Raw genomic sequence first — 144,179 nt, 5'->3', positions numbered from 1 at the left:
AAGAGAATGAAATCACTACTTGACTATTGAGAGGAAAGACTTTTGTGTTTTGAAAGCCCAGGATTTGAGCTTTGAAAGCCATGACTCTGAGTACTCAGTGCCAGGAGACTTCAGGATTTCCATGAGTGGGAATTCCTATTTCCTGAGGGAAATTCCTATCCCCTAGAGGGAGAAGAAAAATTAGGGGAGGGACATCTGGTTTATCTCAGAAGAGCCTGGAAATCATTAACTCCATCCTTAAAACAAGAAAAAGGTGAAAAACTGAGAATCAATGACTTTTCTTGGACCCATTAGAGGACTGAGATGGCAAGTTGTGAAATCTGGAGAGAAAGGTGAATCTGTAGAGTCACAGCCGAAATCTGCTCACCTGAAGCAGAAGCCTCTGGAGCCATAAACTGGTAAGACCACTTGAATTGTGTTTTCTTCAATTTGCTGTAGACTGTTTGACTAGCCTGAGAGTGAGAAACTCTTGGAGGATGTGGTTTGGGGGACACAGTTGGGGGAAAATTTTTATGAATTTTCATGAATTTTACCTCCAGGAACCCCATCAGGTTCTCACAGTGAATGGCAAAAAAGATCCTTTTTGGCTCTGGCAGGGATGGGGAAGAGTGTTGTGAAACATGTCTGGAGAGTTTCTGACAAGAAAGATCTTCTCTGCAGGGAAAACCCTTTGCCAGAGCCTTATTCCAGGTGGGGGAGGGACATTTCCCTGCCTCCAGTCCTCTTTACACTTCCTTTCTCAAGTAGCAGGCAAAAAGGCTGAGAAACACTTGTGGAGACCACAGCCCAGGGATATAAGCCCAGTAAAAGACTGAGATTTAATTGTAAGATTTCAGAATTCTTCGTACCCCACCCCCCCACTGTCCTACCACACCAAGAGGGTTAACATATAATCACATTGGGTTACAGTTGAAAGAGCTGCAAGGCACAGACTCTATCTAAGGAGGAATGCACAGGGAATCCTAAAGTCAGGAGCAGAGAAATGTAAAGCCTCTGGCACCTACAGATAGAGCAAACATAAAGCACAGCTCATCTCTGAGCCAGATTATCATTATGGAGCCTTGCTTGTTCAATAAGTCAGGTATACCATGACTAAGTGAGAGAGCGAGCATGATGTACTTGGCCCAGTTTTAGGCACATAGGAAGTGCTTAATAAATATTGCAATTATCATCATCATCATTATCACCACGACCACCATCATCATCACCACCATCACCACCACCACCACTATCATCATCATCATCACCACTATCATCACCACCACCACCACCATCATCACCATCACCACTAACACCACCACCACCATCATCATCATCATAACCATCATCGTATGGGAAGGGGAGCCTTAGAGAATCCCTCTGGAAAGACTTGAGACTTACTCCGTAGAGAACTTGATCTTTTCTAACTTCTCTTCCCTCCCCCATTTTACAGAGTGAAGTTATCTGAAGTCTTCCATGGGTCAGCCACTCCCCACACCCCATCTGCTTGGGGGTGGAATGAGACTAAAACTGGGCCCCCTGACTCCCATTCCAGTGCTCCCTCCGTGCTTCCACCCCACCCAGCATAGCGAAGACCCTCTCGGGGAACTGAAAAACAGCTTCTCCCTGCCCCCTGCAAGAGATGGACCTTTCTAAGCTGGTTGGTTGTTTTTTGTCTCTATTACATTCTGCCATTCCTCACCTCAGCACAGAGCTGACATCCATTAGACACAGTAGGCGCAGAGCCCACAGCCCACAATACTTTCAAGGGCCCTTGAAAATATTTCCATTTCTTTTAAAGCTAGAAGAAAAAAAAATGAAGTTTTAGATAGAAGACATTTTAAAAATAAATAATATCCATGTATTTGTCTTTGTACCAATGCAGTCATAATATATAATTCTTAGTATGGTTTTATGAAGGAAGTGACCCACAGAGGTAAAAGTGCCCAGGGCCAAAAGAAGTCATAATGTAGCCTGCCACTACAAACACTGAAAACAAATGCTCTTTAGAAATGTTAGCACAGGCCTGGGGTAAGGCGCCAGGGTCTCCTGTCAGTCATGCAGGAAAGAGAATCAGATTTGCACTTATTCCTCTGTGTCCACCTCATCTCAAAATGCCTGAAACTGGTTTCTTTCAAAAAGACTTGGAGTGTGATGGGACTGAAAAAGCTGAGATAAGATGATAGGAAAATGAGAAAGAAAGTAAAATTGGACCAGAGATGGAATTTTATGGTAGAAAAATATGTACCCAAGTATCCTGCATCTAGCTCTGAGCTTCCTGGCAGCCAAAAAGAAGAGGGAATTCTATCCTATTACAAGAGGCACAGGGTGTCTAAGGTAAAACTCACAGTGCTTAGGGGAAAACGAGTCATGGCTGTGGGGGGTTGTTGATGCCTTATAGCAGTGGGTGATTGCTACACTGCCACCTCCATCATCATCATCATCATCATCACCACCATGCCTCCTTCTGAGGAATATCATCAAACTTCTTCACTCAGCCTGCCAGGTCATAGTAAGTTCCTGCCCGTCTCTCTGACCTCATCTCCCACTACATGCTCCCTGTCTCAAGCTTTCAGCCACCAACCTTGCTTCAGCCTCTGAGCTTCAGCACCTGCAGTCCCTACAATCTGAAAAGTTCTTCCTCTTAGTTTTCTTGTCTTTCAGGTCTCATTTCCAAGGTCAATTCTTCCACAAGATCTCCCCTGACCTCCAAGCTGGTGTCTCCCCAACAACCTTCTCTCATTCCAGCATTGTCTTGTTCTATTCTTTGTAACATTTATTGCAATCCAAAATTGCTAATTGGTGGCTCGGTTGTTTATCTGTCTCTCCTGCTCGAATGGAAGCTCCCTGAGACCCTGCTCGCTTACTGACTTCTGCAAAAGCCAATGTCTGGAACGCAATAATAGCACAGCCGTGGTAGTGCAGCAAATAATTACTGAATGAATTAATTTAGGAAGGTGCAAACTGCTAGCCAGAGGGCACATTAGCTGTGCCATGATGATGGAGTGCAAGTTTGCAGGTGCAACTTTGGGAGTAGGAGCTGGGACAGAGCAGAATTCTGCATAACAATGCAGACAAGAATTTACAGTTACCAGGAATCCTGCGGAGGGAGGAGAAAGGGGGCCTGCCCATATTTTTCTCCTAATTACAGACAATAGCCTCTTTCTACAACCGGAGAAAACATTTTCCCATTGGGTCCTCTTCAAGGATAACTGTGCAATGAGGGGACATTCTGACAAAAAAAATACATTTCTCCTTTGAGCCCTGCCATCCTCAGGCAGGACTATGATGGTGACTTATCCAGGAGGACAAAACCAAGTGGCCCCCACATTTCCGCAGAAACCCCGTTTTCCATGAGATACTTCCTCTGACTGTAGTCTAAATACTGTAAAATATTGAAAACATTGTTGGGTCTCGCTCAGGGCATTCGTTCCAAAGCCAAGTTTGAGCCAAGTTTCGGGCTTGATGAATCGCCCTGAATGCAGCTATATTTAGGGCTCTGCATGCTAATGTTTCTATTTGTTGCCAAGCTTCAAGGAGCAATTCCAGGGAGCATTTCCAATGTCCCAGTCTCCATGGAAACGATTCTCCCGCTTTGTGTGCCAGCCCCAGGAAAGAGGAATGTCTGCACCACTTCCTTTCTGCCACTGACACAGAAATCCAAGTTTTGTTACCTTAAACAAACCCAGCCAGATCTCTGGAGCCCACTCTTTGAAAGCGTGTCCATTTGACTCAGGATAGGTCAGGGTGAAACAAGCTTCCTAAACATCTCCTTACCTCCCTCTTCTCGTTTTTGCACCTTTATCTTCTACCTCCACATCCTTAATTAGTGCACTCTTTAAAATTGGGGTAATCAGAAGCACAGAAAATGTACGTTCTACATAAGGCATCTGATAGAAAAAAAGAAGGGGGTGATAGACATAAAGTTGTGACATCTGGCTAAGATGGTGGTCCTGGGACAAGGAACAGAGACATTCACTTCTGTTTCTCTATTGTTTGAATTTCTTAGCAATGATCCTGTATACCTTGTAATTAAGAAAAGCAAACAGGTTTTATTTTTTATTCAATGCATTCTGTGTTGGTATTACAAATGTGTTATCAGTTCAACTAACTCTATTTCAACTCAGTTCTTGGAAACTTGAAGAAATCATGGTAGCTATGGATAGAATTAAAGCTGATTTTCGAAACTGGAAACAAACTCAACTTCATTTGTTTCCAGGACCTCATTGCTCCGCTCATCACAACCTCAAGTCTGGCCATCCCACACTCGCACTGATTTTTACATTTAATTTTTATTTCATCATGGTTGTAATTTGCATAGTTCAGTAAGTCAAATAGCCATGAGACTTATGGAAAATAAAATAACTAAGTAAAATAAAATATATAAAGTAAGTAAAATAAAATAAAATAAAAATAAAATATATAAAATAAAATAAGTAAAAGAAGATAACATACAAAATAAAATAGGTAAAATAAAATAAGTATGAGATAATATATAAAATAAATAAAATAAAATCCATAAAATAAAATAAATAGAATAAGATAACATATATAAAATGAAATATATAACATAAATAAAATAAAAATTAAAAGAACAGTTCATTACTCCACCCTCTTTACTCCTGATTTCTGCTTCACAGAGGATAGAGCTTTCTTTCTTCTGGCACCTACCTCCAAATGTCTAAGTAATACAATTCTATTGCTATCAATTGATGTTCAAGTTTTAGATCCTATCCATGTACTTCCTCCTGTGGAAGATGATGTGTATTTAATGCTCTTCTATACCCTCAACTTCGACATGCTTTCTCTCCACCAACTTTCCTAGTGAGGTTATATAATAATTTTTAGTTAGAGTAAATATTTTGTGTATCATTATTATGCCCATATAAATTTTTTTTCACAGCTAAACCTCATTTGATTGCATTTCCTTTCTTTTATACCTATTTGATTTCTCCGGAACAATATCTTTTTTTTTTTTCCATGTGCCTAGTTTTTTTTTTTTTTTAATAACATCTATCATTAATTCATTCTTGACCTCTCTATCAGAGGCATAAATCTCTTCTCAGTGAGACATTCACATGAGTCAGGTAATATATTGATTTCAACTTGTCGTTTAGACATCTCTGTAGAAAGGCTCCACCTTCTGCTCCGACCTGGACCCATTGATATCTCATTCTGCCATGTGGCTGGATCCTTGGTTCTCTCTTTACTACCATCCTGGAGATTCCCTTCCCCTTTTTATTATGCTGGATCCCAAGTTTTTGGGATCCCACGTCTTCCTCTGCCTTGATTTTCTCTCTTGCTTTAGCAGAGCACACTCTCCATTTAATTCCTGGGAAAACAAAGATGCGTGGTAGTTGGCTGCTGGGTTGATTTTGGATGGGTGTAGGATTCCAGCATGGAAATAATTTTCCTGCAGAGTTTGAGGACACTGCTCTGCTTTTAGTGTTGCTGTTGAAAGCCCAATGCCATTCTAAGTTCCAATTCCCTGTAGATAACCTCTAATTTCACTCCTCCCCTGACTCCTACATTTCAGATTCCATCCCCAGGGCCCCAGGAGTCTTAATTTTCTAATGAGGTGATTTGTCCTTTTTCATTTTTATAGTGGATACTTACTGGCTCTGCCAATATGGAATTCAGTTTTAGAAATTTTTCTTGTATTAATTCTATGATAAATTCTTCTACCCTATTATTAATCTTCTTCACTTCTGAAACTTTTTTTGTTGTTGTTAAATATTGGGTTCCCAGACTGTCCCTCTAAAATTTCTTATTGCTCCCCTTCTCTTTTCCCATCACTTTTTTTTTCATTCTGTATTCTGCAAGATGCACTTCGCTTTACCTTCCCAATCTTTCTTGTGACTTAAAATTTCTTCTGACATATTTTTAATTTCCAAGAACTCTTTGTTTTTCTCTGGACATTTCTGTTTTATATCCTTCTCTTCTTGTTTCACAAATATTACCTCTCTTTTATTTTGGTGAAGATAGTTTACCTAAAAAAAATTTTTTTTAATTAATAGTTTCTTCTGCTTCCCAGTCCTAGTTGTTTTTGTTGAGTGGTTGGTTGGTTTGGCTTCTCTCTGTAACTGCTCAAATGCCTGGTGATACTTGGCAATCCATTCATATCAAAGGGTGAGGCATAGAAAGAGCACTGTATGGCTCCAGCACATGGGCAGGACTGTGGCTGGAAGTCACTGTGGGTGATTTGGCCAAACTAATTCATGGAGGGCAAGACTCCCCAGCACTGTAATTCCTATAGATCTTTTCTCTTAGGTGTGTCTGTTTCCCAGAAATTAATCCTCCAATTTCTAACCTGAGGGCCTGGATGACAGTGTTCTTAGAGCTTAGATGGAAAGTTGGCTAGGGCAGACAGAGGGGCTCTTGCTTACCATTTGGTATTTGGGCTTTCCTTTAATCCCCGTGATCTGTGTGACAGCCTCGACCTTGGCTGAGTCTGGAATCCCAGAGTCCAGTGATCACCCGGTTCACTATCTTCAGGAAATAAAATCCATCTTCTGTAAGGAGAAGGAAGTATCATATCTTTGAACACATCTGGTGGACCAGAAGTCTGAGCTTAACTGCTACTTATGCAAACTTGTAGCTTATCCTTTGGCTTTCAGACTCACCTGCACCCCTACTTTCAAACACCCCACCTTTGGGAGATTTTGTGGTACAAATCAGATTGCTTTTAGGTGTTCTCCTTTATTAGCTTAGGATTCAGCTTTCTCCTTTGCAATAACCTCTTGACTTTCTGTCTTCAAATCTTCAAAATTTTATTACTACCCTCTGTTCTCCTAATCTCTTTGTCCTTGTGGATTTATGTCTGTTTTTAAATACCTTTACTCTCAGTGGTGTGCGGTTTCAGGAGAAAGTAGAAGTAAAAACACATTCAAATTCCAGTTTAAGCACATGTCCTCGTATTGACATTTTCTGTGTGTCTTGAGCACACATATGAAACTATGTTTGCATCTCACATTTTTGGAATCATATATGAGCCTCTCCTGGTTTCTAGCAAACCCCTGTATATCTATCCAAACCCAACTGAAATGGCATCTCAGCTATATAGCCAGAGTTTTTCACTCACTCTTTTGGTTTCCCATGACACTTTGCTCATGTCTTCATGTTGTCATTACATGTATAAAATAGCGAATAAAGAAGATTCTCTCATCGTCACTGGTGTCACTGCTCATAGCCATTTTTTTCATACCCTCATGATTGAATTTTATGGTTTATTTCAAGGTTAACTAGATTATAACAAATGTTATCCGCTTTCTGGAAATGTCTGTTGGTGATATACTTTCTGAATTTTTGCTTGTCTAAGAATTTCTTCTCTTGGCTTCCTATAAATGCTACTCAAGCTGGGCAATTATCCTGGGGTCAGAACAGAGGCAGCCTTTTATGAGAAAGAGGGAAGGCTGTTAATCATGCACAGGCATGTCTTTTTGATTTTGTTCTTATGGCCAACCCTCTTCACTAGTTGTAATGCCCTTGCAGGCTGTAGATACCCAGAGTGAGCAGGGATGGGCATGGGCAGATGAAACCTGAGATTTTCAGCCTTCAGTGCCTTCCTGGAGAGCAACAGAATAAAGGTTTCCCACTGCCAGCCTTCTCAGTTTGGAAGATTTCCTCCAACCAGCCTTTTCCAAAATAACCCGTAGTAGGTCCAGCACGTTGCATGACTTCCAGGTCTTAAACCCCAGAATGGTAGCTCAGAAGTCCCTTCTCACTGCTTAGTTAATCTTCTTAGGTGGCCCTTGTTCTCTGTAACTCAACTGACCTGCTCACCAAGGTATCCACTATCCTAAACTGAAATTTTACGTAGGAAATAGGGAATACTCTTCAGTTACCAATAATTGTGTTTTATTATTATTACCCAGATTTTTCATATCATTGTACCCCTTTGGCAATTTTTGGTGGAGATTTTGAAGGAGTGGAGAATTAAATGCATGGGTCTCTAAAATTACCATTTTGGTCCGGTGGTTGAGGAGGTGACTCTTGTCTTTCTGTCCCCAATGTTTACCAGGTAGGCTTCACAAATGCACAAGCCAGATACTAACTCATGTTCCTGATCCCACATCTACCTTAAAAACTACACCATCTTTTCATTTAAGCTCTTGATATTCACATATGGAAAGCAGCATAAGTTGTCAGTGTTGCCCCAGGAAATTTCTTTTCCATGGGGCAGTTACAGACTCTGCTCTGTTTTTTTTTTTAATTCAGTTTTATTGAGATATACTCACATACCATGCAATCATCCATGGTGTGCAGTCAACTGTTCACAGTACCATCATATAGTTGTGCATCCATCACCCCAATCCATTTTTGAACATTTTGCTTACACTAGAAAGAATAAAAATAAGAATAAAAAATAAAAGTGAAAAAGAACTCCCCAATTATCCCCCCCATCCCACTCTATTTATCATTTAGCTTTTGTCCCCATTCTTCTACTCATCCATCCATACACTGGATAAGGGGAGTGTGATCCACAAGGTTTTTGCAATCACACTGTCACCCCTTGTAAGCTATATTGCTATACAATCATCTTCAAGAGTCAAGGGTACAGAGTTGGAGTTTGGTAGTTTCAGGTATTTACTTCTAGCTATTCCAGTACACTAAAACCTAAAAAAGGTTATCTATATAGTGCATAAGAATGCCCACCCAAGTGACCTCTCAACTCCATTTGGAAACTCTCAGCCACTGAAACTTTATTTTGTTCCATTTTGCTTCCCCCCTTGGTCAAGAAGATGTCCTCAATCCCATGATGCTGGGTCCAGATTCATCCCTGGGAGTCATATCCTGCATTGCCAGGGAGATTTACACCCCTGGGAGTCAGGTCCAAAGTAGGGGAGAGGGCAGTGAGTTCACCTGCCGAGGTGGCTTAGTTAGAGAGAGAGAAAAGGCCACATCTGAGCAACAAAGAGGCACTCAGGGGGAGACTCTTAGGCACAATTATAAGCAGGTTTAGCCTCTCCCTTGCAGTAACAAGCCTCATAAGGGCAAGTCCCAAGATAGAGGGCTCGGCATACTAAACTGTCAGTCCTCAATGTTTGTGAGAACATCAGCAACAACCCAGGGGAGGAAGTCCAATGTTTCTGCATTTTCCCCCAGCTCCTCAGGGGGGTCCCTGCATATATATTTTTATTCTCTGCCCAAATTACTTTGGGATTCTGCTCTGTTTTGAGTGTGTCTTGGTTGAGACTCCAAAAGCTTGAGTGACATCCACATAAAGTGATGACTTGTTAGCAGGTGAAGGCCTCTGCCTCTCCAGGTCTGTCCTGTCCCATTTTCATGGGCAAAGAACATGATGTGATCCAAACGGAAGTCTGGACTGGATCTTTCACAGTTGGTTAGGGTGGGCTGAGAGAAGCACAGGCTCCCTTCTCTGTCTCAGGGTAACAAGTGTAGAATCAGGCAATTTGGAAAGGCAGAGCTTTTGAGGCCAGAGTCTCCTTCTATCACCTTAGGTTCTAAAATCCCAAACACTTACAGATAGGAACTCTTAGAGCTGTAGTTGGCAAAATCAAAAGGAGAGGCACAGATGTTTTTTTGCAAGTAAGAACTTGGTTGGGATGACTAGATGCTTTTTCAGGAGTGGAGGTTGTAGGTGACAGATATCATCAGCATCATCTCCATCTTAATAGCTCTCCAACAAACATGGCCTCATTTAATTCTCATACTCACCCTGTAAGGTAGGTGTTATTCCATTTTACAAATGAATAAACTGAAAGAATGGTGTTTTGCTGCATAGATACCAAATGAATAATTCCTGAAGCAATGAATATGACTTGCACAAGGTCATACAGCAAGTAAATGGGGTAGAGTAGGGAAAATTCCGAGAGATGGACTATGGCCTCTTTCTTAAGCCAGTGGACATCTTCCACATATGCCTTCCATGAATCCATCCCTTAAGCCTCAGCACCTCTCTAAGCCAATGCCTAGCGAAAGAAGATATTGTAGCTTATATGCAAAACTGGCCATGTCATTCATTAATTCATTTATGCATGAATTCAGTAATGCATTAATTCAAAAAATATATACTGAGTGTCAGGACTTTACAGGTTAAACCACAGAGATGAACCCAGAGTTCAATAACATACAGTTCCTGCTCTCAAAATGCCTCATCTTCTGGAAAGACCACACATCTCCAGGTGAGGAACACACTGTGATAAGTCCTATGATAGGCCAGTGCATAGAAGGGTGACCAACTGCTCTGGTTTTCTCAGAACTGACCCTGTTTTAACACTGAAGTCTTAAGTTGTGGAAAACTCCTCAGTCCTGGGTAAAACAGGATGGTTGGTCTCCGTGGTACTCAGGTTCACCTGCCTGTGACACAGGGATCAAAAAGGATTTGTTCAGTAAAGAATGATTCAGATTTAAGAGAACAATGGAAAACAGCCAACAGGTGTGGCACTTTCTGGTTGGCCAAGAATTTTCATTTCTCTTATCTCATTTTAAAGTTCACAGAAATCCTGTGTGTTAGGCTTCCATTGTATCCATAGAAACTAAGGATCAAAAAGTACTCCTTGATATGCTCAAGGTGAAGTTGTGGGTGCAAGCCAGGTAGGCTTTACTCAGAAAGAAAGAGAAGAACACCAATCAAAGAGGTGGTAGCTGGTGTGTGTGGGTTTGGGGAGTGGATCGGGGACCCCCGAAGACCTGGAGCAGGAGAGGAAATCAGCAGGGCAGGGGTGTATCCTCCAACAGCCAAACTGGTTCATGATGGGGTCACATGTCTGCCCATCCCAGCTCTGTCTTTCCCAGCCACGTGGGAATTGTCAATTCTTGAAATGACAATTTTATCCAAAACAAGTCAATTATGCAAAAGGGTTAACAAGCCTTGCTTGGTTTGACTCTTGCCAAAATTAAATGACCAAAGCATGTAAAGTACTCAGCATGAGAACTTAACCCCTGATAGGAACTTGAGAGTTGTTAGTTACCTTTTAAATTTCTCAAGTTTTTCTCTGTTGCAGCAAGCAAAAAATCCAATGTGAACCAACAAACAAATCAGGCAATTTATGGGTTCCTGAAACTGGGTGTTTTGGTTTGCTGAAGTTGATGAAATAAAGTATACCAGAAAAGGATTGGCTTTTACAATGGGGATTTATTAACTAACAAGTTTACAATTCTGAGGTCATGAAAACGTCCAAATCAACAGGACAATTCTCAGACTCTGAAGACCAATTACTGGCGAGCTGTGGCTTCTCTGTCAGATAGCAAGGCACATGGAGACGTCCTCTGGTCCTTCTTCCATAGGTTTCGTTGCTTCCTGTTTCTGGCTTCAGTGGCTTCTCCCAGAACTTCTGCATGCTCCTTTCTTTTAGCCTCAGTCTCTCTTAGCTTCTGTGTATCCTTCTCTCTTAACTTCTCTGGGGCTTTTTTTCTGTTTTTTTTTATCCTTTTATAAAGGACTCCAATAAGATGATTAAGAACCACTTTGAATGAGGTAGGTCACGTTGCAATTGAAATAATCTAATCAAAAGTTCCCACCCACAATAGGTCTACACCTATAGGAACTGATTAAAAGAGCATGATCTCTTCTGGAGTATATAACAGCTTCAAACCATCACACCGGGTGTCTCAGGGCTCCAGCCTGGCTGCATGGAGGCAGGGGTTCTTTATTATATATCTGGAGCCAGGCCACACAATCTGACATGTGAGGTGACCCTCCTGTTAATGAAAGAAAGCGAATCAGGAAAAACCTACAGAAAGGGGCATAGCTGCCATGCCCAAGGCACATATTTTTATTATTATTACTTCAAATTACCTCTGTGGATTTGTTTGGAATAAAGCATTCTGTTCCCAAATGTGGAACCTCTGAAAACAGTTGTCTTGCATCCTTAACAGAGACAGTGATTTTTCTAGTACAGTGTGTTTCAAATCTTTGGGCAATTTAAAGAATGATCAACCTGCCTTTATGATCCTTATTCCTGAAGCTTGTGTTCAGCTGCCACTCCAAGACCTCTCAGTTCTGAGGGCAGCCCAAGGCCCAGGAACACAGCCCCAAGCCTTCTTGCCATGCCATTAGCACATCCTCACTGATGGTGCTTCAACACCAAGCAGCTGCAGTGAATGTTTGGAGGGAAAATGTTCAGCATCCTTCAGGAGTTGCTGGAAGACAGTTTGGCTTCACAGAGGACCCTGCCTTCTCTACTCTCCCTGAGGCCCTGTATATCCCAGGAGTTAAGGACAAGTCTTTTAAATCCATGCGATCTGGGGCCTGAAGCTCATTGAATTCCACGTGTCCAGTCCCTAATCTCACTCAGCCTCAGGTACTGCATCTGTAAAATAGGAATCATGGCAACAGCACATTTCAAAAATGCTTTTGGCACATAATAAGCATGCATTTGATGGCAACTATAGTTTTTTCTATTCCTATTCCTATTGCAAAACTCACAACTTGCCGGCTTTGCTGGCAAGAGACACTTCATTTCCTTTCTTCAACCGTTATTCATGCTCTGAATCTTCATTGCCTTTCCAAACAGCCCTTGCCAGCCTTGGTTCCCCCATTTGTTCTGGTTAACTGGAATCATAATGGGTATTTCCCAGCCTGTATCATTTCCAGTTTAGCACCCAAACCGGGGAATTCTCCAAAAATGCTGCTAGAGATGCTGGCGGTGAACTAGAAAGGAGGATGCAAACAAGCTCTTCAAAGGGAACTCAGGGATGGTCTCAGTGTGTCTAAAATTGCTTCTGCAGTTTCTGAACTTATTGTCTGTGCTTCATTAACTCACTCTATTTCTTACCTTACCTCTATGAAACTCCTTTTTTCTCCTCTACCTGACAACTCATCCCATGGTTTTCTTCCTCTTCTCTGGTATAATATTAGCAATAGTTAGCCTGAGGGCTTACTCTGCACCTGGCACTGGACTAAATCTTTATTTGCTCCTAACAATCTTTTAAGATATGTAATTGCACTGTGCCATTGAACTTTGGGGAAACTGGTCACAGAAAAGCAAAGTTGCTTGGCTAGGGTCAGATTTGCCCTCAGGCAGGCTGGCTCCAGAGCCCTCACTCTCACCTGTATTGAATTACCTCCCACCAAAGTGTGTTGTATAGGTGAATGACAGATAGTGGATAACTGTATAATTTTAAAATATGTGGTATAAAACATGGTTCTTTCTTTCAGTCAGCATCTATGGACCAGTCACTATATTGCACCTCAACCATACCAAGATGAAGAAGAAATAACCCTGCCCCAGATAGTTCACAGAGTCATAGAAAAGACAAGTATAGGCGGATAAGAAAATTCTACACACACAGGAGGGTGGTTGTGGTGGTTAAGTTCATGTGTCAGCTTGGCCAGGTTATGTTGTTCAGTTGCTTGGCCAAGCAAGCCCTGGCCTGATTGTTACTGATTGTGAGGGTATTTCCTGGATTTGCATCACCAGCCAGTTATTGCATCTGTGGCTGATTGCATCTACAATCAACAAAGGAGCTTGCCTTCAGCAGTGAGAGAAGTCTCATTCAATCAACTGAAGGCCTTAAAGAGAGAGCTGATGACTTCTATTTCTACTTTAGCCAGCCAGCCTTCCTGGGGAATTTATCAAAATCTTCATCAGAGGTCCCAACACATGGCCTGCCCTACAAGATTAGGACTTGCCAATCCCCATGGTCATGTGAGTCAATTCCTATAATAAATTTCTTAATAGTTACACATATAAATATATATTCTGTCAGTTGTGTTTCCTGGGACAACCTGGCTTCTGACTGATGCAGTGGTATTAAAGAGAGAGAGAGAGAAACTCCAGAAGAAAGGAGGAAAGATGTTAAATGTGAAAAACATATCTTGTTCAGTCAAGAATAATGTGTTCCAATTAATCTAATTCTCTAGTTAATAGTTACCAATGGACTCAGGGCAAGGCAATTTTGCAAAAGCTTAATAGCATTCACATTTCTTTGATTCAGAAGTCACAGCAAGTTCTTGCAAAGAATCAAGGTCAATATTATGATCAGAGGTGCCTTGCTCTGCAGAAAGAGCATGGGCTTTAGAGTGAAAGAGAGTGAATAGGCTGGGGATTCAGCCAGCTCCGCTACCTGCCAGCTGTGGGATGTTGGACAAAGTACTTGACCTGGCTAAGCCTCAGACTGCTCGTTCATAAAACAGAAATAATCATTCCCATAACCATATGGGCTGTCTCCAGTTTGGGGCTATTAGGAATAAAGCTGCTATGAACATTTGTGAATAGGTTTTTGTGTAAACAGACATTTCCACTTCTCTACGGCAATTTGCTAGGTCACATGACAATTGCATGTTTAGTTTTATAAGAAGCTGTCAAACTGTTTTCCAAATAGGCTGTACCATTTTACATTCCTAGCAGCAGTGAATGAGAGATCAGGTTTCTCTGTATCCTCACCAGCATTTGGTGTTGTCACTATTTTTTCTTTTAGTGATTCTGATAGGCATGTAGTGGCATCTCATTGTGGTTTTAATTTGCACTTCTCTTATGGCTAAGGGGGTTAAATCCATACCACCATACACGCAACCATTTGGATGACTCTCCGGAGAATCAGGCTGAGTGAAAAAAGTCAATCCCCACAGGTTACATATTGTATAACTATTGTTATTTAATATTCTTGAAATGACAATTTTATCCAAAGAGAGGACAGATTACTGGTTGCCAGCAGTTAAGGAGGTGGAAGTAGGAAATAAGTAGGTATAGTTACAAAAGAGTAACAGAAGAGCTCCTTATGGAGACAGAACTGCTCTGTGTTTTGACTGTGGTGGTGGATATATAAATCTACACATATGATAATATTGCATGGAACCAAATACACACACAGGCACCCGCAAATGGGTGCAAGTAGAACTAGCGGACCCTGAACAAGATTGGTGGATTGTATCAATGTCAATATCCCAGTTGTGGTATTGTACTATGGTTTTGCAAGATGTTATCATTGGGGAAAACTGGGTAAAGCATATGGGATTTCTTTGTATTGCTTTTTACAGCTGCATGTGAATCTACAATTATCTAAAAATAAAAGGCTTAATTAAAATGGGAATAATCATCTTTATATCACTCAGATAAGTTAAAGATGAAATGGCATGCAGAGAAACACATGGCTACGAATCTGACACACAGTAGGTCTTCAATATATGCCAGGGATTGTTTCTTCCAAAATGAAGAGTTCTGGTTAAGTGCAATGTCACATAACATTTACTGGAGATAAAAAGAAAAGTTCTGCTCGAAGTTGAAATTTGAGGTAAGTGGATGGAAAGTTAGTTATAAGGAAAGCAGAATGCTTGTTAAAAAAGAGACACATTGTATTATTAAATTTAAATTATATATTTATGTATATAATTAGGCAATATATAGACCCAAAGAAACAAAGTAGACAACCTGTTGTTCGCCAGCAGCCTACTGTTCTTCTTATATGCCAAGTTCTGCTTCAAATCTTCATAAATGTTGACTTGCCTCCGAGCTGTAATTTCAAATTCAAACAGAAGTCCCAGGAATTTTGATGAGTGTCTTTGATCAACCCAGTTTCTTAAAATCGTGGCCTAAACCAGCCTCCCACAAAGAGGCACATGTGGTTTTAATTGCTGTCGACAAAGAGAATGACAGATTTTTCACATGCATTTAGTGGGTTTCTTATTACCTTTCGTGATGGGGCTGACTCGTCCCCCTCCACCCTATTTTTTCCTCCTCTGCCATTTGGCTTCATTAATAAGTTCCCTGATTGCACAGAGGAGGCAGGAAGGAATTCTTTTCATTTCTGGGTTTTAGGTGAGATGCATTGTGTCAAGAGAATCTTGACAGTGCCTTGGGCTAGTTCTTATGAAATAAGCAAAGCTAGCTTTCTGATCCAACATTCCTTGAGCACTGCAATGGGAATTCAGGGAGCAAACTGAGAGAAGACAGAGGCACATTGAGAGTGTGCTTGACTCAGAACTGACTAGGGACTTTGCATGCAAGAGTTCTCCTCCCTTCTCAGCCTCATGCCGTGGGACTGCCTGGAGCATGGCTTTGTGGCCAGCCTCATGGTCCTGAGACCTGGCCACTGCTCTCTGCAGGATCCCACCACTCTCTGCAGAACCCCACGCTCAGAGGGGCCCCACATTTGGTTTAATGCTCTGCTCTTACCATCTAGAAATCCTTAAAAGTTTGTCTTTGAACTTCTGTTTTGTAAGTGAAGTCCAATGGGACAGTAGGGCATGCTTGTGCATATAGGAGAGGTGTGCAGTATGTGTGTCTGCTATTCTTTGCTGGCTTATTTGCACGTACCATTTGTGATGCTTGTTACGCAGCTGCCCTAACACACTCACCTTGCACTTGCCCACCAGAATTCCATGTTCATGTGCCACAACTATGTACCTATGACCTGTTCCATTCAGGTAGCCTTGATGGGACACGTGCTCCATTCAAAAGCAGAAAGAAAGCAATGGCATCCTAAGAAACAAGGACAACCAAGGAAACCTATCACTTCCTTTCTTATTGGTGCTACTTCCCTGTATTAGCCAACTACTCATACTGAAAATGACGACATAGAAGGAAAGGGAAGGATGAGGCAATCCATCATTCCTTTTCTCTTCAAATCTTTCTTTCTTACTTTTAAGCCAAAGATAGTGAGTGCTGGAAGAATGTGCACGTCCCAAGTAGTGCAATAAAAACAGGTGAGTTAGTTTTATGCAGCATTTCTACCCTTTGGATAAGAATACATGCATACATTTGTATATACTGGGTAAGAATACAAACAAATTTATGTATTCTATTACAAAATATGACTTCTGTAATTTTTGGTGATTGTGCATATGATTTAAATGCTCTTTTGTTTGCATTGAAAACTGATATTGCACAATATTAAGATGAACAGTTACATTCATGCTAATAATTTAAAATTTTTTAATTTTACATTTTCTTTACCTAAAGTGGCATTAAATAGCAAACAAACAAACAAACAAACAAACAAAAAACCACCACAACCAGTCTAGAGAGAGACAGTACAAGAAAAGAACCTTTATATTTTGGTAGCTTTAAGGGTTCATTTTATGGCTTTTTGAGTAAGGGCCCCATATTTTCATTTTGTTCTGGGATCCACAAATTATGTTATTGGACTTCTTAGCCTCCTTGAGGACAAGGGTGGGTATTAAGAGTCTCTTCAGGCCCTGGGTACTGGGTTCAGTTAAGGACTGTAGCTCCAGAATATTTGGAGAAACTTAACCTTACAAACACAAGCCTATAGGAAATATGTTTAATTAGTGAGTGTGTGACACTCTCACACACACACACTCAGCCATGAACTACCAACCTCCCTGCTTCAGCTGATTCCCTGCTCCCAAAACAAGAAGCAGGGGAGAAGGAAGGCCTTTGTTTAAGTTCGTAACCGAACCCATTACAAGTGGCTTGTCTTAGTGTGGCCAGGTCTCCGTATGGTGAAAGGAGTACATTCATCTTTTTCAGCTGACCACAGATGGAGACTGAATGAAAGGAACTGATGTAGCTCAGTATTGCGAAGTGCTAACTCCACAGTGAGAAGAGTAATCTGTCCAATTATGGAATGATTAAAAAAATGTTTCGCTTCTTGCTGATGTACGGCGTTCTGCTGACGAGAATGAAGGTTTATTCCTAAAGACGGGTGTGTGTGTGTGTGTGTGTGTGTGTGTGTGTGTGTGTGTGTGTGTGTGTGTCAATTTCACAGGAGACTTATATAGGAGCAGGAATGATCAGATGTGAATTTACAATGAGAGATGGAGTCGGCTCAGGAGCTGAAGTTTCAGCACATTGTACTCAGAGCCAAGTTCAACATGTATTACTTAGGTGTCTTCTGCCGTATATTATTTAAGCAGAACAGACTCTATCGTAGCTTATTTAAGCAGCACAGAGTTTATTACAGAGCAATGGTGATTTACAAAGAATGTTGCAGAGCTTGGCCAACTAATAGCCAAACTTGTTTCACCAAATTTTGCACACATGTCGAGACTATCTTTTTTTTTTTAAAAAAGACCATGAAGTTTAGGTGCGCCTATGTGTCTGGGTTTTAGACAACGGATGTGAGGTGCCGTGATGTGCTCCACCTTCAGGCCTGGCCCGTAAAAACCATCTACATGCAAACCTCCTTGTTTTTCACTTTGATCAGCTTGCCACAGGAAACCACAATAACCTTAGAGAAGCCACGTGTTGAGGAAGAAGAAACCCCAGTTCCTTAAGTCACCTCTTGGAAGGAAAGCCACCACTGATCAGAGACGCTTATTTTGAACTTAACCTAAGAGAAAAATAAACTTCTCTTGTGTTAAGCTATTGAGACACTTGGGGGTTTATCTGTTACAGCAGCCTATATCACCTTAACTAAAACTTAGAATTTCTAGAAGGGCCAGGAAACTTGTTGAGATACTATAGAGGCTGGAAAAATGCAACCAAAAGAAAGACCCAGTCATACCATGAGATAGTTCTAAGGGAAACCCCACTGCAGTATTTGGTGTTCTCAGGCACAAGACTTGACTAAGAATCTCAGCCCCCACTGTCCGGGAGGATCAGTATGCCATAAGTTCTGACCTGCCTGGCTGCTCCCGCAGTGGCTCCCTTCCACCTGCCAAGACTTCTATGAGTGAGTCTTCTTAGTGGACCCAGGTTATAGAAAGAAACTTAGCTGGGGAGTCTGGGAAATGCAGTTTATAGCTTTCCTGCCTCCACATTAGAGGAAGGTTTGTGTATTAGTTGGGGTTCTCCAGGGAAACAGAACCAACAGGAGATATATGTAAGTATTATGAAATTTCATATAGGAATTGGCTTATACAACTATGGGGATGGGCAAGTCCCAATTCCATAGGGCAAGCCACAAGTTGGGAACTCCAATGAAGGTTTTGATCAATTCCCCAGGAGAAGAGATGGAAATTCTTCTCCTTGACTGCTGAGATCATCAGTTCTTCCTTTAAGGCCTTCAACTGTTTGGATGAGGCTTCTCTCATTGCTGAGAGTAATCTCCTTTGTTGATTGTAGATGCAATCAGCCATAGATGCAATCAACTGATTAATGATGTAAATCCATCTGTGAAATACCCTCACAGTTACAATCAGGCCAGGGCTTGCTTGACCAAGCAACTGGACACCATAATCCAGTCAAGTTGGCCCATGAACTTCACCATCACAACATGCTAGAAGGGGGTTGAATCAATCAGTCTGTAGAATCTGCCCCACTGGTGAAGGTGGATCCAGGAGAAATGGAATCAGTTGGTTGACTGGCTGATTTATAGCTTCAAGTTGTATATTGATCCCCTCAACCACATGACATGGGCTCAGCTGCTCAGGGCTCCCTGTCTCATGGTTATTCAAGGCTTCCCAGCTCCTATATTTAAAGTCTGTCAGTTTTTTTATTCTTCTTCCCTCTTCTTTTACTCACTTTCTATTTTTAAGATAATTATGAGCCCTGCTCCTTTTGTGTTACATGGTAAAACTCTTGGGGGAGACAATCATATTCACCTTGCTTCCAGGTGCTTGCTAGACTTGTTGCAATTCCCTCCTGGACCCCCTACAAAAGAAGCATGCTTGGAGAGGTCGAGGGATAGTCTCCATTTTTCAGCAATGTTTTCCTCTCCCTATCCACATCTTCAAAGGCCCCTCATGCCCATAGCTTTTCAGCAAGGTGGCACAGTCACTTTGCCTTACACTGAGGTGGTACGGTGGAGAGCAGGGTTTGGAGTCACAGCACCTGAGCTCAAAATCTGCTTCTGCCACTTTCTTGCTGCATGAACTTGAATATGATTCAGCCTTTCTGGGCCTCAGTTTTCTCTGAAAATGGGGTTAAGGGTAGTGTCACCCTACTGAATGGGGATGGGGAGTAAATGAGTTATTCTGCATTGAGGTCTTTGAACAGAGCCTGGCACATAGTAAGAGACCCATGGGAGGTAGCTATTAATGGTGAGCATTCTGTGGAACAAACCTAACTACACTGCTGCCATATTTTAAAGTTTATTTTTTGTTAGTCATAACTATGCTTTATTACATCTCCCTTCCTTCCCTTACCCAAGGTGATTTTATAACATTTTCTGCATCATGGCATGCATTTTTCATTTGTATTTGTTCATGTCCCTTCCTTAGGTCATATCTTTGATTTTATGATGAGGGCCAATGGCAAGTGTGAATCAGAAATGTCAATATTCACATCCTAGGAGATTTTTGAGGAGTAAACCTATTCCCTGGTGTAGAGCCATGGAGAAGCAGACACACTTGAGCCCACATTGTCAAGCTGTTGCAGCATGGAGAGAACACAGAGAGGTCAAAGAAAGAAAACCTGGGAAGGTGCTCAGTGCAGATGGATGGGAATGGAATGGAAGGGCACTTCTCGAGTGGAAGCCGGCTGTGAGCTTGATGCTCTGCCTATGGGCTGTGCCAATGATATGCTGATTCCCACTTCAAAAGCCTGCACCCAGGAACTTCTTCTAAGAGAGGGAGAAGGGTCAAGTGCATGGTGCACAGGACTTGGAGATTTGCAAGTCCTGGCTCAGTTCCTTCACAGAGAAGCCATGTTGGGAAGTTCTCCTTCCTTCCACCCCTTCCACAAAAATCTCAGTCCCTTTCAGCTGCAAAATCAGAATCCCAGTGTCAATCTCACCAGGATGTTTTGAGGGTTAACTGACATAATAATAGAATGAAAGCACTGGCACAGTACATGGCATGTAATAGTTTCTCTAAAAATGTTAAGCAAATTGGAATTTGTATTTTATATTCTAGAAGGAAAGGAATTCTATTGAAATGAAAATTGCTCTTCTTGAGTTTTGCCTATAGCAGTAATTGTGGAGGGCTGGGGAGGGGACAGAAGAAAAAGACAAAAATCCCCAAATGGTTTCATCTCCAGCTTTTGAATCCTCAAAGTGAACTCTGCAATTTGGCTTCTTTCAGTCCTTCTGAAGAATGAAAGGCTTTGCAGATAGAAAGAGCCAAGGACACCCGGCCTCTTCCATTATGGGTTCTGATTTATCATTCATTGCAGCGGGAGACATCTGCTTGGTGAATTCTTTGAGGGCGTGACAGAAAGGCATCTCCTTTGAATTCGGCAGAGTCTGCAGTCACTCAGATCTCCATGGGAAATGACTGCAAGGTGGCCCAGTCTGCGGAAGTTCACATGCATTTTTCATGCATGGCCTGTTTAGCATCATGGCAAAGGTGGCTGGGAGCTTGGACTACCCCACATTTCAGATCAGATAACTTAGTAAGGGGTTTTGTGACTTGTTCTAGTGCTGGCACGTAGATGGGCAAAAGATTCTCAGGCAGCTCATGGAGTCACTGCTCCCACCAGGAACCCTCCACAGCAATGACAGTGCATCCAGCCCTGCTGTCCAAGAGCTGGGTTTGCTTTTGAAATAGCCACCATTTGTAACACTCTTGCTGTGTTCCACATGCTGTACTGGTTTCCTCTGCACTCTTTAATCCTCACCTGAAGGAAGGGATTAACTGCAGCACCGTTCCCATTGCACCGAAGAAGAGACTGAGGTTCAGAGAGGGAACTGGGTTTGCCCAAGGTTCAAACAACAAAGAAAGGCTGAGCTGGGCCTTGAAACTGAGGGTAGCCTGGCTCCAAGTCCACACCCTTCCCACTGCATTGTTAGGTCACGTTGCTTCTGGCAGGGTGGGAGGTGAGGAGAGAAAAGATGCTTGGACAAGTGCTTTCCCTGTCCCATTGTCACCTCCATCAAGGGTTCCTTGTCTTGATTCTGGGACCCTCTGGGGTATCTCCATTTATCCAGGGGGTTGGATAATTTTCAATGTTTTAATTCACTTTAATTTGCTAAATGAATATGTGTGTGTCAGGAAGCAGGTTTCAGGGCTGGAAAAAGGAAGCTGTGTCATGATGTCAAATAAAATCATACGAAGTCAGATCACAAAGCTTGGGAATTCATGCCCCATGGGGACCCACTGACTCTCCTGACCCCATGGCTGTTTCTCACCTAACTTTGCAGTGTATGACGATGTGGGCTGTCAAGTGATTTGAACACATAAAATCCTAAGACATTTAGTATCAGTACCGCATCTTGCCATTGAAGTTCATTCCACTTTCTCCAGGAGGGAAGACACTTCCTTGAGGAAAGGACTGTGGACCTCATACTTCTTCCCCCCACCCCACAGAACCTAACATGACATGTGAGCTGATTCTTGAATGAACCTTTCGTTCCTTCAGATGCGGGGTGACCGCGTGGACATGGGACAAGGTGCAGGCTCATTAAGAGGACATTTACAGGATGATGAGGGATGGAATTTGAGAGTGGAGGGGGCATTCATGGAACCAACAAACATGTTCCTCCATGCCCAGCTAGGAGCTGGCTCTGCAGATGGGAGGTGATGGAGACATGTCCCAGCCCTGGTGCCCAGTTCTAGTGGAAAGAGAAAGAGCCTTCATCAAACTCCAGTGCTCAGTCTGGTTGATAGGGTTCCTGGACCTTCTTCCCACCATGACCCATGGTGAACCTGCTGTTTGTCTGCTCACAGCCAGCGGGAGACTTGCCCCAGGGCTTTGCTTACCAGGTCCTGACAGCACCACATCCCCATCCTGTGTACACACCAGGGCTGTTTCCCTGTCCTGTGTACACACAGGGGCAATTTGCAGGCCTTCTGTGGAGGAACAGTGGGGAAGCTATCTAATGAGGGATACAGAAAACTCCATGGCTTGCAAGAACCTCAGAACATTATCACAGGGGAGAGCTCTTTGATTTGGGTCTTGAGGGGTGGGTAGGAGTTTTCCAAGGGGTGCAGTAAGGAAGGGCTGTCTAGTTGGAGGGCATGAAGAGTGACCCAGGGTGGCTGGGGCACAAGGCAGGTAGGAGCAGGGGGGCTCCAGAGGCAAGAGGCAGGGGTTGGAAAACAGCAAACCTTTTGGACTTTGTTAAGGAATTCGGATGTTTTCCTGAAGACATTTTTTTTTCTTAAAGTAGAGAACAATATGGTTACATTTATTATTTAGAAAAGATGTCTCTGACTGCTGTGGGGCAGACAATCAGAGGGAGAAAGACAAGAGGCAGAAGATCAACAGATTTAAATATTAAACTGAAATTCAATGTGATTTTTTCATGGTTTCCATGGGTAAGAATCAAGTGTGGGGGCTTTTAAATTTTTCCTGTTTTACATGGGATAGAAATTTAGCTTCAGAGTTTTCCTGATGGTTGTCACGGAAGAGCTAATAACCCATAAGACCCCAGACATTCCAGTGTCAGATGTTGTTTGCTCCACACAACCCTGCTTGGTATAACCCCCAATGTCACTCTCTGGATAAACCTTTATGTTTCCCCTTGCTATCTCTCAACCCACCCCACCCCCTCATCCTTCCTATTGCCCTAGTTCAGACCATGCCATATCTCTTTTGGAATTAAAGCATTCAGTTCAACAGCCTCTTAACTGCCCTGCAGTCTTGACCCACTTCTACCCTGCCCTAGAAGGATCTTTCTGTAGGAAAAGAGCCAGAGAAATATAAGCTTGTCAGGATACGGGACTGCCTGTTCTGTGTCCCAACAGTTAGACATGTGCCTGGCATGTACGCAGTAAAAATGCATGGTGTGAATTATGAATGATCCAATTAAAACTTCTTCCAACCAAGGTTGTTTTCATGTTATGCTTAATGAATTGGTTATTTAGTTTCCTGATATCTATGCAGATGAGCCATCAGATTTTTTACAGATTTATGGATAGAACTAAACATATCACCTCCTCCAAAAAAATGCATGACTTTAACTGACCTTCCAGACCCTACCTAGGAATTATCGTTTCTATAACAGTGAGTGACAAATAGCAGGACTGTGTTAAAATTTCAGTTACTAGGCCATGGACTGAATTTAGACATGAAGGGACACCAAATGTTATGTTCAGGAAAGAAAGGGTTCTGCTGTGATTTAAATCACTGAATGCTTGAGATGAGAAGTGAAAATTACAATGACAAGCATTTATTGAAGGAACCAGGTAGTGTAATGAAAGAGTCTGTGCATATGGTCACTTTAATCCTGAAATTTTAACAGGCAGCTATTACCCTCCACTTTACAAGGGAGGAAAGGAAGGCTCAGAGAGCAGGTCTGATTTGGTCAAGATCATAGAGCTCATGAGCTGGGATCCCACCCAGGCAGGCCTGACTCCAACCTGCCCTTGCTACCATCTCCTGCCCATATCGTGAAATGTTCATCTCGTATTCAGCCTTCATGTCCTTGGCATCCCAGGACCTCGGCTGATGCTTTGCTTTCCTACCATCTGACTGGAGGCTGCTGAGATCACAATGAGAGTAAATGCAAAAACTCCCAGAGGCAAGGGATTTTCCTATCTTGAAGGAGACGCAAATAATTACGAGCAATGTCACCTTAAGAAAAAGTAGCCTAAATAGAAAGCTGGGGAGGATGCTTCTGAAGCCATTACCACCAGGGTTTCTCCAGACGGGTTGTGAAAGGCTGCCTGTCTCAGGCAATTTGGGTTTGGTTGGCTGTGTGGTTGGAGATGTCAGATAGATTTGCAAGGCTGTGTGCATCCCAGTATTATCTCCTATGGCATTACATGCCTCACATTGCTTTGTGATTATGTCTTACTCTGTCTCCCCTGCTGAAGCATGAGTTCTTCAAAAGTAGCAAACATAGAGCTGATACAGCATAGATGTTAAAAGTCAAAGCTCTAGCATGAGACTCCCAAGCTTTGAACTCCAGCAGCTTCTCTGCTTACAAGCTGTGTGAGCTTGGGTATGTACTCAACCTCTGTGTGCATCTATTCCTTCAAGAAAGAGAGAATGTGATACTACCTAGTTCACAGGGTTTTCTGTGAATAAATAAGTTGAATATGAAAAGTTTAGAAGAATGTTTGGCAAATAGGAAAACACTTGTTAAATGTTAGCTGTTATCATCATCCCTGCTGCCACTTGCTCCTGAGGCACTGGATCAAGCTTTACCTGAAGCTGTCTCTATTTCTGGGATGTTCGGTTGTGAGCACCAATACATCCCCTTTGTTATTAAAGTCACATTGAGGTTTTTTACTTCTGTTTACTGAACAAAAGCATCCTAAGCAGATGCTAGGTGGAAGTGGATGGCAATAGATACAGTGTTATGTTTTCTTCTTGGGCCAGGACTGGAGAGCTGAGCCCCCTATAGCTTCTGTTTGGAGGGAGCTGGAGGAAGAGGGCTGGGTTTGGGCTGGACAGGATGGAGATGGCCCTCCACCACAACCTTGCGGGTCTTTTCCAGACACTGACTTTTCATGCTGTCCTCCCACTGTCAAGTCCATTAGAAGCTGGTCTCACTCCCACAAGGGAAAACCAGCAAATGCATAATCCAGACCTCCTCAGAGGCCAATAAACAGATCTCCAACAAAGTGCATCATGAATCTCACCTCTATTTCTGCCAGATGCATTTGGTACCAGTTCTGCTATCACAATACTACAAATAATTTTTGGCTTAGCAGCAGGAATTTATTGGTTCATGATTTTGAGGCTACAAGAAGTTCAAAATCAAGATATCAACAAAGTTTGCTTTCCTCCCAAAATCTGTGGTGTTCTGGTGCTGGAAGCTGGTAATCCTTGAGGTTCCTTGGCTATCATCTCTGCCTCCTGTCAAGTGGGGATGTCCTTTCCTTTCTGGCTTCTGTGACTCTGGGTCTTCCTTAAAGACCTCCAGTCCTCAGATTAAGACTCACCCTCCTTGGGTTGGGCCACACCTTAACTAAAAACAACATCTTCAAGAAGCCTAATTTACAGTGGGTCCATACCCACAGGGATGTGGATGTAAATTACAATTAAGAACATGTATTTGTTAGGGTGCATAAAATCAACCAACTACACTTAATTTAAATGTTTTCTCCAATTTATAAACCATCTTGAATTCAGTCCTTCTTATCAAAGTTTTTGTCCCTCTGCTAAACTGTACCTTTCTCCAGTTCTTTGGAATTCTGTTGGCCACCAAACAGCAAGGAGGATGGCTAGCAGAGTTTTATGAAATTGCCAGAGACTTGTCAGTGCTTCAGCTTCATTACTTACAAGCCTTGGGGATATTTCCTGAAGCAATCAGTGTTGAAATTTTGATCTGAAAAAAAAAAGCCTAAAGGCTTGTTTTCACAAAGCAGTGGGAAGGGTGGCTGGGGAGCTGGGGTCCATGCTGCAGCCAGCAACACAGGGAGAGAAATTACTGTTGGGAACAATTTGGACTTCCTTGAAAAAAGTGCCCAGGAGAAGTTTCCTCCCAACAATGCTGAATCTTCCAGGCCAGACCTACGTTTGTAAAAGTAGATACTGCCCTGGCTGACTCTAGCTCCAGTTAAGAGGGGGCATTGGCAAAGATTCCCAGCAGTCCCCAACTCTGTTCAAAGCAAGCCAGAAAAATTTGAGCTCTTGACAGCTCTTTCCCCTCACAATAGATAATAAGGCAGGTCACATTTCAGATTAACCCACTTGACATTTTAATGTTCTTCTAATGTGCTTTATGATCTGTGCAGATGAAGCACAGTGTAGGTGCAGTTGCTATTTATATAGTTCTGGCCAAATGGATTCCAGAGTATCAGCTCCCCTGGTTCACTTGGGTGACTTTAGGATTGTAAGAACTTCGAGTTTTCAACTCCCCATTAGTTTCTTCTTCCTAAAGTTTTAAAGAGGAAACAAGAGAACAGTGGCTCTGGATGCCTTCCCTTTTGGAAGAGGACAGTATAGTGTATTATCAAAAATCCTGAATTTGGACAAGAAAGACTCAGGGCTTAACACATGTCCCTAAGAGCTAGAATAAGAGTGAGGTGTTGTGTGCAGTGTTCTTAATACAGAAGCTGACCCAGGGGCCAAGCTCCAGAAATGACAGTTACTACCTTTACTTGCTAATATCACTGTCACCATCACCATTACATCACCACCATCAACATTAGCAACATGGTCATTGTTTTCATCATCATCATCACCACCACCATCATCCTCCTAATCACCATCAACATCATATCCCCACTTCCCCCAATTCTATCAGTTAATGCTATTTGCTTATTCATTACATACTTCATAGTTCATAGTTAATGCTGGCACTGTGCTTTTCATTTATATATTACTGTCATTGTTTTCATTATCACCACCACCACCATCATTTTCTGGGCCCCTCTACTTACTACCCTGTGGCCTTGGGCAAGTCACTTTCTCTCTGGGGTTCTTGTTTCCCTTTTGTAAATCTGGGTAATAGTTACTACATCTTAGGTTCATTGGGAGAAGCAGAGGTGGTAAGATTTGGACCCTGTCAGAGCTCCCAGTTACATCCCGGCTGACATTTGCTATACATGATTTGCTTGTTTCTTTACCTGTTCCCATCTTTCTGTCTTCATACTTGCTAATTTTCCCAAACCAAAGAACCTGGAACTTTCTATCCCCCAGAGCCCTGGGCTAGACTATAAAGAATACTAGTCTGAGACTCAAGGGAATCCCAATTGGCAATTCAACTCCTATTTTAGCTCCCTCTGTGGCCTTGAGTAATTTTCCTCATTGACGAAATAAGAGAACTGCACCAGATGGTATATCCCAAAGTGGTTCAAAGACCATTAGGATCAAAAAACACCTGTGCGCTTGCTAAGACTGCGTTTCTGAGGTTCCTCTTACACTAGCTAAATCCGACTCCAGTGCTGGGCTCTGGGGTCTGCAGTTTAGCAAGCTTCCAGGGGCTCCTCGTGTGCACTAGAGCCTGATATGACAACCTCTTGGGACTTTCTTTCAGCTCAGATGTTCTCTGGGAGCAGGGGGGTCCCTGGTGGACAGGCAGTGCATTCTTCTCTGTCATTGCTTTAACTCAAGAGCATGCCCTTCAGGATTGGTCATGCTGAAAAATGAGAGTCCATAGAGCCCACAGGGTCCTTGGAGACCTCCATCTCAGTCACTTTCCAGACAGCAGCACCTGGAAATGTTCTGGATTCCATTCTCCTTCCAAACCCCAGAGCTCTCATCAACCTGGCTCCAGGTGGGGGGCCTCTAGCCACAGGCTGTGGAGACCTCCAGTACCAGGGGAGATATTAGAAACATTTAAGACCTGGAACATTGAGTCAGAACAGACATTGGCCCCAAATGAGATACTGTCATCAAGATACTATCGTACAATGCAGATTGGCTGGTCATCATCCCTGCCTAGAACCGTAAAGATGTTTGCAGCCATTTCAGATGGGATGCTGGGGCAGGTGCAAAGTCACTCCCCAATGCTGGCTGTCCTCCTTCCCTTTTTCCCATCCTAAATATCTGCCTTGGGGAATGTAGAAAAGCCTTCCAGGGATAAATGTGAAGGCCTTAAATAGGGCATCTGAGTCTCAGAAAATAATGGCAAATAAATTAATGTTTTGAACCTTGACATGCACTATATTAATCAGTTTAAAGTGATGATTTAAAGAGAAATACAAAGTTTACTTCTGCATCCTATATTTCTTCCTTGATCTCCCCCTGCCCTTTCCAATTCTATCCATTAATGCTATTTTCTTTTTCATTAATACTTCTTAACTCATGCTGGCATTGTGCTTTTCCTTTATATATATTATTCCATTTAATCTGCCAATGACTATGCAAAGTAGATATTATATTATTTTAGAAGAGAGCACAGGGGAGCTCAATGTGATTAAATAGTTGGCCCGACGTCACACAATGGATTAGTTATCTGCTGTCCTAAACCTGAGGCTGTGCTGCCTGTTTGTGGTTAGGTGGCCCTATGGAGGTGAGTTTACCTGACTGCAAAGGCAGAGGTGATGGAAGGGAAGGTGAGCATAGAAAACTTGTGTCCTGATGAATAGGGGCCTGGAATAGAAGTGATTTTTGAGATAAGACTTTGCCATCCTTAAGTCATATCCTTCCTTGGCCTCTTCTTTTCAGGCAAAATGTATATACCACATTTTGTTTACACTCATCTGTTGAAGGGCATTTGGATTGTTTCCATCTCTGTGAATACTGTCACTATGAACATCAGTGTTCCTGTCTCTGCTTTCAGATCTTCTGGGTATATACCAAGAAGTGAAATTGCTGGATCAAAGGATAATTTGATATCTAGTTTTCTAAGGAACTGCCTGGGCACATGTTAAAGGCAGGTTGGGGGCACTTCAAATGTTTCACGAGTCCCATGAGTCCCTATATCTGTTTTTGCAGTGAGATTCATAGCAGTTCTACATTTAAAAGATGTGGCTGCATGGATGCATTCACTCCATCAACATCTGTTGATCAGCTACAATTTATTTGGCCCTCTGCTAGTTATGGAGTTGAGCCCCATACAACTTAATGACTCAAACCCACCTTAAATACTGACCATTCTGTTGAATTGCATATCTTCCAAAGTAAACGGAGAAGATGGACCACACTTTTCCCTACCATCTAATTCAAAAACACTTTTGCTCATCCAATTCAGTCATTCAACATTTATTGAGAGCCAGGCACTGGGCCCTGGGCTGGGAATACAGACATAAATAAAATATCAGCCCTTCCTTCAAAGTGTTCCCACTCCAGTTCATTTGCTCACTGCTTGTGGGCAGATGTTTAGACTCCTGACTCAGTTCTGAGCTGAATAATTGGAGTGTCCCTATGGTTTCCTTTCCCTGTCCTCTAGGTCTTTGGATCAGTTAAAAGCCTCCATGCCAGACTGTACTCTGCTATTTCATTCTGAACAATCCCACCCTGCTTAACTTCATCAGGACACAGGTCCAGTCTTTGGGTGTGGAGGGCAAGCCTCTTTGCAGTCCGGCCTGTCCCACCTTGACAGTCCCTGCTGCCTTCCTCCCTATACTGTCCAGCTACAATAGGTTATTTGCTGAGTTCAAAAATCAACTTTTGTGCATATTGGGAAATGACAAATATTAGAGGGCTAGGTTGAGGATCTTACAGAAGAACAAAAGAGCTAAGTTTTAGAGGAAGACAACTGCCTTTCTATCAATTATTATAATAGTTTCTATATAGTGAGAACATAGTTGTACTATCTCTTAGAATCAGAATGAGACTGACTAAGCCACATGGGACTCAAACCAATACACTGGCAATACTTGGCATTTCTAGAGTTTGCCACTCAGTTTCTTTTACTTTCCCTGTCTTAGCGCATAAGAAGCTTGGGAGTCAGGATTATTTCCATTCTGCATATGAAAGCACTGAGGCTTCTCTGAGAATCGCTCAGCTAGCTCATGCTGGAGGCAGCCCTGAGACCCTTGTTTCCTGGCTCCCAATCTGATGATGCTCTCTTCTACATCAGCAGTTCTCAAACTTCAACAAGGGTCAGAATCTCCTGGAGGGCTTATTAAACACAAGTTGGGGAGATCTACCCCATAGTTTCTGATTCATTAGGACTGGGGTGGAGCCAGAAAATCTGCTTTCCAATGAGTTTCCAGGGGATGACTGATGCTGTTGTCACAGAGGCCACACTTTGAGAACCACTGAGCTGCACCAAAGCTGTCTCATCCTCTAACCAATGGGCATTCCAAGTGATTATCTTTGCCCTTTAGGGAATATGCTTCTGTCAGGAACACACTGGGGTTTTGTATGGAATTAATGTGTAACAACTCTCTATTTCTTCTGGCATTTGGAACCAATGAAGAAATAAAGTCCAGAAGGTGGAGATAAACATATACCCACTGTTTTACTGATGAGCCTGGCTGAACAACAGGACTTGAGATTATGGCCATCATAGTTTTATACAGTTATCCTTGAATTGAAACCTATCCATCCAAATTGTTAGCCTTATACTTGGTGGAGAACAGGTATGAAAGGACCTTCTCCAGGGCCAGGTACATTCAAACATGGAACCCAGAACTTGCCTAGTTGAACATTTTCAGTTCTTTCTCCCTAAGAATAAAGATAGGTATCCCTTGAGTTGGCCTGGTGCTATCAGCTATGCCTTGGTGTTCTCCTGTTGAACATAAACAGTTCCTCAGAACCTCAAGATCAGACAAGGTCACTCTGACCTTGATGGATCAAGACAAATGCAAGTACCCTCATGATCAAGCCTCAACACAGACAAGAAAAGAACATTTTCCAAATCACAAAATACCAATACCCCCATCCAGGCTAATATGACTGATTGCTATTTCTTGACCAATTATACTTTAGCTTCACTCTAGTCTGCCTGCCCTCATATGTGTCAGATTTATTGAGAGGTCCAGTCATAGAATACCCATATTTCCCTACTGCATCTAATCTAGAGCAAAATCCACTTTCTAAATTCTACCCCAAATCACCTAACACAAACCCAAATCCTTTAATGAGTCTTTTCTGACACCTTTTATGGAGACACCTGCAGCTCCCCATGATATGTATTGTCCCTCACTATAACAAGTAATAAACCCAGTGTGTTTAACTACAGACGTGTTCTTGGTGGTCTTTGGCTTTTGACTTCAAGTATTGGAATTCCAAACTCATCAATCAGTGAAGGAGTAAGGGAGAGGAGATGTAGTTATGTTCCTCCCATACTTTTTCTTTCCTCTATGGAGATTCAAAGAGAGGGAATAAGTTTCACTCCTACCAACAGCTACTGCCTGACCAGATGATGCTGGAGCCTTCCTGTACCTACCTGCCAGCTCTCCCCAGCTTCAGCTTGAACCTTGGGTGATGGGGAATTCTCAGCTTCCTCTTTTAGCTCATTAGTCTTCAGGCAACTTCATCTGCTTGATGTCCTTGTCTGGACCTGTTGTTGACATCCAGTCCTGGAAACAGCAAATTAAACTCTGCAAAATAAAGGTTCCTAATAAATAGAGGTGCAGGATGACTTACATTTACCCAGAGGAAGAATGAGTGGGGAGGAAAGAAGCTAGCAGAGGATAGTTCATAAGTTAGTATTGTGTCAGTCACTGCATTGCTGGTCTTTACATGATGTGTGTTCTAGTTTGCTAAGGTGCCAGATGCAAACACCAGAGATGGATTGGCTTTTATAAAAGGGGGTTTATTTGGTTACACAGTTACAGTCTTAAGGCCTAAAATGTCCAAGGTAACACATCAGCAATCGGGTACCTTCACTGGAGGATGGCCAAATGGTGTCTGGAAAACCTCCGTTAGCTGGAAAGGCATGTGGCTGAAATCTGCTCAGAGTTCTGGTTTCAAATGGCTTTCTCTCAAGATGTTCCTTTTGGCTGCAGTTCCTCAAAAATGTCACTCTTATTGCTCTTGGGGCATTTTCCTGTCTTAGCTTCTCTGGAGCAAAAGTCTGCTTTCAACGGCCGTCTTCAAACTGTCTCTCATCTGCAGCTCCTCTCCTAGCTTCTGTGTGTTCTTTGAAGTGTCCCTCTTGGCTGTAGTAAGCTCGCTCCTTCTGTCTGGCTTTTATAGAGCCCAGTGAACTAATCAAGGCCCATGCTGAATGGGCGGGGCCACACCTCCATGGAAATTATGCAATAAAAGATCTCGTCCACAGTTGAGTGATCACATCTTCACAAAACATCCAATCAAAAGTCTCCAACCCAATCAACACCAATACATTTCCTGCCCACACAAGACTGCATCAAAGATAATGGCGTTTTGGGGGACACAATACATCCAAACCAGCACAGTGTGAAAGTCAGGTATGGAAAAGTTAACTGTAAAGTGAATACTTCAGCAAAGGGGAACTTTTCCATGGCTACCACTCATTGGCTCCCTCCAGGCTCCAATAGGCACTTTATCCTCTAAGATCATTTAATCCCCACAATAAAAACCTTTGCAGAGGGACATGAGAAGAGTGAGACTCAGGGATGTTAAGGAGTTGTCTGATATCACACAATAAGCAAGATCTGTCTGTCATCAGATCCCATGTGCCAAACCATGGCAACCATGATCTTTCACCATCTCCTGAAATCTAAAATATTTTAAATGCTCTGGCTAACTACCTAATCACTATTTTCTTTCCAAAAAGAACATTTTATTATGTTAACCAAATCTCTACTCTGCAATTAACCCTAATTACAGAAGCAATTAAATTGAAAGTAAGATTATTTTGCAGTTTCAAGCTATTTATGCTGACACTAAAATTTTTCTATCTAATTAATTCTTATGTCTTGGTTATAATTGTATATTTAATTAACAGACTTTCTAACTCTATGCATACATTTTTTAAGCACTAATTTGTCTCTATGCTCACACACCTTAGTATATCATATCTGTCTGCTTTGATGGAGGGTCCAAAAGAGGGAAAGAAGAATCAGCCAAAGCTTGACCTGGCTTGCTATATTATGACAAATTATTTTGTGTATTTAGGGTAATCTTTCATGGTAGGACTTTGCTTGACTTTGCTAACTGTTTGTCCTGAGTCCCTTCTCCTGGCTCACTGGGGACACTGAATACCCACTTCTCATGGAAGCAAAGTTATGGCAAAAAAGAGAATGAAATCACTACTTGACTATTGAGGGAAAGACTTTTGTGTTTTGAAAGCCCAGGATTTGAGCTTTGAAAGCCATGACTCTGAGTACTCAGTGCCAGGAGACTTCAGGATTTCCATGAGTGGGAATTCCTATTTCCTGAGGGAAATTCCTATCCCCTAGAGGGAGAAGAAAAATTAGGGGAGGGACATCTGGTTTATCTCAGAAGAGCCTGGAAATCATTAACTCCATCCTTAAAACAAGAAAAAGGTGAAAAACTGAGAATCAATGACTTTCTTGGACCCATTAGAGGACTGAGATGGCAAGTTTGAAATCTGGAGAGAAAGTGAATCTGTAGAGTCACAGCCGAAATCTGCTCACCTGAAGCAGAAGCCTCTGGAGCCATAAACTGGTAAGACCACTTGAATTGTGTTTTCTTCAATTTGCTGTAGACTGTTTGACTAGCCTGAGAGTGAGAAACTCTTGGAGGATGTGGTTTGGGGGACACAGTTGGGGGAAAATTTTTATGAATTTTCATGAATTTTACCTCCAGGAACCCCATCAGGTTCTCACAGTGAATGGCAAAAAAGATCCTTTTTGGCTCTGGCAGGGATGGGGAAGAGTGTTGTGAAACATGTCTGGAGAGTTTCTGACAAGAAAGATCTTCTCTGCAGGGAAAACCCTTTGCCAGAGCCTTATTCCAGGTGGGGGAGGGACATTTCCCTGCCTCCAGTCCTCTTTACACTTCCTTTCTCAAGTAGCGGGCAAAAAGGCTGAGAAACACTTGTGGAGACCACAGCCCAGGATATAAGCCCAGTAAAAGACTGAGATTTAATTGTAAGATTTCAGAATTCTTCGTACCCCACCCCCCACTGTCCACCACACCAAGAGGTTAACATATAATCACATTGGGTTACAGTTGAAAGAGCTGCAAGGCACAGACTCTATCTAAGGAGGAATGCACAGGGAATCCTAAAGTCAGGAGCAGAGAAATGTAAAGCCTCTGGCACCTACAGATAGAGCAAACATAAAGCACAGCTCATCTCTGAGCCAGATTATCATTATGGAGCCTTGCTTGTTCAATAAGTCAGGTATACCATGACTAAGTGAGAGAGCGAGCATGATGTACTTGGCCCAGTTTTAGGCACATAGGAAGTGCTTAATAAATATTGCAATTATCATCATCATCATTATCACCACGACCACCATCATCATCACCACCATCACCACCACCACCACTATCACCATCATCACCACTATCATCACCACCACCACCATCATCACCATCACCACTAACACCACCACCACCATCATCATCATCATAACCATCATCGTATGGGAAGGGGAGCCTTAGAGAATCCCTCTGGAAAGACTTGAGACTTACTCCGTAGAGAACTTGATCTTTTCTAACTTCTCTTCCCTCCCCCATTTTACAGAGTGAAGTTATCTGAAGTCTCCGTGGGTCAGCCACTCCCCACACCCCATCTGCTTGGGGGTGGATGAGACTAAAACTGGGCCCCCTGACTCCCATTCCAGTGCTCCCTCCGTGCTTCCACCCCACCCAGCATAGCGAAGACCCTCTCGGGGAACTGAAAAACAGCTTCTCCCTGCCCCCTGCAAGAGATGGACCTTTCTAAGCTGGTTGGTTGTTTTTTGTCTCTATTACATTCTGCCATTCTCACCTCAGCACAGAGCTGACATCCATTAGACACAGTAGGCGCAGGCCCACAGCCCACAATACTTTCAAGGGCCCTTGAAAATATTTCCATTTCTTTTAAAGCTAGAAGAAAAAAAAAAATGAAGTTTTAGATAGAAGACATTTTAAAAATAAATAATATCCATGTGGTCTTTGTACCAATGCAGTCATAATATATATTCTTAGTATGGTTTTATGAAGGAAGTGACCCACAGAGGTAAAAGTGCCCAGGGCCAAAAGAAGTCATAATGTAGCCTGCCACTACAAACACTGAAAACAAATGCTCTTTAGAAATGTTAGCACAGGCCTGGGGTAAGGCGCAGGGTCTCCTGTCAGTCATGCAGGAAAGAGAATCAGATTTGCACTTATTCCTCTGTGTCACCTCATCTCAAAATGCCTGAAACTGGTTTCTTTCAAAAAGACTTGGAGTGTGATGGGACTGAAAAAGCTGAGATAAGATGATAGGAAAATGAGAAAGAAAGTAAAATTGGACCAGAGATGGAATTTTATGGTAGAAAAATATGTACCCAAGTATCCTGCATCTAGCTCTGAGCTTCCTGGCAAGCCAAAAAGAAGAGGGAATTCTATCCTATTACAAGAGGCACAGGGTGTCTAAGGTAAAACTCACAGTGCTTAGGGGAAAACGAGTCATGGCTGTGGGGGTTGTTGATGCCTTATAGCAGTGGGTGATTGCTACACGCCACCTCCATCATCATCATCATCATCATCACCACCATGCCTCCTTCTGAGGAATATCATCAAACTTCTTCACTCAGCCTGCCAGGTCATAGTAAGTTCCTGCCCATCTCTCTGACCTCATCTCCCACTACATGCTCCCTGTCTCAAGCTTTCAGCCACCAACCTTGCTTCAGCCTCTGAGCTTAGCACCTGCAGTCCCTACAATCTGAAAAGTTCTTCCTCTTAGTTTTCTTGTCTTTCAGGTCTCATTTCCAAGGTCAATTCTTCCACAAGATCTCCCCTGACCTCCAAGCTGGTGTCTCCCCAACAACCTTCTCTCATTCCAGCATTGTCTTGTTCTATTTTTGTAACATTTATTGCAATCCAAAATTGCTAATTGGTGGCTCGGTTGTTTATCTGTCTCTCCTGCTCGAATGGAAGCTCCCTGAGACCCTGCTCGCTTACTGACTTCTGCAAAAGCCAATGTCTGGAACGCAATAATAGCACAGCCGTGGTAGTGCAGCAAATAATTACTGAATGAATTAATTTAGGAAGGTGCAAACTGCTAGCCAGAGGGCACATTAGCTGTGCCATGATGATGGAGTGCAAGTTTGCAGGTGCAACTTTGGGAGTAGGAGCTGGGACAGAGCAGAATTCTGCATAACAATGCAGACAAGAATTTACAGTTACCAGGAATCCTGCGGAGGGAGGAGAAAGGGGGCCTGCCCATATTTTTCTCCTAATTACAGACAAGTCTCTTTCTACAACCAGAAAACATTTTCCCATTGGGTCTCTTCAAGGATAACTGTGCAATGAGGGGACATTCTGACAAAAAAAATACATTTCTCCTTTGAGCCCTGCCATCCTCAGGCAGGACTATGATGGTAACTTATCCAGGAGGACAAAACCAAGTGGCCCCCACATTTCGCAGAAACCCCGTTTTCCATGAGATACTTCCTCTGACTGTAGTCTAAATACTGTAAAATATTGAAAACATTGTTGGGTCTCGCTCAGGGCATTCGTTCCAAAGCCAAGTTTGAGCCAAGTTTCGGGCTTGATGAATCGCCCTGAATGCAGCTATATTTAGGGCTCTGCATGCTAATGTTTCTATTTGTTGCCAAGCTTCAAGGAGCAATTCCAGGGAGCATTTCCAATGTCCCAGTCTCCATGGAAACGATTCTCCCGCTTTGTGTGCCAGCCCCAGGAAAGAGGAATGTCTGCACCACTTCCTTTCTGCCACTGACACAGAAATCCAAGTTTTGTTACCTTAAACAAACCCAACCAGATCTCTGGAGCCCACTCTTTGAAAGCGTGTCCATTTGACTCAGGATAGGTCAGGGTGAAACAAGCTTCCTAAACATCTCCTTACCTCCCTCTTCTCGTTTTTGCACCTTTATCTTCTACCTCCACATCCTTAATTAGTGCACTCTTTAAAATTGGGGTAATCAGAAGCACAGAAAATGTACGTTCTACATAAGGCATCTGATAGAAAAAAAGAAGGGGGTGATAGACATCAAGTTGTGACATCTGGCTAAGATGGTGGTCCTGGGACAAGGACAGAGACATTCACTTCTGTTTCTCTATTGTTTGAATTTCTTAGCAATGATCCTGTATACCTTGTAATTAAGAAAAGCAAACAGGTTTTATTTTTTATTCAATGCATTCTGTGTTGGTATTACAAATGTGTTATCAGTTCAACTAACTCTATTTCAACTCAGTTCTTGGAAACTTGAAGAAATCATGGTAGCTATGGATAGAATTAAAGCTGATTTTCGAAACTGGAAACAAACTCAACTTCATTTGTTTCCAGGACCTCATTGCTCCGCTCATCACAACCTCAAGTCTGGCCATCCCACACTCGCACTGATTTTTACATTTAATTTTTATTTCATCATGGTTGTAATTTGCATAGTTCAGTAAGTCAAATAGCCATGAGACTTATGGAAAATAAAATAACTAAGTAAAATAAAATATATAAAGTAAGTAAAATAAAATAAAATAAAAATAAAATATATAAAATAAATAAGTAAAAGAAGATAACATACAAAATAAAATAGGTAAAATAAAATAAGTATGAGATAATATATAAAATAAATAAAATAAAATCCATAAAATAAAATAAATAGAATAAGATAACATATATAAAATGAAATATATAACATAAATAAAATAAAAATTAAAAGAACAGCTCATTACTCCACCCTCTTTACTCCTGATTTCTGCTTCACAGAGGATAGAGCTTTCTTTCTTCTGGCACCTACCTCCAAATGTCTAAGTAATACAATTCTATTGCTATCAATTGATGTTCAAGTTTTAGATCCTATCCATGTACTTCCTCCTGTGGAAGATGATGTGTATTTAATGCTCTTCTATACCCTCAACTTCGACATGCTTTCTCTCCACCAACTTTCCTAGTGAGGTTATATAATAATTTTTAGTTAGAGTAAATATTTTGTGTATCATTATTATGCCCATATAAATTTTTTTCACAGCTAAACCTCATTTGATTGCATTTCCTTTCTTTTATACCTATTTGATTTCTCCGGAACAATATCTTTTTTTTTTTCCATGTGCCTAGTTTTTTTTTTTTTAATAACATCTATCATTAATTCATTCTTGACCTCTCTATCAGAGGCATAAATCTCTTCTCAGTGAGACATTCACATGAGTCAGGTAATATATTGATTTCAACTTGTCGTTTAGACATCTCTGTAGAAAGGCTCCACCTTCTGCTCCGACCTGGACCCATTGATATCTCATTCTGCATGTGGCTGGATCCTTGGTTCTCTCTTTACTACCATCCTGGAGATTCCCTTCCCCTTTTTATTATGCTGGATCCCAAGTTTTGGGATCCCACGTCTTCCTCTGCCTTGATTTTCTCTCTTGCTTTAGCAGAGCACACTCTCCATTTAATTCCTGGGAAACAAAGATGCGTGGTAGTTTGGCTGCTGGGTTGATTTTGGATGGGTGTAGGATTCCAGCATGGAAATAATTTTCCTGCAGAGTTTGAGGACACTGCTCTGCTTTTAGTGTTTGCTGTTGAAAGCCCAATGCCATTCTAAGTTCCAATTCCCTGTAGATAACCCTCTAATTTCACTCCTCCCCCTGACTCCTACATTTCAGATTCCATCCCAGGGCCCCAGGAGTCTTAATTTTCTAATGAGGTGATTTTGTCCCTTTTTCATTTTTATAGTGGATACTTACTGGCTCTGCCAATATGGAATTCAGTTTTAGAAATTTTTCTTGTATTAATTCTATGATAAATTCTTCTACCCTATTATTAATCTTCTTCACTTCTGAAACTTTTTTTGTTGTTGTTTAAATATTGGGTTCCCAGACTGTCCCTCTAAAATTCTTATTGCTCCCCTTCTCTTTTCCCATCACTTTTTTTTTCATTCTGTATTCTGCAAGATGCACTTCGCTTTACCCTTCCCAATCTTTCTTGTGACTTATAAATTCTTCTGACATATTTTTAATTTCAAAGAACTCTTTGTTTTTCTCTGGACATTTTCTGTTTTATATCCTTCTCTTCTTGTTTTCACAAATATTACCTCTCTTTTATTTTGGTTGAAGATAGTTATCCTAAAAAAAATTTTTTTAATTAATAGTTTCTTCTGCTTCCCAGTCCTAGTTGTTTTTGTTGAGTGGTTGGTTGGTTTGGCTTCTCTCTGTAACTGCTCAAAATGCCTGGTGATACTTGGCAATCCATTCATATCAAAGGGTGAGGCATAGAAAGAGCACTGTATTGGCTCCAGCACATGGGCAGGACTGTGGCTGGAAGTCACTGTGGGTGATTTGGCCAAACTAATTCATGGAGGGCAAGACTCCCAGCACTGTAATTCCTATAGATCTTTTCTCTTAGGTGTGTCTGTTTCCCAGAAATTAATCCTCCAATTTCTAACCTGAGGGCCTGGATGACAGTGTTCTTAGAGCTTAGATGGAAAGTTGGCTAGGGCAGACAGAGGGGCTCTTGCTTACCATTTGGTATTTGGGCTTTCCTTTAATCCCCGTGATCTGTGTGACAGCCTCGACCTTGGCTGAGTCTGGAATCCCAGAGTCCAGTGATCACCCCGGATTCACTATCTTCAGGAAATAAAAATCCATCTTCTGTAAGGAGAAGGAAGTATCATATCTTTGAACACATCTGGTGGACCAGAAGTCTGAGCTTAACTGCTACTTATGCAAACTTGTAGCTTATCCTTTGGCTTTCAGAACTCACCTGCACCCCTACTTTCAAAACACCCCCACCTTTGGGAGATTTTGTGGTACAAATCAGATTGCTTTTAGGTGTTCTCCTTTATTAGCTTAGGATTCAGCTTTCTCCTTTGCAATAACCTCTTGACTTTCTGTCTTCAAATCTTCAAAATTTATTACTACCCTCTGTTCTCCTAATCTCTTTGTCCTTGTGGATTTATGTCTGTTTTTTAAATACCTTTACTCTCAGTGGTGTGCGGTTTCAGGAGAAAGTAGAAGTAAAACACATTCAAATTCCAGTTTAAGCACATGTCCTCGTATTGACATTTTCTGTGTGTCTGAGCACACATATGAAACTATGTTTGCATCTCAACATTTTTGGAATCATATATGAGCCTCTCCTGGTTTCTAGCAAACCCCCTGTCTATCTATCCAAACCCAACTGAAATGGCATCTCAGCTATATAGCCAGAGTTTTTCACTCACTCTTTTGGTTTTCCCATGACACTTTGCTCATGTCTTCATGTTGTCCATTACATGTATAAAATAGCGAATAAAGAAGATTCTCTCATCGTCACTGGTGTCACTGCTCATAGCCATTTTTTTCATACCCTCATGATTGAATTTTATGGTTTATTTCAAGGTTAACTGATTATAACAAATGTTATCCGCTTTTCTGGAAATGTCTGTTTGGTGATATACTTTCCTGAATTTTTGCTTGTCTAAGAATTTCTTCTCTTGGCTTCCTATAAATGCTACTCAAGCTGGGCAATTATCCTGGGGTCAGAACAGAGGCAGCCTTTTATGAGAAAGAGGAAGGCTGTTAATCATGCACAGGCATGTCTTTTTGATTTTGTTCTTATGGCCCAACCCTCTTCACTAGTTGTAATGCCCTTGCAGGCTGTAGATACCCAGAGTGAGCAGGGATGGGCATGGGCAGATGAAACCTGAGATTTTCAGCCTTCAGTGCCTTCCTGGAGAGCAACAGAATAAAGGTTTCCCACTGCCAGCCTTCTCAGTTTGGAAGATTTCCTCCAACCAGCCTTTTCCAAAATAACCCGTAGTAGGTCCAGCACGTTGCATGACTTCCAGGTCTTAAACCCCAGAATGGTAGCTCAGAAGTCCCTTCTCACTGCTAGTTAATCTTCTTAGGTGGCCCTTGTTCTCTGTAACTCAACTGACCTGCCTCACCAAGGTATCCACTATCCTAAACTGAAATTTTTACGTAGGAAATAGGGAATACTCTTCAGTTACCAATAATTGTGTTTTATTATTATTACCCAGATTTTTCATATCATTGTACCCCTTTGGCAATTTTGGTGGAGATTTTGAAGGAGTGGAGAATTAAATGCATGGGTCTCTAAAATTACCATTTTGGTCCGGTGGTTGAGGAGGTGACTCTTGTCTTTCTGTCCCCAATGTTTACCAGGTAGGCTTCACAAATGCACAAGCCAGATACTAACTCATGTTCCTGATCCCACATCTACCTTAAAAACTACACCATCTTTTCATTTAAGCTCTTGATATTCACATATGGAAAGCAGCATAAGTTGTCAGTGTTGCCCCAGGAAATTTCTTTTCCATGGGGCAGTTACAGACTCTGCTCTGTTTTTTTTTTAATTCAGTTTTATTGAGATATACTCACATACCATGCAATCATCCATGGTGTGCAGTCAACTGTTCACAGTACCATCATATAGTTGTGCATCCATCACCCCAATCCATTTTTGAACATTTTGCTTACACTAGAAAGAATAAAAATAAGAATAAAAAATAAAGTGAAAAAGAACTCCCCAATTATCCCCCCCCATCCCACTCTATTTATCATTTAGCTTTTGTCCCCATTCTTCTACTCATCCATCCATACACTGGATAAGGGGAGTGTGATCCACAAGGTTTTTGCAATCACACTGTCACCCCTTGTAAGCTATATTGCTATACAATCATCTTCAAGAGTCAAGGGTACAGAGTTGGAGTTTGGTAGTTTCAGGTATTTACTTCTAGCTATTCCAGTACACTAAAACCTAAAAAAGGTTATCTATATAGTGCATAAGAATGCCCACCCAAGTGACCTCTCAACTCCATTTGGAAACTCTCAGCCACTGAAACTTTATTTTGTTCCATTTGCTTCCCCCCTTGGTCAAGAAGATGTCCTCAATCCCATGATGCTGGGTCCAGATTCATCCTGGGAGTCATATCCTGCATTGCCAGGGAGATTTACACCCCTGGGAGTCAGGTCCAAAGTAGGGGAGAGGGCAGTGAGTTCACCTGCCGAGGTGGCTTAGTTAGAGAGAGAGAAAAGGCCACATCTGAGCAACAAAGAGGCACTCAGGGGGAGACTCTTAGGCACAATTATAAGCAGGTTTAGCCTCTCCCTTGCAGTAACAAGCCTCATAAGGGCAAGTCCCAAGATAGAGGGCTCGGCATACTAAACTGTCAGTCCTCAATGTTTGTGAGAACATCAGCAACAACCCAGGGGAGGAAGTCCAATGTTTCTGCATTTTCCCCCCCAGCTCCTCAGGGGGTCCCTGCATATATATTTTTATTCTCTGCCCAAATTACTTTGGGATTCTGCTCTGTTTGAGTGTGTCTTGGTTGAGACTCCAAAAGCTGAGTGACATCCACATAAAGTGATGACTTGTTAGCAGGTGAAGGCCTCTGCCTCTCCAGGTCTGTCCTGTCCCATTTTCATGGGCAAAGAACATGATGTGATCCAACGGAAGTCTGGACTGGATCTTTCACAGTTGGTTAGGGTGGGCTGAGAGAAGCACAGGCTCCCTTCTCTGTCTCAGGGTAACAAGTGTAGAATCAGGCAATTTGGAAAGGCAGAGCTTTTGAGGCCAGAGTCTCCTTCTATCACCTTAGGTTCTAAAATCCCAAACACTTACAGATAGGAAACTCTTAGAGCTGTAGTTGGCAAAATCAAAAGGAGAGGCACAGATGTTTTTTGCAAGTAAGAACTTGGTTGGGATGACTAGATGCTTTTTCAGGAGTGGAGGTTGTAGGTGACAGATATCATCAGCATCATCTCCATCTTAATAGCTCTCCAACAAACATGGCCTCATTTAATTCTCATACTCACCCTGTAAGGTAGGTGTTATTCCATTTTACAAATGAATAAACTGAAAGAATGGTGTTTTGCTGCATAGATACCAATGAATAATTCCTGAAGCAATGAATATGACTTGCACAAGGTCATACAGCAAGTAAATGGGGTAGAGTAGGGAAAATTCCGAGAGATGGACTATGGCCTCTTTCTTAAGCCAGTGGACATCTTCCACATATGCCTTCCATGAATCCATCCCTTAAGCCTCAGCACCTCTCTAAGCCAATGCCTAGCGAAAGAAGATATTGTAGCTTATATGCAAACTGGCCATGTCATTCATTAATTCATTTATGCATGAATTCAGTAATGCATTTAATTCAAAAAATATATACTGAGTGTCAGGACTTTACAGGTTAAACCACAGAGATGAACCCAGAGTTCAATAACATACAGTTCCTGCTCTCAAAATGCCTCATCTTCTGGAAAGACCACACATCTCCAGGTGAGGAACACACTGTGATAAGTCCTATGATAGGCCAGTGCATAGAAGGGTGACCAACTGCTCTGGTTTTCTCAGAACTGACCCTGTTTAACACTGAAGTCTTAAGTTGTGGAAAACTCCTCAGTCCTGGGTAAAACAGGATGGTTGGTCTCCGTGGTACTCAGGTTCACCTGCCTGTGACACAGGGATCAAAAAGGATTTGTTCAGTAAAGAATGATTCAGATTTAAGAGAACAATGGAAAACAGCCAACAGGTGTGGCACTTTCTGGTTGGCCAAGAATTTTCATTTCTCTTATCTCATTTTAAAGTTCACAGAAATCCTGTGTGTTAGGCTTCCATTGTATCCATAGAAACTAAGGATCAAAAAGTACTCCTTGATATGCTCAAGGTGAAGTTGTGGGTGCAAGCCAGGTAGGCTTTACTCAGAAAGAAAGAGAAGAACACCAATCAAAGAGGTGGTAGCTGGTGTGTGTGGGTTTGGGGAGTGGATCGGGGGACCCCCGAAGACCTGGAGCAGGAGAGGAAATCAGCAGGGCAGGGGTGTATCCTCCAACAGCCAAACTGGTTCATGATGGGGTCACATGTCTGCCCATCCCAGCTCTGTCTTTCCCAGCCACGTGGGAATTGTCAATTCTTGAAATGACAATTTTATCCAAAACAAGTCAATTATGCAAAGGGTTAACAAGCCTTGCTTGGTTTGACTCTTGCCAAAATTAATGACCAAAGCATGTAAAGTACTCAGCATGAGAACTTAACCCCTGATAGGAACTTGAGAGTTGTTAGTTACCTTTTAAATTTCTCAAGTTTTTCTCTGTTGCAGCAAGCAAAAAATCCAATGTGAACCAAACAAACAAATCAGCAATTTATGGGTTCCTGAAACTGGGTGTTTTGGTTTGCTGAAGTTGATGAAATAAAGTATACCAGAAAAGGATTGGCTTTTACAATGGGGATTTATTAACTAACAAGTTTACAATTCTGAGGTCATGAAAACGTCCAAATCAACAGGACAATTCTCAGACTCTGAAGACCAATTACTGGCGAGCTGTGGCTTCTCTGTCAGATAGCAAGGCACATGAGACGTCCTCTGGTCCTTCTTCCATAGGTTTCGTTGCTTCCTGTTTCTGGCTTCAGTGGCTTCTCCCAGAACTTCTGCATGCTCCTTTCTTTTAGCCTCAGTCTCTCTTAGCTTCTGTGTATCCTTCTCTCTTAACTTCTCTGGGGCTTTTTTCTGTTTTTTTTTATCCTTTTATAAAGGACTCCAATAAGATGATTAAGAACCCCTTTGAATGAGGTAGGTCACGTTGCAATTGAAATAATCTAATCAAAAGTTCCCACCCACAATAGGTCTACACCTATAGGAACTGATTAAAAGAGCATGATCTCTTCTGGAGTATATAACAGCTTCAAACCCATCACACCGGTGTCTCAGGGCTCCAGCCTGGCTGCATGGAGGCAGGGGTTCTTTATTATATATCTGGAGCCAGGCCACACAATCTGACATGTGAGGTGACCCTCCTGTTAATGAAAGAAAGCGAATCAGGAAAAACCTTACAGAAAGGGGCATAGCTGCCATGCCCAAGGCACATATTTTATTATTATTACTTCAAATTACCTCTGTGGATTTGTTTGGAATAAAGCATTCTGTTCCCAAATGTGGAACCTCTGAAAACAGTTGTCTTGCATCCTTAACAGAGACAGTGATTTTTCTAGTACAGTGTGTTTCAAATCTTTGGGCAATTTAAAGAATGATCAACCTGCCTTTATGATCCTTATTCCTGAAGCTTGTGTTCAGCTGCCACTCCAAGACCTCTCAGTTCTGAGGGCAGCCCAAGGCCCAGGAACACAGCCCCAAGCCTTCTTGCCATGCCTTAGCACATCCTCACTGATGGTGCTTCAACACCAAGCAGCTGCAGTGAATGTTTGGAGGGAAAATGTTCAGCATCCTTCAGGAGTTGCTGGAAGACAGTTTGGCTTCACAGAGGACCCTGCCTTCTCTACTCTCCCTGAGGCCCTGTATATCCCAGGAGTTAAGGACAAGTCTTTAAATCCATGCGATCTGGGGCCTGAAGCTCATTGAATTCCACGTGTCCAGTCCCTAATCTCACTCAGCCTCAGGTACTGCATCTGTAAAATAGGAATCATGGCAACAGCACATTTCAAAATGCTTTTGGCACATAATAAGCATGCATTTGATGGCAACTATAGTTTTTTCTATTCCTATTCCTATTGCAAAACTCACACTTGCCGGCTTTGCTGGCAAGAGACACTTCATTTCCTTTCTCAACCGTTATTCATGCTCTGAATCTTCATTGCCTTTCAAACAGCCCTTTGCCAGCCTTGGTTCCCCCATTTGTTCTGGTTAACTGGAATCATAATGGGTATTTCCCAGCCTGTATCATTTCCAGTTAGCACCCAAACCGGGGAATTCTCCAAAAATGCTGCTAGAGATGCTGGCGGTGAACTAGAAAGGAGGATGCAAACAGCTCTTCAAAGGGAACTCAGGGATGGTCTCAGTGTGTCTAAAATTGCTTCTGCAGTTTCTGAACTTATTGTCTGTGCTTCATTAACTCACTCTATTTCTTACCTTACCTCTATGAAACTCCTTTTTTCTCCTCTACTGACAACTCATCCCATGGTTTTCTTCCTCTTCTCTGGTATAATATTAGCAATAGTTAGCCTGAGGGCTTACTCTGCACCTGGCACTGGACTAAATCTTTATTTGCCTCCTAACAATCTTTTAAGATATGTAATTGCACTGTGCCATTGAACTTTGGGGAAACTGGTCACAGAAAGCAAAGTTGCTTGGCTAGGGTCAGATTTGCCCTCAGGCAGGCTGGCTCCAGAGCCCTCACTCTCACCTGTATTGAATTACCTCCCACCAAAGTGTGTTGTATAGGTGAATGACAGATAGTGGATAACTGTATAATTTTAAAATATGTGGTATAAAACATGGTTCTTTCTTTCAGTCAGCATCTATGGACCAGTCACTATATTGCACCTCAACCATACCAAGATGAAGAAGAAATAACCCTGCCCCAGATAGTTCACAGAGTCATAGAAAAGACAAGTATAGGCGGATAAGAAAATTCTACACACACAGGAGGGTGGTTGTGGTGGTTAAGTTCATGTGTCAGCTTGGCCAGGTTATGTTGTTCAGTTGCTTGGCCAAGCAAGCCCTGGCCTGATTGTTACTGATTGTGAGGGTATTTCCTGGATTTGCATCACCAGCCAGTTATTGCATCTGTGGCTGATTGCATCTACAATCAACAAAGGAGCTTGCCTTCAGCAGTGAGAGAAGTCTCATTCAATCAACTGAAGGCCTTAAAGAGAGAGCTGATGACTTCTATTTCTACTTTAGCCAGCCAGCCTTTCCTGGGGAATTTATCAAAATCTTCATCAGAGGTCCCAACACATGGCCTGCCCTACAAGATTAGGACTTGCCAATCCCCATGGTCATGTGAGTCAATTCCTATAATAAATTTCTTAATAGTTACACATATAAATATATATTCTGTCAGTTGTGTTTCCTGGGACAACCTGGCTTCTGACTGATGCAGTGGTATTAAAGAGAGAGAGAGAGAAACTCCAGAAGAAAGGAGGAAAGATGTTAAATGTGAAAAACATATCTTGTTCAGTCAAGAATAATGTGTTCCAATTAATCTAATTCTCTAGTTAATAGTTACCAATGGACTCAGGGCAAGGCAATTTTGCAAAAGCTTAATAGCATTCACATTTCTTTGATTCAGAAGTCACAGCAAGTTCTTGCAAAGAATCAAGGTCAATATTATGATCAGAGGTGCCTTGCTCTGCAGAAAGAGCATGGGCTTTAGAGTGAAAGAGAGTGAATAGGCTGGGGATTCAGCCAGCTCCGCTACCTGCCAGCTGTGGGATGTTGGACAAAGTACTTGACCTGGCTAAGCCTCAGACTGCTCGTTCATAAAACAGAAATAATCATTCCCATAACCATATGGGCTGTCTCCAGTTTGGGGCTATTAGGAATAAAGCTGCTATGAACATTTGTGAATAGGTTTTTGTGTAAACAGACATTTCCACTTCTCTACGGCAATTTGCTAGGTCACATGACAATTGCATGTTTAGTTTTATAAGAAGCTGTCAAACTGTTTTCCAAATAGGCTGTACCATTTTACATTCCTAGCAGCAGTGAATGAGAGATCAGGTTTCTCTGTATCCTCACCAGCATTGGTGTTGTCACTATTTTTTCTTTTAGTGATTCTGATAGGCATGTAGTGGCATCTCATTGTGGTTTTAATTTGCACTTCTCTTATGGCTAAGGGGGTTAAATCCATACCACCATACACGCAACCATTTGGATGACTCTCCGGAGAATCAGGCTGAGTGAAAAAAGTCAATCCCCACAGGTTACATATTGTATAACTATTGTTATTTAATATTCTTGAAATGACAATTTTATCCAAAGAGAGGACAGATTACTGGTTGCCAGCAGTTAAGGAGGTGGAAGTAGGAAATAAGTAGGTATAGTTACAAAAGAGTAACAGAAGAGCTCCTTATGGAGACAGAACTGCTCTGTGTTTTGACTGTGGTGGTGGATATATAAATCTACACATATGATAATATTGCATGGAACCAAATACACACACAGGCACCCGCAAATGGGTGCAAGTAGAACTAGCGGACCCTGAACAAGATTGGTGGATTGTATCAATGTCAATATCCCAGTTGTGGTATTGTACTATGGTTTTGCAAGATGTTATCATTGGGGAAAACTGGGTAAAGCATATGGGATTTCTTTGTATTGCTTTTTACAGCTGCATGTGAATCTACAATTATCTAAAAATAAAAGGCTTAATTAAAATGGGAAATAATCATCTTTATATCACTCAGATAAGTTAAAGATGAAATGGCATGCAGAGAAACACATGGCTACGAATCTGACACACAGTAGGTCTTCAATATATGCCAGGGATTGTTTCTTCCAAAATGAAGAGTTCTGGTTAAGTGCAATGTCACATAACATTACTGGAGATAAAAGAAAAGTTCTGCTCGAAGTTGAAATTTGAGGTAAGTGGATGGAAAGTTAGTTATAAGGAAAGCAGAATGCTTGTTAAAAAAGAGACACATTGTATTATTAAATTTAAATTATATATTATGTATATAATTAGGCAATATATAGACCCAAAGAAACAAAGTAGACAACCTGTTGTTCGCCAGCAGCCTACTGTTCTTCTTATATGCCAAGTTCTGCTTCAAATCTTCATAAATGTTGACTTGCCTCCGAGCTGTAATTTCAAATTCAAACAGAAGTCCCAGGAATTTTGATGAGTGTCTTTGATTCAACCCAGTTTCTTAAAATCGTGGCCTAAACCAGCCTCCCACAAAGAGGCACATGTGGTTTTAATTGCTGTCGACAAAGAGAATGACAGATTTTTCACATGCATTTAGTGGGTTTCTTATTACCTTTCGTGATGGGGCTGACTCGTCCCCCTCCACCCTATTTTTTCCTCCTCTGCCATTTGGCTTCATTAATAAGTTCCCTGATTGCACAGAGGAGGCAGGAAGGAATTCTTTTCATTTCTGGGTTTTAGGTGAGATGCATTGTGTCAAGAGAATCTTGACAGTGCCTTGGGCTAGTTCTTATGAAATAAGCAAAGCTAGCTTTCTGATCCAACATTCCTTGAGCACTGCAATGGGAATTCAGGGAGCAAACTGAGAGAAGACAGAGGCACATTGAGAGTGTGCTTGACTCAGAACTGACTAGGGACTTTGCATGCAAGAGTTCTCCTCCCTTCTCAGCCTCATGCCGTGGGACTGCCTGGAGCATGGCTTTGTGGCCAGCCTCATGGTCCTGAGACCTGGCCACTGCTCTCTGCAGGATCCCACCACTCTCTGCAGAACCCCACGCTCAGAGGGGCCCCACATTTGGTTTAATGCTCTGCTCTTACCATCTAGAAATCCTTAAAAGTTTGTCTTTGAACTTCTGTTTTGTAAGTGAAGTCCAATGGGACAGTAGGGCATGCTTGTGCATATAGGAGAGGTGTGCAGTATGTGTGTCTGCTATTCTTTGCTGGCTTATTTGCACGTACCATTTGTGATGCTTGTTACGCAGCTGCCCTAACACACTCACCTTGCACTTGCCCACCAGAATTCCATGTTCATGTGCCACAACTATGTACCTATGACCTGTTCCATTCAGGTAGCCTTGATGGGACACGTGCTCCATTCAAAAGCAGAAAGAAAGCAATGGCATCCTAAGAAACAAGGACAACCAAGGAAACCTATCACTTCCTTTCTTATTGGTGCTACTTCCCTGTATTAGCCAACTACTCATACTGAAAATGACGACATAGAAGGAAAGGGAAGGATGAGGCAATCCATCATTCCTTTTCTCTTCAAATCTTTCTTTCTTACTTTTAAGCCAAAGATAGTGAGTGCTGGAAGAATGTGCACGTCCCAAGTAGTGCAATAAAAACAGGTGAGTTAGTTTTATGCAGCATTTCTACCCTTTGGATAAGAATACATGCATACATTTGTATATACTGGGTAAGAATACAAACAAATTTATGTATTCTATTACAAAATATGACTTCTGTAATTTTTGGTGATTGTGCATATGATTTAAATGCTCTTTTGTTTGCATTGAAAACTGATATTGCACAATATTAAGATGAACAGTTACATTCATGCTAATAATTTAAAATTTTTAATTTTTACATTTTCTTTACCTAAAGTGGCATTAAATAGCAAACAAACAAACAAACAAACAAACAAAAAACCACCACAACCAGTCTAGAGAGAGACAGTACAAGAAAAGAACCTTTATATTTTGGTAGCTTTAAGGGTTCATTTTATGGCTTTTTGAGTAAGGGCCCCATATTTTCATTTTGTTCTGGGATCCACAAATTATGTTATTGGACTTCTTAGCCTCCTTGAGGACAAGGGTGGGTATTAAGAGTCTCTTCAGGCCCTGGGTACTGGTTCAGTTAAGGACTGTAGCTCCAGAATATTTGGAGAAACTTAACCTTACAAACACAAGCCTATAGGAAATATGTTTAATTAGTGAGTGTGTGACACTCTCACACACACACACTCAGCCATGAACTACCAACCTCCCTGCTTCAGCTGATTCCCTGCTCCCAAAACAAGAAGCAGGGGAGAAGGAAGGCCTTTGTTTAAGTTCGTAACCGAACCCATTACAAGTGGCTTGTCTTAGTGTGGCCAGGTCTCCGTATGGTGAAAGGAGTACATTCATCTTTTTCAGCTGACCACAGATGGAGACTGAATGAAAGGAACTGATGTAGCTCAGTATTGCGAAGTGCTAACTCCACAGTGAGAAGAGTAATCTGTCCAATTATGGAATGATTAAAAAAATGTTTCGCTTCTTGCTGATGTACGGCGTTCTGCTGACGAGAATGAAGGTTTATTCCTAAAGACGGGTGTGTGTGTGTGTGTGTGTGTGTGTGTGTGTGTGTGTGTGTGTGTGTGTGTCAATTTCACAGGAGACTTATATAGGAGCAGGAATGATCAGATGTGAATTTACAATGAGAGATGGAGTCGGCTCAGGAGCTGAAGTTTCAGCACATTGTACTCAGAGCCAAGTTCAACATGTATTACTTAGGTGTCTTCTGCCGTATATTATTTAAGCAGAACAGACTCTATCGTAGCTTATTTAAGCAGCACAGAGTTTATTACAGAGCAATGGTGATTTACAAAGAATGTTGCAGAGCTTGGCCAACTAATAGCCAAACTTGTTTCACCAAATTTTGCACACATGTCGAGACTATCTTTTTTTTTTTAAAAAAGACCATGAAGTTTAGGTGCGCCTATGTGTCTGGGTTTAGACAACGGATGTGAGGTGCCGTGATGTGCTCCACCTTCAGGCCTGGCCCGTAAAAACCATCTACATGCAAACCTCCTTGTTTTTCACTTTGATCAGCTTGCCACAGGAAACCACAATAACCTTAGAGAAGCCACGTGTTGAGGAAGAAGAAACCCCAGTTCCTTAAGTCACCTCTTGGAAGGAAAGCCACCACTGATCAGAGACGCTTATTTTGAACTTAACCTAAGAGAAAAATAAACTTCTCTTGTGTTAAGCTATTGAGACACTTGGGGGTTTATCTGTTACAGCAGCCTATATCACCTTAACTAAAACTTAGAATTTCTAGAAGGGCCAGGAAACTTGTTGAGATACTATAGAGGCTGGAAAAATGCAACCAAAAGAAAGACCCAGTCATACCATGAGATAGTTCTAAGGGAAACCCCACTGCAGTATTTGGTGTTCTCAGGCACAAGACTTGACTAAGAATCTCAGCCCCCACTGTCCGGGAGGATCAGTATGCCATAAGTTCTGACCTGCCTGGCTGCTCCCGCAGTGGCTCCCTTCCACCTGCCAAGACTTCTATGAGTGAGTCTTCTTAGTGGACCCAGGTTATAGAAAGAAACTTAGCTGGGGAGTCTGGAAATGCAGTTTATAGCTTTCCTGCCTCCACATTAGAGGAAGGTTTGTGTATTAGTTGGGGTTCTCCAGGGAAACAGAACCAACAGGAGATATATGTAAGTATTATGAAATTTCATATAGGAATTGGCTTATACAACTATGGGGATGGGCAAGTCCCAATTCCATAGGGCAAGCCACAAGTTGGGAACTCCAATGAAGGTTTTGATCAATTCCCCAGGAGAAGAGATGGAAATTCTTCTCCTTGACTGCTGAGATCATCAGTTCTTCCTTTAAGGCCTTCAACTGTTTGGATGAGGCTTCTCTCATTGCTGAGAGTAATCTCCTTTGTTGATTGTAGATGCAATCAGCCATAGATGCAATCAACTGATTAATGATGTAAATCCATCTGTGAAATACCCTCACAGTTACAATCAGGCCAGGGCTTGCTTGACCAAGCAACTGGACACCATAATCCAGTCAAGTTGGCCCATGAACTTCACCATCACAACATGCTAGAAGGGGGTTGAATCAATCAGTCTGTAGAATCTGCCCCACTGGTGAAGGTGGATCCAGGAGAAATGGAATCAGTTGGTTGACTGGCTGATTTATAGCTTCAAGTTGTATATTGATCCCCTCAACCACATGACATGGGCTCAGCTGCTCAGGGCTCCCTGTCTCATGGTTATTCAAGGCTTCCCAGCTCCTATATTTTAAAGTCTGTCAGTTTTTTTATTCTTCTTCCCTCTTCTTTTACTCACTTTCTATTTTTAAGATAATTATGAGCCCTGCTCCTTTTGTGTTACATGGTAAAACTCTTGGGGGGAGACAATCATATTCACCTTGCTTCCAGGTGCTTGCTAGACTTGTTGCAATTCCCTCCTGGACCCCCTACAAAAGAAGCATGCTTGGAGAGGTCGAGGGATAGTCTCCATTTTTCAGCAATGTTTTCCTCTCCCTATCCACATCTTCAAAGGCCCCTCATGCCCATAGCTTTTTCAGCAAGGTGGCACAGTCACTTTGCCTTACACTGAGGTGGTACGGTGGAGAGCAGGGTTTTGGAGTCACAGCACCTGAGCTCAAAATCTGCTTCTGCCACTTTCTTGCTGCATGAACTTGAATATGATTCAGCCTTTCTGGGCCTCAGTTTTCTCTGAAAATGGGGTTAAGGGTAGTGTCACCCTACTGAATGGGGATGGGGAGTAAATGAGTTATTCTGCATTGAGGTCTTTGAACAGAGCCTGGCACATAGTAAGAGACCCATGGGAGGTAGCTATTAATGGTGAGCATTCTGTGGAACAAACCTAACTACACTGCTGCCATATTTTAAAGTTTATTTTTTGTTAGTCATAACTATGCTTTATTACATCTCCCTTCCTTCCCTTACCCAAGGTGATTTTATAACATTTTCTGCATCATGGCATGCATTTTTCATTTTGTATTTGTTCATGTCCCTTCCTTAGGTCATATCTTTGATTTTATGATGAGGGCCAATGGCAAGTGTGAATCAGAAATGTCAATATTCACATCCTAGGAGATTTTTGAGGAGTAAACCTATTCCCTGGTGTAGAGCCATGGAGAAGCAGACACACTTGAGCCCACATTGTCAAGCTGTTGCAGCATGGAGAGAACACAGAGAGGTCAAAGAAAGAAAACCTGGGAAGGTGCTCAGTGCAGATGGATGGGAATGGAATGGAAGGGCACTTCTCGAGTGGAAGCCGGCTGTGAGCTTGATGCTCTGCCTATGGGCTGTGCCAATGATATGCTGATTCCCACTTCAAAAGCCTGCACCCAGGAACTTCTTCTAAGAGAGGGAGAAGGGTCAAGTGCATGGTGCACAGGACTTGGAGATTTGCAAGTCCTGGCTCAGTTCCTTCACAGAGAAGCCATGTTGGGAAGTTCTCCTTCCTTCCACCCCTTCCACAAAAATCTCAGTCCCTTTCAGCTGCAAAATCAGAATCCCAGTGTCAATCTCACCAGGATGTTTTGAGGGTTAACTGACATAATAATAGAATGAAAGCACTGGCACAGTACATGGCATGTAATAGTTTCTCTAAAAATGTTAAGCAAATTGGAATTTGTATTTTATATTCTAGAAGGAAAGGAATTCTATTGAAATGAAAATTGCTCTTCTTGAGTTTTGCCTATAGCAGTAATTGTGGAGGGCTGGGGAGGGGACAGAAGAAAAAGACAAAAATCCCCAAATGGTTTCATCTCCAGCTTTTGAATCCTCAAAGTGAACTCTGCAATTTGGCTTCTTTCAGTCCTTCTGAAGAATGAAAGGCTTTGCAGATAGAAAGAGCCAAGGACACCCGGCCTCTTCCATTATGGGTTCTGATTTATCATTCATTGCAGCGGGAGACATCTGCTTGGTGAATTCTTTGAGGGCGTGACAGAAAGGCATCTCCTTTGAATTCGGCAGAGTCTGCAGTCACTCAGATCTCCATGGGAAATGACTGCAAGGTGGCCCAGTCTGCGGAAGTTCACATGCATTTTTCATGCATGGCCTGTTTAGCATCATGGCAAAGGTGGCTGGGAGCTTGGACTACCCCACATTTCAGATCAGATAACTTAGTAAGGGGTTTTGTGACTTGTTCTAGTGCTGGCACGTAGATGGGCAAAAGATTCTCAGGCAGCTCATGGAGTCACTGCTCCCACCAGGAACCCTCCACAGCAATGACAGTGCATCCAGCCCTGCTGTCCAAGAGCTGGGTTTGCTTTTGAAATAGCCACCATTTGTAACACTCTTGCTGTGTTCCACATGCTGTACTGGTTTCCTCTGCACTCTTTAATCCTCACCTGAAGGAAGGGATTAACTGCAGCACCGTTCCCATTGCACCGAAGAAGAGACTGAGGTTCAGAGAGGGAACTGGGTTTGCCCAAGGTTCAAACAACAAAGAAAAGGCTGAGCTGGGCCTTGAACTGAGGGTAGCCTGGCTCCAAGTCCACACCCTTCCCACTGCATTGTTAGGTCACGTTGCTTCTGGCAGGGTGGGAGGTGAGGAGAGAAAAGATGCTTGGACAAGTGCTTTCCCTGTCCCATTGTCACCTCCATCAAGGGTTCCTTGTCTTGATTCTGGGACCCTCTGGGGTATCTCCATTTATCCAGGGGGGTTGGATAATTTTCAATGTTTTAATTCACTTTAATTTGCTAAATGAATATGTGTGTGTCAGGAAGCAGGTTTCAGGGCTGGAAAAAGGAAGCTGTGTCATGATGTCAAATAAAATCATACGAAGTCAGATCACAAAGCTTGGGAATTCATGCCCCATGGGGACCCACTGACTCTCCTGACCCCATGGCTGTTTCTCACCTAACTTTGCAGTGTATGACGATGTGGGCTGTCAAGTGATTTGAACACATAAAATCCTAAGACATTTAGTATCAGTACCGCATCTTGCCATTGAAGTTCATTCCACTTTCTCCAGGAGGGAAGACACTTCCTTGAGGAAAGGACTGTGGACCTCATACTTCTTCCCCCCACCCCACAGAACCTAACATGACATGTGAGCTGATTCTTGAATGAACCTTTCGTTCCTTCAGATGCGGGGTGACCGCGTGACATGGGACAAGGTGCAGGCTCATTAAGAGGACATTTACAGGATGATGAGGGATGGAATTTGAGAGTGGAGGGGGCATTCATGGAACCAACAAACATGTCCTCCATGCCCAGCTAGGAGCTGGCTCTGCAGATGGGAGGTGATGGAGACATGTCCCAGCCCTGGTGCCCAGTTCTAGTGGAAAGAGAAAGAGCCTTCATCAAACTCCAGTGCTCAGTCTGGTTGATAGGGTTCCTGGACCTTCTTCCCACCATGACCCATGGTGAACCTGCTGTTTGTCTGCTCACAGCCAGCGGAGACTTGCCCCAGGGCTTTGCTTACCAGGTCCTGACAGCACCACATCCCCATCCTGTGTACACACCAGGGCTGTTTCCCTGTCCTGTGTACACACCGGGGCAATTTGCAGCCTTCTGTGGAGGAACAGTGGGGAAGCTATCTAATGAGGGATACAGAAAACTCCCATGGCTTGCAAGAACCTCAGAACATTTCACAGGGGAGAGCTCTTTGATTTGGGTCTTGAGGGGTGGGTAGGAGTTTTCCAAGGGGTGCAGTAAGGAAGGGCTGTCTAGTTGGAGGGCATGAAGAGTGACCCAGGGTGGCTGGGGCACAAGGCAGGTAGGAGCAGGGGGGCTCCAGAGGCAAGAGGCAGGGGTGGAAAACAGCAAACCTTTTGGACTTTGTTAAGGAATTCGGATGTTTTCCTGAAGACATTTTTTTTTCTTAAAGTAGAGAACAATATGGTTACATTTATTATTTAGAAAAGATGTCTCTGACTGCTGTGGGGCAGACCAATCAGAGGGAGAAAGACAAGAGGCAGAAGATCAACAGATTTAAATATTAAACTGAAATTCAATGTGATTTTTTCATGGTTTCCATGGGTAAGAATCAAGTGTGGGGGCTTTTAAATTTTTTCCTGTTTTACATGGGATAGAAATTTAGCTTCAGAGTTTTCCTGATGGTTGTCACGGAAGAGCTAATAACCCATAAGACCCCAGACATTCCAGTGTCAGATGTTGTTTGCTCCACACAACCCTGCTTGGTATAACCCCAATGTCACTCTCTGGATAAACCTTTATGTTTCCCCTTGCTATCTCTCAACCCACCCCACCCCTCATCCTTCCTATTGCCCTAGTTCAGACCATGCCATATCTCTTTTGGAATTAAAGCATTCAGTTCAACAGCCTCTTAACTGCCTGCAGTCTTGACCCACTTCTACCCTGCCCTAGAAGGATCTTTCTGTAGGAAAAGAGCCAGAGAAATATAAGCTTGTCAGGATACGGGACTGCCTGTTCTGTGTCCCAACAGTTAGACATGTGCCTGGCATGTACGCAGTAAAAATGCATGGTGTGAATTATGAATGATCCAATTAAAACTTCTTCCAACCAAGGTTGTTTTCATGTTATGCTTAATGAATTGGTTATTTAGTTTCCTGATATCTATGCAGATGAGCCATCAGATTTTTTACAGATTTATGGATAGAACTAAACATATCACCTCCTCCAAAAAATGCATGACTTTAACTGACCTTCCAGACCCTACCTAGGAATTATCGTTTCTATAACAGTGAGTGACAAATAGCAGGACTGTGTTAAAATTTCAGTTACTAGGCCATGGACTGAATTTAGACATGAAGGGACACCAAATGTTATGTTCAGGAAAGAAAGGGTTCTGCTGTGATTTAAATCACTGAATGCTTGAGATGAGAAGTGAAAATTACAATGACAAGCATTTATTGAAGGAACCAGGTAGTGTAATGAAAGAGTCTGTGCATATGGTCACTTTAATCCTGAAATTTTAACAGGCAGCTATTACCCTCCACTTTACAAGGGAGGAAAGGAAGGCTCAGAGAGCAGGTCTGATTTGGTCAAGATCATAGAGCTCATGAGCTGGGATCCCACCCAGGCAGGCCTGACTCCAACCTGCCCTTGCTACCATCTCCTGCCCATATCGTGAAATGTTCATCTCGTATTCAGCCTTCATGTCCTTGGCATCCCAGGACCTCGGCTGATGCTTTGCTTTCCTACCATCTTGACTGGAGGCTGCTGAGATCACAATGAGAGTAAATGCAAAAACTCCCAGAGGCAAGGGATTTTCCTATCTTGAAGGAGACGCAAATAATTACGAGCAATGTCACCTTAAGAAAAAGTAGCCTAAATAGAAAGCTGGGGAGGATGCTTCTGAAGCCATTACCACCAGGGTTTCTCCAGACGGGTTGAAAGGCTGCCTGTCTCAGGCAATTTGGGTTTGGTTGGCTGTGTGGTTGGAGATGTCAGATAGATTTGCAAGGCTGTGTGCATCCCAGTATTATCTCCTATGGCATTACATGCCTCACATTGCTTTGTGATTATGTCTTTACTCTGTCTCCCCTGCTGAAGCATGAGTTCTTCAAAAGTAGCAAACATAGAGCTGATACAGCATAGATGTTAAAAGTCAAAGCTCTAGCATGAGACTCCCAAGCTTTGAACTCCAGCTTCTCTGCTTACAAGCTGTGTGAGCTTGGGTATGATACTCAACCTCTGTGTGCATCTATTCCTTCAAGAAAAGAGAGAATGTGATACTACCTAGTTCACAGGGTTTTTCTGTGAATAAATAAGTTGAATATGAAAAGTTTTAGAAGAATGTTTGGCAAATAGGAAAACACTTTGTAAATGTTAGCTGTTATCATCATCCCTGCTGCCACTTGCTCCTGAGGCACTGGATCAAGCTTTACCTGAAGCTGTCTCTATTTCTGGGCATGTTCGGTTGTGAGCACCAATACATCCCCTTTGTTATTAAAGTCACATTGAGGTTTTTTACTTCTGTTTACTGAACCAAAAGCATCCTAAGCAGATGCTAGGTGGAAGTGGATGGCAATAGATACAGTGTTATGTTTTCTTCTTGGGCCAGGACTGGAGAGCTGAGCCCCCTATAGCTTCTGTTTGGAGGGAGCTGGAGGAAGAGGGCTGGGTTTGGGCTGGACAGGATGGAGATGGCCCTCCACCACAACCTTGCGGGTCTTTTCCAGACACTGACTTTTCATGCTGTCCTCCCACTGTCAAGTCCATTAGAAGCTGGTCTCACTCCCACAAGGGAAAACCAGCAAATGCATAATCCAGACCTCCTCAGAGGCCAATAAACAGATCTCCAACAAAGTGCATCATGAATCTCACCTCTATTTCTGCCAGATGCATTTGGTACCAGTTCTGCTATCACAATACTACAAATAATTTTTGGCTTAGCAGCAGGAATTTATTGGTTCATGATTTTGAGGCTACAAGAAGTTCAAAATCAAGATATCAACAAAGTTTGCTTTTCCTCCCAAAATCTGTGGTGTTCTGGTGCTGGAAGCTGGTAATCCTTGAGGTTCCTTGGCTATCATCTCTGCCTCCTGTCAAGTGGGGATGTCCTTTCCTTTCTGGCTTCTGTGACTCTGGGTCTTCCTTAAAGACCTCCAGTCCTCAGATTAAGACTCACCCTCCTTGGGTTGGGCCACACCTTAACTAAAAACAACATCTTCAAGAAGCCTAATTTACAGTGGGTCCATACCCACAGGGATGTGGATGTAAATTACAATTAAGAACATGTATTTGTTAGGGTGCATAAATCAACCAACTACACTTAATTTAAATGTTTTCTCCAATTTATAAACCATCTTGAATTCAGTCCTTCTTATCAAAGTTTTTGTCCCTCTGCTAAACTGTACCTTTCTCCAGTTCTTTGGAATTCTGTTGGCCACCAAACAGCAAGGAGGATGGCTAGCAGAGTTTTATGAAATGCCAGAGACTTGTCAGTGCTTCAGCTTCATTACTTACAAGCCTTGGGGATATTTCCTGAAGCAATCAGTGTTGAAATTTTGATCTGAAAAAAAAAAAGCCTAAAGGCTTGTTTTCACAAAGCAGTGGGAAGGGTGGCTGGGGAGCTGGGGTCCATGCTGCAGCCAGCAACACAGGGAGAGAAATTACTGTTGGGAACAATTTGGACTTCCTTGAAAAAAGTGCCCAGGAGAAGTTTCCTCCCAACAATTGCTGAATCTTCCAGGCCAGACCTACGTTTGTAAAAGTAGATACTGCCCTGGCTGACTCTAGCTCCAGTTAAGAGGGGGCATTGGCAAGATTCCCAGCAGTCCCCAACTCTGTTCAAAGCAGCCAGAAAAATTTGAGCTCTTGACAGCTCTTTCCCCCTCACAAGATAATAAGGCAGGTCACATTTCAGATTTAACCCACTTGACATTTTAATGTTCTTCTAATGTGCTTTATGATCTGTGCAGATGAAGCACAGTGTAGGTGCAAGTTGCTATTTATATAGTTCTGGCAAATGGATTCCAAGAGTATCAGCTCCCTGGTTCACTTGGGTGACTTTAGGATTGTAAGAACTTCGAGTTTTCAACTCCCCATTAGTTTCTTCTTCCTAAAGTTTTAAAGAGGAACAAGAGAACAGTGGCTCTGGATGCCTTCCCTTTTGGAAAGAGGACAGTATAGTGTATTATCAAAAATCCTGAATTTGGACAAGAAAGACTCAGGGCTTAACACATGTCCCTAAGAGCTAGAATAAGAGTGAGGTGTTGTGTGCAGTGTTCTTAATACAGAAGCTGACCCAGGGGCCAAGCTCCAGAAATGACAGTTACTACCTTTACTTGCTAATATCACTGTCACCATCACCATTAACATCACCACCATCAACATTAGCAACATGGTCATTGTTTTCATCATCATCATCACCACCACCATCATCCTCCTAATCACCATCAACATCATATCCCCACTTCCCCCAATTCTATCAGTTAATGCTATTTGCTTATTCATTACATACTTCATAGTTCATAGTTAATGCTGGCACTGTGCTTTTCATTTATATATATTACTGTCATTGTTTTCATTATCACCACCACCACCATCATTTTCTGGGCCCCTCTACTTACTACCCTGTGGCCTTGGGCAAGTCACTTTCTCTCTGGGGTTCTTGTTTCCCTTTTGTAAATCTGGGTAATAGTTACTACATCTTAGGTTCATTGGGAGAAGCAGAGGTGGTAAGATTTGGACCCTGTCAGAGCTCCCAGTTACATCCCGGCTGACATTTGCTATACATGATTTGCTTGTTTCTTTACCTGTTCCCATCTTTCTGTCTTCATACTTGCTAATTTTCCCAAACCAAAGAACCTGGAACTTTCTATCCCCCAGAGCCCTGGGCTAGACTATAAAGAATACTAGTCTGAGACTCAAGGGAATCCCAATTGGCAATTCAACTCCTATTTTAGCTCCCTCTGTGGCCTTGAGTAATTTTCCTCATTGACGAAATAAGAGAACTGCACCAGATGGGTATATCCCAAAGTGGTTCAAAGACCATTAGGATCAAAAACACCTGTGCGCTTGCTAAGACTGCGTTTCTGAGGTTCCTCTTTACACTAGCTAAATCCGACTCCAGTGCTGGGCTCTGGGGTCTGCAGTTTAGCAAGCTTCCCAGGGGCTCCTCGTGTGCACTAGAGCCTGATATGACAACCTCTTGGGACTTTCTTTCAGCTCAGATGTTCTCTGGGAGCAGGGGGGAGTCCCTGGCTGGACAGGCAGTGCATTCTTCTCTGTCATTGCTTTAACTCAAGAGCATGCCCTTCAGGATTGGTCATGCTGAAAAATGAGAGTCCATAGAGCCCACAGGGTCCTTGGAGACCTCCATCTCAGTCACTTTCCAGACAGCAGCACCTGGAAATGTTCTGGATTCCATTCTCCTTCCAAACCCCAGAGCTCTCATCAACCTGGCTCCAGGTGGGGGGCCTCTAGCCACAGGCTGTGGAGACCTCCAGTACCAGGGGAGATATTAGAAACATTTAAGACCTGGAACATTGAGTCAGAACAGACATTGGCCCCAAATGAGATACTGTCATCAAGATACTATCGTACAATGCAGATTGGCTGGTCATCATCCCTGCCTAGAACCGTAAGAGATGTTTGCAGCCATTTCAGATGGGATGCTGGGGCAGGTGCAAAGTCACTCCCCAATGCTGGCTGTCCTCCTTCCCTTTTTCCCATCCTAAATATCTGCCTTGGGATGAATGTAGAAAAGCCTTCCAGGGATAAATGTGAAGGCCTTAAATAGGGCATCTGAGTCTCAGAAAATAATGGCAAATAAATTAATGTTTTGAACCTTGACATGCACTATATTAATCAGTTTAAAGTGATGATTTAAAGAGAAATACAAAGTTTACTTCTGCATCCTATATTTCTTCCTTGATATCTCCCCCTGCCCTTTCCAATTCTATCCATTAATGCTATTTTCTTTTTCATTACATACTTCTTAACTCATGCTGGCATTGTGCTTTTCCTTTATATATATTATTCCATTTAATCTGCCAATGACTATGCAAAGTAGATATTATTATTATTTTAGAAGAGAGCACAGGGGAGCTCAATGTGATTAAATAGTTGGCCCGACGTCACACAATGGATTAGTTATCTGCTGTCCTAAACCTGAGGCTGTGCTGCCTGTTTGTGGTTAGGTGGCCCTATGGAGGTGAGTTTACCTGACTGCAAAGGCAGAGGTGATGGAAGGGAAGGTGAGCATAGAAAACTTGTGTCCTGATGAATAGGGGCCTGGAATAGAAGTGATTTTTGAGATAAGACTTTGCCATCCTTAAGTCATATCCTTCCTTGGCCTCTTCTTTTCAGGCAAAAATGGCCTCATCTTTTCCCGTCCTTCTCCTTTCCAGACCTTCTGGCCTTTGGTCAAGTTTGATCTTTCTCCTTCATGACTTCTCCATTGTGTTAACTCTACAGTCCCACAATGACACAGCTCATTGTTGAAGAATTTAACTCTATTTCAATAATTCCCCTCCTCCATGTTTCTACTTGAATTCCATTCATATATAGAAATGACATTTTCTTTGATATGTTTATACTTTGTCTTCCCACTCTTTCCCCTTCCTGCTTTCTGTTTGTTTTTATTATTCTTTGTCCAACTTTTTTTTTCCACAATCTCCCTTGGACAGATGAAACTGGGCACATGAAACCTAAATTTTCCATCAGTAGTGTTCCAGTTTGCTAATGCTGCCTTTATGCAAAATACCAGAAATGGATTAGCTTTTATAAAGGGGATTTATTAAGTTACAGATGTACAGTTCTAAGGCCATAAAAGTGTCCAAACTAAGGCATCTACAAGAAGATATCTTCACTGAAGAATGACTGATAGTGTCCAGAACACCTCCATCAGCTGGGAAGGTACCTGGCTGGTGTCTGCTGTTCCAGAGTTGTGTTGCAAAATGGCAGTCTCCAAAATGTCTCTGGGCTTGTGTCTCTTAGCCTCTTCAGTTTCTGTGCAACTAACTTTCTTCTGGGGGTCCTCTCTTGGTTTCTCTAGAGCACAGTCTGGGCTAGTATCTCTTAGCCTAGCATCTCCAAACATCCTTCTGTCTGCATTTCCAAGCATCAGCTTTCAATAGCCTTCTCCAAAATGTCCCTCTCAGCTGCTCTGAGGTCCTTCTGTTTGTGAGCTCTTTCATAGGACTCCAGTGATTAAATCAAGACCTACTCTAAAAGGGCAGGGTCCATATCTCCATGGAAATAATTTAGTCAAATGATTTGCTCACAGTTGATTGAGTCACATCTCCAATCAAAAGATGAGTCACATCTTTTGATTGAGTCACATCTCAATCAAAAGATTCCAACCTAATCAACACTAATACGTCTGCCCCCACAAGATTGCATTAAAGAATATGGCTTTTGGGGGGATGTAATATATCCAAACTGGCACAAGTAGCACCCATAGAGGAGCCATTTCATCCTGAAACAGAAAGTTCTCACTGGGTTTTCTAACACAGCAGCCACTTATACGATGGGCTTGTTTTCCTTCTCTCTCATTGTGTGAGTTCTTTATCTAGGGAGATTAGGGAAAGGATGAGGTGTCCACGCTAGAGTTCCTGAGTTACTACTCTGCCCCTTGCCCTTTCCCACACATTGGGTCCTCATATTGTTATCTGAGATCAATGCTATGTGATGCTTTATAGATGAGGGAGCTGAAAGATAACCTGACCAAGGTCATGCGGCTGGGGTTAAAAACTCCAAAGCAGAGTTTTGGGGTCTGAATGTGTCTTGATTTCTTCTTTCCTTCTGCTTCTTATTTAACTTATTTCTCTGCCTAGTGATGTTACTTGAACTATTGCCTCCAAACAAACCCCCACACCCACAAATAAACCTTAATTCTTTATTCACAGTGGAACTGGTATCCACATTCTCTTTAATTCTGTCTCTTTCATGTCTCTTCAAAGAGTTGTTGAGCAGGAGAGGAAAATTGAGCTATGCCTTTACCTTAATCTTTGACTAATGAAATTGATATTACTCCTCTAGAGTTGACCAACATAGGGATTTAGCAGGAAAATTGAGAGTCTCAAAATAGTTTAGTAGAGGGCAAAATACTGATAAATTCAAAGCACATTTGTAAGAATGTAGGTTTCTCTTAAAACTTGTATTTATGAGTTTTCTAAAGAAAATGTTATCTGATAGTGTAGATTTACTGCTTAAAGTGTTCTATTTTCAGGTACTTTTGATGCTGGTAAATTTAAAATTAAAATGTGATGCATTCTTCTTCATTTTGCTTTTAAGAATAGCAATAGTTTTCACTCACTGAGTGCTTACCATGTGCCAGTCCCTCCGTTAAATACTTCACATACGTTTGTTCATTATGTTATTATAGCAAACAACTTTTTTTTTTAATTGAGCTATATTCATATACCATACAGTCATACAGAGTGTACAATCAGTTGTTCACAGTACCACCATATAGTTGTGCATCCATTACCAAAATTAATTTTTGGACATTTTCATTACCACACACACAAAAGTAATAAGGATAAAAATTAAAGTGAAAAAGAACAATTAAAGTAAAAAAGAACACTGGGTGCCTTTTTTTTTTTTTGCCCCCTTTTTTCTACTCATCCATCCATACATTGGACAAAGGGGAATGTGATCCACATGGCTTTCCCAATCACATTGTCACCTCTCATAAACTACATTTTTATACAATCGTTTTCAAGATTCAAGGGTTCTGGGTTGTAGTTGACAGTTTCAGGTATTTACTGCTAGCTTTTCCAATTCATTAGAACCTAAAAAGGGTTATCTATATTGTGCGTAAGAGTGCCCACCAGAGTGACCTCTCGGCTCCTTTTGGAATCTCTCTGCCACTGAAGCTTATTTCATTTCCTTTCACATCCCCCTTTTGGTCAAGAAGATGTTCTCCGTCCCACGATGCCAGGTCTACATTCCTCCCCGGGAGTCATATTCCACGTTGCCAGGGGTATTTACACCCCTGGGTGTCAAATCCCACGTAGGGGGGAGGGCAGTGATTTCGTCTGCCAAGTTGGCTTAGCTAGAGAGAGAGGGCCACATCTGAGCAACAAAGAGGCATTCGGGAGGAGACACTTAGGCACAATTATAAGCAGGCCTGGCCTCAGTTCTGGAGGTCTTTTTACATCCCGTGCTCCCCATTCACAAGCTTTTCCTGTCAGATGTGATTCACCAGGTCTTTATATATGGACGCCAAGTATGGCTAACTGCATGGTAGGCAGCCTCTAAGATGGTCCCCAATGACCCTTGTCTCCTGGTATTTAGGCCCTTGTATCATCCCTTTCCCTTGAATCTAAGATGGGCCTATTGTCTTGCTTCTAGTTAATACAATACACACAAGCAATAGGATATCACATTCAAGATTAGGTTATAAAAAGACAGCGGGTTCCATCTTGGGTATACTCACTTTCTCTTTGTGTGTCTTTTTTGGATCATTCGTGCTGGGAGAAGCAAGCTGCCATGATGTTAGCAGCCCAATGGAGAAGCCCATGTGGTGTAGTGAAGAAATGTGTAGTGAAGAAATACAGCCTGTAAGGAACTGAGGCTCTTAGTCCAATAGCCCAAGGAGAACTAAAGCCTGTCAACAATCATGTAAGAGAGCTTGGAAGTAGATCCTTCAGCTCTAGTCAAATCTTCAGATGAGACCACACCCCTAGCTGATGATTTGATTGCAACATCTCATGAGCAACCTTGAGCAAGAGGCACCCAACCATGCCTTGCCCAGTTTCCTGATCCACAGAAATCATGAAATAATGGTTGTTGTTTTAAGCCACTAAGCTTTGGGTTAATTCGTTATTCAGCAGTATATAACTAATGCAGGTTGTGAACCCATTTACCTTCCTATTTCATAGAGATATTGACTGCGCAAATCAATAGGGGGTTTATAAACAGGAATTAATAAGGAATCTCAGAACTGTACACATACCAGTTACAAGTTCAGTTGGTGGGTGTGAAGTCTAGATATTATGGGCTTTCTATCACATCTTGTCTCTCACGTTTCTCCATCTTTGCCTGGAATGCATTTTCCTCAACTGCGTCCTTGAAAAATCCAATACTCATCCAAAGTCTCAGCTTTGAAACTTTCTCCTAACCTTTCAGATTGATTTTGCCCCCCTCTCCCAGGGTCCCCACCACTTTGTGGATAGTCCTTCATTGGACCCTTTACCATGGCATTTCATGATCATCACTTTCTTTTACTGCACTTGGCTCTGCCATTGACTTTACATTCCTTGACAGAGGTTTTGAGGTCCATGGGGCAAGCTTGTCCAAATGAATGAGATCCCTTTAAATTCACAACATATACCAATAATCTCTTACATGAAATTTCCTATGAAAAGAAATTATCATGTTTATCAACCGTTGAATTTAAACTCTTCAATACACTGATTTCCAAGCTCAGTCATTTATTTTATGGTTTTTGCCATACCCTCATAAAATGTGTTTTTATTTGCTTATAATTTTTCTTTAAATTGAATCATTTGATTTAAAAATGAAATGTTCTCCAGGAAATAAAATATCCCCATAGGCAATGAAACCATGCCAGCAAGGCAGATCACAAAACAGATGAAAATTGTTACAATATTTGAATATGTGTTAAACAAGATTAAGAAAATGATTGAAGCCATGAAAGAATGACATGAATTAGAATTGGAAATACTCAGAAATGAGGCAGTTAGATAAAAGGGAGGGATGAAAAGAGAGGTGAAGAAAGCTGGGAAAGAATTGGAAATAAAATAAATCATTGCAGAGATGAAGATAAACCCGAAGGAATACAAGAGTGAATAATGACAAAAGGATATGCCTAAAGGGAAACAAAAGATGTAAAGAAGAAAATTTTAGAATTCAAAAAGAAGTAAAGAAGGAGTTAAAAAGGATTTGAGAGAAAGTGATGGATGTGGAAGCGAAATGTATAGTAGGTATCTCTAAGGAGGAAAGCCAAAGCAATGAACTGAGCAAATTCTAAAAACTATAATTCAAGAAAATGGTCCCAAAATAAAAGACCACTTGTCACTAAATATAGAAAGGGAACGCTTTTACCTAAAAAAAAAATCCACCCAGAGTGGCCAATATTGAGGCATTTTCTAGTAAAATGATTGCATTAAAAAATAATATATATTTTTTGGGCATTGAGCCTCCAAATTGCTTACGAAGAAAAGACAACCAAATTGTCACAGATTCTTTTTAAGAGTTGCTTTATTCTAGAAGACATGGGCAAACATATTCAATATATCAAGAAAAGACTGGGAGCCACAAGCTTTATATCCAGCTGTGCTGACCTTCAAGTGTAAAGGCTGCAGACAGATACTTATGAGCAAGAAACAGGGAATTCTGGTTCCGGGAAATTGTGGTATGGAATAAGCTTCAGACAACTTCAAGGGCTAGAGAAACAGAGACATAAAAGTTGGCAATGACCATTAAATGCATATTGACCAGCTAAAATATGTATGTATATATGTATATATATATGCACATATATTAACTAGTTTAAAATATCTATTTCTATATCTATCTTCTATCTATCTGTATATATTTTGCTACTAGTATAACTTTGTCCTGATTGCCCACTAGGATGAAATTAATTGCTGATTGGAAGGGAAAAAGTTATCAAGAAATGAGAGGAGAGCAGGGAGGATGCAGACAAAGTAGAAGAAGCTTACTCATTGCCTGATAGGTATTAATTGGGAATAAAAGGATTTTACTTAAAATTATATGTTGGGAGAGAGAGTGGAGAAGAAGTAGTGGTTTCTAGTGAATTCCAATATTGTTCATAGCAGAGACTCAATAGACAGTAGCAAAAAAAGGCAGGGAAAGGGGGTGGGGAGCAAAACCAAGGGAATTGCTCAAATGCATATAGGTAACTTTTATAACAAAAATTCAAAATCAAACTTTCCTAAATACCATAAGATATACCAAAAGAGAGAGAGCAAGGGAGACCAGATTGGAAATATATATAAATTAAATATATCTGTATATCTATGTCTATGACTTACATACACATGAATAGAACACACAATAATATGACAAAATCAAGATCAAGCACATCCATGCATCAATTAATACAAACGGGCTTAACTCACCTATTCAAAGAAATAGATTTTCCAAATTGGTTAATAAAGTCAAATGTAATACTACACTCTTTGCAAGAAATATATCAAAACCAAATGAATAAATGTGAAAGTTTTAAAAATAAAGGAAGAGTGTATTTGCATCCAAGAAATCTCGGATTTCAAAAAGACACACACTCTCCTGTATAGTGACATTGATAGGGAAGTGAGCACACAGTGACCTCATCTTGTAACAGAAGCCCATTGTCACACCCTTGATCACATTCTGTAAACAATTACACAATGCCGACTGTAACCAGTTCCTGTTTCGCCATCATTTGTCCACGAGAAGCCTCTTCTTTTTCTTCCCAAGGAGACTGAATTCTGAATTGATGGGATTGAAGTATCTCTGCGGGGCTCCCCTGGGGTCCTTCAGGATAGCTATGCGTCTCTTCAGCGTGACATAACGTTTTCTGGAATGTCGACAGTGTGGTTGCTGAGTATGTCTTCATTCTTGTAGTAGATGGGGCAGAGTCCAGGTGCTTTGTTTCTTAAGGAGAATCTGCCATGTACATTATTTTGGAATGTTTTTCTCACCCCTCAATACATTGCAAGCTTTCCCCTATTATTAATTATTCTCCCACTGGGAAAAAAAAAGGGGAGGGAGAGTAGGCTGGGAGCACTACAGGGGAGCTTCTGTAGTGCAGGTTATGTTCTTTTTGAATACTCTGTTTATATCATTAATCTGTATACTTATGTGTACTTTTCTTTTGCATGTTATACTACAATTATTAAAAATGTTTCTTTAGAAAAAACAAGACTGAAAATGTCATGAGTTTGAAATTAGGCTCAATAATAATTATGGCTTTCCATTCATGTTTACATATATTTAAAAGCTAAACATTGTCCTGAATATTATTTCATGATATCTGATTTAGTCTCTGGAGAGAAATTCAAATGCAAAGAAAAGACAGCTATTCTTGGAAAAACTAAGGAATTTCATTAAAGAGCCCAGTATTGATTCCTCTGTAGTTAGAATTTTCCATCCTAGAAGGCTCTTGGTGATTGAGGGATGAGGCCAGTATACCTGGATGTTAGTGTTATCAGGGCTTCTTTTAAAACTTTGGTTCATTCTAAAACTTTTGGTATTGGATTGCAATACTGTGTTGTTTCGGTTTGCTAAAGCTGACAACATGCAGTATATCAGAAATGGATTGACTTTTTACAAGACGTATTTTATTAACCTTCAATTTATAGTTCTTAGGTCATTATAATGTTCAACTCAAGGCATCAACAGGATGATATGTGCACTCTGAAGACAGGCTGTTGGCATCCAAGACACCTCTGTCATATGGGAAGGCACATGGCTGGTGTCTGCTGGTCTTTCACTCCTGGGTTTCATTGCTTTCAGCTTCTGGCATCCATGGTTTCCTCTCTGTTTTCTGTATGTCCTCTCTCATCTTCTCCAGGGCATTTTTGGTGAGCTTCTCTGTCTCTTTTATCCTCCTAAAAGACTCCAATAAAATGATTAAGACCCCCTTGAATGAGGTGGGTCATGTCTCAGTTGAAATATCCTAATCATAATGTCCCACTTACCATAGGTCTATACCCACAGGGATGGATTAAAGGAACATAACCTTTTCTGGAGCGCACATAGCTTCAAACTAAAACATGTGCTCTACTATTTCCAATTGTTCCCGTCACCTGTGAGTTCTTGGTAAAAAACAAAAACAAACCAAAATAAAGGAAGAAAGAAAGAAGGAAGGAAGGAAGGAAGGTAGGAAGAAAGGAAGGAAGGAAAGAAAGAAAGAAAAAGAAAGAACATACAAAAATAAAAACAAAAAACAAAACAAAAAACAAAACAAAAAAAAAAACAACTGCAACAACAACAAAAAACACACACAAAATCCAGAGTACTAGGCCATTCGCCTGATAATGACTTTAATTTCTGAGTCTCAGTGCAGGACCACCCAAGTCATTTGGGAATATTTTAAACTTCAAAAGGTACTATTAAGGTTGTATTCATTGTAGCCGTTACTTTTTTTTTTTTTTAATTTTATCAGAGAAGTTGTTGGTTTACAGAAAAGTCATGCAGAGAGTAGAGTTCCCATATACCTCCTTCACACACAGTTTTCCCTGTGATTGACATTTTGAAATGGTGTGGTGCCTTTGTTACAATTAGTGAAACAGTAATATACTGTTGACTACAGACCATAGTTTATATTAGGGTTCAATGTTGGTGTTGTAGAGTTCTCTATGGTTTTAGCCATCACTTTTCATGTAATTGCAAAAAGTAAATAAAAGGCCAATGGTATCTCCAAAAAAAAAAAAACAAAACACAGTAAAGGAAGAAAAAAAATACATGGGCAACTGCAAATAGATAGATAAATAAATAAATAAAACGGGGGGCATGTTCCCTGTAATAGCAAAAGACTGGAAACATCTCAAATGTCCATCAGTTGGAGGTTGGCTGAATAAATTAGGTAGAGCTACCTGTGTAGTCCAGTGTAGCAGTGAAAAAGGAGAGAGATGTCCATTTACAGCCATGGAAGTCTCTCCGGGGGGCACTGTTACCTGAAAAACACAAGGAAGACAAACTGTAGAATATACTATTAGTCTTCTAAGAAAGAAAGGATGTGAATATACATATACCTATGGAAATACACCCATATATGATTTATTTATATTTTTAAAGACGGAAATCTAAGTCATAACTTTTAAATTATGATTTTAAAATCATTTAAAATCAGGTGGAGGGACAGGTATAGAAACTTCTTCAACTACAACTTTTTTCAGAGGGTTGACTTTGGAAACAGATATATATTTTGCATAATGATCTGGCAAAATTAAATAGAAAATAAATCCCTAAAAATCAGAGTTAAATGAAGCATATGAGCCTAAAAGTGTGTCCAGTTGGGGGTATAACCATGCAGAGAGAAACCATTGCAAGGGGCTTAAAAAGACAATAATGCCAATTGGGACAGAGTTTCTGCTCAGGGTGATTGAAAAGTTTGGGTAATGGTTGATGGGGATGGTAGCACCACATTGTGAATGTAATGAACGCCACTGAATTGTAGGTTCAGAAGTGGTCTACATGGGAAAGTTTAGGTTGTATATATGTTACCAGAATAAAAATTAAAAAAAAAAGCAAACCTAGAACTGTACAACACAAGAATGAACCCTGATGTAAACTATGTACTGTAGTTAATAATATAATTATAGTAATATTGTTTCATCTGTTGTAACAAAGATACCATGCTAATGCAGAATGTTGAATAATAGGGAAACCTGTGCGTGTGTGTGTGTGTATGTGTGTGTGTGTGTGTGTGCAGAGCTGGGGCGGGGTGGCATATGGGAGCTCTGTACTTTCTGCATGAATTTTCTGTAAACCTACAACTGCTCTAATAAAAAAAAGAAAAAGGAAAAATATAGTAATGTCATGTCTGTGATATTCCTCCCCAAATGCCATAACATATCATGAGAAAACATCAGACAAAAGGGGCAGTTGCTTTCTCCCTCCTTTAAAGTGTGTGTCTAATCTCAGATAATCCAGCTGTCACACAGCTCCAGGGCAGGAACTCCTTCCTCTACATCCCAGGTGTTACAGTGCCCGGCACAGACGGGGTGAATATCAGCTGTCTGTCAAAGAAACAAATTGATTAACAAAGGGAACACTTACAGCCTTTCGAAATCTGGATATTTTCAAATTCAAAGCCAAGAGTGGATCTGTGTTGGCAAGTTCACGGATCTTACTGAGTGATTTAAACGAAAGAGTTGAGAGTTTCCGAAGCCTGGGGAAAGTCAGAACTTGGGAAAAAACAGAACAAACTTTCAAGAGACTCCCGTTTGCAGACGCACTCCCTGACAGTTTCTCTGTTCCCATGGATTCAGTCTAATTCAGACACGCTCCTGCAAGGGCAATTAATCAGAGAACGGGCGGAAAGATGGAAAGATGCTCTGGCCCAGCCCTTGGCCAGCTGTGTAATTATTTCACTCCCTTCTCCAAGGACGAGAAAGCAACTCATTCTGATTAGTGAGATCAGAAAATGACTTCTCAAAAGAAGAGGTCCTGGAATTGGGTCAGTGGAAGGGAGGGCGGCTTGAGATTTCCAGAGAGGGCACAGCCTGTACAAAAGCCTGACGACTTGATATGGATAGTGGGGGCTTTATTGGACTTTAGTGTTGGTCTGGAGTTGGAGAAGTGATTGGGAATTAGAGTCCCTTAGTTAGATCCTTTGCCTCCGCCCCCGAGAGGAAAGTGCCCACCTTACCCTGGAGGCTGGGGGTGTTTAAAGAAGATGGTTGTTTGTGGAGCATCTGCCATTTGGCAGGTACTGTGCAAGGTGCTTCCTGCAGCTTCTCATTTAACCTTTGGAGCCCCATGAGAAATCCCTGTTCTATAAATGACAAATCTGAAGCTGGTTGTTTACCTAAAATGTGGCCAAGCTGGGATTTTAATTCTGGACTGTGACTCTAAAGCCCACCATCGGCTCCACTGTTCCCAGTAGTCTACTGAAGGGCCAATGCCAGCTCGTCCCTTACCGGCTCCTAAGGCCCGAGCAAGCCACTCTGACCCTCAGTTTCTTCATCTGTAAAACGGGGAGCATGGCACTCACAGGGAGGTGATGTCATGCTTATTGAACAAGACAAGATGCCTAGCACTCCACTCCCTTAACAAGACAGAACTGCTCTGTGCCCCAGGCCCACAGGACACACCACCCACATCATGTCACCAACCTTCACCCCTATGGCCCAGGTTCTATTACAGGCTCAGAACGTGGGTAGATGAGGGGTTAAGAGGAGAGCAGTGACAGCCGGCAGCTCCCTCCCACAAGTTGGGTGATTAATAGCAATGAACAGACTGATCAGGGAGTATTAGGGTGAGATGATTAATGAATCAAACTGGCTCCCAAGGTTTTAATGAGGCAATGTTTGCTTTCCTACCTCCTAATTCTCAAATCCAGCTCCGAGGAGTCTGGCCAAGTCGGGCAAGGGGTAGAAAGAACCCAGCCTCTCTTACCGCCAGAACCAAAATAAATCAGAAATGTTTTTGATTTTACCCTTTAGGGAAAACAATTAAAAAAAAAAAAAAAAGAAACACACACACCACACACACACACACACACACACACAGCAAGTAGCTGTCAGTTCTCAGAAGGACAGAAGTAACAATGACAGGTGTTCTAAGATTCTTGATAATTCACCGTGGCATCCCACAATTGCAAATGTGCCATGTGGGTAATCTGCAGGGGCCTGGGATCTGGTTGCTTTGCTTTTCAGGAGGATGAGATGCAGGCTTAGGAAGAGGCTGATGGCAGAATGATTGGGCATTGGGAGAGGGCAGGAAAGGGCATCCGGGCTCAAGAGGACCCCTGGAAGTGACAGTGCACTGCTGCAGAAATGGACCCTGCTGTGGTCAGGCCCTCCTGGGCTGAAAGCTGGCATCACTCCTTCGCTGTGGGCTGGGGCAGGGTCACTTCACCCCTCTGGGTCTCAGCTTTGTAAAAAAGTGCTATAAGCACCAACCTCCCAGGGTGTGTAGGGTGAGACGAGATAACGTAGGACGAGATGAGATAACGTGTGCTAAGTGCAGGTGCATCATAGGTACTCAATACATATCTCCCCTTCCTTTGGGCAGGATTACGTAGTTAAAGAACAGGAGCCATAGAGCCAGATTGTCTGAAATCAAGTTCTGTTTGGACCATTATCTATCAGTGTGACTACGGGCAATTGACTGAATTGTTCAAAGCCTCAGTCCTCCCAGCTATAAAATGGGGATAACAATACTTCCTTCTTCAGGGAATGATTGTGAGAATCACGTCATATAATGCAGCTGAGAATTAATATGCCTGGCACCTTGTCACTGTTTAATGAATGTCAATTATTATGAAATGAATTTAATAATGCAAAGCTGTATCTGCTCAAAGAAAGTACTGAGAATGTCCCAAGATCATTACTAAAAACTAAAGGGGATGTACATATAGGTCAAACCCACCCAGGAGGGGTGGAACCAGTTTTGTGGGGCCTTCTTCCAAGTTTGGGGGCCTTCTACAAAAAATAAAAAATTATAAATACAAAATTAGGGGTGAAGGTAAATAGTTAGAATGAACAAAAGAAATCACTACATATTAAGAAATTGAGAAATCTGACAAATACCACAAATAGCACAAATCCAGAATACAACATAATACGTGCATTAATTAACTGCTTGAGACATCTCTATAATCCTTTTTATTCTACAATTTTCATGACACCAATTGCAACAATTTTATAATATTTTCTATAGAGAGAATGGACAGATAATTCAGTCTTTCACCTATCATAGCTGAGATCAAAATTTGTTTTTTATGACCAATGGTTTAGAAAAGTTTTTTTTTCAGCTTCATAACACATTAGTAATATGCAAATTTTAAAGATTGTTATCAAATTTGGGAAAACTCCTTTCAGGTTTTTTTTTTTTTTTTAATATTTGAGCTGAAACATTTGGAAGAATTTTCCAGACTAGCTTCTGACACTGTACTTTTCATACCTTATTAGCCACCTACTTCAAGAATGATTACTGTTTCTGCTTGCTAAAGCTGCCAGAATGCAATATACCAGAAATGGGTTTGCTTTTACAATTGAGATTTATCAGTTTACAAACTTACAGTTCTAAGGCCATGAAAATGTCCCTATTAAGGCATCAACAGGATGATACCTTGTCTGAGGAAAGGCTGCTGGAATCTGAGGTTCCTCTGTCACATGGGAAGGCACATGGCTGGCGTCTGCTTGTCCTTCTCTCTCAAGATTTGTTGCTTTCAGGTTCTGGTTTCAGGGCCCCTTTTAGCATCTGTGGGTCCTTGCTTGCTTCTCCAGGGACTCTTCTCTCAGCTTCTCTGGGTGTTCATCTAAATTCTCTCAGCCTTTTCTGTCCTTTATCCTCTCATAAAGGACTCCAGTAAAGGATTGAGACCCACCTTGAATGGGGTGGGTCACATCTCAACTGAAATAACCAACCCAAAAGTCCCACCCACAACAGGTCTGCACCCACAGGAACGGATTTAAGAACATGGCATTTTCTGGTACATAACAGCTTCAACGCAGCACAATTACCATAGAACACTGATATTGCTATGATATCTATCATAACATAGTGATAAAAAAGTGCCCTACATTTGAGCATCAGTATATTAGTAAGTCAGTATTCATTCTAGAAGCCCTTCTTACACCAAGGCAGCTACCAATAACTAAAAATAGAATTGACTACAGAAGATAAAGATATCCTGTTAAGACCCTCTACTCGTATCACCATCTTAAATTTCCTCTTCCCTGGATCCAAAACATAACCTTGGTGACTCCAACTTCTCTGCCCAAAAAAGGAGTGACAGGAGGACTTTTGAGTGGAAAGAGATTGTAGTCTTAAGTGGTTGTAGTTTAAATATATTACTTTTCCAAATTTTACAAAGAATTATGATTTTGTGAACTCATTACTCTGTCCCTCCCCAGACCTTAGAAGGAAAGTGTCTATGTAAGTGGGGGACCCTAAAGCTTAAACTCAGTGCTCTACCCGGGGTGGGGAGTCATGGGGGCAGTCTGCCCCAACAGGGAAGAGTATTTTATCACTGACCTTGTATAGAATTGCTAAAACCTGGAGGTAACAAAAAGCAGAGCAACTTTGATTGGTTTTATTATTTTTTTTAAATTCTCTGCAGACAACACTTTATTTTCACAAACTTATCCTACCTGCCACAAATTTTGCCTATCCCAATGAGTTACCCATCTTGAAAATTAGACCACTTGAGCCCAGAGCCTAAAACTCTATGAATGTATCTGACATCCCTCTTCTAAGACACTGCTAAGGATTTTTCAAGGTGGTGATGCTCTCCATTACTGCTATAAGCTCTAATGAATTTAACTTTGCTTTGTTGACATGTTGTCTGGGAGCTTGAGGAGTAAAAAACATGGTAAGTTAAAAAATTCTCTCAAGCTGCAGCATGGAGAATGAATTGGAAGGAGAAAAGATGCTTATTTCAGTGGCAGATCTCAAAGCACTTTTGCATAAACAGCAGCTGGAAGCTTCCACGGACTTGGCCACTGGTGCTGTTTTCTACTCTATCCTGCCCTGCCATGCCCACCACGTAGAGGATAGTGTTTCTCTAGGAGCTGCTAAATTCCCTAGTTGGATGTACAAAGCCTGCTTCACATAGCCATCAGCAACCATCTTCTCCAGACCCACTCCCTCCCTCATCAGCTGGAACAATTGACAAGTAATGGAATGAGGATAGAAGAATTAGTGAGGAAAATGGGAGTTCACCAAGAAGGAGGAAGCAGTGTTGGAAAAGAGCCTGAGGATCATTATCTAGGAGAGAAAAATCATTCATTCATCCATCCCTCCATCCATCCATCCCTCCCTCTCTCCATCCATCCATCCATCCATCCATCCATCCATCCATCCATCCATTCTATTAGCCAGCTATTCAGTGGGCAGATTTTCTGGGCATCTCTTCTGTGCCAGGATGCTTTGAGTCCTAGGGACCCAGAGATGAATTTGGGACTTGTCCCCTGATCCAGAGAAGTCTCCAGGGAAACACAGGCCCATAAAGAGCCAACCTGATCCAGGGCAGAATACTCAGATAGTGGTGAGTAGAGGACAGTCCAGGAGAACATTCAGGGGTGGCATGGGATAGTATGCTGCCGGACGAGTAGGAATTTTTTTTTATGTTTTTTTTTTTTAATTAAATTCAGTTTTATTGAGATATATTCACATACCATACAATCATCCATGGTGTACAATCAACTGTTCACAGTACCATCATATAGTTATGCATTCATCACCCCAATCTATTTTTGAACATTTTCCTTATACCAGAAAGAATCAGAATAAGAATAAAAAATAGAAGTAAAAAAGAACATCCAAAGCATCCCCCCCATCCCACCCTATTTTTCATTTAGTTTTTGTCCCCATTTTTCTACTCATCCATCCATACACTGTATAAAGGGAGTTGAGTCATAAGATTTTCACAATCACACTGTCACCCCTTGTAAGCTACATTGTTATACAATTGTCTTCACGAGTCAAGGCTACAGGGTTGGCGTTTGATAGTTTCAGGTATTTACTTCTAGCTATTCCAATACATTAAAACCTAAAAAGGGTTATCTATATAGTGAATAAGAATGTCCATCAGAGTGACCTCTCAACTTCATTTGAAATCTCTCAGCCACTGAAACTTTATTTTGTTTCATTTTGCATCCCCCTTTTGGTCAAGATGTTCTCAATCCAATGCTGCTGGGTCCAGGTTCATCCCTGGGAGTCATATCCTGCGTCGCCAGAGAGATTTACACCCCTGGGAGTCAGGTCAGAGTGGAGCCTTTTGAGTCTAGCTTCTTTCACGTAACATAAGGTATCTGCGATTCATCTGTGTTGTTGCAGGCCTCGATAGTTCATTCCTTTCTTCTTGCTGAGTAATGATCTAATGTAAGGATGAACCGCTAATTCTCCTTTTAAGGAGTGATGAAACCTGCATTTCTGGTAGCTGCAAGTCCCCCAGTTTCAGGCACCAGGTCCCTTAGATAGGAGCGAGAACCTGGTTTGAGGGGAGTGTCTGCATTAGGACTGAGAAATCTCCCTTCCTGCATCTCCTTACTCCTTCCTTCTAAGAGCAAGGGGACACTTTGGCCCCAGGCTATCATCTGGAGCATGGGGAATGGAGGCACTGGGTTTGCCAAGAGGAAGGAACTATACAGACAAGGGCAAAGAGTTGGGACGTGCCAAGCTGCGTGTGCAGAGCTCACGTTTTATCTTCCTTCTCTCCATTTCTCCTTCCCTATTGTTTTGCTCTCCTGTTCCTGACTATTTCGCATTCCTCATAAGGGAGGACTGGAAAGCCAGGTTTCCAACAGGCTATGGGACACGACCTCATTACTAGATTAACCCCTCTGTTACCTGCAGATTTTACAGATCCTCAGGCCTCTGGGATCTGGAGTCACGCTCTGGTCTCAGGGTGCCGCTGTGACAATAGAAGCCACAGCCTCCAAATTGCAGCCACTAAAAATAAGCCCAAGTCACCTGGTCTCACTTCTTTAAGTGCACGGCTTCTGTGCTGGATCAAAAAACTGAACTAATTAGTTTTAAAAGCCTTATTTGCAGGAGGTGGGAAGGTGTGTGGGCTGCCCGTAGGAGGGAAAGCACACAGAGGAGAGCAGCTTGTTGAAAGAACTTGGTAAAGGAAATGGAGCAGGGAAAGAAGGAGAGAGGGAAAGAAAAGCAAAGGGATGAGCTTTGGGAGCGGTAGGGAGGAGGCATTAAAAATAGCAAAGATATAGGAGGAAGTGAGCAAGAAAGAGGCCAGAAGGAGGTAGGCAGCCCTTACTCTGAGTGGACTGTTAAGAAGGTGGGAAGGAGGGAAAATGGTAGGTGGGAGATGTATGTGCAAAGAAGGATATGATGCTGACCGCTCTAGCCTACATTGCAAAAGTGTTACCAGTCAACCTTACAGCCTCCTTCTCCCTCTCTCCATTGCTCATCAAGTCCTCCCCATTCTGCCTCTTATATTTCTGCTGTCTTCCCTTGCTGTCCTCTCTATTCCCATGGCTGATCTCCAGTGGCAACGTCTTATCATCTTTCACCTGGATACTTACTTCAACAGCTCCCAGATTTCCCAGCCTTTGTTTCTTCCCTTTCTCCATGCACATTCCTTCACTCCAGCTGCAGAACTGAGGCTGCCATTTCCCTATTGAAAAATACCAAGAGGCTCCCAGCCACGCATAGAGAAAAAAACTTCAGAGGGAGACACTCAAGGCTCTTTCAAAAGTAGACCCACCTCTCTCTCTAAGCCCAACTCTGCAAATAAATTCATTGTCCTCCCTCCTACGTGAGACATGACTCCCAGGGGAATGAGTCTCCCTGGCAACATGGGACATAACTCCCAGGAATGAGCCTGGCCCAGTCATTGTGGGATTGAGAATGCCTTCTTGACCAAAAGGGGGAAGAGAAGGTAACAAAATAAGGTTTCAGTGGCTAAGAGATTTCAAATAGAGTTGAGAGGTCATTCTGGAGATTACTCTTATGCAAGCTTCAGCCAGATATTGCAAATTGCCACAGTCAGCTAAGCTCAAACCAACAGTGTTCTCAAAAATCCTAAGGAATTCCTATCTATCTGAGACTATAAAAGTTCTACTCACTAAGTTTATTTTTCAGAAACTTAAAACATCCAGATTGTTCCTATGCCAGATAAGTCCCAAAACCCAGAGGCAACAGCCTCTTCAAGAACATCAATCATATACAGACCCTTTCTCCATAATGTCAACACCCCTTTATAATATGGACAAGTTAGGGTGGTCATTTTCTAGATATCCCTAAATACTGAGACAGTGATCAAATCAGAGGGAGGAGTAGCAATAGACAAGGTCAGATTTAACAAAGAATTATGACTACTGAGTTATTTATATAGATTTTTTTTAGTCTCTATGTATTAGAACAGCTATAAGGAAATAACTGAAATTGTAGAACTGTGATCCAGACCATACTTTGAAATTTGCTCTATAACTACTTGTTAAACTATACTTTGAAAGTTATCACTTTTCTGTATATATATATATTTCACAATAAAAAAGTTTAAATAAAAAACAAGTAGCCCCAAATTGCCTTTTCAGACTCAATCTTCCTCCAATTCCAATTATACACTCTGCTCTGGGGTTGCAAACTGGTGGGCCAGTTGCTGAGTGGGATTTGGTCTGGGGGCATGTTCTGTTTGGTCCTTGGACATTTCAAAACCCAAAAAATTTCACATCCAAATCTGTACTTTTTATTTTCCTTGAAAAATTAGGAGACACAGCAACACTGAGCCCCCATTCCAATGAGATAGGCTGCTTCAGCTCCCCCCAGTCCCCTCCATGCCCTAATGTCTTATACTAGTTCTGCTTCACTCATGTTCATTACTGGCTATGATGTGAGATGCTGGGGGCATAGATATGGGGAAAACAGTGTTTTCTCCCTCTACGTTCCAAACAAACCTTCTAAAGCTCCCATGTCTTTGTTCACACTATTCCCTCTGCTTGAGATGTCCTTCCCTACCTTTTGCACCCAGTAAAGTAGTCTTCCTGAATGAACCCTTTCTGATGCCCTCTGTTAGAATCAATTCTAGGGAACATAGCATCACATGTGATTGCAAACACCATGCTCAATCCCACCTAATGCCACACATATGCCTCATATTTTATTAGAGTGGAAATTTCTCAAGATTAGGTTCTACGTCTTCATTTGCTCCCCCTATCAAACTTTTGCACAGCCCCAAGATGCACTCTTTGCACATAATAAGTGCTCAGTAAATTTTTTTAATGTAATGGACTCAGAAATACCCAGAATTGTTGAACTGTTTTTTTTATAGAAGTGAAAAAATAAAAGAATATAGATTCCTAGTTATTACAGTCTTTCAGGGAGAACATGCATTAGAGAGACATCATAGAAATCTGAGAAGAAATTAAAAGTATAATAAAATCTTTTTTATTTGAAATAGTTGAGTGGAGGAGTGACTATAAATGGATTATATACTAAATTTGAGACTATTTTAAGAGAACAAATTATCTTTTGGTTTTAGATGTTAAAGCATGTCTGTTTACTTGAATTAAATTTGGATTTAACAGCTTTGGGGTAAAATTGTCAAGAGTTTTTTTTCAAGCCCCCCAAATTTGTATTTCATGTACCCCTCACCATTAGAAGAAGCTGAGTCAGCTGTTAGCAGTGGTGCAGCTAAATCTCCCCCTTTACCCCTTTAGAGCCTCATCTCTGCTCTTCTAAGAGAAAACTTGTTATCCAATAACCCTTCTAGAGGCTGAAGGGTCCAAGGAGGTAAGGACCACTTCATGCTCGTTTCCCATACCCTGTTCCCTCCCAGGAGTGCTTTGTTAACTGAGTGAATTGATAGGAGAATGCGTTCATTGAAATCTCCTTATCCACACTGAGTTAACAAACACTGGAGATGCAATACTTCATGAATGGCTCAGTAATGGTGAGGATTTCTGAAACTGGGGTAGACCAGGAAGGCAGGTGTTTCCAGGCCTGTGGGCAGGTGTTGGGAGTGGGATTGGAATCCTGGAACGTGAGATCCAGGTGGAAAAAAGCATTAGAGGATGTTTCTTGAGTATGCTTTTTCAGTAAGGCAAGCATGGGGAATATTGACCTTTGGTTAAAGTCTTGCCTTGCAAATTCATTTTTTCCCTTGCTAATTTTGTCGATTAGTGGCATGCAATGCTTTGCAGGGTTATGTTCAATTCCATAATTGTTCTGTAAGTATTTCATACTCCTAAGAAAAGCTTTGTTGAATTTTAATTAAAATTATTATAAAATATCTTTATACCAGTAACAGAAACATTTAAAAATTACCTATGACCCCACTGTTCTATCACATGAATCATTTTTATTTTTCTGTATTTTCTTCCAGTCTTTACACATAAACAAGCATAATTTTTACATATCCCAAATAGAAACCTGTATTATGTATTGGTCATCCAACACCATAACAGAAATACTTATTTTTCATAGTGTTAGATCATTTTAATAATTATTCTCTGTAGAATATATTTTAATAAGCTGATGTAGCATAAGTTATTTAACCAGTTTCCCATAGCTAGACATAAAAAATTCTAAAATTTCCCTATGATTAAATTACGTCAGATTTCTCTGCATTTAATTTTTTAAATGTGGTTTACACTAGGGTAGCAAGACATTTTCTCTACCCTTAACATTCAACCTAATATACCTGGGCTGCCATCAGAATGTACCCCAAACTGAGAGGCTTCAAACAACAGAAATTTATTCTATCCCAGTTCTTGAGGCTGGAAGTCTGAAATTGAGGGGTCAGTAGGGCCATGAGTGCTGTGAGAGCTCTAGGGAAGCATCTTTCCTTGCTTCTTCTTAGCTTCTGTTGTCTCCCAGCAATCCTTGTCGTTTCTGATTTGTAGCTGTAGCACTCTAATTGCTGCCTCCAACATCACTTTTTCTCTGTGTCTCTGTACATCTTTTCTTTTTCTTATAAGGATACCAGTTGGTAGATTTAGGACCCAGCCTACATCTGGGATGATTTTATCTTGAGGTCCTTAACTAATTACGTTGCAAAGACCCTATTTCTAAACAAGGTCACCTTCACAGGTACTGGGGAGGTAGGACTTGAACACGTATTTCTGAGGGACACAGCTCAACCCACTATAATACCTTCATCCCAAATCTCTTAAGATCCCTTGTTTTAGAGCTGACCACCCAGGAATGCTCACATTCTGCCCTTTTAGTCATCACTCTTCCCTGCAGAATTCCTGTGAGAGCTAGACACACAATAAACAGTAATCCAATGGAAGCCAGGGTGCAGCTTTCCTGCTAGCCAAGAAGGGCTCTCTGAAAAGGCTGGGTGGGTGTGAGACGCCCCAAATACTGGGCTCTTCGCATCCCCTGGCCAGCCACACAAAGGAAGTTACAGAGGGAAGAAGGTGACAAGCCTGCCCCAAGCTGCACTTACTCTCACATCCTCCCAGAAGAGACAAGTGGAAAAGAGAGATAGCTAGGGACCAAGGGATCACCAGCTCGGTCCACTGCCCCTGCCTCACAGAGGGCAAGAGGGAAGGATCTTCATTGCCCAGTGACTCTGCCCACTTGCAGTCATGACCCAAGAAATGTCTTGCAATATCACTAAGCAGATTAGGAACCTCTCCCCCTTTGGATGAGGAGGGCACTAAGAAGAGTGTGGTAACAGAGCAGGCAGATGGGTAGATGTTTTTTTTTTCTCCTAGAGTAAAATTAATGTGTTTATACGGTTGCCATCTGTGGGTGTACTATTTAATGTGCATTTAAAAAAATTATTCCATATACACATTTCCATGTGTCTAGTCTATATAATTGTCACTGTTAATAGCTATGAAATTATATCAACTTACTAGAGGAACAAAACCCACGTGATCATCTCCACAGATGCCTGAAACATAGATGATGGAATCCAAAATGCCTTCCTGATTTAAAAAAAAAAAATAATAAAAATCAAACCTTGGAAAACTTGAAATAGAATGCAACTTGCACAATCTGATAAAAGGCAGCTTCCAGAACCCTACTTCACCCCCATTGCCCCCAAATCACACTTTATATTGAAACACTAGGTGCACAACTAGCGCATCTATAGTGCATCTTTTATACAGAGCTACTACAAAGATGTTTGCTCTGACCAATGTTTCAAATAAAAGGTATAAAAATTGGAAAGGAAAAGACCACCAAAAGTTGCAGACAATTTGTTATGTACTAAGAAAATTCAAGAGAATCAACTGAAGGGCTGTAAGTGTAACTGAGAAGTTAGGATTTAGCAAAGGATTATGACTACTGAATCATTTGATAGATATTTCTTTTTACTTTCTAGTGAATTAAAATAGCTGGAAGGAAATAGCTGAAATTGCTGGACTGTAATCCAGTTGCCTTGATCATTGATGATGATTGTATAACTATATAGCCTTTATCCTGTGACCTTGTGATTGTGAAAACCTTGTGACCGACACCCCCTTTAACCGATTTTTCAACTTTAGAGTTTTATAATCACAAAGGCAACCCCCTAATGTTAAAGAAGGAATTTGAGTCAGCTCCTAACTAACCATTAACTTGTTCTTGTAATGATCAGCTTAGTCTAGCATAGCTCCACTCCTTTACATTTGTAAATTGTAGCTGCTTATACTTGATATTGTAATGGTAACAACTCCATCTCCCTTTGTTTGAATCCATAAAAACCTTGAACTCCTTAGACTTGGGGAGACAGATTTTTTAGGCCGATAGGCCATCAGATCTCCTGCTTTGTGCCTAGCAATGAACTCTTTCTCTCCTTAAAACCCTGGTGTCTCAGCTATTGGTCATTTGAGCACATCTGGCTGAGAACCTACTACTTTTGATCAGTATCATAAGAACCAATATGAGAATTCTGTAAGTTTGCCAGATCCCTCCACTCAGCAAGTATTTACTGAGTACCTATTATGTGCCAGGCCCTTTTCTAAGAATTGGGGATATAGTGGCAAATGTAATAACATTTCCCCCTCGGAGAGCTTACATTCCAGTGTGTGCAGGGATAACATATAAAAACAACAAGTAGTAAGCAATTAAAAATATAATGGCAAAAAAAAGTTCCAATTCACAATACTGAAAGAAACCTAAAATCTCCAGAAATAAACCTATTGGGAAATGTACAAGACCTATGTACCTAAGGTACCCTTTAAATGTCAATGTGCTCATGATGTTAAATCAATATCCTTTAAGTTAGTCTTAATAACAATGCGATGATGGTGGTATTGTGACTATTCTTTCCTGCTTTTACAGAAGACGGAAGCGAGGCTGGGGGAGGTCACAGCCTGGGGCAGAGCTGGCAGTTTGTCTACCTGACGTTTGCCTGAAGATGCAGCCACGGGGCTACCCTCTGTAGCCTCTCCTTCAACCTTGAAAATGGCAGTGCCTACCGCTCTCTCCATTCCTTGTTGAGAATGAAATAAAGTATTTAAATCACTTAACTTAGGGCATAAAGTAGGTTTGATAAATGCTGGATCCTCCATTCTAACTAGGAGAGAAACCGAGCTCCCTGAGCCTTTGTCAACACACTTTATAGCGTAATGATGGGGTGAGAGAAGTATTTCCATCATGATCAATCAACACAAGAAAAAGTAACTTCAAGAGACACGTGGGAGAGAGGTGGGGTTTTAAACTGGTAGAAATTTCTATTATTCTGACAATGATTCACCGAGCTGTTTTATTTGAAAGACAGCTTATCTGAGGGATGTAAGATGCCAATTTTTCTGAGCAGCAATTATTTGTGATTAAATTGCAGTCCCTTTTGAAATAAGGAAGAAGCTACTTTGCCTCAGGAATGAGGTGACTCATGGAAAAGATAACTTCCCAGAAAGGAGGAAAAAGGCTCCAAGGGGAACTGAGGAGGAGCAGGTTCCCAAATGGACTCTTAGGGAAGGCCTCCCCCGAAATAATCCTAGGGGCCTCATTTTCTTCCTTATTTATGCCTGTGGTCTCATTTTACTCTCTGTGTACATTAAACAAAATCAGGAAAATGCAGAAAAGAAGAAAAACATTCCCAATCCCAGTACCATAATAGAGCAACATTCTGTTTTATTACTTTCTAACCTTTTTTCCCCTCTGCATGGATTTCTCCCTCCCTCTCTCTCTCTCTCTCTCCATCATTATAGTTCTCCAATTTGTGCCTGGTCTAAGTGTGATAAAGCAAGAAGAAAGAGCAAAGGATTGGAAACCACAATTTAAATTCAATTTACCACCTGAGGGACTTTGGAGACACTTTGTCATCTCTGAACTTCAGTTTTCCCATTTATAAATGGGATAATAATACTGATCTCAAAGGGCTTTTGTCAGGATTGATAAAGTAATGTAAGTTAATTAATGGCACATAGTAAGCACTCAACAAAAGGCTCATTCCATGCCCATGTGAATCAGAAATGGGTTCTTTGGTTGCAAAGGGAGAATTGATTCAGTTTTCTCTAGCAAGGGTCAGACAAGAGGCCATTCCAAGGATCCCTGCATCCCCTCAACCACAGTCAAGGGTGTCTATCTGGGGGCGTAAACCACACGTACCCTACTTCCCCTTCCTTCTTGGAAACTTCATTCCAGAGTTCTAATTCCAGCATGAGAGAATCTGATTAGCCAGCCTAGCCTAGGATTTGGCCCTGGGGTCACTCAGCCGTGACTAGACACAGACGTTTATGGGGTCATAGCTAAGCCAGTCATTGGGAGTTGAAAGCCAGATAGCCAATATATTATGTACCCCAGAAAAGCCATATTTTTTAAGGCAATCTTCTGGGGGCAGACTGATTAGTCTGTTGATTTGGGTGGAACCTTTGATTGAATTATTTCCATGGAGGTGTGGACCCTGCCCATTCAGGGTGGATCTTAATTAGATCTCTGGAGTCCTTTAAAGAGAGTTCACACAGAAAGGAGAGAGGACAAAACACCCCAAGAGAAGCTGAGGGAGACGTTTTAGAAAGAAGCTAAGATATGTGATCCAGAGTTTGCTCCCGGGTGAAACTAAGTGCCGACACAGACCTAGATGCTTGCTGACACTTAGAGATGGTTGGACATGCAGACAGAAGGACACTTGGAGATGCTAAGGTAAGAGATGAAGCCCAGAGTTTGCTCCCGAGAAGCTAAGAGAGACCCAGAGACATTTTGGAGAAAGCCATTTTGAAACGAAACCTGGGAGCAAAGGACCAGCAGACGCCAGCCACGTGCCTTCCCAGCTGACAGAGGTTTTCCAGACGCCATCAGCCATTATACAGTAAAGCTATCCTCTTATTGATGCCTTGGTTTGGACACTTTTATGGCTTTCAGACTGTAAATTTGTTACCAAATAAACACCTTTTATAAAAGCCAATCCATTTCTGGTATTTTGCATGATAGTTGCATTAGCAAACTGGAACAGCCAGTCACCATAATTTTTATTTCCACTCTGGTAATTTAATTCCACATTACATCATATGCATTTCTTTCAAGTTATCACTGTTTCTTCATCACCATAGTTTGAATGCTCCAGAAAAGTCAGTCATGGCAATGGGCTGCTATTTAATGGCACATTTTTCATTGTTGGAGAGCTCAAATATTTCTTGAATGATACACTTTGCTGAATATAGTGATAGGTATATTGTTAGCACTTGGGGGATTTCCCCAAGAGGTCAAGCCCTGGAAGGGTTCAGTCCCTGACTCAACTGGCAATGTCTGGTTCCCCCCCTCCCTGAATGGATTGGCCCATCCCTCAGAGTGTTTGATTCCCCCATTCCCTAAATGGATAGGCCCATCCTTCAGAGGGTTTGATTCCCCCAAATCCTGAATGGACTGGCCCATCCCTCAATGTCCGGCTCCCCCCTCCCCTGAATGGAGTGGCCCATCCCTCAGAGCGTTTGAGCCCCTCCCCCATCCCCTAAATGGACCGGCCCACCCCTCAGCACTTCTGATTTTCCTATCCTGTGATTGTGCCAGTATTTTAATAATGTTTTCTGATTTCTTGCCAGGCAGTCCATGGAATGATATGCAACATGTAACAAAACTGAAGAGAGACTCTCAAGAAAATGACCTTGGCCTTGCCTACAGGTGATCTAAAAACATTCTATATCTACTCTAAGCTGAGGATCAAATAACAAGAAAAATATTTAGTGGTGAAAGTATGAGATTTCATTTTCTAAAGCATATTGGTTTTGAGGATGTAAAGAGGATCCTCAGGCAATTTCTTTTAACAAGGTACTTAATGGAAATAGTACAGTCCCTGAGATCAGACTGTACTCACCAATGAAGGCATCAGTGCTTTGCTTTCGGCTAAGATTTTGTCTGCACTGGTTGCCTCCACCTAACCCAGACCTCCAATAGAATGGTTCAGCATTATTTTAAAACTGGGAATTAATTTTTTCCCTTTTATTATTTTTTACTTTCAAAACACAGCTGGACGGTGGTGATGCTGTTCTAAAACATAGGGTGTCTCTTTGGGGGAAAGAATTCATGGGGTTTTTTGGTGATAGAAAGTCAGGAAATTGCTGATTTAAGTTGTTCTATCATCAGTTCATTCAAGAAACATTTGGTGAGCACTTACTGCATGCACAAGTCTGTTCTAGGTGCTAGGAAAACAGCAGTAAACAGGAAAAAGCAATGCTCTCGTGGAGCTAATATACCAGTTCAGACAGTTTAACCTAATCAAGAAGAATATTCATCCCATTAAAAAAAAAGAAAATCCTAAGCCAGTTTACTGTCACCAGTGTGACTGGGAAGAAACTGGTTTGAATAGACAGTGAAAGGAGCTAACATAAGTATGGCTGGCTTGTCCGTGGGTGGCCCTGCACTGAGCTCTCTGTTCCAGGAGGAGAATCACCTGGTTGTGATGTTGTTGTTATTATCATCACTATTATTTACCAGTTATGAAAAAACTGCTATATGTCAGGCACTTTAAAATACATTATTTATTTTATTTATTCCTATAGCGACATCATGAGTTCAATATTATATAGCATGATACGCAATCAGAACAAGTTGTTGAGTCGGTCACAAAGCTAGGAAGTGGCTAAATAGGTTCAGAATGGGTTTATTTGCCACAATGCTGTGCTGCCACAATCGCACCACAGTCTCTACTGTCACCAGCATCATTAGTAAAATCTCTCAGAGCAAAGCTATTCACTCTTTAGGTGCCCTCAAAATGGTGCAGAGGCCTTTCTTTGGTCATATTCCATGTGTCCCTTGACAACCAACATTACAGACCTTGTAAGATCTAATCACTTTGTACAAGGTCTAACCCCAGTCCTCTATAATTGGAAAAAAAAAATTGAAATTTAAATTTCTATATCCAACAATATGGCAGAGAAAATGCCTATTTAAAATCTTCCTAAAGAAGAACACCAAAAAAAAAAAAAAATAAGCTAGATTAAAACAAACACTTTAAAATATATATGGCTGAGCTTCAGAGGAAGTAAAGGCGATCCTTAGAGGTTGGAATTGATGCCAATGCCTGAATCCAGAGAAGTTAAAGTAAATTGTGAATCAGGGTTATTTATGGACCATGCAACATAGGGTAAACTACAAATCCTGGGAGTCTAAATAAGGTGGGAGTTGGAGCAAAGCCTTCTACTTAAAGCTAGAAGCATCAAAATGTCATAACCTCAGATGAGTGAACTAGAGAAACAAATGAAAACGCACACCCTATGGAAGGATACTGAAAACATACTTGTCTGTCTTGTGCTTGGATCTGGGTAGAAAGAAGGAGGAAGAGGAGAAGAAGAAAGAAGAGCAGGAGAAAGGAAGGAAGGGTGGGGTGGAGGGAAGGAAGGTGAAGAAAGAAGGAAGGAAGGAAAAAAAGGTCCCAGCCCATAATGAAGGTGGTGTAAGGGGAAGACACATTAGACAAATAGCAAATGTACATGTCAGATAGTAATGTGTGCTAAAGAAAAAATGTAAAGATGGTAAGGGAGATGGGAAATGCCAGCAGGCGGGGCTTCTATTTTCTGTAGGGTTGTCAGAGAAGGCGTGTCTAGTAAAACAATATCTGAGCAGAGAACCAAATGAAGTGAAGGGGTAGAAATTTTATATGGAATAAACTAAATAAAGTGGAGGATAAAGATGAATAAATTATCCAGAATTTAGCACACACACAAAAAAAACCCAGGAAATTGGTGTATACATAAATTTATATATGTATATATAAACATGAACATTGAGTCAACCTCTAAATGGGATTATTTGGGCTTCCTATATTTGATGTGTGGTATATTTTTTCAATTTGGGGGCAAGGGGGACAAAAGAATGTCAAAGACAAAAAGAAGATCTTACAGGTATCAAGAGAGAAAAGGATATATTATCTAGAAAGGAAAAACAATTAGATCAGTTAGATTGACAGTTGACATCTCCAAACAAAAATAGAGGCAAGAATACAGTGGAAAAATACCTTCAAAGTGCTGAGAGAAAAACAATTCTTAAACTAAAAGTGTATGTACTTAGAAAAAGTATATTTCAAGAATGAAAAAATTAAAAATAACTAGGAAAAAAGTCTAACTATTTACTATCAACATCTCTTTGCTAAGGGAACTTTTGAAGATATATGTCAATCACTAAAAATGGTTTGAGAAGCAAGATCTGAGATCATGGAAGAAATGGATAGGAAAAATGTTAAATATTTGTAAATTTAAACATACACTGGCTGTATATGCTATTAAAATAATGCCTAATTTGTGGGGTAAGAATCCCAGATGGAAATTAAAATACTGAATAACAATAACATGTAAAGCCTGAGGGGGTGGTGGTTAGGATAAAAGTGTTCTTTTTCATACTTTGTGCAGGAGAAAAGAAAAGATATTTATAAATCTTTGACTTTGCAGATTGAAATATGAGCGCTAACATTTCTACATAACCACTAGTAACAGAGAAATAGTGTGTATTGTTCCCAGACCAGTAGATGGAAAGCACAGGAGGAGAAAAAAGTGTTTCAATTCCAAAAGAAGGCAAGAAAGAAATTTAAAAAGAAACATAAAACAGTGAGATGAATAGCAAGTACAAATAAGATGGTGAAAACGAATCCAAATATATTAGGATCAAATTTGATGTAAATGATCCAAAAATTATCCAGTAAGGAGACATAAGTGGTTGTATTGGACATTTTAAAAAATGCGACTCTGGGTTGTATGCAAAGATAAACCTAAAACATCAGGGCACTGAAATTTTGAAAATAAATGAATGTTCTCATGTCATTTTATGAGGCCAGAATACCCCAACCCCAAAACTTGATAAAGTCATTATACAAAAATAAAATTACAGACAAATGTCCCTCATGATCATTGACTCAAAAATCCTAAACAAAATAATAGCAAAACCAATCGAGTGATTTATGAAAAGGATAGCATACCATGACCAGGAATGCAAGATTTGTTTAACAGGTGAAAATCAGACACAGCAATTGTGATGGTTTGGAACTGTATGTACCCCAGAAAATCATGTTCTTAAAGCTAATCCATTCCTGTGGGTGTAAACCTATTGTAAGTAGGACCTCTTGATAAAGTTACTCCAGTTAAGGTGTAGCCAAGAGTGCATCTTAATCCTCCTACTGGAGTCCTTTATAAGAGAATGTAATTCAGACAAAGAGAAAGAAAGCCAAAGGAGTAAGAAGCTGAAAGCAACGAAACTCTAAAGACAAGGGAGAGACCAGCAGACGCCGCCATGTGCCTTGCCATGTGGCAGAGGAGCCCAGGATCACTGGCAGCCAGTCTTCAGGAAAAAAGCATTGTCTTGATAATGCCTTGCTTTGGACATTTTTCTCATCCTCAAAACTCTAAGCTAATAAATTCTCATTATTAAGCCAACCTATTTCATGGTTATCTGCTTTCAGCAGCCTAGCAAACAAAAACAATAATAGAGTAAAGAAAAAGAAAAAAAGATTGTCCCAATAGAAGCAGAAAAAGTGTTGGATGAAATTCAACACACACTCATGGTAAAAACTTTCAGAAAATTGGGTGTGCCAGTTTGAATGCATTGTGTCCCTGTGCTGGTTTGAGTGTATTATGTCCCCCAAATGCCATTATCTTTGTGGTCTTGTGTGGGGCAGGCATTTTGGTGATGGTTGGATTTGCTTGGAATGTGCCCCACCCAGCTGTGGGCAATGATTCTGATGAGATGTTCTCATGGAGGCGTGGCCCCGCCCATTCAGGGTGGGCCCTTATCAGTGGAGCTATATAAATGAGCTGACTCAGGGGGAAGAAAGAGAGTGCAGCTGGGAGTGATGTTTTGAAGAGAAGCAAGCTAGCTAGAAGGGAACGTCCTGGGAGAAAGCCGTTTTGAGGCCGGAGCTTTGGAGCAGACGCCAGCTGCCTTCCTAGCTAACAGAGGTTTTCCGGACACCACTGGCCATCCTCCGGTGAAGGTACCCAATTGCTGAGGTGTTACCTTGGATGCTTTGTGGCCTTAAGACTGTAACTGTGTAGTGAAATAAACCCCCGTTTTATAAAAGCCTGTCCATCTCTGATGTTTTGCATTCTGCAGCATTAGCAAACTAGAACAGTCCCCCAAAACACTGTTATCTTTGATGCAGTCTTGTTTGGGCAGATGTATTAGTGTTGATTAGATTGTAATTCTTTGGGTGTTTCCACGGACATATGACCCACCCAACTGTAGGTGATAACTCTGATTGGATAATTTCCATGGAGGAGTGGCCCTGCCCATTCAGCATGGGCCTTGATTAGTTCACTGGAGCACTATAAAAGTTCAGACAGAAGGAGCGAGCTTGCTACAGCCAAGAGGGACACTTTGAAGAACACAAGGAGCTGAGAAGAGAGGAGCTGCAGAAGAAAGACAGTTTGAAGACAGCTGTTGAAAGCAGACTTTTGCTCTGGAGAAGCTAAGAGAAGACAAACACCCCAAGGGCAACTGAGAGTGACATTTTGGAGAGAAGCTAAAGCCTAGAGAGGAACATCCTGGGAGGAAGCCATTTTGAAACCAGAACTTTGGAGCAGACGCCAGCCACGTGCCTTCCCAGCTAACAGAGGTTTTCCGGACGCCATTGGCCATCCTCCAGTGAAGGTACCCGATTGCTGATGCGTTACCTTGGACACTTTATGGCCTTAAGACTGTAACTGTGTAACCAAATAAACCCCCTTTATAAAAGCTAATCCATTTCAGATGTGTTGCATTCTGGCAGCATTAGCAAACTAGAACACTGGGAATAGAAAAAAACATCCCCAATCTGATGCAGGTATCTTAAAAAAAACCTATGGCTAACGTCATGCTTACTGGTAAATATTAATCCCTCTCCCGCAAGGTGGGAAAAAGGAAGGAATAATAATAATTCTCCTGAGATCCATCTAAGTTGTTGAGTGTATCAGCAATTTGTTTCTTTTTATTGCTGGGTGGTATTCCTTGGTATGAATGTACAACAGTTTGTTTAAGTATCCACTCATTGACGGACCTTTGGGTTGTTTCCAGTTTGGAGCTATTGTAAATAAAATGCTAAGAACACTCATGTACAGGGTTTTGTGTGAACCTAAGTTGTTACTTCTCTGAGATAAATGCTTATGGGTTCCAGCAGCCTTTTTTACCCCCTTTATTTCTTTATTTTTTTATTTCTTGAAAAATTGACAAGCTAATACTACTTTTTAAGTGGAAATCAGAAAATCTAGAGTAACCAGATGATATTGAAGAAGAAGGAGGAGGAGGGAAGGAGGAAGAGGAAGAGGAGGAAGAGAAAGAAAATGGAGAATAACAACCAAAAAAAAAAAAAAAGAATTAGAGGATTAACACTATCTAATTTCAAGACTTATTATAAAACTACAGCAATTAAGATGGATTATACTGGCATAATAATAGATACATAGATCAATATAGAATCCAGGGATAAACCCTCATATATGGCCACTTGATTTTTGACAAAGGTGTCAGTGCAATTCAATTGGGGAGGAGGGAGGTATTTTCAATAAATGATGCTGAAACAACTGCACACCATATGGGAAAATCAGACACATCTTAACTCCTACCTTACACCATATACAAAAATTAATTTTAAATGGATTATAGACCTAAATGTAAAAACTACAACTTTACAGTGTCTAGAGAAAAATGTGGGACACTATTCTCTCAATAATGGGGTGAGGAAATTGTTACTAGACAAGGCACATAAAAAAGCAGTGCATGTAAAATAATAAGTTATATTTCATCAAAATTGAAAACCACTGGTCACCAAAATATACCATTAATAAAATGAATATGTATTCCACAGAATGGGAAAAATATTCATAATACATGTATCTTTCAAAGGATGTCTATCCAGAATCCATAAAGACAGGAGGGGTGAATGGAAATACTTTTGTAAGATTCAAAACCTCATTAAATGGGGAATATTATTGTCTTCAGGTGGATTGTTATATGCCAAAGATGTATAGAGAAACTGCTAAAAGTTAAAGCAAAGAGTTATCACTAAGGCGGCAATAGTGGAAATAAAATAAAAGCATAAAATTCACTCAATCCAAAACAAGATAAGAAAAGAAAAAAAAAGTATTAAGGAGAAGAGGGGCTACATAGAAAATAAATAGTAACAGGATGGAATCTCTCCCCACCCATATAGATAAGTACATTAAAGGCAAGTTGTCTAAATATTCCAGTTAAAAAGTAAATACCATTAAATTGGATAAAAAACAAGACCCAATCCAGGCTTTCATATAAGAAAACCACTTTAAATATAAAGACAAAGATGGAATAAAAGGAATAGGTTGGACAAAAATATACAATGAAAACACTAATCAAAGGGAAAAAAAGCTAGAGTCAATATCTAAACAGCAAAGTATGCTTCAAAACAAGAAATTTTATCACTATATTCATAATGATAAAGGAGCCAATTCATCAAGAATACATAATATTCCAAATTTAGGTGCACTCAAAAAAAGAGCTTTAATCTATAAAGAAAAATCTGATCAAACAAAGGAGAAGTAGTCAAATCCACAATTATCATTGGAGATATCACTGCTCAATACTTAATAAAACATATAGATAATCAGCAAGGATATAGACAAGGTGAACAAAACTCGCAATCTACATGTCCCAGTTAATATTCATCAAACACTCCACACAACGATTATAGAATACATATTCTTTTCAAGTACACATGACACATTTACCAAGATAGACCATCTATATACTGGGCCATAAAATAAATGTCAGTAAATTTTAAAGGATTGACACAATTCTAAATGTTCTCTGATCACAATGGAATTAAACTGGAAGTAAATAACAAAGGCATATGGAAAATGCCCAAATACTTGGAAATTAAACAACATATTTCTAAACAATCCATGGGCCAAAAAAGAAATCAAAAGGAAAATTGGAAAATATTTGAACTAAATGAAAATAAAAATATCATATATTCAAAATTGTGAGATGATGCTAAGGCAATTCTTAGAGGGAATTTTATACATTAAATGTGTATATTAGAAAGGAAGTGATCTCAAATCAATAATCTAATTTACATCTTATGAAACTAGACAAGGAAGGAAAACTTAAATCTGAAGTGAGAAGAAAAAGGAATTAATGAAGGTAAGACCAGTAATCACTAAAATAGAAAACAAAACAAAAGAAATAGAGAAAATTTGTGAAACCAAAAGCCCATTTTTTAAAAGATGAATAAAATTGTTAAACCTCAGTCAGACTGATCAAGAAAAAAAATAGAGAGCACTCAAATTCCAGTATCACGGATGAAAGAAGAGATGTCACTAAAGATTCCACAGACATTAAAAAGAATAATAAGAAAAGACAATGGAGGAATTTATGTGAATAAATTTGACAACTTGGATGATACAGGCAACTTATATGAAAGACACAAAGTGCATAAATACTAAAGCTCACTCAAGAAAAAGTATTCAACACACTTATAAAGAGGAACAATGTATTTTTTAAAATACTTGATTGATGTAAAAAAGTCAAGGAGAAACAAAAGGGACATAAAACAGCTTGAACGACTAGAACCTAGTAGTTAGATGCTAGAAACAAATCCAAGTAGATTAGTAATTTTATTGAATGTAAATGATCTAAAATTTGAATTATAAAACAAAGATCATCCCACTGAGCAACAACAACAAAAACCTCAACTGCATGTTATTTACAAGAGACATTTCATGTATAAGGGCAACGACAGTTTGAAAACAAAAGGTTAGAAAAACATACCATGCCAATTATTCTCAAATTAATCCATTATTTCAATAAGGTCTGATAAAAATCCTAATGGGGTTTTTTCATAGCACTAAGAAATTTGTATGGACGATCAAAGGAACAAATACAGACACAATTCTCCAACAAAGAGCAAAGTAGATGATGTGCCCAATCAGATATTGAGCACTTTGTGAAGTTGTAGTGATTAAGATCAAGGATATTGTCTTAGAGTTGGCCTTGCAGTCCAACGGAAGAGAGTAGAGCAGCCAGTAATAGACCTACTCATTTATGGATACAATATATTCAAGAAATGTCATTATGGATTGGGGAAAAGGAGGGAAAACTCAATAAACTGCTGGGACAGTTCATTACTTACATGGAATGAAATAAATTTGGATTTTTACATTACATCATACTCCAACAATCATTTTCATATGGATCAGTAGTTCTCAATGGGGGCAATTTTACTCTCTCCCACCCTCCAACTCAGATAGGATTACCAGATAATATACTGAATGTTCAGTTAAATTTGACTTTCAGATAAACAACAAATAATTTTGGAGCTGAACTATGTCTCAAATATTCCATGGAACTTATACTAAAAAATTTTAGTTTAAAGTCAAATTTAATAGGATGCCCTGTCTTTTGATTTGCTAAACCTGACAACCTTGCACCCAGGGGATTTGGCAAAGTCTGGAGGCACTTGTATCATAACTCAGGACAGGGAGTGACATGCCCGGGACAGTCCCCATGACAAAGAATTATCCAGACTCAAATGTCAATAGTGCCATTATTGAGAAATCTTGGTATGGATTAAAGATTAAATGTGAAAGGCAAGACTTGAAAACTTTTAGATGTTATTGAATAAAAAGTTAAAAGAAAGGATAGGAGAATATGTTTATGATTTAAGAGGAGGAAAGAACATTCTAAACAAAACATCAAAAATAGAAACCCCAAAGGAGAAAGCTCTATACATTCAACTACATTAAAATGAAGAATTACTGTTCATCCAACAATGTCAAGAAGAAGGAAAGTTAAGCCACCAGCTTGGAGAAGATATTAGCAACACATAAAACGAACATAGAATTTGGATCTGGTTATGTCGAAGATGGCTTATGAACCAATAAGAAAACAACAACATGACAAAGCAAAGGGAAAAGTTATGAAAGTTATTTCACAGGATAGTAAACATGCACAGCCCATAAGCATGCAAAAAAAATGCTTAACATCAGCGGTGATCAGGAAAGCACAAATTACAAGCATGTCTCTATTTTGGCGAAAGATAAATTTAAGCCTGGAAATATCAAAGTTAACAAGAAGAAATATGAACTCTCATAAAGGCAGTGTAAATATAACATTTGGGAAAACAATGTGGTATTAATGAGTAATTTGAAGAATCATGTAATTTATAACCATTTTTTATTTTGTTCTTTGGCATATAATCTCAAGAAATTCTTGCAAAAGTATCAGCTCATAGAAGCAGTATTTTGTGTGGAGGTGTAAAAAACTGTTTTAAAAAAAAGTGTCACAAAAAATGGAATGGATGAACAAATTATGTTTTAGACATACTCCAGAATAGTATAATTACAGATACTTGTGTCAATATGGATTAATCACTAAAGCAAGTCAGAGAAGAAAATATACAGCACAAGTCTATGTATGGAAATGTCAGAATAGGTAAAACTAGGAAACGTATTATTGAAGGATGCATTTTGTGAAGTAAAAACTGTAAAGAAAAGCAAGGGAATGATTAACACAAGTTTCAGATCATCTCTGGAAGAGATGAGAATAGAGAGGTGTGGGATTGGTAAGGGCCACACAGAGGCTGCATAATATTGAAAGTGGCTAAAATGGGAAATTTTAGGTTGTATATATGTTACCAGAATAAAATTGTTATAAAAAATAACCAAAAAACCCTAGAATTGTCCAACTCAAACAGTGAGCTCTAATGCAAGCTATGGACTACAGTTAGTATCATTATAATAACATTATTTCATTGTTTCATCAACTGTAACAAAAGAACTACACTAATGCAAGGTGTTAATAATAGAGAAAACCATGTGGGGGCGGTTTGTGGGAACTCTGTACTTTCTGCATGATTTTTCTATAAATCTATAACTTCTTTAATCAAATAAAAACTTCAGTGATGTTCTAGATCTTAAGCTGGAGGTGGGTTCTTTTCTGATCATTTTATTATTTTCTTTTCCAGTATGCATACCTGTTGCACATATTCCTGAATATGTGATATATTTTATAACATTAAAAATACAAAAGCAATATTTTTTTACAAAAAAAAAAAAAAAAAAAAAAAAAGGCTATTAGTATTTCCAGGGAAAAATCTCTCTCTCTCTCTGAGCCAAGCTCACATTTCTCTGGAAATGTTTGAACCTCTCCAGAATGGTATAGAAAGTCATTCCTAAAATACCAAAGTCTGCTGCCTTGCACCTTGCCTGCTTCTCCTGGCTCTGGAGAGGCCATGCCCCAGATGGGATCCATCATTTGCAGCCAGATCTTCCAACGGATTGGGGAAAGAAGGGAGAACTGGATACGCATCGCTTGTGTCCAATTTTTCTGAGAGTTGACTGACCTGAAAACTTGCATTAGATCTTCCCTGTAATTTTCCTCCCAGTGTCAGGCAATCGGGCTGGCCATGTAAAAGACCTCAGGTCCGACTTCCCACTGGCTGAACGTCAGCAGGAACCAGATTCCCTGTGGCTCAGAGCACTCATTCTTAAAACTAGGTTAGCAGCAGCTTCCCGGCCTCACCAGCGTGTGATATTCAGCCTAACTAATAAATTTGAAATCAAATGGAGACTTTGCCTGTGAATGCTCTCACCCTCCCACTGGACAAAACCATCAAAAAGAAGTGAATGAGAGCATTGCTTTAATTTGTGTAATCACAAATAACTTTTGTGGTTTTGTTCTTGTGATCCAACAGCAGATGGTCAATATAAAGAGGATACAAATGCAGATCTGTACAAGGTTGAAAATACAAATGGTTAGCAACATGACACATGTCATTCCATTCATTCTTCTATGCATATTTGTACATTTGTGCATTTAAGCAAAGCAGTCTTTCATTTTGCACACAGTTTGAAACTGATATTTAAAAATTTTACCATTACAGTGGATTTATCACCACATCCTTAATTCTTCTTTTGCAGCACCGTTTTAATTAATTAAACCATCTATTTAATTAATCTCTCATTGCAGGATATTGGTTATTTCTGATTTTTTCCACTAGCATAAATCAGGTTGAAACAGTCATTTTTTTGTACTAAAACTTTGTATATGCACTTTGTTAGTTCCTCTGGAAAAATTCTTAGAAATGGGATTTCTCTTACTTGTTTGTGAGTATATCAAAATATTCTTGGGTAGCTCTGATTCCTTTTAAGTGAGATAATACATGTAAGTACCTGGCATGGTGCTAACACTTAGCCTGGTGTTAACTGATAACAACAAATCATTGATAATATTATAGCTATGTACCAGACACTGCACGTGGAAATGTTTGCACACTGCCCTTAATACTTGTGCACAACTCTCCAAGGTGGGGATTATTATCCCTGTATTATAGATGAGGAAACAAATTCAGAGAGGTTTGGTGACTTGCCCCACACTGTACAGCCTGCAGGATCAGGATTCAAACCCAGGTATCTCGGATGCAGAGGGAAGGTCATACACCCTGGGCAATCTTCCACATGGGTCCCAGAGGTGCACCCAAACTCCCCAGCACCCTTCTTAGGCCTGACATCTAGAGATGGAGCAAACCTCTATTTTACTGATTTGTACTTGCATTTTTTTATTTATTGAAAGAACAGATATTTAGATGTCAGACTAGTGATTGTAACTGGTCTGGGGTTCAGGAAATAAAAAATTATTTGGGCCAGAGAATCAGAGACCTCCACAGATCATTTATTTTTAAATGTGTCAATCAAACGAGACAACCAAGAGAGGTCAGCCAACTCCAATACAGGTGTCGGATGGTCAGCAAAAGCACGACTCACACAGGCACTGGACGGAACAACGTTGACTCACATAGAGAAGAGATAGAGCAAGGTCAACTTCAGTCATGTGCACTGGTTCCCCATGGCCAGTGGGTCTGAATCCACTCTTAAGTCGGCATGAGGTCTACACCCAGCTCTCTTACACTTGGAATATGAATTGGAAGGACATGGCTCCCTCCCTGCCAGGGTTAGATAGAGCAGAAGGGGTAGGCGAGGTGCCATAAAACGCACACACTCAGTCTGGGAATGTTTATATTTGCTCAGGACAAAAGGAGAAGGAATGTGTGGGCAAACCACTATCTGTAGTGTGATGTCAAGGCAACCCCGAAAGGGAGTCAGCCCACATTCTCATCTCATCCTGGGAGCCATGTTAACACATCTAGTCCCAAGCACGGGGTTTATCTGTGGATCACAGGGAAAGGCAGCAGGTTGCACTGGGCTTCCACAACATGAGACTGTGAAATCATGCACTTTCCTCCAATGCAACTGGGATTGTGGTTATTACAGATGGTTGTGCCTTCTCTTCTCACGGTATGGGAGTGGCAGCTCCCCGATGGTCCCTTGTCCTAGCTGCTATCCCAGCCGCAAGTCTGAGCTAGTCTCATCATTTGTGAAAAGCCAGAGGACATCCAGGCACGTGAAAATTTCACAAAGCCACAAAAGAGACAAATGAGTTTGGAGAGTATGCCCCGCCATCTTTGTGCCTTAAAACTGAACAAGCAAGCCTCCTCCTGAGGTCAAATTGAGTCAAGTGCCTTGTCTTTACTTTCTGGAATACAAAAGCATTTTCCAGATCTGATTTAGGGATAAGGCTGTGGCTTCAATAACACAGTTTTGCTGCCCAGAAATTAACTATAGAAAGAGTGTTGAGGACAAAGCTAAAAAAAAAAAAAAAAAAAAGTGGTTTTGTGTTTGCTATTCTTGCAAATTGCATTGCCTTCACTGATTCATTCATTCAAACTTATTAAGCACCTACTGTTGGCCAAGCTCCACACTGCATAATTGAGAAGCAAAAATGAGCCAGACTCCACCCTACCCTCCAAGAGCTCACGTACTAGTGAGATGCCAGAAACAGTAAGTTATGCTGAAATAGAGCTATAAAGGAGATATTGTGCAAATGCGGAGAATGATCCTGGGGGAGTCTGTGAAGGCTTCAAAGAAGTCAGGACTCTTAAAGAGTGAGCCTTGAAGTATGAATAAGAGTTCGTCTCCTAGAGGTGGGTGGGATGAGCATTCCGGGCAGGATATGCAAAGCGACAGATTTGTGGAGGGAGTGGCAGATGGTGGGAAAGGCAGGTTAGAAATGGACTGTGTGGGGTCTTAAATGCCAGGCCAAGAGGTTTGGCCCTTTCATGAAGAATGGTTAGAATAGAATAAAAAAACAAAGCACACAGCACCTGATGGCAAGGAATGGTGCCTATAAAGAGAGAAGAATCTGAAAGCAGGGAAGCCAGTGAGGAGTCTACTGTAATAGTCTGAGGAGAAATAGTGAAATCAGGATTAGATAGCGGCAGTGGGAATTCAAAGGAGAAAATAGGTCCAAGAGTTGCAAATTATCCTGATTCAACTTGGCGACTGGATTTCGTTGGTGGGGGTAGAGTGGGAGCGTGAAGAGGGAAGATGACTCTGTAGTTCCCAGTGGCTCCACGACTTAGGGCCACATGTTCTGTCTGGGGAGCAATGTGACTCCCAGACCCTGGGCAGTTCATGGCACCCCAGGGCAGAGGAACTCTTCATTCTGTGTGGTCATTTCTCTATATCTCTCCAAAGTAGTAACCCATTATCTTCCATGCCTGGATTTTTAAACAAGCTGAACTTGGTAAGGAGCAATCAGGATATAGCTTTTATTTTTCTGCTGTCCAGACCTCAGGCAGCTCTTTGTTTTTTTTTTTTTTTAAATAGTCATATTGGTATTAGAACAGTCTAATTTGCAGATATCCTAGCATGCCTTGGAATCTAAATCAAGCTTCAATTTCCCATCCAATTCTCAGCCACTTCTCAAGTCTGATCCAGGACTCTCTATGCTAAAGGTGTTTAGGAGTGCTCCGGGGCAGAGTGGGGGTTGGTGGGGGGAAAATAACAGAAACAAAGGTGAAGTTCTGTTAGTTAACTGACACTCTCTAGAGTACCCTCTGTGGGGACCCAATGCCCTCTTACCTGGAGCTCTCTCTCTCCTCTCTCATTATCTATATATCTGTCTCTCTTTCATGGGGTGATTGTGTGGCTCTTTGACACCCCCTATAGAAAGCTTCCCCCCACACCATTCTTTAATGTAACTGCTATGCTCTCCACCTGACTTTTCCAGTCCCTTAGCCCCTGCCCTTGGAGAGTCACATCCCATCTTTCTGCTGGGAACCCCTCGCCCTGGCAGGCAGTATCTTTTCAAGATGGCTTTAGGCTGGATATCCGAGATTGTCCACCCAGCCCATGGGAAGGGCAGAGAGTGGACTGGCAGCTTCGTTCCATTGACAACTTCTCTCCTAGTTCTCTGTAAGAGGAACTCCGGACCCAGCCCCATCCCCAGCCTCCTGCCTTGGGACTTCTACAGGGGAGGATCTGGCACTGGCCTTGGGGCTGCCAACCTCGGGGGACATGTGTCGGTTTCTCTCTAGCAACTTTCTTATGCAACCCTGTGGTAGCAGCACAGAGTTGTCCTGGAATGTTCTGCTGTTGAGGAAAAGTCCAGCTGGAGAAGAAGTGCTAGACTTCACTTCTGGCAAGTAACCAGAATTTAATTTAATTTTTTGAACCTCTAATCATTTTAATATACGGTTGCTGTAAAGGTGAGTTACGGTCACTGAGGGATTGTGTCTGGTTTCTCTGTCTAGAAGGTGGGGCACTCAACTAGTCATTTCTCTAAGCTTTGAGGCTTTAGCTGAAATTCTGAGTCAAGATGTTAAAAATCCATTTAATATTCTGTCACGCTTCTTTATCTTTTTCTTTGAAGCCAGCAACTATCCTTTAACAACAAATATTCTTTCTGGCTCTCATGCAGGAAATCGTCTGGCTTTGCTGGTGACCGTGGATCTCTTGCATTTGTCATGTGGCACAACCATCATTTCATCAAAGGCTCACTGTCTGACACACTTGCAGGCATGATACCCAGTGCTGGTGGGAGGCATGAGCCCCTCACTCAGTTGATCAAAGTATTAATTGGAGTAAACCTTTTGGAGAGGAGCCCGGCAGTTTTATTATATATGCAATGCACATAGCCTTTGACTTATCAATCCCTCTTTCACATTCCTATTTTGAGATGATAACTATCTTGTGACATGAATGATAGAAATCTTAGGTTTTACATGGGAAATTAGTGTCACAATCAATAAAACCTAACCAGATTATTGGCATCATCCCTGAACCTACAAATGGAAAAGAAAGCATGTCTGCTGATAGGAGAGTTTGGGACCATCATATTATTAAGACTGACATGAGAAAATGTCTCTGTGCCCTCTGGGAGACCCTACCTCCTAGCTGTGGCTGGGTAATATTTTGAAATCTGAATCTACATTATTTTTTTTCCTACATTTACCCTTCTTCTTTCCCTCATTCAGGCATGTAGTGAGGTGTGTGCTCAGTGCCTCAGGGAAGGTATGTTTCAGGGCAGAAAGCAAAACTGGGCTATAGGACTCCCTGACTATTCAAAAGCTAACTTTTTTTAAATGCAATTTTATTGAAATATATTCACATACCATACAATCATCCAAAGTGTACAGTTGTTCACAGCATCATCTTACAGCTGTGCATTCATCACCACAATCAATTTTTGAACATCTTCATGACTCCAAAAAATAAAAATAAGAATAAGAATAAAAATAAAAGTAAAAAAGAACACCCAAAACCTCCCATCCCCCCTCCCCTATTATTATTTTTTGTCCCCATTTTTCTATTCATTTGTCCATACACTGGGTAAAGGGTGTGTGAGCCATAAGATATTCACAATCACACGGTCACACCATATAAGCTATATAGTTATATGATCATCTTCAAGAATCAAAGATACTGGATTGCAGTTCATGAGTTTCAGACATTTCCTTCTAGCTATTCCAATAAAGTAAAAACTAAAAATTGATATCTATATAATGCAGAAGAGTTACCTCCAGAATGACCTCTCAACTCAATTTGAAGTCTCTCAGCCACTGAAATTTTATTTTGTTTTGTTTCTCTTCCCCCTTTTGGTCCAGAAGGAACAGCTAAGACTTTAAAAGATCTAGGCGAGTCTGGGTTATGGATGGTGGTGGTGGTAACATACAACTGTAAATGTAATTAAAACCACTGAAGTGTACACACAAATGTTTAAAATGGGAATTTTTGTATTAAATATATGTGACCACAATAAAAAAATAAAAATAACAAAAAAAAAACTATTGGAAATTAAAAATGTAACAGAAATAAAAAAATTCAGCCAATAGTTTGGATGATAAAATTGGAAAAATTAGAACAACAAAAACCAAACTAAGAGATGAAAAACAATAGAGAAAAGATAAGAAAATTAAAGGGTCAGGTGTATTATACAAATAATAGAAGTGCCATAAAGTATAGAAAAGTATATTAAAAATATTTTAAAAAAAACAAAGACTTTACAGGAAAGTTTTGCAGAAGACATCAAAGGGAGCATAATCAACGTTTCTTGACAGAGAGGGGGTGTAATGGCTAGGTTCATGTGTCAACTCTGGTCAAGCGAGCACTGACCTAACTGTTACTACAAGGACATTTGCGACTGGTTAATAAACCAGAAGGCTGGTTTATTAAATCATGTCAATTGACTGCAGCTGTGACTGATTACATCAACAAAGGGTGTGTCTTCTGCAATGAGAGAATTCAATCATCTGGATTTAATCCAATCTGTTAAAGACTTTCAAGGGTGAAAAAGAGAAGATATTCACTTCTTCTTTGGGTAGCCAGCAAAGCATTACCTGAGGAGTTCATCGAACACCTTCATTGGAGTTCACAGTTCACTGCCTGCCCTACAGAATTTGGATTCGTGCATCTCCACAGTTGTGTGAGACACTTTTATAAAATCTTATATTTACAGATATCTCTTGTTGGTTCTGTTTCCCTAGAGAACTCTAACTAATACGGCTGGTGACATCAGAGCTTTCCTCATCTCATATTAGAAAGAGATGTCCCCAGGCTTGGGAGAATGAGAGAGAAATCTGTGGGTTCTGGGAGGCAAGGGGCTTGGATACTGCTTCCCAGACATAACATGAAGGCAGCAAGACCCCATAGCAAAGGCCAAAAGGAACAAAAGGGAACCTCAAACAAGACCCCCAGTACTAGATTGAGACAAAAATAGCAAGAAGCCACCAGATATAAGGGACCATGGGGACAGGAACTGGGGACTCCTTAGCAATAACCTGTATAGACTGCTGACCAAGGACAGAAATTCTGTCCTCCTTCCTCTCCAAACTTCCCACCAAGAGACTAGGACTGTTTAGAGTCAGAAATTAAATTGCCTTATAGAAAATAAAGTGCTATTTCTTATACACCTGGGTCTTTGGACTGAGGTTTCTACCTACGCCTCATTCTTTCTTTGTATGCTGGACGCTACAGACAAGAAGATGCTAGGTATTTTGTAGAAGACCAAGAACCAAAGCAAGTAGTGATGGGCACCACCTGGATAGGGGTGAGATGAGGCTGATGAATTCATCTTCCACATTGCTGTGCTGGCAAATTCTACACAAGCCTGGAACTGCCACCTCAAATTAGTTGTATAGTTGCTCTAAACAGCACTCAAAGTTCTACGGAGAAAACTAAATTTAGTTCTCCAGCATAAGCGCAGTTGTCTGGTTGATGGGCGAAAACTCAAGCATAGGAATCTGTTTTCAGAAATGTTTGAATAATATATGTCAAGACAGTAAAGCAGAAGCTCTGAAAGAACAGGGCTTTGTAGGGGGTGGGGGCTGGCTTTCACTCTGAATTTCAGAGGAAAATAAGTATAGGATGGCCTGATATTATGGAAGGAGAGAAGGATCCTTTTCATTCAATAGTCCTACCCAAAAGCAATGAACAGAACAAGAAAGAAGCCAGTGAAGATGAAGAAGAGATCCTTGGGGTCTGAATTCAACTGTCATCTGACCAAGAGGCTCTAAGGATGCAAAGATGAGTTCATCAGCCCCTGCTCAGTAGGGCTGTTGGCCCCATGGGGAGAGATAAGAGCTAATGACATCCTGTGCTGTGATAGGTGCCCTATCAGGGGCTGCTGCAAGAGCACAGAGCAGGGGAGGACTTTTTTTTCCCCCAAAAGGTTCAGGGAAGCTGCACCAACAAAGATGCATTTGAGTTGGGTTTGGAATGTTGAACAGTGGGTTGCCTGGTTGAGAAAGGGAGGAGGGAATTCAAGATGGAAGGGAGAAGATCTGGAGATAGGCAGGGGTATGGTGAATTCCAGGAGGGAAGAGGACTTTGGGGTGATGAGGACATGGGGAAGGTCATGGCAGGAGAAGGAGATGGAAAGAAAGGCAGGGACCCCACCGGGAAGGGCTAAGGATCTTTGCTTGACGTACAGGCTCAGCTTGTGACCTCCCTTGAGATTTGTTTTAGTTTTCAAAGCCGGGCTTCATCAGAGCAGAGACTAATCTAGTGGTTTCCTTAGAGAATTTAAAAAAAGCATTGTAATGGCTCCACAGTACAAAGAGAAAACTGCAAAATCAAATTTTATAATAATATTGAAAGTAATTTTTTTGCTTTTTTCCAACTGAAAAAAAATTAAAGTGACATATGGATATGTTTTCATGAATTATTTCATTCATTCACTCAATAAATATTTATTACACACTATGCACCAAGGAAAGAACCAAAGAGACAAAGTCTCTGCCCTCATGGAGTCTCTAGTATAACCACGGGAGACACAAATAGCCAAAAATAAGCAAATACATATTTACTAAAATGTCAAGTTGTGATAAATGTTGGAGGAAAGTACATTTCCTATAATGGGGCACTAAAGCTAACTGGGTCCAGGACTTATGAGGGTCTTTAAAAAAATCTCAGCTAGACTCCTGGTTTCATCTGGGACATCTAAAGAGCTTGGACGTCATCACCCCCGTCCTCACAAGAAAAGGCTGAACAAGACTTTTCAAAGATTTTCTTGATAATCAAAGATTTTCTTGGATCCATCAGACAAATGAGCCTGCAGAGCAAGCTGTTCCTCTGAAATCTGGAGAGACTGTGATTCCAGTCACAACCAAGATCTGCTTACCTGGAGCAGAAACCTCTGGAGCTGTGAACTGGCAGGAACACTTAAATGGTAATCTTGATGAATTGATGGAGACTGAGTGTGGTACTAGAATGAGAGTGAGAAATTCCTGGGGGCCATAGTTTAAGGGGAACTGCATACCTCCATGGATTTTACCTCCAGGAACCGCAGTGGGTTCTGATGGTGAAGAGCCAAGAAAAATCCCCTGGTGGCTTTGATGAGGAGAGGGGAAGAGTATGCCTCATGAAACCAGCCTAGAGCATGATCCAGAAGAAAGGTCTACTCTTGAGGGAAAAAGACTCTATTAGAGCCTTATCCCGCCAGTGGAATGCCATTCCTCCCACTTCAGCAGCCCTTTGGCCTTCTTATGTCACATGGGGTAGTGGGGAGTTGGACCATTGGATCAATACTTGTGAAGGTCACAGCCCCAAGGAAAAGGCCGACTAGAAGACTGATATTTAATCATAAAATTTTAGAATGCTTTCTATACACACACACACACACACACCCCTTATCACCATACCAAAAGGGCTCCAGTATAATCCAATGAATTCTGGCTGAAAAGAGCTGCAAGACACAGACTTCTCTCTAAGGAGGAATCCTTGGAGAAGTCCAGGGTCAACAGGAGAGATGAAAAGAAGGACACTGGAAGAATTTGAAGTCTCTGTCATCTACAGCCAAAGCAAACATTAAATACAGACCAACTCCTTACCAGATAAACATAATTTCTCACAAGAAAGGCCTATTTACTCCTATTAACCAGTACAACATGTCTGGCTTTCAACAAAAAATTCCAGGTATTCCAAAACGTAAGAAAAAAGATCCAAAGAAACAAATGAGTATCAGAACCACACTCAGCTATGATACAGGTATTGGAATCATATGGGGACTATTAAATAAATATGATTAACACACTAAGGGCTCTAATGGGGAAGTAGACTTCAGGAAAGAATCAATAGGTAATATAAGAAGAGAAGTGGAAATGCTAAGAAAAATTCAAATGAAATGCTAAAAATCAAAACACTGCAACAGAAATGAAGACTACCTTTGATGTGTTCAGTAGACCAGGCACAGCTGAGGAAAGAATCAATGCACTTGAATATGTCAATATAAATTTCCCAAACTGAAATGCAAAGGGAAAGAAAGAATGAAAAAAACGGATAACGGAATATCCAGGAGCTGTGGGGCAATTTCAGTGGTGTAACATGCACATAATTAGAATACCAGATGAACAGAGAATGGAGCAGAAAAATTATTTGAAGTAATAATGGCTGAAAATTGACCAAATTAATGACAGCTACTGTCCCAATTTGCTAAAGATGCCAGAATATAAAATACTGGAAATGGATTGGCTTTTATAAAGGGGGTTTATTAAGTTACAAATTTACAGTTCTAAGGCCAGAAAGGTATCCAAACTAAGGCATCCACAAGAGATACCTTCACTGAGGAAAGGCTGATGGTGTCCGGAACGCCTCTGTCAGCTGGGAAGGCACACAGCTGGCGTCTGCTGGTCCTTTGTTCCCAGGTTGCATTGCTTTTAGCTTCTGATTCCAGTGACTTTCTCTTTGAGCATCTGTGGGTTCTCACTTAGCTTCTCCTGTACAAACTCTGGGCTTCATCTCTTAGTTAGCATCTCCAGACTTCTTTTTGTCTGTATCTACAAGCGTCTGGGTCTGTGTCAGCTTCTGTGCTCTCTTAGGTACTCCAGTAAACTAATCGAGACCCATCTTGAATGGTCAGGGCATATCTCCATGAAAATAATCTAATCAAAAGGTCCCACCATCAATTTGGGTGGGTCACATCTCCATGGATACAGCCTAATCAAAAGTTCCCACCCATAGTACATCTACACCCACTAGATTGAATTAAAAGAATACGGCTTCTCTGGGGTACATAGTGGATTCAAACCCACACAGACACCAAACCACAGACCAAGGAAACTCAGAGAATAACAAGCAGGATAAATACCAAAAGAACTAAACCAGGCATAGGCTTTAAATGGAAGAAAAGCAAAGACAAAAGAAGAGTTTGAAAGAAGCCAGAGGGATGAAACACCTTTTCTACAGAGGAACAAGGATAAGAATTACATTGGACTTCTCTTCAGATACATGAAGGCAAGAAGAGAGTGAAGTGAAATATTTAAAATGTTGATAGCTAAAAATCACCAATCTAGAATTATATATACAGTGAAATTGCCCATCAAAGTAAAGGAGAAATAAAGACTTTCTCAGACAAAAAAAAAAAATTGTGGAAATTTATCAGCTACAGGCCTGCCCTGCAAGAAATGATAAAGCAGTTTTTCAGAGAGAAGGAAAATGCTGAAGGTCAGAAACTTAGGTCTGCACAATGAAAGGAAGAGCATCAAAGAAGGATTAATGAAGGTAAAATAAAATATTTTTTATTCTTAATTGATCTAAAAGACAACTTTAAAATAATAGTAGCAATAAGGTATGAGTGATTGTAGCATGTACAATTGAAATGAATGACATCTACATCAGATATGTGTATATATATATAGATAGATATAAACATAAATATAGATATAGATTGAATTCATAGTTTCAGAAAGTAGATTAAAGGTTACCAGGGGATGGGGTGAGGCAGGAAGGAGGATTATTTGCTTAGTGGGTATAGAATATTTGTAAATAAAAAAACAAATTATTTTTGAAAACCTACACTTAAAATTATATAGAGAGGGGCAAGATGGCAGCATAGAGAGGTGTGGACTTTAGTTAGTCCCCTGGAGCAACTAATAACCGAGAACAGCTAGTAAATAATCCAAAACAACTGCTGGGGACAACCGTGACTGCCCACACATTGTACACCAACCTGGATTGGGTGGAATGGCTGAGATAGCAGCATAAAATCTTTAAGTAAAAACTGCAGAACCACTCCAGGAGCCCCCTTCCCCCACATCAGGCTGAGCTGCAAGACCTTGCTGTGGGAGAAAGCAGCATTCTTGGAGCAAGGGAATATAGCTCAGCCTAGCTCCAACTGGGGTTTTAATTAACAAATGTGGACTGCTGAATACAAGCTACAAACATAGACAAACCCCTAACAAGCAGCAAAGTACGCTGAGGTAGCTCTCAGTGGAGACGAGGTGGGGCTGATGGAAAAAAATTAATTTTAAAAAAAGAAGAAAAATACAGATGCTTTTAAAGACAACTGAACTTAGAGAGCCAGAAAATGCCTGTGCCCCAGGAAAGGGAGCCCAGAAGACTGGGTGCTCTCTCCAACTGACGGGTGAAACTGGGGGACCATGGACTGGCTCTGAAAGGGGGTGTGCCGGTTTGAATGTATTATGTCCCCCAAAATGCCATTATCTTTGATGTAATCTTGTGTGGGCAGATGTATCAGTGTTGATTAGATTGTAATTCTTTGTTTCCATGGGGATTCGACCCACCCAACTGTGGGTGATGTTTCTGATTGGATAATTTCCATGGAGGTGTGGCTCTGCCCATTCATTGTGGTCCTTGATGAGTTTACTGGAGCACTATATGAGCTCAGACACAAGGAGTGAGCTTGCTACAGCCAAGAGGGACATTTTGAAGAATGCACAGAAGCTGAGAGAGTAGCTGCAGCTGAGAGACAGTTTGAAGATGGCCATTGAAAGCAGACTCTTGCTCTGGAGAAGACAAGAGAGCAAAAATGCCCCAAGAACAACTTAGAATGACATTTTTGAGGAACTGTGGCCTAGAGAGGAATGTCTTGGAAAAAAGCCATTTTGAAACCAGAACTTGGAGCAGATGCCAGCCATGTGCCTCCTCAGCTAACAGAGGTTTTCTGGATGCCATTGGCCATCCTCCAGTGAAGGTACCCGATTATTGATGTGTTACCTTGGACACTTTATGGCCTTAAGACTGTAACTTTGTAACCAAACAAACCCCCTTTATAAAAGCCAATCCATTTCTGGTGTTTTGCATTCCAGCAGCATTAGCAAACTAGAACAGGGACATTCTTTCCCTTTTTCTCTCTCTCAGCCTAAGTGGTTCAGTGGAGACAGCCACAGCCATTTTCAGTTCTCAGTGCTCTGACCCAGACAGGGATGGAGTTAACAGAGTCAGAGAGACAAAGGAGCAATTCAAATGCAGAAGATAGCTCCCTAAGGGTGTATTTTCCCTAAGAGAAAGAAGGTGAGACCCAGCTCTAGGGCCTGCCCTCCCCTCAGAACTCAGACCCCAGGGCTGGGGGCAAAATAGTCAAAACAGAAACAACCTAAGCAGAGAATTAAAGGGACCACACCTCCTTACACCAGTCAGGAGTGACAGGCTGACAGGAGCCACCTGCTGGGAAGGTTAGGAAAAACACAGTGGCTAGAGATCTCACAGGAAAGTCTGCCAATCTTCTAAGACACACTTTTAGGGAAACTTGATGCTGAATATAGCCCCATTCTGAGACCTGAGCCTGTTCCATCTGGGAAAATCTGATTGGGGTAAGCAAGGAAACCAGATGTCTAGATAACAGAAAACTCAAAATTACACTAGGAAAAATGAAGATATGGCCCAGTCAAAGAACAAACTTACATTTCAATTAAGATACAGTTGAGATACTTTTTCACTTTAATGAAACAATCAATTAAAGATTTTCAAAGAAATATGCTAAATCAATTCAGAAACCAAGTCACAAGTTCAGGGAAGATACGGCAAAAGAGATGAAGAATATAAAGAAAACACTGGGCGAACATAAGGTAGAAAGCAAAAGTTTGAAAAAACAACTGGCAGAATCTATGGAAATGAAAAGTACAACACAAGAGATGAAAAACACAATGGAGACATACAACAGCATGTCTCAAAAGGCAGAAGAAACCACTCAGGAGCTAGAGAACAAGACACATGAAATCCTGCACACAAAGGTACAGATAGGGAAAAGAATAGAAAAATATGAGCAACATCTCAGGGAATTGAAAGACAACATGAAGTGCATGCATATATGTGTCATGGGCATTCCAGAAGGAGAAGAGAAGGGAAAAGAGGCAGAAGCAATAATAGAGGAAATAGTCAATGAAAATTTCTCATCTCTTATGAAAGACATAAAATTACAGATCCAAGAAGAGCAGTGTACCCCAAATAGAATAGATCTGAATAGATCTATGCTGAAACACTAATAATTAGATTATCAAACATCAAAGACAAAAGAATCCTGAAAGCAGCAAGGGAAAAGCAATCCATCCCATACAAAGGAATCTTGATAAGACTATGTGTGGATTTCTCAGTAGAAACCATGGAGGCAAGAAGGAAGTGGTGTGATATATTTAAGATACTAAAAGAAAAAACCGCCAACCAAGAATCCTATATCCAGCAAAACTGTCCTTCAAATATGAGGGAGAGTTTAAAATATTCTCTGAGAAACAGATGACAGAGTTTGTGAACAAGATACCTGCTCTACGGGAAACACTAAAGGGGGCACTACAGACAGACAGGAAAAGACAGGAGTGAGAGGTTTGGAACACAATTTTGGGTGATGGTAGCACAGCAATGTAAGTACACTTAACAAAGATGACTGTGAGTATGGTTGAAAGAGGAAGGTTAGGAGCATGTGGGACACCACAAGAAAGGAGGAAAGATAAAGACTGGGACTGTGTAACTTGGTGAAATCTAGAGTATTCAACAATTGTGATAAAATGTACAAATATGTTATTTTACGAGGGAGAACAAGCAAATGTCAACCTTGCAAGGTGTTAAAAATGGGGTGGTATTGGGGGAAAAATACAATCAATGCAAACTAGAGACTATAGTCTACAGAAACATTGTATTATGCTTCCTTTAATGTAACAAAGACAATATACCAAAGCTAAATGCCTATAAGTGGGGATATAAGGGAAGGGTGTGGGACTCTCGACATTGGTGATGTTATCTGACTCTTTTATTGTACTTTAGTTTAATTCTGTCTTTCCTTTAGTTGCTTTTTAGTTGTCAATTTTTTCTTTCTTTTTCTTTTTTTTTTATCTTTCTACTTTCTTTGACTCTTCCTCCTTCTTTGTGAAAGAAATGGAGATGTCCTTATATAGACAGTGGTGATGGTGGTGAATGCATAAATATGTGATTATACAGGGAACCATCAATTTTTCACTTAGGAGAGAATGTGTGATGGTGAACAAAGCTGTCTAAAAAAAAAAAAACAGGTTGATGAAGAAACCTTGAGGGCACCAAATTGTGTGAAATAAGTCAGACACAAAAAGGACAAATATTGTATGGTCTCACTAATATGAACTAATTATAATATGTAAACTCATAGACATAAAATATAAGTTACCAGGACATAGAACAAGGCTAAAGAATGGGAAGTGGTTGCTTATTATGAGCAGAATGTTTAATTAGGTTGAACTTAACAGTTTGGAAATGGACAGAGGTGATGGTACCACATTATTGTGAGAATAACTAAAAGTGCTGAACGGTGTGTGAATGTGGTAGAAAGGGGAAGCTTAGAGTCACGTATGTCACCAGAAGGAAAGTTGGCGGTTAGAAGATGGGAATGTATATATAAAAATATATATATATAAATATATATATATAAAATAGTGAATCTTGTGGTGGACCATGTCTGTGATTAACTGTACAAATATTAGAAATCTCTTTCATGAACTAGAACAAATGTATGACACTATAATTAGAAGTTAATTATAGAGGGGTATATAGGGAAAAATATACCTATTGCAAACTATATACTACAGTTAGTAGAATTTTAACATTCTTTCATCAACAGTAACAAATGTACTATACCATACTATGAATCAATAATGGAGGGGGGGTGGTTGGGGGTATGGGAGGATTTGAGGTTTCTTTTTTGTTTTTATTTCTTTTCTGGAGTAGTGAGAATGTTCTAAGTATTGGAAAAAAATTAATTTTGGTGATGAATGCACAGCTGTATGATGGTACCATGGACAATTCATTGAGCACTTTCGATGATTGTATGGTTTGTGAACAATCTCAATAAAATTGAATTTTTAAAAAAACAATATTTAATGGTTAGAAACTGGATACTTTCCCCTAGGACCATGAACAAGGCAAGGATGTACTCTCTCTGCCTTTTTATTCAACATCAAATTAGTCCTAGCTAGTGCAATAATGAAAGGAAAATAAAAGGCATCCAGGGAGTGGTGAGGTGTGGAATTTAGTTACTTCCCTAAGGAAGCTGATAAATAGCCAGGAACTGTCCAGAACAGCTGTTGGGGGATTTCTGTGACCGTACACACATTGTACACCAGTCTGGAAGAAGTCGAACGACTGAGATCACTACAAAGAACTTAATGACTGTGGTGATGAATGCACAACTAGATGATGATATTGTGAATAACTGATTGTACCCCTTGGATACTGTAGGTTATGTGAATATATCTCAATAAAATTGAGTAAAAAATTGTTGATGGGCAGGCCAGAATATGATAGATATCCATCACAAGCCTGGAATTCTCCATGAGCACTACTTTGTTGTGACTTCTTCAATGTCTAAGCCTCCAAATTGCTAAAAATAATGTTGGCCAAATATAAACTTGGTGATGAGCCAGGCTAACAAGTCAAATATTTTCAATGAAATTCCCTTAAACATTATCTGTACAATTCTCTACAGTGGATCACATTCAGAATATTCAGACCATTCAATAAGTGTTTGTTGATGAGTGAACAAATGCTGTCATGTTAAAAAAAGAAAAAGATAAAAAAGAAAGAAAACTTTTTATTTATACATGACATCATTATCCATGTAGAAAATCCCAATGAATGACCAAAAAAAAAAAACTCCTATAACTAAAAAGAGATTATAGTAATTTTGTAGTTGATAGTAATGTATCAATACTGGTTCATTAATTTTAACAAAATGTACCATATTAATATAAGATGTTAACAATGGAGGAAACTGTGTGTATAGTATATAGAATCTCTCTGTATGATCACAATTTTTCTGTAAATCTAAAACTATGTGGAAAAAGAGTTTATTTTTTAAAAGTAGCAGAAGTCTTGGATTTAAGAGTGATTTTGATTTTAATTTCTATATAATGTCCCTTATAGAAATTTTAATGATTATCTTTCCCCCAGGATATCACTCTCCTTAAACAGAATTTATTTTCCTGGAAAATTATTTTTTTTTTTTCTAAATCAATACAATTTCTCAAATTTATTTTTTTCTTAAAGAAGTACTTATAATCTCTAACGAAAGGAAGGTGAGGAATGGTGAGAAATGGTAAGCACTGAAATACAGCCACTACCTTTCTTGTTGCTAATGGAAAGGAAGTACCAACCACCAGCCAAATCCATGACATATGCAGTCCCCTGGCCATGCCATCCACCTGAAGGCCAAGTTAAAGGGCCATAGGGTATATGAGCTGTCCCACCCCAACCCATCAGGCATCTTTAGTTTCTCAACTCAGGTGCCTGATGTTGTTATAAGGTAAATCATTAAGTTCCTTGTCTCTCATGTGCTTGCTCTTGATAAAGCATTGGCCTAACCGCCAACCCTTTTTCCCTTCCTACTGAATATTTAACTTTAACACAAATGAGACCCAATATAAGGTCCATCACTGGTTGTGCCAACTCTTGTGGTTATACTAGCAATTGACTGAGTCTTCTGATCACTGCTTTCTCCATCTGTAGCACCCAGACATACCGGAGACCTTTCACTTACTAAAGTCTGTCTGCTCTCTCTTATCTCTAGAGACTTTGAAGATTCTGTTCCACCTACCTGTGACACTCTTCCTTCCATCTCATCTTTGCTTAGCTAACTCCTACTTACCCCCCAGTTCTCTGTTTGGGTTTTAATTTCCCTGAGAAGGCCTCCTCAGCTTCCCCAGGCCAGTTAGGGTGCTGTTTTGCTCTCCATCAGCCTCTCGTGTTTCTGCCTGTATAGCATTCATCATACTCCCTGGTAAGTGTGTATTTCCTCGTCTGTCTCCACCACAGACTGTGAAATCCTTGAGGATAGAGCTATCTGTTCTTATCCACTGTATCCTGGACACAGTTCCAAACACGCAGAAAACAGCTCAAAAAAGCACTGTTTGAATGGATGAATGGAAGATGAAATATATAATTAGGAGATTAAAGACAAGTACTAAGAATTATTTAGGCTGTTAAATGACCAGGCATTTCTAAAAGTTTGGAGAATTAATGGCATTGTGAATTTTAAGAGCCATTATCATGATAATTATTTTCAAAACAGCACACAATTATACTTTCTAGTACTGACCTTGCCTTGATTAAGTCACTCCCATGATTGCTAAATGGTCTCGGCTCCACGTCTCAATTTAGGATCTTAAATTTCCTGCATAAAGTAAAATCAGAACAGAGTGTTGATAAACTAAACAAGTCACTCAGTGGACGGCTAACCACAACTTTCATGTGCACACATACACACACACGCACATGCTCTCACAGAGAAGCCCGTGTAGCAGACAGGATAAAGGAGCTGGGTTCAGAAGAACTAGGATGGAATTCTGGCCTTGCCATTTGTCAGCCATGTGGTTTTGCTACCAACAAGAAGCAGAAGAAAAGAACTGCAGAAAGAGAACTTAATTGTGAGTCAGAAAACCGACTAGCCTTGTAACTTAGTAGCTCAATGACTCAGTGATTAAGTTCAACTCTTTGAGAATTTGTTTCCTTTAAAATAAGGCTGATGAACCTCATCTCCTATCTCCTTTATAAGAGCATTGTTAGATGCTGTTCTAGTTTGCTAATGCTGCCAGAATGCAAAACACCAGAGACGGATTGGCTTTTATAAAAGAGGGTTTATTTGTTTACGCAGTTACAGTCTTAAGGCCATAAAGCGTCCGAGGTAACACATCAGTAATCAGGTACCTTCACTGGAGGATGGCCAATGGTTTCCGGAAAACCTCTGTTAGCTGGGAAAGCATGTGGCTGGCATCTGCTCCAAAGTTCTGGTTTCAAAATGGCTTTCTCCCAGGACTTTCTTCTCTAGGCTGCAGTTCCTCAAAAATGTCACTCTCAGTTGCACTTGGGGTATTTGTCCTCTCTCAGCTTCTCCGGAGCAAGAGTCTGCTTTCAACGGCCATCTTCAAACTGTCTCTCATCTGCAGCTCCTGTGCTTTCTTCAAGGTGTCCCTCTTGGCTGTAGCTCCTCTTCAAAACATCACTCACAGCTGCACTGAGTTCCCTCTGTCCGTCAGGTCATTTATATGGCTCCAGTGATCAAGGCCCACCCTGAATGGGTAGGACCACACCTCCATGGAAATTATCTCATCAGAGTTATCACCCACAGCTGCGTGGGGTACATTCCATGGAAACACTCAAAGAATTACAATCTAATCAACACCAATAGGTCCACCCACACAAGATTACATCAAAGATAATGGCATTTGGGGAACATAATACATTCAAACCAGCACAGATGCAAATGAGAAAATGCGTGGGAAAGGGCTTTATAAACTGCAAAGTACTAAAATAGTGTTTCTTAAACATCTTCCCAAAGGGTGCTCCAACAAGAAAATGTTCCCTGGTCAAATAAAAGTGGTAAATACTGTCAACGCTAATCCCTCTTGTATATTTGCCAAGTGAATTCCCACATTAAAGGCTCTGAAATAATTTGCAACAAAAAAACCTTCTTAATTGTATTTGATACAAAGTTTCCCAAACTTATTTGAAACAGGAAAATGTGTGATTTGGGGTATGTGTATGTTTGTCTAAAGCACTTTTTCTAATATGGGATCCAAGGAAAACACTTTGAGAAATGTTTCCATAAAGCAATCCAGGGAGAGTATTTGTCGAACAGTATGCTATGTAATCAATATATTTTATAACCTCTTCCTGAAAATGATCACAGATGAGCTTCTAATAATAATAATTGTCTGTTGAGCAACCATTCTATGACAAGCATGGTGCTGGGAGATTTCCAGACAACATCTCAGTAAGTCCTCACACCATCCTGTGAGCCAGGAACATTTATTCCTCTCTTATTGTTGGAGAATCTCAGCTTCAGAAAAAGGATACCCCATTCATCACACAGCTTGTGGATGTTTGAACCAGAATATGAAGCTAGGCTTGCCTGACTCCTAAGCCAAGGCATTCTGTATTAAGCCCTCATAAGAATACAAAATATTGTGTACTGTTTGGAGTAAGTTGATTCCTTATTCATATGAAACTTTACAGCTTTTCAGATATTCTGGAAGGAAGCTTGGTGTGTTTCCTAAGGCTCATTCTCCTTAACAGGTCTAGAACTCCAGGTTTTGTACAGCTAACTCTTTGAAAGTGTGAAGAGCTCTGTTCAGCTCTTCAGCAGGCATATCAGCCTGCTACCATGTACACCCTTGTCCAATGCCATGAGGGAAAAGTTTAGTCCTCAGAAGGGATCCCTTCTAGGAGTACATGCAAAACAAAAATAGACCAGTCCTCACCAGGACTGAAACAGATTTTAATCGTCTAACCCCAGATTGGATTGAGGATATCTTCCTCAGCCTAACCACCTGCTGGGAGCAAAAATAAATCCCCCCCTGGGGGAAGAGAATATTATCCAGAGCCTCAAATTATCTTTGACATTTTTCATGTACAATGTCCATTATCAGGCATTCCAGAAGACAAAAGAATGCCTGACCAGAAATGAAAAGAAAAAAAAAAAAAAACAAAAACAGATAATAGAAAGATAACCACAAAAGATGCATCTATTGAGATTATCAGACATGGACATTAAAATTACTGTGATTAATATTTTCAAGAAAGCATATGACAAGTTGAGTTTCACCAGTCAATTGAAATCTCTACAAAATGGAAAGTATAGATGCGGAAAATATTATGAGCAAAACTGATATCTATTTATTTGCTTATTTGTTTATTTATCAGCAGATTAGATGTAGCTGAAGAAATGATTAATAATGAGAAAAGAGGTCAATAGAAAATTTTCAGGTTTAAGCATGAAGAGAAAAAAAACCATGGAAAAAAAATTTTTAAGGGTGTTGGAGACATGAGACACATGGTGAAAAAACTAAATATACGCAACTGAAAGACAGAAGAAAAGGAGAGATAATGGGGCAAAGGGAATTTTTCAAAACCAATTCAAGAGGTTCACTCAACAATAAGCAGAATAAATATGAAGAAAACCACACCCGGGGAATCATAATCAGGCTACTGGAAACCAAAGACAGAAAGAATATTAAAAGTCAACATAGAGTAAAAGGAACTTTGTCTTCAAAGGAGCAAGACTAAAAGATGAATAAGTAATAAGATTTGTCTTATTCAATGTCCCCTTCGTATCCCTGACACTATGCCTCTCTGCCCCTTCGAGATAACCACTGTTCTGATACTCCTGTGTATCCTGCCCATCTATGTGGTTCTACCTTGACTACATAAGTAACAATCCATTAACAATATAAAATAAATACTATTTTACCTGTTTGCAGAATTTAAATATATAGTATCACTCAGTAGAAATTCTGCAATCTGCCTTTTTATGTAATATCATGTCATTCATTATAACTGTATCTAATTTTTCATTATATAAAAATTGTACCATTATATGAATGATAGATTAATCCATGCCATTACTGATGGACATCTAGGTTGTTCCTAATTTTTTTGCTATTGCATATTTGCTACTACCTGCCTCCTTATGCATGTGTATATAGCATTTATCTAATGCAGTACTTTCCAAAATGGGGTGCATACATTGCAAGTCAATCAGTATGGGCACAGGAAAAGAATAACAGAAATTCTATTTCTATTTCTTTAAAATGTCCGCTTTTGTATGTGTTTAATAATACTCATATGAGAATAGTATAGTGGTATATACATTTAATTTAAAAATAAGAAAAATAATTATACTGAGTGCATGCTAAAAATTTTTACTGCTGAGGTATAGGGTCAAAACCATGGCTCTAAGGAATATTCTAGTAATGGAACTTCTCAGTATATGCACCTTCAACTTTATTAGATATTACCAAATTCTTCTTCCTGGTGGTTGTGCTAATTCATCCTCTCACCAGCAATGCATATGAAAGTTATATTTTCTGATAATCACCTGAACTGCAGGGTTTCTATGTTGCCTAAGCATCTAGGGGCTTGGCTCTCACATCAATAACTACTGCTCAGAAATGGCACACTATGAAGCTATATCATCATCCATACTACCAATAAAAAATTGTTCATAAATGTATTTAAACGGTCATGGAAAGTATCAAATCCCAATGGCAAAAATCAAATTGTATGAAAATTAGCATTAATATTATTAAGCGTATTCAAATTCTCAAAAAGCACCTTTCAGCTCATAATCCCCAAACACATTGCCACTATCTCTAAGTGTGCTTATCTTTTTTCCCCTGAAAACTCTAAAATATCAGTGCACAAAGCAGCAGCTGTCATATCATGATATTTCAGTGATGTGTTCATTTGTATTTAAAATTCCCTAGGATGTAGTGAAAAAGATGTGAAAATCTAAAGTCAAATGAAGAAAAGGAAATAAGGGATTTCAGAATCCCATAAGCTGTGACTGTCAGGTTCTGCTAGAACCTGCAAAGGGTTCATGCAGAAGGACAGGTGAAATAAGAAAACCCTGGGTTTCTGGTTGATGGAGAAAACTGTCTGCATGTGCCCAAATGTGAATTAGTTAACTGAGCACTTGGACACTATCAAAGCTAAACAAATACTTGGGTTTTTTCAGGTACTCATCTCAAAGCATGCAATGAATGTGTAACTAATATTAATTGACCATCTACTGTGTGCCAGGCAGCATGATAAGTGCTGTGAGTAAAATGACAACAGTTCCATCAATATAGTTGACATTTTTAAGCATTTACTATGAGCCATGCACATTGCCCACACCCCCATGACCTCCTCCTGAGATTGATATTATAAGCATCCTCATCTGCAAAATCTGAAGGCAAAGCCAGTTAAGTAATTGTTCAACATCACATAGCTAATACACGGTGGACCTGGGACTTGAACTAAAGCCTGTCTGATTCCAGAACTCCCAACCCACAAAACTCTATGCTGTCCCAGAAAGATGGGTACAACATGGTCCCTCCCATCACAGAACTCTCAGTCCATTTAGAAAGAAAGGAACATCCATGCACGCAGTAAAAATTATCACATGCAGATGAGTGAGATGCTGGAGCAGGAGGGCTCTAAGGATCAGGGCATTTGACCAGGGTCTTGAAAGCTCGGTAGAAATTTGAGATAAGAAGAAGAGAGGTGTAATCGATTGAATTATGTAGCCTGTCCAAGGACATGTTCTTAATCTTGAACCGCATTTCTATGAATGTAAACCTGTTGTAAATAGGACCTCTTGAAAATGTATTATGAGTTAAGTTGTGGCCCAACTGAATCAGGGTGGGTGTTAATGCATATTACTGGAGGTCTTATAAAGAGAAGAAACCAGAAAACAGGAGTCAGAGGAGGTCATAGGGAGAATTTGACATCAATGGCAACTAGAAGAGGAGACACAAGGAGAGAGAGAGAGCTGCATGTGATGGGAGGCAGAGATGCAAGCCAAGGAACCCCAAGGATTGCAGCAAGCCAGCACCAGAATACCACATAATTCAGGGAGAAAGCATGGTCTTGCCCATGACTTGCTTTTCAACTTCTAGCTTCCCAAGCGGTGAGCCAATCAATTCCTGTTGTTGAGCCAACCAGTGTGAAGTATTTGTCATAGCAGCACTGACAAACTAAGTAAAGAGGGAATGACATTCTGGTAGAGAAAATAACATTGCAAAGGCAAAGGGTTGTAAAGGAGCTTGTGCCAGTGGGGAAAGGCTGTAGTCTACGTGAATAGAAAATGGTTTAAGGAAGAAAGCGGTAAGGAGTTTATGGAGGACTTTGAATGTCAAGCGAAGGAACTCAGACCTTTTCCAGTCAGTCATGGAAAGCCATGAACAAGCGTTTCAAAAATTTTTGTTGTGGTAACATATACAACATAACATTTCCCATTTTAACCACTTTCAAGTATACAATTCAGTGGTCACTAACAAGTTTTAAAACAGGATTGTCAGAACCTAAGATGGCAGCTAGGTGAGACAGGGCAATAAAACACCTCCGTGAAAAATACTAAATAAAAGCCAGAAAGTGACCCAGAACACCAGTTCCAGCAATGCACCAGCTGGACAAGGTCTGCTAAATCCACAGGGACAGTGCACTTGGTGAAACTGGGAGTCTGTGTTCTGAAACAAGTGAGTAAGCCACTGAATATCTGGCAGCCACGCTGTGGTGTGGGGAAACTGAGGGTTGGTGTTTGGAGATGGACTAGTTCTTTTTTTAAAAAACCCAAAAGCGGCTGCAGATACGGCAGCGAGAACCACACAGTGAAGCGTGTCAGGAACAGGCTGTGTGAATGCCTCAATATCTGGTGTGGAAGATAGCCTTTCATGTACTGCTGCTAATTTTCTCAGAGTGAGGAAGGCAGAGGTTAGCCAAAAGGGGAAAAAACCATGCCCCTTGCAGCCATCTTCCTGGCGGGCTGGGAATGCTCCTGCCCAGTGCTGGGATCTCAGCCTAGAGCTGTGCCAAGAAACCCAGTGTGATGGAGGGTGTTTCCAGCAGCATGCACACACACCACAGTGTCAGGCATGGACGATAGCTTTCCATGCACCCACAGCTAATTGTCGCAGAGCTGAGAAGGTGGAGCTGTGCAAAAAGGGGGAAATTGGCATGCCCCATACAGCCATCCTTACAGCAGGCTGGGAACGCACCTACACGGCCCGGCAGCCCAGAACTTCCCTTGAGGGATGGTGCGCACTTGTGACGTAACACAGCCTTCCCTCAGCAGAGGCCCTAGAAGGGCAGGGTTTGGAAGAGGGACCCACTTGGAAATCCCAGGGACCATACGCCAATACCAAAGACTTGTGGGTCAGTGGCAGAGACAATCTGTGGTGAGACTGAAATGAAAGTTGAGACTCTTTCAACAGCCTTAAATCTTCAGGAACACCTGGGAGGTTTGATTATTAAAGTTGCGCTCTGTTCTAGTTTGCTAATGCTGCGGAATGCAAAACACCAGAGATGGATTGGCTTTTATAAAAAGGGGGTTTATTTGGCTATACAGTTACAGTCTTAAGGCCATAAAGTATCCAAAGTAACACATCAGTAATCGGGTACCTTTACTGGAGGATGGCCAATGGCATCTGGAAAACCTCTGTTAGCTGGGAAGGCACATGGCTGGCGTCTGCTCCAAAGTTCTGGTTTCAAAATGGCTTTCTCCCAGGACATTCCTCTCTAGCAAGCTTGCTCCTCTTCAAACCGTCACTCACAGCTGCACTCCGTTCCTTCTCTTTGAGTAGCTCATTTATATGGCTCCACTGATCAAGGCCCACCCTGAATGGGTGGGGCCACTCCTCCATGGGAGTATCCCACCAGAGTCACCACCCACAGCTGGGTGGGGCACATTCCAAGCAAATCTAACCAGCACCAAAACGTCTGTCCCACAAGACCACAAAGATAATGGCATTTGAGGGACACAATACATTCAAACTGGCACACCCTCCCTCCCTAACTACTCAGACACACACCCCACATTCAGGGAAGGCAGTACCAACAACACACCCAAACTTGGTGCACCAATTGGATCGCACAAGAACCAGACCCCCACACACCACAAAGTTGGGGAGAACTGACTTGAGGGGAATAGGTGACTCACGAACGCCATCTGCTGGTTAGTTAGAGAAAGTGTACACCAAGCTGTAGATCTGACAAATTAGAGATTCATCTTTGAATAATCCTACATATCCTAAAAGAACCCTATCAAGTAAAGCAAATGCCAATAGGCCAAAAACAACAGAAAATTTTAAAGTGTATGAAAAAACCAGATGATATGGATAACCCAAACCCAAACACCCAAATCAAAAGATCAGAGGAGACACAACACTTGGAGCAATTAATCAAAGAACTAAAGACAAACAATGAAAGCATGGCACAGGATACAAAGGAAATAAGAACATGGCACAGGATATAAGGACATGAAGAAGACCCTAGAAGAGCATAAAGAAGAAATTGCAAGAGTAAATAAAAAAATAGATGATCTTATGGAAATAAAAGAAACTGCTGACCAAATTAAAAAGATTCTGGATACTCATAGTACAAGACTAGTGGAAGGTGAACAACGAATCAGTGGCCTCAAGGAACACAAAACAGAAAATGAAAGAACAAAAGAAAGAATGGGGAAAAAAATTGAAAAAATTGAAATGGACCTCAGGGATATGATAGGTAAAATAAAATATCCAAATATAAGACTCATTGGTGACCCAGAAGGTGAAGAGAAGGGTAAAGGTCTAGAAAGAGTATTCAAAGAAATTGTGGGGGGAAACTTCCCCAACCTTCTACACAATATAAATACACAAAGCATAAATGCCCAGTGAACTCCAAATAGAATAAATCCAAAAAAAAAGCCACTCCAAGACATATTCTGATCAGACTCTCAAATACTGAAGAGAAGGAGCAAGTTCTGGAAGCAGCAAGAGAAAAGCAATTCACCACATACAAAGGGAACAGCATAAGATTAAGTAGTGACTACTCAGCGGCCACCATGGAGGTGAGAAGGCAGTGGCATGTCATATTTAAAATCCTGAGAGAGAAAAATTTCCAACCAAGAATATTTTATCCAGCAAAGCTCTCCTTCAAATTTGAGGGAGAGCTTAAATTTTTCACAGACAAACAAACGCTGAGAGATTTTGCTAATAAAAGTCCTGCCATACTTCAGATACTAAAGGGAGCTCTACCAACAGAGAAACAAAGAAAGGAGAGAGAGATATGGAGAAAGGTTCAGTACTAAAAAGATTCAATATTGGTTCAGTAAAGGACATTAAGAGAGAGAGGGGAAAAATATATCTGACAAACATAAACCAAAGGATAGGATGGCTGATTCAAGAAATGCCTTCACAGTAATAACATTGTATGTAAATGGATTAAACTCCCCAATTAAAAGATATAGATTGGCAGAATGGATCAAAAAATATGAACCATGAATATGTTGCATGCAAGAGACTCATCTTAGACACAGGGACACAAAGAAATTGAAAGAGAAAGGATGGAAAAAATATTTCATGCAAGCTACAGCCAAAAGAAAGCAGGAGTAGCAATAATAATCTCAGATAAAATAGACTTTAAATGCAAGGATGTTAGGAGAGACAAAGAAGGCCACTGCATACTAATAAAAGGGGCAATTCAACAAGAAGAAATAACAAGCATAAATGTGTATGCACCCAATCAAGGTGCCACAAAATACATGAGAGAAACACTGGCAAAACTAAAGGAAGCAATTGATGTTTCCACAATAATTGTGGGGGACTTCAACACATCACTGTCTCCTATAGATAGATCAACCAGACAGAAGATCAATATGGAAATTTAAAACCTAAACTATCTGATAAATGAATTTGATTTAACAGACATATATAGAACATCACATCCACAATCTCAAGGATACACATTCTTCTCTAGTGATCATGGAACTTTTTCCAGAATAGACCATATGCTGGGATATAAAACAAGTCTCAATAAATTTTAAAAATTGAAATTATTCAAAGCACATTCTCTGACCACAGTGGAATACATTTAGAAGTCAATAACCATCAATGACTTAGAAAATTCACAAACACCTGGAGGCTAAACAATACACTCCTAAAATAAGTGGTTTATAATGTAGAATGTAGGAGAACTAGCAATAGAGAGCAATTAATGAAGGGGGAACGATAAACCAGTAAGAACAGGTAAGCTATCGTGGGTAAATTGAATGTTCTGGGAATGCCCAGGAATGACTTTGGTTTGTTAATTTCGATGGAAAAGGTAGGAGCAAGTTCACAGAAATGTTGCTATATTAGGTTATTTTCTTGGGGTAGAGTAGGAACATGTTGGAAGTAAAGTAGTTATTTTAGGCTGGTTGTCTTTTTCTTACTCCCTTGTTATGGTTTGTTTGAATTTTTTTTTATTGTCTATCTTTTTGAAAAAAAATTTTTTTGATATAGTTAATTAAAAAAAAGTTAATTAAGGGTTAATGACAATCAATGCAATATATGATACTGGAGTGGATCTAAGAATAGAGGAGAAAAGCTCAAAGGGGGCATAAGGAAAAATTGGAACATAGAATTTAAGCTTTATATCCATATTAATTTTCTTGAATTAACTGCAGTTAAGTTAATGACATAAGTGATTATCCTTTTTTGTCGGAAATGTACATGGAAGTGTTACGAGTTCAAGGAGTACGATATATGCAACCTGCTCTCAAATGCTCAGAAGATAATAAATGGGTAGATAGATAATTGATAGAAAGATAATAGATGTAGTTCAAAGAAATAAGGGGGGAAAGAGGGAGGGAGGGAGGAAGGAAGGAGAAAGAAAGGTACTGCAAAGGTAGCAAAATGTAAAATTGGTAGATACAGATATCTGGGGGTGGGGTGGTGTTGGAGTTCTCTGTATGGGGTTTGTATTATATTTGCAACTGTCCTGTATATTTGAAATTATTTCAAAATAAAAATTAAAAAAAAAACAGGATTGTGACACAGTGAGGACTAGAGTTCACAAAAACTGCTATAAACTACACACAGATTTCTCAGAACTCCTGTCCTCTTCTCTGAGGAGACATCAAAGAATGTCTTCCTGAGGTAAGTTGGGCCAATTTTGGGGTGATGTTAAGATCAGAGGCCCCAGGGATTTTGAGCAGAACTTTTGAAGCCTTAGCAGAATAGAATTGGGTCCCCAAAAAGCCCCCATCAGATCCCAGTCCTGTATATCTCTAGCACTTTTGTAAATGGCTGCCCAACCAAGTCAGGAGTCCATTTCTGGCTTAGGGTCTCTGGGACAGAAGCAGAGAACGCTGGAGATGAACCAGCCTGATTAGCAGAGCAAAGTCACAGGGCTCAATTCAGGGACATCAAACTTAGGACAAGTCCTTTGATCAACCTCACATGCAAGCCATGAGTAAGCCATCACATGTGAGTATTTCAGGCCTGAAACATAATTCTTCTGGGAAAAGGGAAATTTTTAGATGTCTCATAAGCAGCTAACTTTTACAAGGAGAAATGAGGAGCTAAAATTAAACTGCCTCAATTATTTGGCTTCTAAACTGTCTTAGGAAACTTACAAAGGACTTGGTGTAAATCCTCAACAGCTGTAGGAAGGAGTCTTTGCAAATCTCCATGGGCTGAAATGTCCGGTGAACATCATACAAGTCTCCAGGATGGAGCGGCTATGCCCAAGTCAGTAGGTAGGACTTGGGACAAGGTGTCTGATGGAAATAAATTGGAATCTGAAGAAGAGGCCATTTCTAGGCAATTTTCTCCTCATCCAAGATCCAGGCTAGCCTCTTTATACAGAAGATGGCCTTACAGTTTCCTCACTGTCCAGCATTTCCTTTTTGCTTAGACACCATCAGACACAGTCAAGAAACTATTAGGAGAGAACCCACTTTGCACAAGGAGATATACGTGAGGCTGTTCACCGCAGCCCTGTTGGCCATATTGCCAAATTGGAAACAACCTAAATGTCATCAGGATAAGGAATAAATAACCGTGGAACGTGTTCTGAAATTCAAAATACCAGAAATGAATTGACTTTTAACAACAAGGATTTATTAACTTCCAATTTACAATTCTTAGGCTGTGAAAATGTCCAATTTAAGGCATCAACGGGATGATACCTGGACTCTAAAGGCAGGCTGCTGGCATCCAGGACACCTCTGTAACATGGGAAGGCCCAAGGCTAACATCTTCTGGTCCTTTGCTCCTGGGTTTCATTGCTTTCAGCTTTTGGCTTCAGTGGCTTCCTCTCTTGTTTTTTTTGTGAGTCCTCACTTAGCTTATGCCAGGCTTTCCTCTAAACTTCTCTGGGTGTTTCTCTCTGAATTTCATCTCTTTTTGCTTCTATCTCTCTTTCTGTCCTTTATCCTCTTATGAAGAAATCCAGTAAAAGGGTTAAGACCCACCTTGAATGGGTTGGGTCACATCTCAATTGAAACAACCTAATCAGAAGTTCCCATCTACAATAGGTCTGCACCCCCAAGAATGGACTAAAAGAACATGACCTTTTCTGGAGTATATAACAGCTTCAAATGACCACAGAATATTGTACCCATGTTGAAATGAAGGGTCCAGAGGGACATGGACAAATCTCAAAAACATAATGTCAAATGAAAGTAAAGTAAGTTGCAAGTTCCTAGAGTTTCATGCCATTTATTTCTGGCTTGAGAATAAGCAAAGCAATACTCTGTATTATTTGTGAGTTCTCACTACCAAGGTTATGTTGGAGGAAAGGGACACCCATTACATGGGTGGGGTCTCCCTGCATGGAAGGGGGCAAAGAACATATCCATGCCTGCCCCCAGGAACAACTGTCCCAGGGTCCAGCCCACTCCATGGTTTGCAGGTGTCAGGGCTGAAAACATGGACCCCGGACAGAACAACATTTACTCACTTAGAGGAGAGACAAAGCAAGGTCAGCTTCCCTAGGGGGCACCTGTCACCTGTGGCCAAAAGGTCTTGCTCCACTATGGACACAGAGAGATAGATTGTCTCTGCATGTCCATCTTGGGCCACAAAATGAAGGATCCCACTCCCTCCCCTCCAATAATGGACACAGCAGCTGGGCCAGTTGCCATCAAATGTATATAATTTCTCCAGGCAGTCTCCTGGGTAAATGTTCACGTCTGCTCCAGGCAACAAGGCAAGGAGTGCCCTGGCAGGCCACTATTTGCTAGGAGACGTGTTTTACCTCAAGGCACTCCTGCCAAGGGAGTCAACCCACAATTACCATCCTGTCCTAGGAGCTGGGCTAACACATCTAGTCCCCAGCCGGGGCAGGGATTATGATAGCACGTCACAGAGAAAGGCAGAAGACTACACTTAGACTGTCCCCTCCTACAAGTTAAAGTATGCAAAACATGCATGGAAAGGATGTCTTCTCAACTTCGATTTAGAAGTTTTCTCTGGGGAAGGAGGGAAGAAAACAAATGAAGTCAAAGAGAGCTACTAAAAGGCTTCAAGTCTATCTGTGATGTTCTATTTGAAAAAAAAATTTTTTTTTTAAAGAAGTGAAGCAAATGGGACAAGCTGTTAAGATTTGATCAAGCTCAGTGGTGAGTTCAAAAGTGTCTGTTACTCCAGTCCCTGTACTTCTCTTAATGTTTGAAATAGTTCATAAAGCATATTTTTAAAAAGAGGGCATCAGGTCCCTTTTCCTTGCTAAGGGGTCAGGGTTAGGACACGTGGATGAATCAGGCTGAGACCAACTGGTTTATTGACCTGACTCTGTAGCAAGTGTGACATGCCAGGGCTGGTTCAGCAGCTCAGAGGTGCCAGAATTCAGAGATGTCATAACTTCAGCAGCTCTGAGCAGCACATCCTCACATCATGACCCCAGCCTCATGCAAGGAAAGAGGGCAGAGAAGAGAGCATTCGTAGAGCATGCTCTCATTATATTGGGCAGCAGAATCTTTCTGAGAACCTTCTAGCAGACCTGACATTGTCAGGGAAATCATGCATCTGGCAGCTGGAACAAGGGGTGGGCTGCAGGCTCTGCAAAAAGGCAGAAGGAGAAGGAAGATGGATTGGGAGGAGTCACGTGGAAGAGGATGAGCTGGCAGAGGTCTGAAATGCTGAAGGAACAGGTTCCCTGTGGGGTAAGCTGAATGGGGGCATCCACACGCGGTGGAGTACAGAGGGAAAATTGGACTAATCATCCTTGGTGATACAGCAGAAAACACTGGGTATAGCCTTTGTGATATCACAGACCAATGCCTTAATAAAACAATAAGGGTTGGCAACCATGTGGGGAGGGGGGATTGAGGCACCAAGTGAAATCACTAACAGAAAATAAAACCACCATCTATTCTCACATCATTTTGAAAGAGAAAGTGTATTTTTACATCAACAAATTAGGAAGAACATAAGAAAAATGAAACATATGTTCTTTCCATTGAGTTGATTCAGGCTTCCGGAAACATTCCCCACTAATCCTCTTTTCCTCCTTTTGCTGCACAATGGTGAAAGCTCTGCCATTGACTGCACTTGTCTGGGGACCCACTGTTGGGAGGGATCAGGGTGGTTTGGTCATGTGGGAGCAAAGCTTTGGGGAGAACGATGAGGCAGGACGGGATGCTGGAAAGCAGACTGAGTCATGGCTGTGAAGAGCCTTGAATGCCAGACCCAGGGATTCAGAGGCTCAGCTCAAAGGTGGTGTCTCCTGTGAGGCTACTCCTCTTATCTTCTCCCACTCCCCACCCCACCCACTCCACCTCTCCTTGCCAGACACTAGGACCAACAACTCCCTCTCCTGGATCCCTCCTAGTGCCACCCAGTCTTCAGTTTAGTGATAGATACTGCACATGGTTTGTTGATTTATATGACTCCCCCTTTACCCTCAGGGTTACTGGAGAGCAAATGGGTTCTACCAACCTCCATAGCCCCAGCATCCAACACAGCTGCACAGGAGGTGGAAATGACTATTTTATGGATGCATGAGTTAACCAATCTATGAAAACAAGGACAAATCAAAGGAATACATTAGGCAATCTCTAACAAACTATGGGCTAGCACTTAAAAAGGATGAGCTGGCCATTTTGAGGGAGTTTGAGAGAGTCCAAGTTTGAATCCTGTTTCTGTCTAGCTATGTGAACTTGGGCAAATTACTTAACACCTCTGTGCCTCAGTTTTCTTGTCTATAAAATGGGAATTATAATACAAGTTTGTTAAAAGAATTAAGTGAGTTCATACGAGTAAACATCTCATATGGCTCAATAAACTTTTAGCTACTTTTAGTGATATCTTCATTAGTAGTGTTTTAGTTTTCTTGTTAAAGCAAATGCCATGCAATGGGTGGACCTAAACAGTCGGAATTCATTGGCTCATGGTTTGAGGCTAGGAGAAGTCCAAAACTGAGGCATCAGTAAGGCGATTCTTTCTTCCTGAAGACTGGCATTCTGGGGTTGTCTGCTGGTGATCCTTGATTCTTCAGTCACATCACAAAGCACATGGCAATGTCTTCTCCTTTCTCTTCCAGGCTCCACTGACTTTTTATTTCGTGCTTGCCATGGCTTTCTCTTCGATCTGACTGGACTTCATTCTGCTTATAAAGGACTCCAGTAATAAGATTAAGACCCATCCTGATTCAGTTGGGCCACACCTTAACTCAAGTAACCTCATCACAAGGTTCTACTTACAATGAGGTCACACCCACAGGAATGGGTTAAGTTTCAGAACATGATTTTCCAGGGTACTCAGCTCCAAGCCACCACAAGTAGTATCTCCCTTTCCATTCTGAGGGAAACTGAGGCAGAAAAGTTTGTGACTTTTTTAAACTCCCACAGCTGAAACCCATTCCATTGGTTCCAAGTCCACTATTCTATCCATCAGTCCATCCTTCTGTCAAAGCACCATTGGCCTGGAACATTGAGGATGAAATGTCTACATTTTCCTACTGAGGATCTTCAAAAGTATGTTTTCCAAGCTGTTCTTATAGGGCAGGGAAAGGGTTGCAGGACTCCAGAGCAACTTGCCCCCAGGTGTGCTTCAATCAGGAGCAGGGACTGATAAAAGAAATACCACTCATCTCAGAGAGTGACATTATTGAGCAATTGCCATGTGCTAGATCAGGCATCAGCAAACTATGGCCCATGGGCCAAATCTGGCCTGTTTTTGTAGGGTCTTCTATGAGCTAAGATTGGTTTTTGCATTTTTAAATGGTTAAAAAAAATCAAAAGAAGCAAAATATTTCATGACATAACAATTATATGAAATTCAAATTTCAGTGTTCATATATCAGCACACGTTCACACCCATTTGTTCATGTATTATCTACTGCCGCTTCAGTGCCCACAAGCTAAAAATATTTTCTATCTGGCCCTTTGCAAAAAAAGCTTGCTGACCATTACGCGCGATAGTTTTTTCAGGTCTTTACCTAGATTATCTTTCCCAGTCTTTACAACGACTCAGTGTGGTAGATGTGCACCTACTGATCTCATTTTGCAATTAGGAAACAGATGCTTAAAGGGCACACACACAAAAAATACTTGCCACAGGTCACACATCTAGTAGGTGGCAGAGTGGGGACATGAGAGCTGGGGTGCTTACAGAGAAGAGGCAGGTTCCACCTCCAGCCGAATTTTTCCTAAAAATCATCAAACTCTTTCGCTCTTCCCAAAGAAAACTAAGTGACTTATTATTTGAAGGACCCACCTGAAGTGAAGATGGGAAGATGCTTTTGCAATAGTTTTATAAAGCAGATGGGGAATGGGGTGGGCAGCAGTTGTAGAGCCTGAAGGTGCAGATGGGTGACAATGAGTGGAAAGCCTACAGTTGGAGGAGGGGGGTTATTATCAGAGAGCCAAGCATCACCCTGAATGGTCAACGAGGCTCTCACTGCTCAGGGCATGGCCTGGAACTACTCTGGGGTCAGGGATCTCTGTAGAAGCAGCAAAAATCCATGCTACTCTCATTACCACAAAGGAGAGTCTAAACTTGTATGTAATGGTGCCTAAGAGTCTCCCCCTGAGTACCTCTTTGTTGCTCAGATGTGGCCCTCTCTCTCTCTAACTGAGCCATCTCGACAGGTGAACTCACTGCCCTCCCCCCTACGTGGGACCCGACTCCCAGGGGTGTAAATCTCCCCGGCAACGCAGAGTATGACTCCCGGGGATGAATGTGGACCCGGCATCGTGGGACTGAGAGTATCTTCTTGACCAAAAGGGGCATGCAAAATGAGACGAAATAGTTTCAGTGGCTGAGAGATTCCAAATGGAGTCGAGAGGTCACTCTGGTGGACATTCTTATGCACTATATAGATAACACCTCTTAGGCTTTAATGTATTGGAATAGCTAGAAGTAAATACCTGAAACTACCAAACTCCAACCCAGCAGTCTGGACTCCTGAAGACAATTATATAATAATGTAGATTACAAGGGGTGACAGTGTGATTGTGAAGACCTTGTGGATCACACCCCCTTTATCTAGTGCCTGGATGAGTAGAGGAATGGGGATAAAAACTAAAGGACAAATGGGGTGGGATGGGGGAATGATTTGGGTGTTCTTTTTTCACTTTTATTTTTTATTCTTGTTCTGGTTCTTTCTGATGTAAGGAAAATGTTCAGAGATAGATTGTGGTGATGAACGCATAACTATGTTATCATACTGTGGACAGTGGATTGTATACCATGGATGATTGTATGGTGTGTGAATGTATTTCAATAAAACTGAATTTAATTAAAAAAAAATCCATGCTACTGAGCAGAGTTCAAGAGATGTCAAAGAGATGCCAGGTCTCTTGGGGACAGTGGTCATGGGTGGATGGGGTAATTCTCACCCCAGGATCTTGGCTTCTGCTGGGAAGCTTGGGGAAGGCTGGGTTGTCCCGGCATTGCACCACTTCCATCCCTAAGCTGGCTGGAATCAGGGTCTGACTCAAGATCAAGCAAGTCAGACACATTGGAATCACCGGCGTATAATGGTGAAGAAACCCTCCCCCAAAACAGAAGTGCTTTCCAGATTAGGGAAAGAGGAGTGAGCCTGGCCAAGCCCTTGCATAGTGCAAATTCTCTACTAGGAGCTTTTATGTACATTGTCCCATTAACCCTCACGTCCCCTGTCAAATGGGGCAATGTTTCAGAGATGGCTTTTTTTCTGCTCAATATCCTCTCCCCTTCTTCCTTAGCAAAAGGTCCCTAATTTTTTTAAAAGGTCCCCAACTTTATTCCAGGCACATGGCAGCTGAAATAAAGACTTTGTTCCAGAATCCCTTATTGCTGGGTGGGACCATGTGGCAAGTTCTGTTCAAAGGTCTATGAGCCAAAGTGCGTGTGTGTGACTTCCAGTAGTTGTCCTTTAAAGAGAAGAGAGAATCCCACTGTGCTCCTTGCTCCTTACTGATAGCTGGAAAGTGAATATGGTGGCTGGAGCTTAGCAGTCATATTGCGCCATGACGTGAAAACTTCCTGCTGAAGGTAGCAGAGCACCAAGAGAGAATGGGCCTTGGTGCCTGAAGATTGTGAAACCACCCTACTAGCCTGGGATTGCTTACATGAATGAGAACTAAATTTTATTTTATTTCAGCCAATTTGGCTTGCCTCATCCTCATAGCCAAACAGAATTCTAACCCATACCATTTGGAAACAGAGACTCCGAGAGATCAAGAGACTTACCCAAGGTCACACAGCAACCAAGTGGCAGAATCAGGATTTGAACACAGGTCTGCTGGGCTACAAAGCCTGTTCTCCTTCCAAAAATAATGAAGACTCAATGACAGCTACCAATCCTTGGTGCATCCTCACCAAAACGAAACACTGCTACTGAACAATGTATAAGCTTGGGTAGGCTATTTAAACTTCAAGCTGCAGATTCCTCATCTGTAAATCAAACATAGGATTGCTGGGAAAATTAAATGAGATCATGGGTGCAAAGGACTGAGTAGGATGCCTGGCCAAGGGTGGGTTTCTATTAGATGGCTTCCACCTTATTTCAGGGTCTGTAGCATCTAGCACAGTCTGGGCACATGGGGGAGCACCCTAGGAATGCCCCCCGAATGCATGCCAACACTGCTAGCTGCTCTTGCAAGAAAAAAGACAGAGGTGAGTGAATTGATTCAGCCAGCGAACATTCATTGAGCACCTACTGTGTGAAGTAGCAAATGGGCTAGTTGCTGGAGAGTCACAGCCCTTGACAGATGAGAAGTTTGCAGAGAGTGGTGGTGCCTGGCAACTATGTGAGGGAGCATGGGGTAAAGCTTAGGAGGTAAGGATTATATCCCTCAAACAAAAAACAAAAAACCAGAACAGGGCTCTGACAAACACACTTAAATCCTAAGGAGATCACAAAATAGAAAGCAGGTGAGATCTGGAAACCCAGCACTGAGGCTGCCGGGGTCATGAGGACCCCCAAAGGGTGACCAGATGTCCTAGGAGAGGTGGGATTTGGGCAAGCTGAGAAGGATGGGGAAATTTTGCACCCTTAACCAGTAAAAATCACCACTTAGGAATCCAAGAGTCAGCCTTGTGCTCCTCCTGTAGATCCTCTCCTAAATAATAAGAGCTGTCAATGGAAGATGATCTAAAAAAAACAACCAGAATTTGGGGTCCAAAGACTCATATTCTAACCTTAACTCTTTTGTTTACCAGCTGGGAGACTTTACTCAATCAAGTCATGGAATTGCAAGTCTCAGTTTCTACATCTGTTAAATGGAGATTAAACACCTAACTTGCCATTATGAAGACTGTGTGAAATTAAATACGTGTGAAAGCCCCAGACCATGTGATGGTTATCAGCAAAGACTTTGCCATCAGGTTGTTCCCTCTGAGCTTCTGTTTCCTCCTCCATAGTAGCAGTGACAAGGTGTTAGGAGGATTACATTAAAACACGAGAAGCACTTGAAGCAGCACATCCAAAAATGACAGCTACCATTCTTTTCATCACCATCATCGTTAACTACAATGAGTTTTCCAACACCTGGGCTCAAAACTGTTAAGCTTAGATTTTTCAGTCCTCTTCAAAGAGATGGCAGATGCAAAATGTAGTCAAAGTGCAACAGAGAAATCTTTCCTACAAAAGCAATGCTTTTTCTGCATCTGCCTATATGCCACATGCATTAATTAAAGGCCTTTGCAGATGGCTGAAGTTCAAGTCCCTTGCGGTGTTAGTACGGAGTCCTGGCCTTCTGTCCTGGGTCTGTCCACAGCCCTTTTTGCAGGCACAACCAGAAGACAGAAGAGCCCCCATGCAACTGGGCCAACTCTCCCACAGCAGGTGGCCCACGTCAATGCACTGTTCAATGAATTGGATGGAGCAGATCTTCACTTGCAATAAAATGAGTCTTTCATAAGAGGGCTTTCGAGAATCCATCCCAAAGATCCTTGCTTCCTTCATTCATGCCTTTCAGCTCCACATGATCATCAGAGCTGGAACGAGTGTCCAGGGAGATATTAGATCATCAGAGGTTGAGGGTACTCAAATGGAGACTCCCAAATCGAATTCCACACAGTGTGCTTTTCCCAGCTGTATGCACACCCTTTTATTTTTCTTAACAAAAATTTCAAAACCCAGAACCAATTTTGATGTACTCTTTACAAAACAAACAAACAAACAGAAAACAACAGCAACCACTCTCTGGAGTTGCAAGTCCGGTTGCTGCATGACTGTAGAAAACCAGCCATGCTTCAGGTCCACATGTGTCCAGACAATTAAATGGGCAAGAAGAAGAGGAAATGGTAGAGAGAAAACAAAGGGTCTGGGACTCTCCTTTGTGCTAGCAGTTTTAGTGGTGTTCTTTAATCTTCAGAAATTGATTGTGAAATGGCTATTCATAAGCTCATTTTACAGTAAATAATAATCATCACAATAATAATAAAGTTATTCTGGTTATCATTGGCATTTATTGAACCTTTGCTGTGTGCCAGGTGTGGTTGCAAAGAACTTGGCATGCATTATCTGATTTAATTCTCATATAAACCCTTGATGATATGGTCAACCACTACCCTCCATTTTCCAGATTTGGGAAACTTGCATGCATTGAATAGAAAGGCAGGAATTCTAGAGCACTCTCTTAACCATGCCAAATAGGGATGAGGACAATGAGCATGTGGGGGTAAAGAAGCCTGGCTGAGCATGCAGGCAGTAAGTGGTTCCACGATATTTGAGCCCAGGTGTCATAGACTGAAAAATGGTTCCCCTAAAGAGAAGTCCACATCCTACTCCCCAGAACCTTGTTTGGGAAAAGGGTTTGCAGATATAATTAAGGGAAGGATCATGAGAAAAGATAATGCTGGATTATCTTAGAAGGCAGAAATTGGAGTGCCAGCAGCCACAGAAAGCTGGAAGAGGCAAGGAAGGGTGCTCCCCCAGAGCCTCTGGATGGAGCTCAGTGCTACCAATACCTTCATCTCTGGCCTCCAGAACTGTGAGAGAAAACCTTGCTTTAAGCCACCCAGATTGTGGTGAATTTGTTACAGCGGCTCCAGGAAACTCATACATCAGGGTTACCTGATTCTAAAGGGCATGCTCTTTCCGGTAAGTCAGAACATTCAGAAGGGGCCTGGGGGCCCATACTATTTCCCACTGAGCCTCGAAACAGCCCTGAGAGTTAGACAGACCAGAAAAACCCAGAGGTTTCCAATAAGCTTTCCCTGGAAAAGTCCCTCTTGACTCGAGAAAAGAGCCCCAGTACTAGGTTGGGCTTCACTTTAGGTGTCAGAAGCCATTGGACACTTGTGAGCCAGAAAGTGACATGTTCTCATTAAGAGATCTTAAAAATCACTCGGATTGGAATAGCTAGCAGTAAATACCTGAAACTATCAAACTACAACCCAGAACCCTTAAATCTTGAAGATGATTGTATAAAAATGTAGCTTATGAGGAGTGACAATGTGATTGGGAAAGCCATATGGACCACACTCCCCTTTGTCCAGTGTATGGATGGATGAGGAGAAAAATGGGGGCAAAAAAAAAAAAAAAAGGCACCCAGTGTTCTTTTTTACTATAATTGTTCTTTTTCACTTTAATTTTTATTCTTACTATTTTTGTGTGTGTGATAACAAAAATGTTCAAAAGTTAATTTTGGTGATGAATGCACAACTATATGATGGTACTGTGAACAATTGAATGTACGCATTGTATGACTGCATGGTATGTGAATATATCTCAGTAAAATTGAATTTAAAAAAAAATAATAATAATAAAATCACTTGAGATGCCCAGTGGAGGGCAGACTGAAGGTGGGAGCAGGATTGTCAACTGCATAACTGAAAGTTTCTTGTTGCACAAAGACATGTTCCTTGTAGGAAAATTTAAATATTCAGATAAAGCTAAAGCTCCCTTGACCACTGCCCCCCACCCTGGTATGGTTTCCTATCCCTATCCTGGAGAAGCACTGATTTCAGGGAGCTCAGGGCATTCACACCCAAGGTGTGTTGTGAAAACTACAGAAAAAGGGAACAGTCTAAATGCCCAGAGCACTTAGGGCAGTGCCTGTAAAGCAGGCTAAGATCTGGAAGAATGGCATGCACTCAGCCAACTGTAACCCAGTATAGAAATTGCTACAGTAAATTTTTGTACAAGATAGGATGGGAGTATGGAGGAGCACAGACCATTCTTCCCAGGGCTTCAGAGAGCAAGCAGGGTAGTGGAGAGAAGGATCTAGAAGGATCTAGAAGGATCTAAAAGGATGGGCTAGATGATGAAGATGAAGACAGGCTTTCCAGCTAAATAACCATAGAAACCAACATTTATTGATCATTTCTGTGTACCAGCTGTGGTTCTAAGCCCTGATATGTACTAACTTATTTAAATTGCATGACCCCTGTTTTATGGATGGGGAAACTGAGGCATACAAATGTGAAGTAGCCTGCCCCAGATTGGATAGCTAGTAAGTGGCAGAGCTGAGTATGAACTCCAGCAGCTGGCCCCAGAGCCCTCTGACCTACTTTTCTCCTGTACCATTGGGTATACGGGGCAGAAAGGAAGGCTGGGGTATGTTTGTTTGAGAGAGCATGTGTCTACTGTGTGCAGAGCTCATGCAAAATGGAGAGAATCAGAGCTCCCACCTCACAGGTTGGGTTTAATAAAGGAGTTTGTGCACAAGAAGTGCACAGCACAAAACAAATTCTTAACAAAGAGAACCCACTCCCACCCACAATCACAAAAAAGAACAAAGCTTGGAAAAACCTTGCAGATTTCACACATGACACTGGAATTGAGAGCCATCTTTGGTCAACTATCTCCAAGTAATCCAACTAAAAGTCACCAAATGTCCAGGATCGTATCATTTAATTAGAAAATATTCTTGGAAAACAACACAGAGATGCCAACACATATTTTCAGGAGATCATTTGATCCACACTTAACCCATCTGTAAAAATTACAAAACTGCCAAAAAACCAAAAGAGATTAAGATTTTTTTTTAGTAGATACCAAATGATCAGAAAGAATGTTCGGAAGTTTATTCATTTAGAAAACTCTCTCATTAGATTAAATACAAATTAATTGCTAAGATACAGAATCCCAAAGTGCTCTGTGTTCAGTGAGATGTCATCAATTTGATACAGTGCTTTGTTAATTGAATGTATAATTTGAACAAATTCAAAAGGAGCATGTCACACTTGAACAGGTTAATAAAGAACATGGACTGAAATACAGAAAGATCGTCAAGCAACGAGATAATTTTTTTAAAGCAGTTTAGAACAATAGATACATTAAGCCTCTAAGTGCTGGGAAAACCCACCTCTGATGGGTTAGAAAGGTCAAAAGAGTTGGACACCAGGTGAAAAAGTCCTTTCAAAGGGTTGAGTCTGAAATGAAAATTGGCTCATGGCACAGAGTGAATGGGAAACCCTTAGATTTATCCCAGGGTCTGTGACACTGGCTGTCTGTTGCATGGAAACACCAAGCAGGTAGCATCCCAGATGAACAACTAACAAGACCCAAAACAAACATGGTAAAAGAAAAGAAAAGGCCATTTACCTACCTCAATGGTTACTCAGTTTTAAACTGAGCTGGAAGCCACTGAGCTTCTGAAGAGCTTGTAGAATATTTATCTCCCCTGGGACTGAATTTTGTTGTTAGTGAATCTTGCGGAAAAAAAAAAAAAATAGTTTTCTTAGTATTTCTACAATTCTCTTTCATAGTGATGATAATAATAGCTAACACTTATTGAGTGTTTGTGATGGGCCTTGCATTGCCCCCAAACTCATGGCACCCCTTGTCTTGCTTAACTATGATAACCGCCTTCGAGTCCAATTGCTCCAGTTTTGAAGATGTATTAAGCACTTTTCCTGAGTCCATGGTCAGTGAGTAACAGAGGTTGAATGGAAACCAGAGCCATCTGCTCTCTAGGTCCTGAGTTTTTGGTCATTTCACTGAACTGCTTCTCAAGGATGATGTTGTTTTGAAAGGATGAAAAGGCTGGTTGAATATGAAAATAAATTAAACTGTTCAGATACGCTGGTGCTGCCAGAAGCTCAAGATTGACAGGTTTGTGTGCTGGCTTTGTGGTGCTAAGCCCTGTGAAATGTGACTCCAGCTCCAGACCTCCTTTTTGGTGGCCCTTTGGAAGGGATCACAGCATAACAAAATGAAGGCAACAATTTGCCTAAGAGATATTAAGACATTTCAATGGACTCTAATTGGCCATAGGTATCTCGCTGCTAATTCCAGAATGGAGATTCTGAGCAAGACTGTGGAAGAAAAAGAAAACTTCTGTTCCCACTGCAGCCTGGCACAGTCTATTCCAGTTTTTGCTTCCTCTCACCATCATAAGAGCTGGGGATTTTATCAGGGAGTATAGCTCTTAATTTTTGCATCTTAGCAATTAATTGCTGTCTAATCCATTGATGGAACTTTCTAAATGAATACACTTCTGAATGTTTTTCATAATCACTTGGGGCCCATTAAAAAACAAATTCTTGATTTCTTTCAGTTTGCGGTGGTTTTGCAATCTTTACTTCCTGGTTGCTTGTCCATTGGGAGAGCCCATTTATCTTCCCCTTCCAATCCATCAGCAGGCCAGCCCAGGCAGGTCCACACTCTGGAAGGTTGCCTCTGTCCTTCCATGTCCAGCAAGGGACAACTGGAGACAAATCCAGAATTTCTTCTGGGGTGGTATGCAAGTGAAATGCACTATCTTAACGGGTAGCACCAGGAGTTTCTCTTAGGGAGGGTCATCTTTTGGAAAATGCCTTGTGGGGAAGATGAGGCCCAGAAATCACATGTCAGCAATAACAAGACAGCAAAGAGGTCACTAGAGCATCACATCTTAGAAATGAGCTGCAATGGGGCTGGCACTCTCTCTTTAAGCCAACTCTGCAAATAAACTCACTGCCCTCCCCCTATGTGGGTGTAAGTCTCCCTGGAAATGTGGGACATGACTCCAAGTGTGAGCCTGGCACTGGCATTGTGGGATTGAAAATGCTTTCTGAACCAAAAAGGGGAAAAGAAATGGAACAAAATAAAGTTTCAGTGGCTAAGAGATTTCAAACAGAGTTGAGAGGTCACTCTGGAGGTTAGTCTTATGCAAGCATTAGCCTGATATTGCAAACTACCACAGTATGCCAAGCCCCAACCAACAGTATTCCTGAAAATCCTACAGAGGTCCCTGGGCTCTGTCTAAGTCTCTATGAAAGTTTTTCTTAGTAAGTTTATTTTTTCAGAAACTCTGATCCTTTGCCAGATAAGCCCTGAAACCCAGAGGTACCAGTCTCTCCAAGAACACCAACCAGTTTCATGCCTGTACCCCATAAGGTCAACACCCCTTTCCAGCACAAAGAACTTAAAATGGTCATTGCTCACCTATCCCTGAAGATTGAGTGAAAGATCAAATGAAAGGGAGAAGATGTAACTGAGAAATTTGGATTTAACAAAAGACTGTGACTACTAACTCATTATATAGATATTTCTTTTTAGCGTCTAGTGTTTTAGAATAGCCGGAAGGAAATGTCTGAAGTTGTTGAACTGTAATCCAGTAGCCTTGATCTTTGATAATGATTATATAACTATATATATATATATATATATATATATATATATATATATATATATATATATATATAAAAAGTTGGTTGCCTACATTTATATGGATCTACTTCTGGATGTTTTGTTTCTGTTCCATTGATCTATATATCTAACTCTGACAATACTACACTGTCTTCGTTAATCTACCTCTATGGTAAATTTTAAAATTGGGTAGGATGCAATACTAGGGTTCAATAAAAGGGAGAAGTAAGGAGTATGGGATGTTTGGGGTCTTCTTTTTCCTTTTATTTCTTTTTCTGGATAATGAAAATGTTCTAAAAATGGTCATGGTGAGGAATACACAAATATGTGATGATACTGTGAAACATAGATTGTATACTTTGGATGGATTGTATGGTGTGTGAATATACCTCAGTAAAATTACATCAAAAAAAAAGAAAAAAAAAAGCAATGGGTCTGGCAGAGTGGCAAGAGAGATAGGGTGGAAGGAACGAGAAGAGTGTATCAGCATTACCAGAAGTAGGAATCACAATTGTATAAATCACTAAGGGCCATTAGGATGAAGAATACATGTAGAATTTTAACCTGTGGCATTGCTGCAGGGTACATGCACCCATAGCCTTCTCCACAAGCCAGTGCCACGTGTGAGTGGTTTGGTTTCTTTGGTGGGAATTATGAGAAAGGGTTGAATCTTCCTTTTGGGTTGACTGGCTTGTGGAATGGGTTAAACTGAGCAGGATGGGGAGGTGGTCCTCAAGCTGAATTCAGTAAAACCCAGAGCTGAATGTTGATGTGAACAAGAAAATGAAACCAACCCCTTCTCAAATTCCCAGACCTTGCAAGGAGATCTACCTGGGCAGTAAGGTTTCAAGCTTTTTTTTATCTAGATCTGAATTGGTCTGGAGGAGTCAGCTGATTTCCATAGACAGATTCCAAAACACAGAAACATTCCAGTTCCAAAGGAGCACAGGTCATCTCTGGAAGCCCTGATAAAACAACAAGAAAAACATTCGTTACTGAGTGTATATCACATTTCAGGTACCATCCTAGGCTCTTAGCATGTCTTAAATCATTTACTCCTCAATAACAAACCCATGAGGAAGGCAGTGTTGATTTCTGTTTTACAGATGAGGAAACTATGGCACAGAGAGGTTGCAGGATTTTCTGACTGCACAGCTTTTGAGTGTTGAAGGCAGATGGGAGCCCAGTGAGTTGGGATCCAGAGCCCATGCTCTTCAAAAAGAAAATTCAGGACAAAAAATGGAGGGCTTATTCCAGAAGCATCTCTGACTCCAGACCCCGGTATTAAGGACTCCTAATTCTAATTACAGCAACCCACAAAGCTAGGTCCTGGAAATGTGGAGGTCAAGGACATGGGCCACACCTTCCAGGAGCCCAGAAGTAATGGGCAAATGACAGCCCCACGAGATGATGAATGCCAGATGGAGACTAATGCAGGAGGCTGTGCTATGGGGTCACCAGGACATGGTCCACAAACTTTGCCTGAGAGTCAGAGCAGGCCTTACAGAAGAGGGAGGGTTGAACTGGTCCATAGGATGGGGGGACATCATTGACTGAAGATCTTCTATGTGTCTGAAAGTAGGCCTGGGATTCTGCGTATCTTATTTTATTTAGCCATTGAAATAATTCTTTGAAGCAGTTAAGATTTCAGCCATTCCCTCATACAATTTCCACCACACTTTAGTGTTTCCTAAGGTTTGAATAACCTTGGGAGGCATGGGAAGTGTTGGGAAGTCCTTCTTTCTTCTCAAACCTCCCTCACTTCTTGTGGTTCCACTCATGGTGCAGTTAAGAGCACAGTCTCCGGACTGACCCTCACCTACCTCGGTTTAAATTCAGATTCTTCCTCTTGACAGATAAGTAGCATTAGGCTAGGGCTAGGCAAACTATGGCCCTCCTTTTATGTAATTAAAGCTTTACTGAAACACAGCCATGCCCATTTACTTACGTATCATCTCTGTCTGCTTTCATGTGGCATGGCAGAATTGAATAGTTAGAAAATAGAGAAGGTAGGCCCCACAAAGCCTAATGTTTTTACTATCTGGCCCATTATTGAAAAAGTTTGCCAACCCTTGGTGTAGGCAAATGGTTTCATCTCTCTGGAAAAATGGGCAAAAGCATTGCTGAGGGTTCAGTCAGGGATTCCGCAGGGAGCCCGTGGAATGTGGGAAACAACTTACCGTTAACATCATTGTGGTCACTGCTCTTGGAAATGACTGTGTACCAGGAAGAGCCTGCTCTTCTGGTCTTCAAGAGCTTCAACCAAGGCCCCAGGTTTATCTCACTTCATCCCAGTCATTGTGGGAAAACTGCTGAGCTGCAACCTTCTTCCGAGGCTCAAACCCACGTCCTAAGGTCCACAAACGACTTTGGAAGGAAACCCGGGACCCAGGTGTTTAAGCAGGTGGCACTTTTGTGGAACTTGGGGCGTGCATTGCAAGATGTGCCTCGAGACTCCAAAGGGGAAATGTCAAGTAAAAGCTGATAATGGGTCATAGCATAAAATGTATCTACGGGAATTAAATAGTTGCTATTTTAGCTGGCTATCACATAGGACTTTTTGGAGTTTTCCTCTGTCCGTGACAGTGGGATGATGTCACAGATGGGACTGGTGCCTGCTCATCAATCTCCTCTTCTGGACAATGTGCCGTTACCCCTATAAAATATTAGCTGCTAACAGCTCACAGCTGTACCCTTTTCCTGAGAACTGTCCTCAGATCAGGAAATGACCAGGCAGTTATGTCTGCCCTTGGGGTGACCTTAGTGCTACAAAGTCCAGCACCCTGGCCTCAAGGAGAGTTAATTCCATGGTCCCATTCATATTTCAGAGACCCCGTGGGTTTGATATATTTGGTTGTCCCTTGGGCTTCCCTGTAACTAGCTATTTATGAAATCCCAAACACATATTGGAAACAGCCCCATTTCCTTGCAATCAGGCCAAACAGGATAACCACATAGTTGGGTTTTTCTATCCTAGGCTGTCATTCCATAAAACACAATGAATGTCTTCTTTTAGGCTCAGTTATTTCTGCCAGTGGTTACTTAGTTAAATGGGAGCATGAATTTAACTTAAAAAGTGCAGTTAGTTTGGAGGAGAGAATCTTTCAAAACATGAGCCTGTGGGTGGGGAATAATGATGGATCCTGGGGGCTGAGAAGGTGGGAAGTTCAGGTGAGTTACAACAGATGAGTTTCTGGATTTCTCCCCACTTCTCAGGGATCCTGCTCTGTCAGTAACTCCAACCCCTTGCTGCGACTTCAGCCTCCCAGTTTCTAACGGATCTTCCCCATACCATTAAAACACGCTCAAGTCTCTGTCCAGTTTAAAGAGAAAAATGAGGCTAAATTAACAGGTTAGGGGAAAATGAGGTTGGTCCTTGAATAGTGGTCTGAAGAGTCTGATTTATATTCTCCTGGTCACAAGGGGCCACTGAATGTTTTCAAAAAGGACAGAGACATGGCCAGATTTGCACTCTAGAGACAGAGTGGGCTTGAGGGGTCTGAGGGGTGGTGGGGAGAGTAGAATGGAGGCTGCTATAGCAATGAAGGTGCTGGACCAGAAAAGAGGGTTCAGTCTGCAGAGGCATTCGTGATCAGACTAGGTGAGTGACTGCATGTTGCAGGTAAGGGATAAAGGCAGTTGAAAGAGTGGTGGACCCATGATTAGTAAGTGAGAGTATGGACAGCCAGGAAGATGGAAGCTCAGAGTTTCCACCGTGGAACATATACCACATGCCAGACACTCCACTACAAGCTTCATATCCATGACCTCACTCCCAACATCTCTATGGGGGATTCTATCAGTGTACTTAGATGCAAACAAGAGAGTCTGCTCCAGCTAGTTTAAGTATAAAAGCAA

The 144,179-nt window shown here is 41.1% G+C and overlaps 1 long non-coding RNA gene across 2 annotated transcripts; it reads right to left on the bottom strand.

Annotated features, from left to right (window-relative positions):
* Window positions 1–66,742: 66,742 nt before the first annotated feature.
* LOC119524477 lies at window positions 66,743–142,660 on the bottom strand. Of its 2 annotated transcripts, XR_005214827.1 has the most exons (4): window positions 142,502–142,660; window positions 141,153–141,286; window positions 70,086–70,166; window positions 66,743–66,926 (listed from the first exon to the last, which is right to left on the bottom strand). It is a non-coding gene; the product is annotated as an uncharacterized LOC119524477 (long non-coding RNA). The 2 variants fall into 2 exon arrangements; XR_005214828.1 differs by lacking the exons at window positions 141,153–141,286; window positions 142,502–142,660 and adding an exon at window positions 115,126–115,202.
* Between the last annotated feature and the right edge of the window lie 1,519 nt (window positions 142,661–144,179).

Source organism: Choloepus didactylus (genome assembly GCF_015220235.1).
Source record: "Choloepus didactylus isolate mChoDid1 chromosome 11 unlocalized genomic scaffold, mChoDid1.pri SUPER_11_unloc1, whole genome shotgun sequence".
NCBI lineage: Eukaryota > Metazoa > Chordata > Mammalia > Pilosa > Megalonychidae > Choloepus > Choloepus didactylus.
The sequence above is the reverse complement of the archived record's forward strand: the minus strand, read 5'-3'. Positions and strand labels throughout refer to the sequence as shown.